The 135,282-nt window shown below is 50.1% G+C and overlaps 11 protein-coding genes across 29 annotated transcripts in view; 8 read left to right on the top strand and 3 right to left on the bottom strand.

Annotated features, from left to right (window-relative positions):
• The window catches only part of TXLNA (taxilin alpha), a 12,533-nt gene extending 980 nt beyond the window's left edge, over window positions 1-11,553 (top strand). For 3 of the 4 annotated variants that reach the window (XM_004005030.5, XM_012149764.4, XM_012149757.5), the window contains exons 3-11: window positions 665-1,003; window positions 2,755-2,846; window positions 3,421-3,591; window positions 4,922-5,116; window positions 6,117-6,236; window positions 6,471-6,545; window positions 7,062-7,154; window positions 7,454-7,549; window positions 8,259-11,553. In XM_004005030.5, coding sequence (XP_004005079.2) covers window positions 665-1,003; window positions 2,755-2,846; window positions 3,421-3,591; window positions 4,922-5,116; window positions 6,117-6,236; window positions 6,471-6,545; window positions 7,062-7,154; window positions 7,454-7,549; window positions 8,259-8,585 — 1,508 coding nt within the window. In that variant the 3' untranslated portion in view covers window positions 8,586-11,553. The other variant, XM_060410520.1, reaches the window with a different exon arrangement.
• A 3,688-nt stretch (window positions 11,554-15,241) lies between these two features.
• Window positions 15,242-19,275, top strand: CCDC28B (coiled-coil domain containing 28B). 2 transcript variants are annotated; one of them, XM_027965356.2, is made up of 7 exons: window positions 15,242-15,307; window positions 16,230-16,308; window positions 16,527-16,714; window positions 17,826-17,992; window positions 18,075-18,268; window positions 18,486-18,508; window positions 19,078-19,275. In XM_027965356.2, the coding sequence occupies exons 3-7, from the start codon at window positions 16,551-16,553 to the stop codon at window positions 19,130-19,132; spliced, it is 603 nt and encodes a 200-aa protein (XP_027821157.1). In that variant the 5' UTR covers window positions 15,242-15,307; window positions 16,230-16,308; window positions 16,527-16,550; the 3' UTR covers window positions 19,133-19,275. The 2 variants fall into 2 exon arrangements, with proteins under 2 accessions (XP_027821157.1, XP_027821158.1); XM_027965357.2 differs by lacking the exon at window positions 16,230-16,308.
• IQCC (IQ motif containing C) lies at window positions 15,242-22,398 on the top strand. Of its 2 annotated transcripts, XM_027965348.3 has the most exons (7): window positions 15,242-15,307; window positions 16,230-16,308; window positions 16,527-19,604; window positions 20,181-20,324; window positions 20,519-20,783; window positions 21,003-21,121; window positions 21,242-22,398. In XM_027965348.3, the coding sequence occupies exons 3-7, from the start codon at window positions 19,563-19,565 to the stop codon at window positions 22,076-22,078; spliced, it is 1,407 nt and encodes a 468-aa protein (XP_027821149.1). In that variant the 5' UTR covers window positions 15,242-15,307; window positions 16,230-16,308; window positions 16,527-19,562; the 3' UTR covers window positions 22,079-22,398. The 2 variants fall into 2 exon arrangements, with proteins under 2 accessions (XP_027821149.1, XP_042100928.1); XM_042244994.1 differs by lacking the exons at window positions 15,242-15,307; window positions 16,230-16,308 and having other exon boundaries at window positions 19,550-19,836.
• Window positions 22,399-22,858: 460 nt separating this feature from the next.
• On the top strand, window positions 22,859-32,115 carry DCDC2B (doublecortin domain containing 2B). Of its 8 annotated transcripts, XR_003588281.2 has the most exons (11): window positions 22,859-23,135; window positions 24,036-24,087; window positions 24,519-24,595; window positions 24,840-24,971; window positions 25,280-25,426; window positions 25,531-25,570; window positions 26,104-26,329; window positions 26,759-26,862; window positions 26,966-27,139; window positions 27,255-27,460; window positions 32,048-32,115. XR_003588281.2 is itself a non-coding variant. In XM_027965350.2 (10 exons), the coding sequence occupies exons 1-10, from the start codon at window positions 22,870-22,872 to the stop codon at window positions 27,327-27,329; spliced, it is 1,197 nt and encodes a 398-aa protein (XP_027821151.1). In that variant the 5' UTR covers window positions 22,859-22,869; the 3' UTR covers window positions 27,330-27,665. The 8 variants fall into 8 exon arrangements, 7 of the variants coding, with proteins under 7 accessions (XP_027821151.1, XP_012005049.1, XP_012005104.1 ...); XM_027965350.2 differs by lacking the exon at window positions 32,048-32,115 and having other exon boundaries at window positions 26,200-26,329; window positions 27,255-27,665; XM_012149659.4 differs by lacking the exon at window positions 32,048-32,115 and having other exon boundaries at window positions 27,255-27,665.
• Window positions 27,668-32,678, bottom strand: TMEM234 (transmembrane protein 234). 3 transcript variants are annotated; one of them, XM_027965355.2, is made up of 6 exons: window positions 32,632-32,678; window positions 32,199-32,350; window positions 31,323-31,389; window positions 28,692-28,784; window positions 28,373-28,436; window positions 27,668-27,999 (listed from the first exon to the last, which is right to left on the bottom strand). In XM_027965355.2, the coding sequence occupies exons 1-6, from the start codon at window positions 32,645-32,647 to the stop codon at window positions 27,861-27,863; spliced, it is 531 nt and encodes a 176-aa protein (XP_027821156.1). In that variant the 5' UTR covers window positions 32,648-32,678; the 3' UTR covers window positions 27,668-27,860. The 3 variants fall into 3 exon arrangements, with proteins under 3 accessions (XP_027821156.1, XP_004005075.1, XP_012005116.1); XM_004005026.4 differs by having other exon boundaries at window positions 27,668-28,436; XM_012149726.3 differs by lacking the exon at window positions 28,373-28,436 and having other exon boundaries at window positions 27,668-28,057.
• Window positions 32,679-32,730: 52 nt separating this feature from the next.
• EIF3I (eukaryotic translation initiation factor 3 subunit I) lies at window positions 32,731-40,434 on the top strand. The gene is made up of 11 exons (XM_004005025.4): window positions 32,731-32,770; window positions 32,864-32,956; window positions 34,191-34,278; window positions 34,581-34,646; window positions 35,720-35,869; window positions 35,957-36,084; window positions 38,764-38,874; window positions 38,983-39,072; window positions 39,384-39,457; window positions 39,971-40,063; window positions 40,192-40,434. Exons 1-11 carry the CDS (start codon window positions 32,768-32,770, stop codon window positions 40,271-40,273), a joined length of 978 nt encoding a protein of 325 aa, XP_004005074.1. The 5' UTR covers window positions 32,731-32,767; the 3' UTR covers window positions 40,274-40,434.
• A 58-nt stretch (window positions 40,435-40,492) lies between these two features.
• Window positions 40,493-47,457, bottom strand: LOC101115435 (myotubularin-related protein 9-like). Of its 2 annotated transcripts, XM_012149595.3 has the most exons (10): window positions 47,207-47,457; window positions 46,933-47,041; window positions 46,597-46,722; window positions 46,308-46,481; window positions 45,619-45,845; window positions 43,426-43,587; window positions 43,101-43,242; window positions 42,797-43,017; window positions 40,864-41,015; window positions 40,493-40,790 (listed from the first exon to the last, which is right to left on the bottom strand). In XM_012149595.3, exons 1-10 carry the CDS (start codon window positions 47,389-47,391, stop codon window positions 40,657-40,659), a joined length of 1,632 nt encoding a protein of 543 aa, XP_012004985.2. In that variant the 5' UTR covers window positions 47,392-47,457; the 3' UTR covers window positions 40,493-40,656. The 2 variants fall into 2 exon arrangements, with proteins under 2 accessions (XP_012004985.2, XP_027821148.1); XM_027965347.2 differs by lacking the exon at window positions 40,864-41,015.
• On the top strand, window positions 46,243-53,453 carry FAM167B (family with sequence similarity 167 member B). The gene is made up of 2 exons (XM_004005024.5): window positions 46,243-52,336; window positions 52,965-53,453. Exons 1-2 carry the CDS (start codon window positions 52,079-52,081, stop codon window positions 53,193-53,195), a joined length of 489 nt encoding a protein of 162 aa, XP_004005073.3. The 5' UTR covers window positions 46,243-52,078; the 3' UTR covers window positions 53,196-53,453.
• Window positions 53,454-55,258: 1,805 nt separating this feature from the next.
• On the top strand, window positions 55,259-75,871 carry LCK (LCK proto-oncogene, Src family tyrosine kinase). 2 transcript variants are annotated; one of them, NM_001142515.1, is given in 13 exon segments: window positions 55,259-55,390; window positions 67,651-67,760; window positions 68,055-68,136; window positions 68,288-68,378; window positions 68,596-68,694; window positions 68,849-68,952; window positions 69,137-69,286; window positions 69,569-69,721; window positions 69,874-70,053; window positions 72,217-72,293; window positions 72,385-72,538; window positions 72,620-72,751; window positions 75,211-75,871. In NM_001142515.1, coding segments are annotated over 12 exon segments (1,530 nt in total). In that variant the 5' UTR covers window positions 55,259-55,390; window positions 67,651-67,655; the 3' UTR covers window positions 75,414-75,871.
• A 4,765-nt stretch (window positions 75,872-80,636) lies between these two features.
• HDAC1 (histone deacetylase 1) lies at window positions 80,637-113,404 on the top strand. 3 transcript variants are annotated; one of them, XM_042244442.1, is made up of 15 exons: window positions 80,637-80,751; window positions 87,540-87,694; window positions 87,997-88,109; window positions 101,062-101,179; window positions 105,562-105,636; window positions 107,336-107,474; window positions 107,932-108,073; window positions 109,130-109,222; window positions 110,407-110,515; window positions 110,597-110,737; window positions 111,305-111,413; window positions 111,512-111,642; window positions 111,860-112,012; window positions 112,530-112,578; window positions 112,855-113,404. In XM_042244442.1, exons 3-15 carry the CDS (start codon window positions 88,035-88,037, stop codon window positions 112,880-112,882), a joined length of 1,362 nt encoding a protein of 453 aa, XP_042100376.1. In that variant the 5' UTR covers window positions 80,637-80,751; window positions 87,540-87,694; window positions 87,997-88,034; the 3' UTR covers window positions 112,883-113,404. The 3 variants fall into 3 exon arrangements, with proteins under 3 accessions (XP_042100376.1, XP_004005072.1, XP_042100377.1); XM_004005023.4 differs by lacking the exon at window positions 87,540-87,694; XM_042244443.1 differs by lacking the exons at window positions 87,540-87,694; window positions 87,997-88,109.
• A 188-nt stretch (window positions 113,405-113,592) lies between these two features.
• On the bottom strand, window positions 113,593-115,967 carry MARCKSL1 (MARCKS like 1). Its single transcript, XM_015093618.3, has 2 exons — window positions 115,673-115,967; window positions 113,593-114,869 (listed from the first exon to the last, which is right to left on the bottom strand). Exons 1-2 carry the CDS (start codon window positions 115,757-115,759, stop codon window positions 114,360-114,362), a joined length of 597 nt encoding a protein of 198 aa, XP_014949104.2. The 5' UTR covers window positions 115,760-115,967; the 3' UTR covers window positions 113,593-114,359.
• Window positions 115,968-135,282: the final 19,315 nt, after the last annotated feature.

Below are 135,282 nucleotides of genomic sequence, written 5' to 3'. Positions count from 1 at the left end.
GACCTCCAGACAAGGCTCTGACAGGATTAAGTCAGGTTGAGGTTGGCAGTCAGATGAGACTTCCAACCAGCAAATCCAGGTTAGAAACACCTCATTCACAAGTGGGTAACTGATGTTTATACTTGAGGCATTTCTGGTGCTTTTTTTTTTCCTCTCCCAGAGAAGGATTTATTACTTGAAGAAAGTAAAGAGAAAACTTGATTTCCCAAAGCACTGTCTCCTCCGAACTGTTTTTGTTTTTTTTTTTTTAAGACAGCACCCAGTGGCTTGCAGGATCTTAGTTCCTACCAGGGATGGAACCTCCCCTCACCCGGTGAAGCCCAGAGTCCTAACCACTGGACTGCCAGGGAATTCCCTGGAACTTTTTTAATATCAAGAGGCAACATTGGCAGGGTGGAGAAGGGAATGGACTAGAGTTGAGATGTAGAGTTCCTGCTACATGATGGCACCCCTGTGTGTTGGATGGTCTGCTTAGTTGATTTTTTTTATGCTCAAAATAAGCGTGGTTGGAGAGTAGTGAGAAATAGTTGGCTTATAGGGAAGTAAGCTAAGGCTTAGAGAATTTAGGCAACATTTACCCAAACCAATATGTTTGGGCCTGAAAAATCCCAACTAGCGGCCTAACCATCTTATTTCCCTCTCTGCCTTTCATCCTCTCCTGTAGGAGCACAAGCCAAGAGTGCTCAGTCTGGAGCCCTCTGTGATGTCTCTGAGGAGTTGAGCCGCCAGCTGGAAGACATCCTCAGTACATACTGTGTGGACAACAGTCAGGGGGGCCCAGGTGAGGATGTGGCACAGGGTGAGCCTGCTGAACCCGAAGATGCAGAGAAGTCCCGGACCTATGCCTCAAGGAATGGGGAGCCTGAGCCAGAGACTCCAGTAGTCAATGGTGAGAAGGAGATCTCCAAGGGGGAGCCGGGCCCGGACGAGATCCGGACCAGTGATGAGGTCGTAGACCGAGACCACCGAAGGCCACAGGAGAAGAAGAAAGCCAAGGGTCTGGGTGAGCAGAGAACAGCTACTTGTGAGGGGAGGGAGTTTGGACCTGACATACCTGGGCCAGCCCACTCTGCAAGGATTCAGAAGAAACCTGACTTCCAGAGCTGCCAAACCACATAGTCTAATCAAAGCCGCGACAGTGGGGCCATCATGTAGAGGTGTGCGGTTGTTCATTGCATTAGGGGAACAAGTGCAAACCAAAGGCCAATATACTCTTTGAGAAGATGGGAAGCAGGAGTCATCAGTAGGCATCCTGTGCCATCACCATTTCTAATTTGCTCTGTGACCTTAGGCAAGACAGTTCTCCTCTCTGTTCCTTAGTTTTCACTTCTCTACACAATAAGAGAATTGGACTAGACCAGAGTTGAAAACTCAGAGAAGTTAAGCTTAGCCAGAGGGCCCCAGGAGACCAAGAGAATACCTCATTTATCCAAAGGCTTGACTGCCACCTGGTCCCAGTGAGCTGATAGTGTGTTAGAACTGTAGCTGGCTGCCTTTTTTAGCCACAAATATAGTTACGTGAAATCTCTAGATTTGTAACAGTTGGCAACTAACAGGATAGGAGCCAAACAAAACCCATCTGTGGGTTGGATTTGGCCTGTGTGCCAACGATTTGCATTCTCTGCATTGGTCTCTCAGAGCCTCCGGGGGTTGACACTTCAGGAACCTGTCACAGTGCTATGCATGGTGGCCCCCTCTGACTCAGGCACAGGCAGTGGAGGAGTCACTTGGGTGGGGATGGAGAGTGAGTGGGTTAAAGAAGCAAGGTGATGTTATACCCACATCTTATGGGGTCACTACTCCCCCACCCCCTCCTTGTTATCCTAATTTAAAGAAGTGTGTAGGTTTTTTTTTTTAATTTTATGATCAGATATCGAAAGGTATATTTATTTATTGGCAGGGGTATAGTCATTTTAAAGTACACTGTTGGCTGCCTCTGTTGACTGAAGTGCAGTGTTCTTGAGGAGACCTATTCCTTTTGTGTCCTTCCTTTTTCAGAAGGGCTTTCTTTGCATTGAAAGTGAAAGTCGTTCAGTCGTGTCCCACTCTTCACAACCCCATGGACTATACAGTCCATGGACTTCTCCAGGTCAGAATACTGGAGTGGGTAGCCTTTTCCTTCTCCGGGGGATCTTCCCAACCCAGGGATCAAACCCAGGTCTCCTGCATTGCAGGCAGATTCTTTACCGCTGAACCACCAAGGAAGCCCTACTTTGCATTGAAACAGCACTGAATTCACAGGTGGGATACCTTTTTTTCACCTGTAGGTAGAGCAGGCAGTTTTCTTTCTCCCACTCCTGGTGCTCATCTCTGAGATTTCATAGAGACTCATTCTTTTTTTTTTGTCTTTTTTATAAAGATCTTTGTGTAATGGGTGGATTGATTCATTGATTATTTTGGCTGCACTGCATGGCTTGCGGGATCTTGGTTCCCTGACCAGAGATTGAATCTGCACCCTTGGTAGTAAACACGTGGAGCCCTAACCACTGGACTGTGAGGGAACTCCCTCAGTCCTTCACTGAATAAGTATTTGTTGAGTGTGTTCTCTGTGGTGGGCACTCAGGATGGTACTGGGGCTATACTGGTGGGCAGAACTGAGTGGGTCCCAGTGTTCCTGAGGCACACAGAAGAGCAGGGAAGGCAGCCAGGTCAGCAAACGGAAATGTAACATCTGATAGGTGAGAATAGTGGGCCCAAACCCAAAGGGGGCCTCTAGAAAAGAAGGTACATGCCTTTGCTCCCCGTGCTTTGCAGGAAAGGAGATCACATTACTGATGCAGACGCTGAACACGCTGAGTACCCCTGAGGAGAAGCTCGCAGCTCTGTGCAAGAAGTATGCTGAGCTGGTCAGTGCTTCCCCTTCATACACCCTCCCTGCCCTGGGAGGGTGGCACATTTTTAACTACCCCAAGTTGCATTATATTTCTTCCTATGGGGCTGAATAAGCTTATAGGAGGGGAGCTGAGCTGAACTGGGAAAGGACTGGGTCTTAGAAGGAGATGAAGGTGTGAGGCCAGGAAGCAGAAGGATTATCTGTCAGTAATGAAAAGGCCAACATGATACTCAGAATCATATTGAAGAGAGAAATGGGGAATCTAGGTCTGTTGCTGTATATAAGGAAGAGGGTAGCAGGTGGGCTGGTCTGTGGAGAAAGTTGGGCAAATGTCGTGGTTGGAGAGTCTTACAAGCTTTGAATCTGGAGTCACAGCTTGGAGAGAAACTGGCATCTGCTGACTGTGAGCCTCTGCTGGTCGGTCCTCAGCGTCCATTTCTGTATCCTTGACATGGGGCCCTTGGGGTTACTGGGGGCAGTGTGTGACCCACCATCATAGTGTCTAACCTGAGCTGCAGTGGCTGGAGTTGGGTCAACTCTGGAGACCCTGAGTTCCCACAGGGCTCTTCCTCTGTCCCTGTCTCCAGCTGGAAGAACACCGGAACTCCCAGAAGCAGATGAAGCTCTTGCAGAAGAAGCAGAGCCAGCTGGTGCAGGAGAAGGACCACCTGCGCGGCGAGCACAGCAAGGCCGTCCTGGCCCGCAGCAAGCTCGAGAGCCTCTGCCGCGAGCTGCAGCGCCATAACCGCTCCCTCAAGGTGGGGCATCCACTTTTCCTGACCTCACTCGTCTTCAGTAGCTTTCCCCCTAAAAGTAGCATGTGCTTTGGGATAGAGATTTCCTCAGTGACGCTGTGCCTTAGAGCTGCTTTACCACTTGACATGCGCTTGTATTAGGTGAGGTAAAGGTTAAGGTGCTGAGGGAATCCGGACGAGGGGCTTCAGGTTTCTCCATTCCATAGAGTCCCGGGGAGCAGCTCTTCTCCTGGAGGGCTGTCAGTCAGGCCTTTGTCCTTGCTGTGCTTCACCTAGGATGGGGTCAGTCTGATTAAGGCTTGGTCAGTACTGTGACCTCCAGATCGTTAAATATACCCTTTGTGTTTCTTTAAAACTTTGCATCAGTAAGCATGTTTCGCGACTTGTTTTGCTCAGTTTTACTGTATGTTTTAAAATGTTATAAAGTTAATATAGATGTGATAGAGGTAAAAGGTGACAAAAGTCTAATAAATCAAAGGTAATTATTGCCCACCATCCTCAACCCCAGCAGAAACTAATGGGAAACAAACCTGCTTATATGTAGGTTTAAGCGTAGCCTGGTAAGTTTCCTTAGTATAAAATGTAACATAGTTTTGTTTTTTAGTGAAATTATTATACATGTATTGTTTCATAGCCTATTCCGTTTTCTCAGTGCCTCATCTTTCCCTATCGTTTATATAAGCCTGTCCCATTCTTTTTAACGGTGGCATTATATGGATACACTGCATTTAGTCAGTACCCTAGTTAGTGTGTTCTGTGTTGTTTCCAGTTTTTCTCTGTTATAGAGCTACAGTGAAAATTCTTTTTATATATATCCCTGGCTAATTATATAGGATTTATCCATAGGCTGAATCTCAGAAGTGAATTGTCTAGGTCAAAGAGCATCAAATTTTAATTTTAGTAGATTTTGCCTTCCCACCAACAGTGTCCAAGTGCCTAATTCTGCACAACCCTACCAACCCTGGGTATTATTGAATTTTAACTACTTGGTCAGGGTGAGGGGGTCACAGATGAAAGCACATTTAACTGAGACTAATAGATCCTCCAAACTTATTCTGAGACCAGGAAAAGTAGGCTTCAGGAGATCCAGATTTATTTAGAAAGGCACTTACCTGTAAACCTGCCTTTTTCTAGGGAGTCTCTGGCTTGATGTCACCTGTTTACAGAGGGGTCCATTAGTAGCCCCCATTGCTTGACATCTCTTCAGAGCCTGGCTGCTCCTCACTGGGAGAGCAGGGAGGGCTACTGGGAAAGAGCATCCGTGGACTGGTGGGAGAGCCCTGTGAGGCTGGGAGCGGTGGATGATGGAGCTGGGGGTGACTTCTCTGCCCAGGAAGAAGGCGTGCAGCGGGCCCGGGAGGAGGAGGAGAAACGCAAGGAAGTGACCTCACACTTCCAGGTGACGCTGAACGACATCCAGCTGCAGATGGAACAGCATAATGAGCGCAATTCCAAGCTACGCCAGGAGAACGTGGAGCTGGCTGAGAGGCTCAAGAAGCTGATTGAGCAGTATGAGCTGCGGGAGGAGGTGAGGGGTCGCCTGGGGATGGAGGAGTCTGGGCGGGTGCCAGCACCAGGCAGCGCTTTCCAGGCTTCATCCCTTCGCCCATTCTCCCTTCTTAGGCTGGGAGGGATCTAGAGGAGGAACTGAGGTGATGAGAGGAATCTTGCTTGTGACCACACAGCTGGATCCACAGTGCCCTGTCCTGAACTGTAGGGCCAGGTGTCTTTGGGAGTGAAACTGTCCACGTTCTGAACTGGAGTTACATTCACGGGTCATGTATTTTGTCGCATCCCAGCAGGGATTTGTGGCAGCACCCACTGGACACGTTAATGCTTATGTAGTTAAACTTGTGAGTATTCTCACCTAGGTTTATAATTAGCCCTACAGTATGGGTCAAGTTTTTCTGCCTACTTAAGGCAGTTTCAGTTTTCAGAGTATTTTAGAATTTGGAATCACAGGGTAGGAGCTGGAACTGTGTTCAGTCATCGACTCTGGGGGCTGTGCCCTCCAGTTACTTGCTGCTTTGCTGCCCCCGCCACCTGAAAGGGCAGGGCGTCACTCCCTTGACTGGTGTTGACTGCTGTCCCAGGCACTCGAATCCCTCTCTTTGGGTCCCTGCACACTGTCTCTTGGAAGGGCCCTCTTCCCTCTCCTTTCCCCCTGGTACTCCCATTTACTAGGGAGTTGGGCTACAAAAGTGTGGGTTCTCAGTCCAGTGGAGTAATGAGGCTGAAGGTTTAAGTGTATCTGTTACTTGGCTTCCTGGGGGGTGATCTCATCCCGTGCTCATGCCAGACTGACTCAGTGGGAAAGAAACAAGGTGAGGTTGGGAAGTAGACCTTCCAGGGACTTGGGGCCCACCACCTGTGGGACACATGGGAGCCCGGCATGTCATGCTGAAGTGGGACACTGGGCAGCACCCTGGTCTCTGCATGCGGAGCATCCTGTAGCTATTGGGCCTCCCCAAGAAAAGCTCCTGACAGATGGAAACCACACACCCACCGCTGACAATGCTTTCCTGCAGCACATTGACAAAGTCTTCAAACACAAGGACCTGCAGCAGCAGCTGGTGGACGCCAAGCTCCAGCAGGCCCAGGAGATGCTGAAGGAGGCAGAGGAGAGGCACCAGCGGGAGAAGGATTTTGTGAGGCTCAGGCCCCAGGGGTGGGGGTTCTGGGAGGAGGCGGGTCGGGTTCTGGCTCAGCTCACAGTTAGGTGTGCCCGGGAGAGGTTGTTGTCTGGTTAGGCCAGAGCACTGCTAGCTCAGAAACCATCTGAGAGCAGGAAGCCTCGGGGGTCGTGGTGCGTATGGCTAAAACAGTCCAGATGCAGCCTCTAGGGGCTTCTGATGGACTCTGGGGTCCTGTCTCGGAAATAGCTTCTCAAAGAGGCTGTGGAGTCCCAGAGGATGTGCGAGCTGATGAAGCAGCAGGAGACCCACCTGAAACAGCAGGTAAGGCTGTGTAGCCTCCCCCTGTGCCTCCATGGTCCCCAAGCTGAGCCCCATCCGGGGGGAGGGAAGTGGGACCCTCATTCTAGGCCCACCTTGACTCCTGCGTGACCTTGCCAAGCCTTTGTTCTCTCTGAACCTGGCTGGCACCTATGTGGTGGTGATCAGGTGGGAAGGCAAGCTAGAAGGACTTGTTCCTGGTCCAAAGTGTTGTTTTCCTTTTGAGGAGGCGGAGACAGAACAGGTGATTTTAATTATGTAATTAGACTTCATTCTGGAAGAAGAGTTTGAAAAGGAACATTACAGGAAGTATATAAATCACCCCCAGTCCTACTTTTTAGGCTTAACATTTTAGATTCTATCCTTCCAAATAGATGGGGTTTTTTTTGTTTGTTTTAAGGAAAACTGGTATCTCCACAGAATTTTTGGGTCAGGGGGCTAAGGGTGGGTCTCAGTGTGTTGACCAGAAGTGCCCTCCAGAAAAGCCCAGTCTTACTTGTGGGCTTCTCTCTCACCCAGCTTGCTCTGTACACTGAGAAGTTTGAGGAGTTCCAGAACACTCTTTCCAAAAGCAGTGAGGTGTTCACCACATTCAAACAGGAGATGGAAAAGGTAACTGTGGTCCAGATTGTGGGTGGCTATGGGGGTGCAAGCAGCTTCATTCTGAATTGAACACTGGGCCTGCCTTCAGGAAGCCCCCATCCCTGGAGTGCTTCACGTGGCACTGTTTACAGTAATATGTGATTGATACCATAGAGGGCTAAGAGTGGCCCGTATTTACCTGGATACACCCTGGGGTGGCTCAGAAAGCGCTGATCTCGCCCCCTTGGGATGGTTTCCCACCTTGGAGACACAGATGCACAAATCGCCTGACCTCCTGATCATTTCCTTCTATGTGTCGCATAACCCAGATGACTAAGAAGATCAAGAAGCTGGAAAAAGAAACCACCATGTACCGGTCCCGGTGGGAGAGCAGCAACAAGGCCCTGCTTGAGATGGCCGAGGAGGTGGGCTGAGTACGGTGTGCAGCCGGGCTGGGGGTGTGTGAAATTCTTGGCCCTTTCCTGTGCTTTCTACCAAGAAGGATGCAGTGAGCCCCGAGTGGAGCTGGGATTCATGCGCATGTCTGTCCAAGTCCAGAGGCACCAGCCGTCTCCTCAAGGGAGGTAGTGAGCTTAGTGATGGGTCTGTAGTGGAAGCAAAGAGAGCAAATGGAAGAAAGGGGGAAACAGCAGAGAAAGCAAGGGGTGCCGACGTGTGTGCAGCTGGCATGCAGAGCCGTGCAGATAATTTGATTTTGTGGCTTGAAGGGAAGGAGGAGAAAGTAATTGACGGTGAGGCTGTTGTGCTCCAGACCCTGCTGTGGGTGTGGATGCCCCAGCTCATTGAGCTCTCTCAAGATCTGTGAGGTGATGTTAGTAGTCCAGGCTAACTGATAAGGCAACAGACTCAAAAGCCAAGCACTTGCTAAGGCCATCTGGTGAATAAACAGAGGAATCCATCACCTCCAAGCCATGCCCCTTCTCTATACCACACCTGTCTCCAGCTGGCAGCCATGTCTCAGCATAAACCAAGACTGTTTACTCAAAAGGGGCCAGCTTTTGACTCTGGCCAGTGCCCAGTGTTGTTAAAATGTGAATGGTGAATGTTTTCTACCAAGTGGCGGTGGGTAGGCGGTTGATGACATGAAACTGAAGGCCCCATTTCTCTCCCTAGAAAACACTCCGGGACAAAGAGTTGGAGGGCCTGCAGGTGAAAATCCAGCGGCTGGAGAAGCTGTGCCGAGCGCTGCAGTCAGAGCGCAATGACCTGAACAAGAGGGTGCAGGACCTGAGTGCTGGCGGCCAGGCTCCCCTCACTGACAGTGGCCCTGAGCGAAGGGCAGAGGCTGCCAATACCTCTAAGGAACAGGGTGGCGAGGGGCCCAGGGTTCAAACACCGAGCTCCCCAAGGGCCACAGAAGCTCCTTGCTGTCCTGGAGCACTGAGCACAGACCCTTCAGGCCAAACGGGGCCCCAGGAACCCACCTCCATCACCGCCTAGGGTGCCCATGCCAGGGGGTGCTCTGGGAAGGGAGCGAGCCACTTAGCCAGGCCCAGCCTGTGCGAGGCTCCCGCCGCTGAGGCCCAGGGTGCTCTGCCCTGGCTGACATCTGACTCTGCAGTTTTGGATTTTATGGGTCAGTGCTGCATACATACGGCATATGTGCAAGGCCTCATACATTTATATATCTGTAAGTGTAAAACAGGCTTGCATCACAGGTGGGGGTGTGTACACATCAAGTCAGTGCCTCTTCTGTGAGCTGAAGCGTCTTAAAGGGGAGCTGCCGTCACAGGAAGCTGGCAGGACAAGTGTCGAGCTTTCCCCTGCCTGATGTGAGGCTCACCCCTCCCTCCCTGCCCTTCAGAGCTCATGACGGGTGACACACCCGGGCCATGACTGTGTCTCTCCTGTTAGCGGGACTTGGGCAGCTCCAGCTCTCCCAGCTCCCCTGGAAGCTCCTTTGCTTCCCTGGAAAAGGGGTCTCCAGGCAGAGCGTTGACAGAGCACTTGGAGCTGGTGATCGGACTGCTTCCCTGCCTAGGACAAGGGACCTGGAGCATGCTCTGTGCAGGGTGACGTGCTGGTAGGGAGCCCCTCAGGTGCCGCTTCCCCTGCGTGCCGGTGGTGCCAGGACCAGGCCAATGATGCTTCGCAGTAGCCTTATCATTCACAGGTGCCTCTCTAGCCTGCACAAACGATGGACAGGAGATCACCCGAAGGATTCTTTCGGAAGGTTTGGGGTTTGCTTCCTTTGTGTTTGTCTTGCACATGGCAGTGTTTATATTGAGGATCTTCTGAGGAGGAAGGGGTGCCTAGTGGTGGTGCCTGGGTTCCTGGCCTCTAGCGCCCCACCCGCCTCAGCACCCGGCCTGGCACCTTGGCCACACTGGTGCTTAGGTTTCCTGCTTGACGAAGTCAGATTATTTATAGTGAGAGAAAGGCAAGGGTCCCCATGGGTTTGCCACAAGCTTACCGGTGGCTTCAGTCCTGGGTGGCCACTGCTGATGCCATCACTGCTGTCTCCACGTGGCAGATGCTGGGCCCTGGGTCCAACCATCCCCTTGGCTTGATGAGTCTGCTTCATATATCCATGCCCACAATGTGCATTCTTTTTTGAGATTTGCCCTGATTTTGTTACTCACATAATAAGAGCTGAGATAGGCTCTCCTTGACATCCTACTTGTTCCTGTGTGAGAGCCCCCAGGTCTTGTCCAACAGCTAACGGATAAGAATGAGACTTGGCCGTTGGCTGAGCCCCAGAAGTCCGCAGAATGGCTACAGATAGTTGTGTCTGTTTCTTCTGTACCCCGACTCCCACCCCTCACACAAGCTACGCTGTACTCTGAAACACCTGCTGTTTGCAAACTTGCCAGCGCATTAGCCAGTGTTTGTGCAAAACACTTCTGGGACAGCAGAATGTATGAGTCTTGCATCAGGAAGCAGGGGTACGCTGGGTTTGGGGTACCATAACCCCATCTCCAGCTGGGCCTCAGCTTCACTGTAGCTGGAAGCCATAGACCAAGATGGATTGAGTGGATGAGTTTTTGCTTCTTGCTGTATTTCCTCGAAGTTAGTTCATTGTCTTATAGCTCCCTTCATCTTCCACAAACAGCCCGCTCTTTTTTTTTTTAACAGCCCACTCTTAACAGCTCTTAAATCCCTCAGGTGATAAGGTTCCTAAAGAGTGTGAAGTACTCCTGAATTATGTTAGGACTTAAACCAGAGATGGCAAATGAATGACGCACCATTTCCCCTCTTCATCCATGGGTGGTGCCACTAATCATCTGAGTATTTCCTGTTACATTCCTGGCATACCCTCATTTCTCAAGATTCCCCCAGCAGCCAGTGTGAGTGTTGAGACCTGTTTGCCATCTTTGGCTGAGATCCTGCTGTGCTGAGGAACAGAAGAGCTGCCAACAGGGTTCGCTGGGCTAAGGAAGCATGGGAAGAGGCAGACGTTTCTGCCTGCCCCCTTCAAAGAGCAGGGAGGCCAGCAGTGGCCCACAGGGTCACCTGCCCCACTTCAGCTACCTCTTAAAGCCTATAGTGTTGGCAGGGAGGGGACTGCCAGAGCCCAGTATGGTGTGGCAAGTTACAGTCTTTAGAAGCCAAGAATAGCTGCTTGGTAAGCAAGGTGGCCCCAGCTGTGCAGGGTAGAAGCTCTGCTCTCAGCTCAGCCGTCCGTCTGTAGCCATCCAGGCCAGGCTGTAGGTGGGGTCCCATTCTCCGTTGACCAAATCTTTTTAATCACTACAGCTGCTCTGCTTGCTCTGCTTTCCAAAGTCAGCCCAGGTTCCTGGGTGCTGCCCACACCAGCCAGGGTCCTGGGCCAGATGCAGAGGTGGCCTATCCATGAATGAAGGCAAGTTCCTTCCTCACTGGGGCAGGTCTCATGCCCATGACCTCAGTTTTTGGACCAAGAGCTGTGTTGGTTTCTTAGGTTGCTAGCTTTTCCTCTAGGGGACCACCGCGGGTGAGACTCTGCTGACAGTAACTTGTGTTCAGGGTCTTGTCCAGCTGAGAGCTTCATGTCCACCAGATTCTGAGAGGTGGCAGCAGCACTTTTTAAAAGGTTTGTTTTCCGTGAGGTTTTTGGACCATGGGCTGCGCTCAGGCACTTTCTATGAGAGAATGTTATGTCTGTAAAGGATGGTTATTTCCCCACCCCTGCCCCCACCCTGGTGTCTGCGGCAGGGGGGCCCAAGCCTGCTGAGGTGGTTCTCCTGCTGCTGCTCCAGCCCTCCCACCTTGCACAGCACAGAGGAGGTCACCCTAGGGACAGCCAGGCACCTGCCTGGGGGAGGGGTGCTGCCTTCTGTCCCTATAACTGCTTCCCTTATGGCCCAACCTGGCCGTCCAGATTTGTTTGAAGCTGTGCTGACAGCTTTTTTGTCTCCTTTTGGTATTCACAACAGCCAGGGACTTGATGTATTTTAAAACCACATTAAATAAAGAGTCTGTTGCCTTAGTTTTTCTCTTCCAACCTTCTTGGTCCTTTGCTACTTCTGGATCCATCCGGCCATCACTGATGTGTCCAGATCTGTGACATCTCTGGTTCTGCCCTGGTATCGTGCACCTTCCAGGGTGCCCTCCTGCCTTCCAGTGGTCACCGCAGGCTTAGGACACTAGCAGATTCTCTTCAACTGCCTCAGCAGGGCCCTTGGCAAAGTTGGCATGATGCTCATCAGATATAGATGATTTTTTCCCATCAAAACTTGTCCCCGCCCTCTCAGAGTTCATGGGCTAGTGAGGAGGAAAGGTGCTTTTAGATACAGAAAAGTTGGTTGTGCTGTGGGAGCAGAGAAGAGGTCCTGTTCCCTCTATCCCTTCATCAAAGGGATAGAGTTAGATCCCAGAAGAGCCTTAGGACCCAAAAGGCAAGTGGAAGTTCAACATTTAGTGAGGAAGTGGTTGATTTGGCAAAGCGGGTGCACTGGAGGGTAGTGGGAGGAAATGAGACCAGCCAAACCACCATGAGCCCCTGTGCTAGGCTAAGGAATCTGGGCTAGGTCTAGAGAGAAGGAACCACTGAAGTTTAAATATGAATCAGTCAAGTCTATGAGGAAGGCACAAAGAGGGGAGACTAGAGAGTTTGGCATAGGCCAACTAGTGCGCCCCAAATTAAGGGGAGTGGATGCTGCTGCCATCGCCACTGGGCCTGTCCATTGTGGGTTGTATCTCTGGCACTGGCCCAGCCAAGAGAATACACAGGAACCTCCAGGTCCCTTTGATTTCATGCTTTCCATTCCAAGACCAGAAGCTGCACTTAATGCTTATGAATGGGTGTGTTTCTTACTCCTGTTCACCCACCCGAGGCAAGGTGTAAAAGTTGAGATTCCTGTAAGGGAGACAACCTACTGGTACCTCACCCAGCATCCTGTTCACCTGTGCTGGCCTTGCCCAAAGGATTACATATGAATAATTGCCACACGGCAGAGACAAGTGTCGTTCCCTCCAGCTTCCACAGGCTTATGTGTCCACAGTGATTGTTGAAGTCTTAATGTCTTCCCTTCTGGAGCAGTCTAGATGTTAGAAGCACCTGGGAAAGAGCCCCAGTGAGGTGCCTTTGGAAAGGGTGCCCACCCCTCTGGAACTCAGTGAGGCCCGGGCGAGAAAGATGCTCCTGCTCAGTGGGGGTGGGATGGGGGGAGGGGGAGGTAGGTGCGGCGGCGGTGGTGTGCTGGCCCTGGGGCAGTTATCTGAGACTGCAGGGCAGCCTCCTGTTGCATTAGATGCTTCTCAAGAGACCTGAGCTGGGAGCCTCTGACTGGTCTTTTAATAGCTGCCCCATTGATCTGGCCTCTTGGGGCAGCACCAGCAGCGCTGGCTCAGCCTTCATCAGATACTCAGGTTTCCCTCCTGGGGACTGGTGTCAAGTGCTGGGTTTGTTCTGAGCTGATGCTCCCCACACGTGTCCCCTAGGCCTGGGGATGGGGAGAGAGCAGGCTTGGTCTTGTCATTTCGTGAATGGCTGAACACACCCCCATCGCCTACCAGAATGGGTGCTCTGGAGGGAGTGGTATTACCCTCAAAAGAATATTGTTGACTTTTAGTATAACGGGACAATGACTACCTTCCTTCAGGATTGTTAAAAGGATACATAAAATGCATAATAGGGGGCCTGGACTCACTTGAAAGATGGTTGTCTTGCAGTTTCTGCTGCTGCTTTTTGTGTTTCATATTTGTCGTTGTTCAGTTACTCAGTTGTGTCCAACTCTTTTTGACCCCATGGACTGCAGCACGCCAGGCAACCCTGTCCTTCACCAGCTCCCAGAGCTTGCGCAAACTCCTGTCCATTGAGTCGGTGATGCCATCCAACCATCTCATCCTCTGTCGTCCCCTTCTTCTCCTACTTTCAATCTTTCCTAACATCAGAATCTTTTCCAATGAGTCACTTCCTCCCATCAGGTGGCCAAAGTATGGGAGCTTCAGGTTCAGTACTTCCAATGAATGCTCAGGATTGATTTCTTTTAGGATTGACAGGTTTCTCCTTGCAGTTCAGTTCAGTTCAGTTGCTCAGTCTTGTCCGACTCTGCGATCCCATGAATCGCAGCATGCCAGGCCTCCCTGTCCATCACCAACTCCCAGAGTTCACTCAAACTCATGTCCTTCAAGTCAGTGATGCCATCCAGCCATCTCATCCTCTGTCGTCCCCTTCTCCTCCTGCCCCCAGTCCCTCCCAGCATCAAGGTCTTTTCCAATGAGTCAACTCTTCGCATGAGGTGGCCAAAGTATTGGAGTTTCAGCTTCAGCATCAGTCCTTCCAATGAACACCCAGGACTGATCTCCTTTAGAATGGACTGGTTGGATCTCCTTGCAGTCCAAGGGACTCTCAAAAGTCTTCTGTAACACATTCAAAAGCATCAATTCTTCAGTGCTCAGCCTTCTTTATAGTTCCAACTCTCACTTCCATACATGACTATTGGAAAAACCATAGCTTGGATTAGGCAGACCTTTGTCGGCAAAGCACTATCTCTGCTTCTTAATATGCCTTCTAGATTTGTCATAGCTTTTCTTCCAAGGAGCAAGTGTCTTTCAATTTCATGGCTGAAGTCACCATCTGCAGTGATTTTGGAGCCCAAGAAAATAAAGTCTGTCGCTGTTTCCATTTCCATTGTTTCCCCATCTATTTGCCATGAAATGATGGGACTAGATGCCATGATCTTCGTTTTTTGGATGTTGAGTCTTAAACCAACTTTTTCACTCTCACTCTTTCACCTTCATCAAGAGGCTCTTTAGTTCCTCTTTGCTTTCTGCCATTAGGGTATGTCATCTGCATATCTGAGGTTATTGATATTTCTCCCCCGGCAATCTTGATTCCAGCTTGTGCTTCATCCAGCCCGGCATTTTGCGTGATGTACTCTGCATATAAGTTAAATAAGCAGGGTGACAATATACAGTCTTGACATACTCCTTTCCCAAAGTGGAACCAGTCTGTTGTTCCATGTCCAGTTCCAACTGTTGCTTCTTGTCTTGATCTGAATACAGGTTTCTAAGGAAGCAGGTCAGGTGGTCTGATATTCCCATCTCTTTAAGAATTTTCCAGTTTGTTGTGATCCACACAGTCAAAGGCTTTGGCGTAGTCAATGAAGCACAAGTAGATGTTTTTCTGAAACTCTCTTGCTTTTTCTAGGATCCAGTGGTTGTTGGCAATTTGATCTCTGGTTCCTCTGCCTTTTTGTAAATCCAGCTTGAACATCTGAAAGCTCTTGGTTCACGAACTGTTGAAACCTAGCTTGGAGAATTTTGAGCATTACTTTGGTAGCGTATGAGATGAGTTCAATTGCGCAGTAGTTTGAACATTCTTTGGCATTGCCTTTCTTTGGGATTGGAATGAAAACTGACCTTTTCCAGTCCTGTATCTCCCCAGCTCCCCACCTTTCTCTCCTCCATTTCTGACAAAGCTTCCACCATTTTGCAAGGGACTGTAGCTTCTCTCTTAAACTGATAGGCAGTGAAAGGGTTTTTTGGATTGTCCTCACATAACCAATATCAGCACCTTAATTCAAATGGAGACGTGAAGTCGAGTGAAAGAGACAACTCAATAAATGTGGATATGCTCCTCCCATCTTACTCCCTCCACTCTATAAAAGGTCAGTTTCTCTTTAAATGCAAATTACCTACTGCGAGCTCAGCATCCACCCATTCGTTTCCCTAGTTGGAGAGAGCTGAGGGCGGAGGGAACCGGCACGGAAGCATCACTCCGGACCCTAAATCTTCAGGTTAGTTTCCCCCTTGGGGGTGGGTGCAGAGGCGGAATGACGCTGATCTCTCGCTCCATTTCGGATCCTGGCTCCCGAGCTGAGAGATCTTTTTGGCACGCGACTTTAGAGACTGATTGTGGAAAATAGATCCCAGGTCGCCACCACGCATTCCTAGGGAGCTGGGGCTCTCGCTGTAATTCTTCTCTCGCGTCTCTAATTGGACTAAGCTGGGGCTGGGCCAGGCATTTGACGCGCTTGTTTCCCCAGCACCACACCCCCTCAGTGCCTGCCTGATTCGTGCGGATTTAAATACTTATGCCCCAGGCGCCACCCCAGAGTGCGGAGTCGGGCTTGGTGGTGGAACCTGGGAGTAAGCAGCTTGGGGAAACCCCGTAAAGGGCCTCCAGACCTCAGGCCGAGGGACCTCCGCGGACCTGGAAGCCGAGGGGCAGGCCGGGAGGGAGGCCGAGTGGTGCGAGGTTCAGCGCAGCCTTTGTTGGAGGCCCAGCCTGCCGGCTGCCCTGCCGTACCACCCGGCCCTCTCTGACTACAGCTGCAGCCAAGAGGGGACTTCCCGACTGGGGAGGGTGAAGCAGCTGGAAGGCTGTCCCAGGGAACTAACGGGAGTCTCCTGGTGTTTACCGTTGGAGGTGGGGTGGAAGAGAAAGGATGCCAAGTGTCTAAATGCGGGGACTGAGCCCTGCTAGCTCAACCATTGATGCCCATCCTCTAGGGGTCCGACATGGGGTCTTCCCAGGTGATCCCATGCACGTTTTGATCCCCTTCTATGCTGAGGTTCGTCAGGGTCTGTCCAGGCAGTTGCTGAATAGAACCGGAGTCTAATTAAAACACCCCTAAACCCCAGCTGGGCTCCTGCCAGCTCACTTCCACCCTGACTCCCCCTACATTTCCTCCGCCGGCTCCACCCCCTCCGCTACAGGGACTGGAAACCCTGGGAGCAGCTGCAGCCCGAGAATAGAGTCTGGTCCAGTCCTTTCAGGCAAGACCTAGGTTTCAAGGTAAGGCTCGAGGGCAGAGGAGAGCTGGATTGGGCCACAGGTCTTTCAAATACACAGCTGTGATCTCAGCAGTAGGTGCTGGCACCTGGCCTTGCCCATACTGGAGTGATGAGGGGACAGTCAGAAGGTCCTGGGGCCATCCTTTGCAGTTCTCAGGGATAGGTGGATGGAGGGATGGCTTTGCCCACACCACCTCAGTGGGGCTGCCTCCCTCCCAGGGCCTGAGGCCTAGCCAGCATCCAATGGAGGACAAGAAGAAGAAAAGGAGTCCCAAGCCCTGTCTGACCCAGCCAGCCCAGCCCCCAGGCACACTACGCAGGGTCCCAGTGCCCACAAGCCACAGTGGCTCCTTGGCCCTGGGACTCCCTCACCTGCCATCCCCCAAACAGCGGACCAAGTTCAAGAGGTAGGTACAGACGGGAAGCAGGGCAAGGAGGGAGGGACCCTAACTCTGGCCTGAGCCCTGTGGGCAGCAAGGTAAAGTGGGGTTTAGCCTATAATTTCTAAGCAGGAATCCATGCCTTCCCTGGGGCTCCCCCTCCCTCCACTGGCCCCTGAGAATTCAGACCCAGTCCCTACTTTCAGGTGTGTTGGGAAAAGACCAGGTGGGTCACAGGGATCACCCAGTGTGATGATGCACCTCAGAGCAGGGAGTGTGCAGACTTCCAGAAGTGAGTCAGAGGAGGCTGTTGGACACACTGGAGACAGGGACTGTTCTAAGTGGAGGGGCCTGCCTGGCAGAAGTATGGAAGAAAAATATTGCCTGCAAGGTTCCAGGAATCACAAAGTGGTCTGGTGGTCCCAGAGTGTCATGGGCCAGGAAATGGTGAGGGGATACTCAAGTAAACGATTTGAGTTCGCCTCCTACCCTACCTTGCCTGTCTACCCTATAGTGCTTCCACTAAACACACGTTCCTCCTCTGATTACTATGTTTCCCTGTGCCTTTGGCACCGCCTGCCTAAGAGGCATGTTTGGACACGGCCAAGTGAGCATAGCGGAAGCTCAGGGCTGGGACAGGAATAGTAGGAAGTGCAGTTGGAGAGGCATGGAGGCCAAGCTGGGAAGGTCATGCAGTGTTCTCCTGTGGGCATAGAAGATTCAAGAAATGGTTTTTATATACAAGAGGGGCAGAAAAATGTTTTTGGAAGTGGTAAAATGGCTCTCATGGCAATAAGGAAGTAACTGTCCCCAAATTCACTGAGGACCAGTAAGGCCAAGTGATCACAGGAGGATTGAGTGAGGGGTCAGACAGGAACCCAAGAGCCCTGCTCCAGGTGTGGTTCTGGCTGTACCACTGGAAGAAAACGACTTCTTCTGACCTCTCATCCTCACCCCTCTTCATCCACTTGCTTTCCTTAATGCATCCTAGTGCCCCAGACAGGGTCAGAAGAACAAACATCCACTTATTGTTGACAGGTGGATAGAAAGATGAATTAGTGCATAGACAGATGGCACAAAAGACCTGGGGTACCTGGCTTCCCCCACCCTGTGACCATGGCCACGCCCACTCACCCAGGGTAGGCAAGGAGAAATGCCGCCCCGTGCTGGCAGGAGGTGCAGGCGGCTCTGCAGGCACGCCCCTGCAGCACTCTTTCCTGACCGAGGTGACCGACGTCTATGAAATGGAAGGGGGGCTGCTGAACCTGCTCAACGACTTCCACTCAGGCCGGCTGCAGGCCTTCGGTGAGTCCTGGGGGTGGGGCTGGAGGGGGACGCTGGGACGTGGGTCCCAAGCTTGCTCCCAGAGCTGACAGGTGCTATCCAGGGAAGGAATGCTCCTTTGAGCAGTTGGAGCACGTGCGGGAGATGCAGGAGAAGCTGGCCCGGCTGCACTTCAGCCTAGATGTGTGTGGCGAGGAGGAAGAGGAGGAGGAAGAGGAGGACGGGGTGACGGACGGGCTGCCTGAGGAGCAGAAGAAGACAATGGCTGACCGCAACCTGGACCAGCTGCTTAGCAATGTGGGTCAGGGCTGGGGGCTTCAGTTCCTGAGGGCACCAGGGGGTGGGAGGGTGCATGCTTCCAAGACCATTCCTGGCCCCTAGGTGAAAAACTGGGGGTGCGTGGAGGCAAAAGCTCTGGGCCTCTCAAAGCCCACCAGAAGATGAGCCCCAGAACATCCAGAGTTTGGCCTGGTGCCCTCCTTACAGAAACCCCCCTTTCTCTTTCTGTTGACAGCTGGAAGATCTTAGTAATTCTATGTATCCTTTCTAGGGAACTTGACAGTGGGTGTCCTCCACTCCCAGATATAAAATCAGCTTCCTCCTCCCCACCACCCTGCAGGAATATTTACAGATAACCAACGTCCTCACCCCTTTCAGAATTAGCCCCCAACTCCCCCTACCCTGGTAGAGGTGCAGAAAGAATTCCCCAAATGTTAGGTGAAAGAATAGTGGTTGCAGGAAATATGTTCTACGTACTTACCAAAATATTTTTAGGCACTTTAGCTTACACCAATCTATGACAAAGCTTGTCTGATGTCTCCCTATTCTTTCAGCACTGAACAATTATTTTTACTGATCAGATTATCTCCCATCTAGTCCTAAGGGAAGTAGTGCACACACACCTGCATGATCTAAACCAAAAGCGAAGGGGGTAAGGCACCTGGCAAGAGGGGCCAGCAAGGGCTGCAACCCTAAATCACGGACCACCCCGGAGTCCCTGACCCCCGCCCCTTTGCACAGTTGGGGAAACTAAGCTTGCGCAGGCTGGGACAATAGGGCTGGAAGGACCTGGGGTCCAAAAGCATCACAGTCCTTGACCCGCACAGACAGAAGCTGCACCTGGCCGAGAACGCCGAGCCCGAGGAGCCGTCAGCTGTGTAGGTGTTAAGACCCAGGCCTTGACTGTCCATTCTCATTTCCTTCAAACTGTGACTTTTTTACGGACTCGAGTGGGTGTTTCGCGGCCCCCCCAGGTGCTATGGGAGAGGGGGGCACTGAATGGAATTAAACCAGAAGGAAAGAAAGCGGTGTGTGTCTTCTCTCTTGCGCCTTCTACTCGGCAGGGGCGCCCGGGCCCCAGCTCTCGCAGGGACGCCCCTGCGCAACACACTTCTGGTTTGGGAGGTCCCGCTCGGGCGGTTAGATTCCCCGGAGCTGCTCGGGCTGTGTGGGAACAGCACCGGCTCGCGCCGGGTCCTGGCTGGAGCCAAAGGAGGCCACGGAGACGGCGGGGCGGGGCCTGAGCCCATCGGCCCGCGGCGCAGGCCGGTGACGCGCTGCGCAGGCGCCGGGCGGGTCAGTTTGCGCCCGGATGGAGCGGGAGCGGTTGGTTCGGAAGGTGACGGCGCTGCAGGTGCGGGGCGGGAGGCTTGCCTGTGATTTCCCCCTACGGGTTCTCGGACTGGGTGGGACCTATGGACCAAATGAGGCTCTCACGTCTAGTAACCTGCCCGCGTGCCCACGTCCGAAGCTACCGACCCACCCCCCGGCCTGAAAAATGTGGGGACCCCACGGATCCTCGGAGAAGGCGATGGCACCCCACTCCAGTACACTTGCCTGGAAAATCCCATGGACGGAGGAGCCTGGTAGGCTGCAGTCCATGGGGTTGCTAAGAGTCGGACACGACTGAAGCGACTTAGCAGCAGCAGCACGGATCCTCCCGCGTCCCCCCACCCCCACCCCCAACTGCCACCACAAGCTCTTACGCGATCAGGGAAAAGGTGGGAAGGGCCTTCAGTCGAAGAATTGTGCTGGATGCAGCCCAACACATTCCCTCGAACCCCCAGAGCCCCAACGCACAGCATCACCTGTCCTTTCCCCGGGGCCGGGTCCCCTCTTGCAGTCACGCCGATGACCTCCAGGAGCGTTCCCCAAGATATCCCCATGTTGCAGTGATAAGGGTTTTCTCTCCCCTTGTTCTCCACACCAGGCCTGCATCCGGGGCTTCTTGGTCCGACGCCAGTTCCAGAGTCTTCGAGGTGAATATGAAGCTATTGTACGAGAGATCGACGGTGATCTGGGCACGCTTCAGTGGACTGAGGGCTGGATTCCCAGGCCCCAATTTCTCCCAAAGGTACTACACACCTAAAGGTAAAATGGGCAAGGGCATTCCACATTACCTGCCGACAAGCGTTCCTCAATGGAAAAGGGAGCAGACTCACCTCCTCACACCCCAATTCTTAGTCCTCATCAATTGGTATGCTAAATCAGAATGTCCAGATTCTTGGAGGGTTTAGCCTTGGGGCTCTCACACCTTTGATTTCTCAGAAGGCAAAATCCTGTCAGACCTGGAAAGCCGCTAGAGAGAGGGCACCAAATCCAGAGCAGGAGCTATGGAGTCACTTCACACATAAAGAGACTGAGAAAGAGACCATCCAGGAGGATATGCTACTGAAGAAGTCAGGAGAGAGCTTCACAAATGCCAGCAGTCTTCCCTGCAGAGATGCCAGTGCCTGGCTTCAGGATGAGCAGAGCAGGAAGACCAGGAAACCAAGCCAAGAGACCAGAGACGTGTCAAGGATGAAAAACCCAGGTACACCTCTACCTAGATCAGGGCAAGCCTCTGCCCTCTGGGCCTAAGCATTCCCATCTGAAAAGTGAAAGGCTTGTGCTAGATAAGCTGCATCCCTTTCTTCCCTCCTGGTTGGGGGCGACTTACGGGTGCGTAAGGGGAAGGTGCCGGGGTCTAAGGACTAGGCCAGTGCCCAGTGCCTGTCCCCTCAAGGCTTTCTCCCTTCATTCTCCTTCACAGAAGCTGCAGGTCCAGGACTGTCCCACAGCCAGACTGAGCTCCAGGAGCTCCAGAACCACCGCAGCCACTTGGCCATGGAGCTGCTGTGGCTACAGCAGGCCATCAATAGCCGTAAGGAGGTAGGCACTAATTTGGAGCCTTTTTTGCACACTTAGAGCCAAGGGTGGTGGTGAGGGAAAAGCCTCCTGCCAGGCCCAAGCAGACCTGCCTGGTACAGTGTCTCTTCTTTTCTCTAACAGTACCTAGTTCTCAAACAAACACTGAGATCCCCAGAAGTGAACCAGAACAGACATGAGCCCAGCTTGTGCCAAGATCATGGGGGACAGAGCTGTGAAAAAGCTAGATCACAACCAGGCCCACCGCTGGAAGACCAGCCCTACAGAGGCAGGACCCTTGGAGAGCCAGGCCATGTGGATGCCTCCTACTGGAGGCTCAGATCACAACCCCACAAATTCCCAGAAAGACTGGCCACTCCAGATAAAACAGCTGCTGGGGCCAAGTACAGGGACCCATCCTACAGATGGCCTGGGCCACAGCTGCCCGCACCATCGGAATACCAGGCCACAGGGAAGAGGCTCACCAAAGAGCAGGACTGTGGAGAAGAGATCTCTGGAGAGACCTGCCTGCAGCTGACAACACTTCTAGAGGATGAAAGCCACAAAGAGCTCAAATCTAAGGGCTCCTGTCCTGGAAAGGCCAGGACACAGCTGTCCACACTCCATGAGGACCCAAACATTGAAGACAGCTCTCCCAGGGGGCCATGCCAGAAAGAGCCTGATTGGCAAAGAGCTGTGCCACGAGAGTTGGGCGTCTCAGAGGACCATGTCACCTGGGATGGGTCTTTGGCAGAGCATGGTGGCCTGGATCTCTGGAAGAATAAACCACCCAAGGGCCAGATCCCCAGTGATAAAAGCTCCATAGATAGAACCTCCAGTGAATCTAGCGATGAAGGATGGCAAAACCAGAGGACTGTACCATGTAGGTCAAGGCCCCCTGAGAAACTGTCCACAGGGTCAGACCACACAAGAGAGGATCACTGGAGGGGCAGACAGTGGGAAACAGGACCAGCAGGCTAGACCCTGGGGAACCAGGGAGGACCGGGTTCCAAAGGGCGATGCTATGAAAGGGCAGTGAGGGAGACAGGACCTCATCCTAGCTCCCTGGTTCCAGTTGTACCTCCTGCCCCTGCCCCTGGGTATTGGTGGCTAGTGAGGCCAAGAGAAGCTGGAGCACAGAGCTGGCATCAGTAGAGGAAGAAGGTAGGAGGCTACTTTCATCCTCTGCCTGTGGTTCAACCCACATTTGGGGATAGGGAGCAACCTGGGGCAAGTCAAGTTGGAGAATAAAGGTTGAGAATAAATAAAGATGGAGAATAAAGGTTTTCATTAGATTCTGAGCCTGGTTGTATTTGTCTTCTGCCCCTGGTCAGGACAAGCTTCTGGGACCTCCTGTTCACTTTCTGCTGACATGGGGCATCCTCTCCAGAGCTGGCTGAGAGCCACAGCCCAGGAGCAGACTAGCATCCTTGGGGAACAGCCCCCCAGTGCTGTTGGGCTACAGTGGCGGGGAGGCTCTGAGAATCCCTGCCCCGACCCAGTACTGAACACCTGTGTTTCAGTGTGATCTCTGCCACTGCCCCTCTCACTGAGCCCTGGCTCTTCCTTCATACCTCATGACCAGACCCACCCTACTCCTGTGAGGCCCCACCAAGAGCAGACCGGAGACCCTGAATGCAGACAGGTGCTCCTACGGAGGCTCTCCCTGCCTTCCTGGGTAAAAAGGCAGGACTCCACCTCTGATTGGCATTGCTCCCAACCCTGTCTTAGCTGCCTGGCAACAGCTCTGCGTCTCTAGCCACAGACACACAATGGCCAGTGGCAGTCCAGCAGCCAAGAAGGTAGTGGTGTACCGGAATGGGGACCCCTTCTCCCCAGGCCGCCAGCTGGTGGTGACTCAACGCCGCTTCCCCACCCTGGAGACCTTCCTCTGTGAGGTGACATCGGCTGTGCGGGCCCCAGTGGCTGTGCGTGCTCTCTACACCCCTTGTCATGGCCACCCTGTCACCGACCTGGCAGACCTGCAGAACGGAGGGCTGTATGTGGCTGCGGGTTTCGAACATTTCCACAAGCTCCCGTGAGTGGGCTGGGGGTGGTCAAAGAGCCTGGGGAGGGAGGTAATAGCAACAGCAACAGTCAGTACTGACCAAGTAGCTCACTCATGGGACATTAACAGTCCTGTAAGGCGGGTGGTCTTACCCCAGTCTTTGGAAGGGTAAATCAGGATAGTCCTAAGCTGCCTAGGAGTAGACAACACAAGTGGCACCACTGTTCAAGTCAAGAGTCTGACGCTGATGATCATGCCTATCCAGCCAGGACCAAACCATGGGAAGAAGAACATTCTCATGCTAGCTGAGCCCCCTTTTCCAAAGGCTCTTCCTGATGGGATCCTTATCACCCCCATCACCACCACCACCAAATACTCTAAATCCATCCATAGGCATCCCGTGCTCTCCAGTAGGCTGGGATCACCCTTTACAGGGTGTGGCTGTGCTTTCCAAGATGGGAGACTAATTTCAGTGTCTGAGCTTCCAACTCAGATCTGGCTTCCAGGTCTTCCTCCACTCTCAGCTGAGAGGTTGCTCGCTGTAACCTAAGGAGCCAGGAGTTGGGAGCTAGACAGACTTAGAATCTGGGCTTGGTCACTCCCATGTTACTTAGGGAGTCCTTGTTCTGTCTCATACAAAATGAGATGAAACCACATACCCCATGAAGGAGAACATCTCTCTGAGATACAGAAGGATTTAGACCTTTAATTATATGGTTTGTGCCCTGGACTGGATGTGCAGCCTGATACATGCAGGGCCTAAGGCAGGTTCAAGTATCAGCATCTGTTTCTGGACTGAGATGACTTGAGACTGTTTCACTGGGAAGGGAGACCTGGTGAGCTGGGCCCCAGCCCCGCCCTCTGGCAGCTGCTGGGCTGCTGAGTTCCCCCGGCTCCCCAAGATGACCTGTGACCTCTCTGTCCTTTCAGCTATTTACCCCCTGGAGGGAAGGATCCAGGTGGGAAGAGCAGCAGACTGGCAGTGAGTCCTGGGGCAGGCCAGCCCCCAGCCCTCTGTTCTCCCCCTCCTCTGGGACGGCTCCCACTTTGGTCTGGGAGGTCAGGGGCCCCAGAAGCAGCTGGATCTGCGGCTCTCCACACCTACTCTGGAGCCAACTGCTAGCCTTCCCAGGGTGCAGGATTTCAAAATGCTGTTCCCTGCACCTTTTGCAACCTTTTATCTCCAGGCTGTGGTCCTCAGAGGAAAGAGGACGCTATAAAACAGAGGGATGGGAGGGGGTTAAGAATGTGACTTAGGGAGGTACCCTGTGGTAAAAGGTGTGACGGTCCCACCCTCCTTACCCTCTCTTCCGCCCGTCTGGTTCCTTTCCCTCATGCTACCCACCTTAGACTGACCTACCCCTGACCAAAGGCCTCAGTGCGTTCCTGACCTGGGGACCTGATGGGTTTCAGGGTCTTCCCATGACTCGGCAGCTGTGTGATGGGGCCCTTGGACGGCAGCTACCTGCAGGTTCCCCCTGCTACATCCAGTGAGTGCCTGTGTTGGGGAGGCGGGGGCATAGATTTTTGTTTCAGTGAGGCCAAGGAAAAGTAGGTGGATTTGTTCCAGGAGCTCCTGGTGACTGGTAGGGATGGGAAAAGTCCAACATGCTTACTGGGTGAAGGGGGACCCATGCACTGGGTCTGACTGTCTTCTGGCCCCAGTGCCATCCTCCTCTCACATGTAAGGAGTTCTGAGGACCGTTCCCCTTACCAGGCTGCTCTTTGTCCCAGTGTGTTCAGGAATGGGGACCTGTTAAGTCCTCCGTTCAGCCTGAAGCTGTCCCAGGCCGCCAGCAAGGACTGGGAAGCAGTGTTGAAGCTCCTGACGGAGAAGGTGAAATTACAGACCGGGGTTGTGCGCAAGTGAGTCTGGGGACTGCGGAAACCCGAATGTCCCCAAAGGGAGCCGCCCTACTGGTTCTGGCCTTCCTGGAAGATGAAAAGGCCAAAGGAAAGTATGTTTCCCCAAAGGGGACTTCTTTCTGTGCCAGAGGGAAAGGCCCTTCCAACCCAGCCCTTGGAGCCAGGGTGGAGCCTGGGGGACTGGCCCTGGTACCCAGAGGACCAGCAGCTGCCAGGCACCTTGGAAGAACTGTACCCACCCTCTCACAGTCTGCTGAATATCAATCCACCTTGTTCACTGGCCCTTATTGTACTCACCTCTCTCCCAGGCTCTGCACCCTGGATGGGCTCCCACTGTCAGCAAGGGAGGCTCTGATGAGCGGCCATTACTATGTGGCTGTTGGAGAGGATGAGTTCAAGGCCCTCCCCTATCTGGAGCTGCTGGTGTCCAGTCCCTCACTGCCCAGGGGCTGCTGGTATGTATATATGAGGGGGAGAGGAGGCAGGTTAGAGCAAAGGAAGCCACCCTGAGTCCATGTCCTGCTCTGCCCCCTATAAGCCTTCTCTTTTTTCATTGCAGGCATCCCCCAGGTCCAAAGTCCAGGCCCCACAAGCAGGTGGTAGGTGACCCAGGGTGTTGTTGGGGGGCGGGAAAGAAGGAAGTGACTAGCTTCCCACTGAGGCTCTGACCTTATTGTACTGTATACTCTCAATAATTTTGTGAAATAAAGATTGCTATTCCCATTTTCTAGAGGACAGGCTGAAGTTCAGAGGAGTGGTGTGATTTGTTCAGGGTAACACAGATACTGAGCAGCCAGACCAGGACCAGGTCTGAAAGTCAGCTTATCTGGGCTCTATGAAGATCTTCAGGACTCTGAGTTGCTGGACCTGATGCCAGATTGGATGCTGGGAAAATCAGTATATCTGGCATAGCAGGGTCCAAAATGCTTGTCAGCTTCCCGTCTTATCCCAGGCCTGAGCCCTCCCAAGAGATGAGCCAGTGAGTTAAGGGTAGGAGGACACAACCTGATTTCACTGGGCATTTAGAACACCAGGCATCATCTACTATGTCCCTGGATAAAGCAGCCTGATGGAAGAGGGAGCAGGGAGGGAAGACGCAGGCTGTGAAGGTGGATGGCTTCTCCTCTCCCAGCTGCCAAAGGCATCAGAGGCATTCGCACCTGGACTGGGAGTGGAGAAGGCAAGGACAGCCTGCAACCACGGCCGACGCTCAGCGTTCCCCCTGCAGGGCCACAGGGCACAGGCAAGCCAGTCCTCTCCAGACGGAGCCAGACAAATGGCGCCATCCGCTTTCTGTGCCAGACCCCAGCGAGCTACTGAGCCAAGAGGCATGCACCCCACGCTCTCGTTTCCACCAGGCAAGTGGACCCCAGAATTCAAGGCCTTCTCAGCCAGCCCCTGACAGCGACATGGGGTGGCAGCGACATGGGGTGGCAGCGACATGGGATGGTGCCTGCTGGGGATGACACAGGACGGGGAGGGAGTTCCATGGTCCAGAGCTGGTCTTGACTTCAGCACAACTGTCTCCTACCCCGTCATGTGCATAGCCAGTCCTTTGCCTTTTCATGGGGGCCTGGTTTACGAAAAGAAGCACGTGAAAACTCGAAGCCATGAATTTCAGGGGTGGGATTTGGAAGGGTTGGGGATGGGGGCCAAAGGCCCGAACTAACCTCCATCCTCGCAGGTCATGAGCGAGGCTCAGGGCCAGGGAGGGGGCTGATAAAGTCTAGGGAAAGAATGTTGAGGACTCCTCAGCCTCAGCGTTGGTCTCTTGCCTTCCACATCAGGAACCAAGGGAGTGTATGGGGCTCCCCACCCAAGGAAGGAGACGGCAGGGGCCCAGGAAGTAGCAGATGATGAAGACACCCAGACAGAAGAGCCCTGGGATCAGGTGGGCTGGGGCTGGAAGCCGTGTGTTGGCTTTTGTTTTGCTTGTATGGTTTGTTTTTTTTTGCTGTACCCTGCAGCATGTGGGATCTTAATTCCCCAACCAGGGATCAAACCCACACCCACTGCACTGGAAGCCAGAGAAGTCCCTGGAAGCCACATGTTGGGACAGGAGTTCTGAGCTGGAAACCAGCAGCCCTGGGTCCCAGAAACAATTCTCCCTTGTGTCTGTGAACAAATCAAACCTTCTCAGAGCCCGAGTTCCTATGTTAAATGAAATGGTGGGTCCAGATTTCTGGTCTCTTCCTTTCCTGGGGTTGGGAAACCCCAGGCTAAAGGCTGGAGGCTGGACTGGGGTGCTCAATGGCTCCGTTCTGTGTGGCCTTCCTCCTCCAGCCGACAGCACAGATAGTGGAAGAGGCCCTGTTCCTGGAAAAACAGCCTGAGGCTGGCGCAGCTATCTCAGCCTGATGCCTGCTCCACCATCTTGAGATCCGGCAGCTCCAGCCGGGAACTGGGGAGCTTCATTCTGCAGTCACCTTTTATCCTCAGCCTCCAGCAGCCTGTTCTCAAGGAACCAGCGTCTCCTCTGCACTCACAGGGTATGATGCAACCCCTTCAGTCCGGCTCTTCTCATAAACCTACACCCCCGTCTTCCTTTCCTTTCAGAGCAGAGAAGCTCCAGCTACAGAGGCCGTTTCCTTATGAGAGTCTCTGGCCAGAGAAAGGAGTAGCCAGCTGGGTTTGGGGGACAGACCACAAACATGGGAGCGGGTCTGTCACAATAAAAGAATACTTACTAACCTCCATCTGTTTACTACAGATTTATTACAGACAACTGATTTAGTGACTCAACAACAACTGCTCACCCAGCATTGCTCCACACACTGGAGTTGGGCAGTGCCAGGGCCCACAGGCGTTTGAGGGAGGCAGGCAGTTGAGGATTTACACCCACCTCATGGGAGGGACAGGGAGGCTAACAGCCAGCTCCTCTCCCACATGTCATCTGCTATTCTTATGCACTTTCCCCTCAGTTCCCCCCTCAGCCAGCGAAGGCTGAGCCCTGGAGGCCTCCCGCTTGCATTTCTGGCCCAGAGGCTGTAGCTGGCCTTCTCCTTGCAGCTGGGGTTCTGCAGTCCACAGCCCAGCTGCTGGGATAGTCCAGGTCAGGCCATAGTAACAGTGACAGCTCTGGAGACCTGACGAGACAGCAGAGAGAGTGCTGCTGGGGCACGAGGGCTGCTGAGGGTGAGGGTGAAGTCTCTTGCGCTAAATCTGAGTGGTTGAACAGCATGTGAAAGTTACAAAACCCTTTCACTCTTGTTCTCTTATTATGATCCATGAGGTAGTTATCCCAGGAGGTGAGGAAGCTGAGGCTGGGGCTGGGGCTGGCGTGGGAGGCCTAATTCCCAGGCTCACTGCCTCCACCTCATGGCCCAAGGGTTTCCTGGAGATAGCAGAGCTGGAGGTGGCCTTGGTTCACTCAAAGTGCAGACGGTTGCCCTTGGGTCTTGGTCACTGAGCTTGTGATGCAGAGTGTAATTCCTGCCACGGTGAGCACCATGCCAGCAAATGCTCCTGGGATAATGGGTAGAAATTGAGGAGCTCTGAGACTAGCCATGCCAGTAGTAGCTGACACAGGGCTGAGGGAAGGGCTCAGATGGGAACTACCTAGGGGAAAGCAACTCTGATGGCAACAAGGAGGCAGGAGAGCTACAGAGGCAAGGGCAGGATGAGGGAAGAGCCTCTCCTCACCTGGTCACAGGAAAAAAACTAACCCGGGGTGTCAAAGTCCAAGTAGTGCCTTCCCGAACTTGCAGTGTCCTGACTTACGTTTTCCACCAATATCTTCTCCAAGGACCTTCCCAACAATCAGTGTAAAGATGATGGCCAGAGAGTTACTGATGGGCACAGCTAGGGTCAGATCTGGGTGATCAGAATGAAAAGAATCTCTGAGATGCAAAAAAAAAAAAAAAGTCTTTCTAGGCACAAAACACTTTCATTACATCATCAAGACCGTTTTAAAAAAGGTGTCTCATGACCCCAGTTTTCAGATAAAGTCACAGCAAAGCTCAGGATTCAAACCCAGGTCTCCTGACTTCAAATTCAGTGCTCCCTCAGGATTCCAGCAAGAAAACCTAAACTACAAGGTCTGGGACCATCTTGGTTTGCTGGTAAGGATGAGGTCGTTGCACTCCAACCGAACTACTGTGATCGCAAGGACATTTGGACAGACAGGTACCCCAAACCCAAAGGCTACAGTAGCAAGAGTGCAGTAACGCCAAACACAGCGCCACTTACCAAGCACACCGGTGCTTTGTGTACACATCAAGTCAATCTTCTTAACAACAATGCAGGAAGCGCATTAGCATCATAATGGAAACAAAGGCTCAAAGACACCACGTAAATGGAGGCAAACAGGATTTAAACCGAGGTCTGCCCGACTCCAGAGGTAGTAGAACTAAATGGATAAGGACAAAGCAAAACAGCAGGCGAAGCACATTTGTTTCTGTTTCAGTTCGGGCTTGGGCCTCATGGAATTATGTAAGACCAAAAACGTCAGAGATAGGAACGGGTACAGGACACGCCCCACAGGGCTGGTTCTTAAGTAGAGGTCACCACAGTCCAGGATCTGTTGCTTAGTTTTGAAGCTCTGACTTCAATAAATGAAACTTCAAAAAGACTTAGCGGAGTTAACAATACTCTTAACTTAAAATGCATTACACTTAAATTTTGTACATTTGAAGCTATTTAAGAAGACAGATTTTATGTTGTGTTCTTAAAACACATACCAAAAAATAAATAAAACCAAAAAAACTAATGGATAAATCAGAAACTGAGTTACTTGTTTGCAAGACTCATAACTGCCAGGCAGGCTGTGCAGGTTGGCTTCTCAGCACATTCTTTCCCAGCCCTCCCAGGCCTCACCTGTTCCAGGCAGAGGAGGAGAGAACTGCGCAGCTGCTCATCCCCTGCGAGGCGCGGCCATGGCTGCTATTGGCCATCCAAGAAACGGACACAACTGCCGCCTACTCAGAGATCTTTCCTTAACCTTACACAACACAGAATGTAGTGGTTGCTAAAGACTGGTTGGCAACAGTAGATGGGAGAGGGAAGCAACATAGTGTGAGGAAAGAATAGGACACTGGAGTGAGGCAGACCCAGGTTTCCCTACGTGACCTTGGCTAGATCAGTCAAACACTCTGAGCCTGTTCCCTACCTGAAAAACAGTGATAGCAAAATAACAGCGTCGTCTTACAAAAGGGTTGTTGTAAGATGAAATATGATAACATGTGTATATCCTTGCCTGAATAAATAGTGACCACTGTTCTGATTATTAGAATGGATACAGGCAGGGTAAGTGGTGAGATAAGAGGATCCTGAAATTCCAGTTTGCTCAAAACTTGGTAAAAGGCTAACTGCAGGCATTTTTCCAGAGCACTCAGTGTTCTGGGCAGCAGGGAGTGCCAGAGGCTTTCAAACTTTCTTTTAAATGAAGTCTTATGAGAAGCCCAAAACGTAAAACAGATGAAAGTAATGCTAGTTGAAGCTGACATGGCAGATCTGGAGGTGGGCCTAGCCCCTCCCATGACTTCTGAGGGGTTTTCCCAGGGTTATTTGGGGTCCAAACTCCCCTCAAATCCCTGGGGGGGGGTGCCCAGGTGAGACTCCAGGTGAGTTATAGCAAAGTTATAGCAAAAACTTCTCTTAGCAAAGTTTAAGAGCATAAACTTTAGCAATAGATGGCTTCGCATTCTTCTGCACTGACACGCTGTGGGACTTAAGAGATGAAATAAGTTGCCCAAAGTTTTGTAACTTCATTGCCTTGGTGGAGACAATCATGTCCATTTTATAAGGCTGGGCTGAGAATTTTTTTAAATGTGTAAAACTAGAACAGTATCTGATGCAGGAGAGGGCACACAACAATAGGGGGAAAGAAATTTATCCTTATAGAGCTCCTCCAGTCCATCGTGCACCAGGTACTGCTCCGGATGCTTCTCAATACTGAACTCAATTCTCTCAGTGCTATGAAGTCAACCATAAAAAATCAAGGTTCAAATAAGAGACTTGCCCAAGGTCAGCCAGGCAGTTAGCAGTGGAAGCAAGAGTGTCAAAGGCAGCCCTTGGGGAATTTGCTGTCGGTCCGGTGGTTAGGACTCTGTGCTTCCACTGCAGTGGGCCTGGGTTTGATCCCTGGTCAGGGAACTAAGATCCCATAAACTGCATGGTACACACACACACACACAAACCCTTCACACAGCCAAAGGAACTTTCTTTCTCTGCTGCTGCACAAGATTGCCAGGCTTCAAACCAACCCTGTGCCTGGCAGCATACTCATAACCAAACCACTCTACTGCCTAGAGAAGAGGGTGCAAATATGGAACCAATCCCTCACTCATGGCAACAAGGTGTTTGAGACATTCCCTCCATCCTAAGTATAGTGGTTCTAAGCCAGAGACCCACCTGCTGATGCCAAGGTGAGGTAATAGAGAAGGGAGCCACACTGGTTGAGAGAAAAGGGCATCAGGTACTGGAAACAGAAGAAAACTGGTCAGTGTGATTGCTTATCTGAGCAGGGCTGCCTTCTTTGAGCTTTGAGATAAGCCTTTCCTTGGAGGGAGGGGTAGCTGTAAGGGCTAGGGCCCAAGCCATCTGAAAAGGACCCTTCCAGGGCAGAGGGAACATCACTGACTGAACCCCATGCCTTTGCCCTGAATGCCCTCCCCCTCAGCCCGGCTGGTTTCTGTCCTCCCCATCCTGCAAGTCCCTGAGCGCCAGTGTTCCTCTCTCCAAGAAACCTTCCCTCAGTCGCCTAGCTCCAGCCTCCCTCCTCTGAACTCACAAAGCACTTTGTCTGTACCTCACTCAAAGCCCTTACCCCTGAGAGGCAGTTGTGTCTATGACTTTCCCACCAGCCGAGACTGGCAGCACTGAGCTCAGAAGTAGTACTCTAGATTCTCCCTTATGCCCCCCTCCCCAGGGCCAATTTAAGCCCTAAGCCCTCCCTCTGGAAAAGTCTGTTGGAAGGATCACCATAATAAAATATTACTAGCTGCTCAGGGCATCAGAGACTTGAAACCTAATTATAATATGTATAAGGCCCACTGCTAACTGCTTTAGTGCCTCACCTCACTTAACCCTCACAACTGCCCCGTAAGACGGTTACCCTTATTATCCCCATTTTACAGATGACGAAACTGAGACTCAAGGCAAACAAGACTCATCCAAGAGCTTCTGGCGAGTAAGTGGTGGAGCACAGATTTTGAGCCTGATCTGTTTGACTCCAGAGACCAAATTCTTAGCTGCTACCCTCTAGAGAGGACTCATTCACAGACGCACCTCGGGATTCAAGAACAAGGTTTTCATTTCCTGCAGCAACTGCCGGGCCCAGGTCCGCTCATGAACCTGCTGCAGGCGAGAGGAGGCCCGCTTCAGCAATGGCTGTGTGCCACCCCACAGAGCGGCCACTAGCACCAGAGCCAGCACCTGCCCTGGATGGAGAGACGAGTGACATCCCCCGCCGCCCCACCGCACGGCCTTAGCCCTCCTCCGGTCTCCCATTCCCACCCCGCCGCTCCCACATCCCTTCTTTGCTCTCCGACGCCCCGGGTCTGATTGGCGGGTAGGACAGGCCCCGGGAAGCCGGGGAGATGGATCCTGGAGCCCAAGTTCGGGGTTGTAGCAAGGGTCGGGGTTAGGTGGTGGAGGAGGGAGTAAGAAATGAACTTGGGATAGCAGTCTGGAAGCGAGGGGAGGGGCGGGGCCCGCTTACCCAGGGTCGCCGCCATGGCAACGCCGATCCTCTCCACTTCCGGGAACAAAGGGGGCGGAGACTCGTAATCCGGAAGTGGCGCCAAAGCCTCTTCCGGTTCTACTCACGTTGCCGCTTTCCTCGCGTCACCGCCGGAATGGTGAGTTCTCCTGTGTTAAAGGTATTGCCGTAGGGGTCCGTGCTGGGGTAGGGGCCAATTCTGGGCGCTGACACTGCCGTCCTGTCCCCACAGAAGCCGATCCTGCTGCAGGGCCATGAGCGGTCCATTACTCAGATTAAGTACAACCGCGAGGGAGACCTCCTTTTCACGGTGGCGAAGGACCCTGTGAGCGTCGGCCGAAGGGCGGGCCCGCCGGGACCTTGCGGAGGGGGCTCGGGAGCGGGCGCGTTCATTCTCCCGGGGCGAAGGGTGGACAAGCTAGTTTTGCTGCGAGAAAAACCGAGGAGTGCCCCGTTCTGAGAAGTAGGGAGAGATCAGCCCGGGGTTTGGAGGGCAAGAGCATTACACCGATAGATGTGGGAAAGGACTCCATTGTTGATAGGAGGGAGTAGCCAGGGAGAAGAAAAGCAAGGGTACCTTGTGGAAAGGGGACGGGGACGTGGGTCATCTTGCTCATGGGGCGGAGAGGAGCTCATTCCGGGGAAGAACAAAACTATTCTACAAGGATAGGGGAACAGACCACCTGGAGAAGGGGGAAGTTGATCCTGGGGCGGCGAGGATAAAGACCTTAAAGAAGGTGTCCTTGGTATCATTTCAGTCATCCCTCTTCCTGCCACTCACTCACTGCAAACAGCCCCTTTGAGTACTGCATTTTGAGGCACCTCCATATGGAGAAAGTTAACCCTAGTGGCTAAACGTGGGGGCTGACACACCTGATTTGAATCCTGAGTCCTGTATTCACTAGCAGTGTGACTTTGAACATGCCATTTAACCATTATAAACTTTAAGAGCCCCTTTTTACAAAATATGGGTAGTAATAGTACCTCCCTCTTGGGGTTGTCTTTAGAATTAAATGAGATTATTCAAATAAAGAGCTTACTTGAATAAAGAGTGTTTGTGAGTACCATATTAATGTTAGACACATTTTAAATTCCTTAGACATTATTTTATTGGAGTCTCACAGCTACTCTTTGAAAAAGGCGTTATTGTCCTGGCCAGTTTACACGTGGGAAAACTGAAGTTCAGAGGGGAAAAGCACACATTTCAATAATACAGTGAGATAGTAGCAGAGCAGGGACTGGAACCTAGGTTTCTCTCCTACCAACGGCTCCTGTTTGGACAGAACACCAAAACACTACTCTTTTGCTAGGCTGATACTCAGCTTGACCTTTTATTCCTCAAAGGGTTTAGGAGTCTGGGGAAAGGCTGGTATGATGGAGACTTTTTCGCAAGCAGGAGGAGAATCCAGGAGTTGGTCTTTTTACCAGCAACCTGCTGTTCCCCAAGAGATGAGCTGGGGAGGGTCGAATCTGGCCTGGCTAGAAGCTTCTGGGGCAAAATAGGCCATGGCTCTGCCCACAATGCCTATCATCCTGTCACATTGTCCTTGATCCTCCAGATTGTCAATGTATGGTACTCTGTGAATGGTGAGAGACTGGGCACCTACATGGGCCATACCGGAGCTGTGTGGTGTGTGGACGCTGACTGTATCCTTATCTTTGTTCTGAGTCTGTGCTACCAGGGTCTGCCAGCAATGGAGAAGCTGCTGACCTGAAGCTGAGAGTTTGAGATGCTCTGGTGGGGTCTGGAGAATGATGCTACCTACCTCCTACTCCTTGGTCTGTTCACTATTTCGGGGAACATTTAGGACAGGTTCCAGTTCTGAATGAGGAGGTTAGGATGAGAGAAGGAAGGCTCTCTGGTGCTGAATAGGGAGATGATTCACTTGGCCTTCCAAGAGGACAAGGACTCAGGTGAATTCTGTTATGCTTCTTAACACCCTCTTCAGGGGACACCAAGCATGTCCTCACTGGCTCAGCTGACAACAGCTGTCGTCTCTGGGACTGTGAAACAGGTAAGCCTGGATCCTGCACTTTTTCAGCAAACAGTGAGGACCTACAATATACTTATTGAGGTCAACAGGTTCTGGGGAAATAGAGATAAAACCAGAGATGGTTCCCAGTCTAGGGAAAAAGAGACAAGAAAATCAGGAGACAGAGATGAAAAGAGGCACTCCAGTGAGATATAAGCCTTGTTAGAGGTAGCACAGTGCACTATGAAAGCTGAGGGGGAGGCACCTGAAGCCTGAAATGGGGATGGGATCAGCCCGGGAAGGCTTCCCAAAGCAAGTGTCATGTGAGGCGATAGCTGTGGCAGATGCAAGAGTGGAAGCACAGCAAGTGGCACGTCCAAGTCATCTGATCTGGCAGGAGCTCCTGCTTCTCGGGGGTGAAACAGACAGCAGTGGAGAAGCTGAGGCAGGCTAGGGCCAGACGGGCCTTGAATGTGAGCTCAGGAACATGACTGTTCTGTAGGACTTCATGCTGGGGAGGGTCCTGAGCAGGGAAGAGCCTGTTCAATTCTTTTTTTTTTTTTTAATTTTTGGCCACACCCTGTGGCAACTGGGATCTTAGTTCCCTGACCAGGGATTGAACCCACACCCCCTGCATTGGAAGGCAGAGTCTTAACCACTGCTGGGGAAGTCCCCAAGCATGTTTAGCTTTGGCAAGCCCAGGTAGCAGTGGGGAACATTGCAGGAACAGACAGAAGACAGGGGAGCCTATTGAACGGCTCCATTTAGGAAATATTTTCTGGGTACCCAGATCTCTCCCAGGTCTTTGCTGGGCACTGGTGACATGCAGAGAAGTTAGAGCAGGTCTTTGCTATGGAGAAGCACATTCTCCAGAGGTGGAGACAGATACAATGTCGTCCGTTGTGAGTGCCACAGTGGCGGGATGTCTGAGGAGGGACTGTGTGGAGAAGTTAAAAGACCTGACCCAAACCACAGCAGCGAGGGAAGAAGACGGGCGGGGGGGCTAGAGTCACCAGTGCAGGAGGAACAGTGCATTGTAATGGTGGGCGGGGGTTAGAACATCCTCCCGGCATCAGCAGGGGGCAGGGACTAACTGAGACTCTGCCTGTTCCCAGGGAAGCAGCTGGCCCTGCTCAAGACCAATTCAGCAGTCCGCACCTGTGGCTTTGATTTTGGGGGCAACATCATCATGTTCTCCACAGACAAGCAGATGGGCTACCAGTGCTTCGTGAGCTTCTTTGACCTGCGGGATCCAAGCCAGATCGGTGCGCCACGGTTGGGGCACAGGACTGGGGCTGAGGTGAGGGGCACGGCTCCAGAGCCCAGGGCCTGACATGTGCTGCCCTACACAGACAGCAATGAGCCCTACATGAGGATCCCTTGCAACGACTCCAAGATCACCAGTGCCGTCTGGGGACCTCTGGGAGAGTGCATCATCGCAGGCCACGAAGGTGGAGAGCTCAACCAGTATAGTGCCAAGGTAAGGTGGGTGAGGCCTACGTCCATCAGAATGATTCTCTGTGAGAGGCAGGATGAGCCTGGGGGTTGAGAGCGAGGGCCAGACTCACACAGACTTCACCATTTTCTAAGTATGTGATCTTGGTCGTATTACATAACTTTACAGAGCCTGTTTATCTGTAAGATGTTTCAAGCATCAGATGACCTCAGGTGTTTGAAAAACTTGTCATAGAGTACTCGGGCATGTTACCAGTGATCACAATTAAGCGTTTCCCTGCCCACACTGAGTGGCAGGCTCCATGCTAGACTCAGGACAAAGAAGGGAATCAGACATGGACCCTGCCCTGGGAGACAGGCTGCAAACAGTTGGCACATGGGTCAGGTTGTGAGCTGTGCCACTACTGAGGTTTCAACCAAGTACAGAAAGTGCCCTCTGTCACAGAAGAGGTGGCATGCACATTAAGCTGTGAAGAATAAATGGAGCTTCAAGCCAGAAGAGGGGGTTGCTCCACAGACAGGAGCAGTGTGTGCGGAGGCACAGAGTTGAGGGAGTAGGCAAATCCTTCAGGAATGGGAGTTTGGTCTCACTGGAATGCAGTGTTGGGGAAGGGGGACGGGGACTAGATTGCGGAGCTGTGATTTCCCCTTAGGCAGGAGGAATCTTCAAATGGTTATGATGATCAGGTTTTCTCTTATTTTTTAAAATATTTGTTGATTGATTATATATTGGCTGTATCGGGTCTTGGTGGTGGCACCCCAGAGTGTGTGAACTCGGCTGTGGCTCTCAGTCTTCATGTGGGATATTAGTTTTCCGACTGAGGATCAAACCCACATCCCCTGCATTGTAAGATGGATTCCTAACCACTGGACCACCAGGGAAGTCCCAGGTTTTTTCCCTTAGAAAGCTCTCACAGGCCAGATTGGAGAATGCACAAAAACTAGGCAGTAGTGACAGGGATGTGGGGCACCTGGCAGGAGACATTCAGGGTGACCAGTGAGAGGGAGGGTGACCGAAAGGGTGGGGTCCAGGCTGTCTCAGATTTCTCACGTGGGCTCCTGGGTTTCTGGGGAATGCTGGGATGTGATATCATAAAGGTTGGTCAGTCACTCAACAAGCACTGGCTGTGGTCCACCAGGCCTACCTTCAGGAAGGGAATGGGAACCAAGGTCAAGGCCATGAATAGTGCTTGATGCTAGTGAACAGTGGAGCTGATCTGTGCCCTCAGGTAGGCCTGACTGCAAAACTGGTGCTTGTTCCCCAAAATGGAGGCGCCAGATGCCTCCCTACCCTGTGTCCATGGAGGAGACGAAGATAGTCTTCCCTGACAGTGGGTGAAAGTAACTCAGGGAAGGAGATGGCAGTCTTCTGAGAGTCTGTGTGAGGCCCAGTGCTTGAGGCCGTTTAGTCATCTTCACAAATGTTTGCAGAGCGCATGCCAGGCGCCCATCACTCAAATTCAGGTAAGACCCAGTCCCGGTGTCCTCACGTCAGGAAGACCCCCTGGAGGAGGAAGTGGCAGCCCACTCTGGAATTCTTGCCTGGAAGATCCCCTGGACATAGAAGCCTGGGGGGCTGCAGTGCATGGGGTCACGAGGAGCTGGACATGACTGAGCACACACACACAGTGTCCTTACAGGGATCCTGGGGACTTGTTTGTTTGTTACTAGTCCTGCCCACTGGACCACCAGGGAATTACTCCTAGGGGCTTTTAATAATCTTGTTTCCTAAATAGAGAAATCAAGGCACAGAGAGGTTGGTTGTTTTTTTTTTTAGGCCATGCTGCAAGGCTTGCAAGATCCTAGTTCCCCACTTAGGGATTTAATCCAGGCCGTCAGTAGTCAAAGCACTGAGTTCTAACCACTGGACCACCAAGGAACTCCCACAGAGATGTACTTTTAAGGGCAGATTCTAAAACTCTTTGTACTACATAGTCTGGCAGGTTCTGTAAGTGGGAAGGGAAATCAGATGAAAGAGCCCTTTGAGAAGACCTGAAGAAAGGCTGGATGAGCATCGGTCCTCATGAACTGTGCCCAAGACCCTGCGAGGGAAGGAGATGCCAGTGGGTTCTGCCTTTTACTGGTTTTGAGATCTCCAGGTCACACCACCTATCTGAACCATAGTTTCCTTTTAAAATTGTGGTAAAATATCCACTTCATAGGATTGTTGTGGGGATTACAAGAAAATAAGTGTTGTTAAGTGCTTAGCACAGTGCTTGGCAGATAGTGTTGCTGCTGCTGCTGTTATTCAGTCACTGAGTTGTGTCCATGTCTTTGCAGCCCTATGGGCTGCAGCATGCCAGGGTCCTCTGTCCTCCACTATCTTCCAGAGTTTGCTCAGATTCATGTCCATGGAGTCAGTGAGGCTGTCTAACCATCTCATATTCTGCTTCTGGCAAATAGTAGCCATTCAGTGTTTTTTGGAAGAAGGACTAAATGGAACTGCTCTACTGTTACATGATGATTAATTAATAGGTGTCACCATAAGTGTGTGTTTTCCTAGGTGGACTAGCAGCGTTTATGAAACCTGCACACTTGGGCCAGATTGGGCTTGGTAGTGGGAGTAAATGTTGATTCAGGGGATACTAAGGCAGACCCCACCTGACCTCCCCCTCCTTCATGGGATGAGAAAGAGTCCAGAATTCTGGCTGAGCCTGGGGTGCTGGGAATGGAGCTGGTCAGAGCCTCCCTCTTCTGTCCGCAGTCTGGGGAGGTACTGGTGAATGTTAAGGAGCACTCCCGGCAGATCAATGACATCCAGTTATCCAGGGATATGACCATGTTCGTCACTGCATCCAAGGACAACACTGCCAAGGTGAGCCTGGGCAAGGAGTCTGGCAGGCCTGCTCCTACCCTCCCGCAGGGCTCTCATCTTCCCCCAAGAAGACTCCTTTTAGAGACATCTCCTCTGCCTTCTCTCTAGCTCTTCGACTCCACAACCCTTGAACACCAGAAGACTTTCCGGACAGAACGACCTGTCAACTCAGCTGCCCTCTCTCCCAACTACGATCATGTGAGGAAACCCAGACAAGCTTCTTGCTAAAGACTCCTTGTTTCCAGGATCTAGCTGTTTGTCTAGCAATTAAGAAAAGAGCTTTGGGGGAAAATAGTGTCAGGCAGAGAGGAGATCTCAGAGCAGGAACAAAGGTGAATGATGGGGAAGCTCTGGGGGCAGGGCAGGAGGTGGCTGAGGGATGTTTGTTCCTTACCCTTAATATCTTCCCAGTCTGATGTAGGAGATACTAAAGGCTTTTAGGGTTGGGGGAAGAAATGGAAAATGGACTTGCCTGCTCTTTGGACCCATCTAGAGTTTCTTCCCTTCAGGTGGTGCTGGGCGGTGGTCAGGAAGCCATGGATGTAACTACCACCTCCACCAGGATTGGCAAGTTCGAGGCCAGGTAAAGGGGGAAGGAGAGCTTCCAAACAGAAACATCATGAGGTGTCTCTCACAATGGCCAGAAACCGGATAACCAAGGAAACTTTCCTTAATTCACTGGCTGTTGGGAGTGCAGCCAGACTGGGGGCCCTCCTGTGACAAGTGTCTGATACAGTAGTTAAGAGCATGAACTCTTGGGCTCACTCTGAAGCCCTGCACATCATTGGAGTTGTCTATGCCCAATCACCCTTGACTGTATAATGGGCACAGTGATACTATACTTACCTCATAACAGTATGCAGATTAAATAAGTTAATAGTTGTGACGCTTTTAAGAGCACTGCCCAGCACATAGCAAGGAAGACATTTGGGTCCAGTCTTCTCCCAACTTCATCTTGTTTTGTTCTCATTCATTTCCCCCTTATCCCAGTTTCCCTGCTTTATAGTTTTGTTTGGGGAATGGTTCCCGTTGACGTGTTTTCGTAGGAGATGGGGACTGAATGAACTGTTGCTTCCCACCCTGCTCTTTCCTCTAGGTTCTTCCACTTGGCCTTTGAAGAAGAGTTTGGAAGAGTCAAGGGTCACTTCGGACCTATCAACAGTGTTGCCTTCCATCCTGATGGCAAGAGGTAGGGCCTGGTGAAGGGGGCTGAGCCAGCCCTGGTTTGCCCACCTCTGCTCCTTTCCCACGTCCTGTCCCCCAGGCCTGCTTCCCAAAGGGCAGGCCTCTGACTGGGCCCTGGCTGTCTCTTTGCAGCTACAGCAGCGGTGGCGAAGATGGTTACGTCCGCATCCACTACTTCGACCCACAGTACTTTGAATTTGAGTTTGAAGCTTAATAAGCCAGACCTGGGAATTCCCTGGCGCTTCCTCTACAGGGGGCACGGGTGATCTGCAATCACCACGCAGCCGCACACACACCCAAGGAAGCCGGACCTCCATCTGAGCCAGGGTCACAGGAGCTTTTGGACTCTATGAAATAAACTAGTTTGGAAATAAATGGTTTCTGGTCAGATATTTGATTGTTTTCCCTTCTCAGTGACACCCCAACCAGCTGATACCAATCATGGATGCCTTTATTATTTGGACCTTCCGCCTATACTTTGGACACTTCACATGTGGATCCAGGCTGGGTTGTAGGCACTCTCTTCCAAGATCCAGAGGTGCTGAGGGGCCTGGAGAGCTTCCAGGAACATCTCAAACACCATCTAAGGACCAGTACTTAGGGTCCAGCCTCAGAGGCTGAATCTGTTGGCTGAGAGCCTTCTGTCTTCTCCTGATCCGTCACTATTTGCCACACTTTCTCCCACGCTACCTCTGAAGGCTCAGGTGGACGGGTCCCGCGCAGAAACAGGCCTGAGGAGGAAGAGGACAGGTAAGGAAGCTGAGCAGAGGCGAGAACTCCGCCAGGGAGGAGGAGGAGGGTCACCTTGCCACAGTCGCAGGCTCTGGGGCTCCGCCGAGGGCCAGATAGCCAGGGGGTTGGGGACGTAGAGTGGGTTCCGGAGCTTTCGTTGCTCTTTTGGCTGACTGAGCCCAGACCACAGGGAGTGTGTTCGAGTTCTCACTTCACACAGGCATCTGGAGGGAGTGAGACCATGAGCTCCAGACTTGGCTGTATAGGATTCTGGGTGGGGACCCTGGTTAGTAGGGTGACAGATCCCCCAGGGCAGTGATAACACCTGCAAATGTTACTGGGAGTCAGATCCTGAACTACGATAAAGCAGGAACAAGGCAAAGTCCTAGCTCTTAAGGAGTTCTGCTTATCTTTGCCTGAAAGGATCATGGAAGGCTAATTAAGAATGTGCCATTTGAGGGATTTCCCTTGCGGTCCAGTGGTTAAGAATCTGCCTTTCAATGCCAGGGATATGGGATCAGTTCCTGGTAAGGGAACTAAGATCCTACATGCTACAGAGCAACTAAGCCTGGGCACTGCAACTACTGAGCCCATGTGCCACAACTAGAGAGTGTGCACCACAAGAGATCTCCATGACGCAACGAAGATCCCACATACTGCAACTAAGACCTGACGCAGCCCAATAAGTAATGAAAAAATTTAAAAAATGTGCCATTTTAGCTGGGTCTAGCAGCAATTCACTAGGTGTGCAAGAACATGGAAATACAAAAACAAAAGCAAGAAAGTGGGAAAGGGCTCAATATGAATACTGATAGGTCTAGACTGATGAATTTAAAAGAAAAAAAAGATGAAAGTGAAGATACTATAAGCAGTGAGGAAGCTATTCCAATGGTCTACATGGAAAGGAAAGTCTGGATTAGGGAAGTAGAAGGGGCCTTGGATGGGAAAGGACTAAGAAAAATTCTTAAAAGAAAAGCTGAATATGAAGGATGGGGAGAGACGTAAAAAGTTTCTAACCTGGATAAGCAGAATTAGTGAAAACAACAGGACGGGGAGGCCACTGGGCAAGAAAAGATCACTAAATATATGATCGCCTTCGTGGAGAGGACTGAACCCTCCCTCCCCTTGTCTCAGTCTGATGAAAGAAAGATGGCTAATGGGAGCAACAAGTCAACCAAATAATGAAAGCAACTACCACTTGTGTGCCCACTGTTAAGCACTTGCTAGGCTTTAACTCAGCTAATCCTGTCACACACACATATAGCCCACCTCTAAATTATGGTGACTATTATCACCTCCTTGCTACTATGGAGAAGGAAATGGCAACCCACTCCAGTATTCTTGCCTGGAGAATCCCATGGACAGAGGAGCCTGGTGGGCTACAGTCCATGGGGTCTCAAAGAGTCGGACACAACTGAGAGACTTCACTTCACTTCCTTGCTACTGATGAAACAGACTCAGGGTTGCTTTTGATCATCCATTAGGTGAATGGTGAGCCAGAATTTGAGCCCAACAATTTGACTCCGCTTTCAACCTCCAATCTAGTGCTTCACTAGAATCAACCCTGCAAAGTGGTAGAGAGCCCCAGAAATGATTTTGGCAGCAATTTCCCCGTTCAGTCCTTGTTTTTAAGCTAGGAGTGCATGGTTCTTGGCTGTGGACAGGGTAGGTAGGTCTGAAGGACAGACCGTGGACCCACTCATTTCTAGCTTTGCAGAAGTTAGGGGAACGTGTGAGATCCGGAGGCAGGAGCAGAAAGGACACACAGTTTTTCTACAAGAGAAACTCAAAAGGGAAAGATACCTTCTTTTTTGGAGGGGAGGGAGGACGGGCAGTCTTAGTTCCCTGACCAGGGATTGAACCCAGTCCCCAGCAATGAAAGCCCTGAGTCCTAACCACTGGACCACCAAGGAATTCCCAAAGATGTCTTCTAAGGAAGTAGATACCCACCCTGCCCCTGCCTTGTGCCTGCCCTCTAGCCCACCTGGACAGCCCCTTAGCTCACCTCTCCTTTTCGTTGTTGCACAGGAAGGTGCCAAAAGGGGAGGCATAGGCGTGATCAAACAGCGCCAGTAGCATCCCCTCCCCAAACTCCAGCGACAGCGGGAACTGGCGGCCCAGCTGCCACACGCAGTCCAGGAAGAGGAGAAAGGTGGGGGCCTCGTGTTTGGGGCGGGCGTGGGAGAAGGCTGAGTGAGCACAGCGCAGCTGGAAGGGGTGGCCAGCCTGGGGAAGGGGCAGAGTGATGGGCATGAGGGAGTGGGGTTTCTGAATAGAGGGGGGTAGGGCTGGGCTGGGCGGCCACTCACCTGGATCCACTCTCGCTCTATTAGTTCCTGGAATCCAGCCATGGTTCGGCTCAAGGGGTCTAGGATGAGTTGGGCCAGTGAAGTGATGAGCAGGGTGCTGTCTGTGCCTTCAGCCCCATGTACCAGGACACAGGCCCCTTCCCTGTGGGCCCAGGGCTCATCAATAGTGGCCTGTTCTTCCCTGCCTGGAGTGGCCAGGTCAGGAATAGAATGGCCCCATTTGAAGGCTACCTTTGCTTGCTTACTGAGACATGGCTTTGCATCCAGGCATGGAGAGCCCTGCCCACCCTGCCCTGTTCCCTGTCTTGTATGGCGGTGGTCTTACTGTTCCATGCTCTGGGCTGCTAGGCAGGCGGTGCTCAGAGTCTCCTTCACATGTGACAGCCAGCGGCAGCTCTCTAGTCGATTAAGCCAGCGGTCCATGCTCTGCTCCAGGTCCCCGCAGGCCTCCACCAGGCGCACGAAGCTCTCCTGTAGGGGCCGCCCCCTGCACAAGCGGGAGTCTGGTCATTGTTCCTCCAGTCTAAAGCTCTGGTGAGCACAGCCTTGGAACAAGGGCTCCAGGCCAGCGAGGGAGACACAGAGCCCTCAGAGGAGCCCATCTGACAAGAGGGACACAAGACCCTTTGGAGAGCCCACCTAATCTGATGGAAGTGACTCCCTAACCTTGAGGATTCCCCAATCTGCTGGAGGAGACCCAAGACCCTTTGGGGAAACCTAGTCTCTTGGAGAGGCATAGCATTGCCTCTTGGAGAAACAATGCTCTGTTGTTGTTTAGTCATTATGTCCGATTTTTTGCGACCCCAAGCAGCATGCCAGGCCTCCCTGTCCCTCACTGTCTCCCAGAGTTTGCCCAAGTTCATGTCCATTGAGTCGGTGATGGTATCCAACCATCTCATCCTCTGTGCTTCCCTCTTCTCCTTCATGGATCACAGCCTTGTCATGGCGAAGGGGCTTATGTAACTCAATGAAGCCATGAGCCATGCCATGCAGGGCCACCCAAGACCAGCGGGTCATAGTGGAGAGTTCTGACAAAACATGGTCCACTGGAGGAGGGAATGGCAAACCACTCCAGTGTTCTTGCCGCGAGAATCCCATGAACAGTATAAAAAGGCAAAAAGATAAGATATTGAAAGATGAGCCTCCCAGGTTCGAAGGTGTCCAGTATGCTCCTGGGGGAGAACGGAGGGCAATTACTAATAGCTCCAGAAAGAATGCCCTGGGAAACTCCCAATTTGATGAAGGTGTCACAGTCCCCTTGATGTACCCCAGCCCAATGGGAGCTACACAGTACTCCCTTGGGAGAACCAGTCTGACAAGAGGTATAGAATACTCTTTGGATTCTGGAATCTTCCCAGGAACTGTTCTAGATCACCAGGAACCTTCTGCCAGAAAATCTAATTGGTACTTTTTTCAGGCTTGTTTAAAAGCCTTCAATGACCCCCCATTGCCTTTAGGATAAAATCTAAGCCCATAATCATGGTACTCAGACCCTTGCTCTGGCCCGGGTCGCCCCTTTAGCCTCCCTACCTCCACCTCACGCTCCACACTCCCACCACACTGTGCTGTGCGTGCAAAGTTGCTCAGTCGTGTCCAACTCTTTGTGACCCCATGGACTGTAGCCCACCAGGCTCCTTTGTCCATAGGATTCTCCAGGCAAGAATACTGGAGTGGGTTGCCATGCTCTCCTCCAGGGGATCTTCCTCGACCCAGGGATCGAATCCACATCTCTGCATTGGCAGACTGGTTCTTTACCACTAGCACCACCAGAGTCCAACACAGGGCAATTGACTAGGCTGCCTGCTGCTACACACCTGGAAGGTCTTCCACCTGGAATGTCCTTCTCCCACCCTCTGGCTTGCCGCTCCTGTGTTTCAGATCTCACTAAAGCACCCTATTCTCAGGGAAGCTTTCTTAGGACGACCTGTTCTAAGAGGGGAGTGCCTCCAGTGCTGCTGCTTATCACACTGAACTATAATTGCCCGTTTACTGCTGATCTGCCAGCCATGTCTGGGCTGGCCACCATCTCAGCCTCTCTGCTGGGTCAATCGGTCAAATAAATGAATCAACAGTTTTGTATTCTGGATAGGGGAGCAGTCCACTCTCCTCAAAGCACAAAAGTCCCTCAGGATCTCCTCTTGGTACTACCAGCACCTGGAGATGGCGGGAACAGATAACAACTGTGTCGGTACAGCCCTCAGGGCACGGCTGGGACCAGTGCGGGGGGGGGGGGGGGGGGGGGGGGAGAGAGAATGTGTGTGTACGATGAAGCTGTTCCTGGAAGACACACTTCAGTTTAATGTAAAGAAGAGATTTCTCTTTTGAGGCAAAGTTGGGATGCCTAGAGAGGAAAGAGCTTTGTCAGTGGGTGCCTGCAAGTGGCCATGCCCACCTGGCAGGATGGCTACCAGGAAAAATCAAACAGTCTTGGAAGTTCCTAGAAGATGCCAGTCCCCCACCCCCATCCATAAAGAGTCCTAGAGGAAAGACCCTAGGCAGGCATGAGAAAGCCCCTTACGTCTCCAGGGGCCGGTGCAGTCGTTTCCAGCCAGGGTAGGCAGCCTTGGCCTCGGTGCCTCCACCAGTCATGCGGGCCTGTTTGGCGGCCTGGGGCGAGCGCGTGTCCACGATGAAGCCCCGGGCCCCGGGCCGAGCCCCCGCCAACACAGCTCTCAGCAGGTCCTCGTCCTCAGAGCAACGCCGCTTCTGGGGCCCAGTCAGGGGCTGACCAGCACGTAGCAGCACCTGCAGACAGGGATCCAGCTCCAGAAACTGTACCCACCCAGGCTTGGTTCAGGAACTTCGCTCAGAGCATCCCTTGGGCCGCGTGTACACACTGGAGAGGATCTAGAGCTGGCTGGGTCAGGCTAGATGGAGCTCAGGAACCTTACGGCCTTCGAATCGGGTCTCAGTGGGTTGTGGCCAGAGCGGGAAGGGACCCGAGAGTAGGCCGTGGGCGGGTCACGGGTGGACAAAAGAAGAGGAGGTTTCGGAGAGGGGACCAGACCAGCCGGAGGCGGAGCCAGAAGCGGGAAGACTCCAAAACTGCGGAGAAGGGCGGGGTCAGCACCGGTGAAGGCAAGCTTGAGCCGAGGGGGCGGGGCCATGTTACGGCAAGGACCGCAGAAGAGCCGGCCAGTGCAGAGTGGAGCCAAATAGGGAGGCAGAGGGTCCTAGCTGCGGAGTCTGGGGAGGGGCGGGGCTCACGGTTCCGCTGGGAGCGTGGTAGTAGCTGAGCACAGGGAAGCGGCCTCCCTGGCGGAAGCGGGCGCTACGCGCCAGGGCACTGTCGTCCACCGCGCGAGGCACGATCACGGCGCGAGGGTAACTGGGGCACAAGCTGAAGTCCTCGTTCGCCTCGCTCAGCCGCCACGCGTTGGTCTGCGGCACAAGGACGAGTGAAGACCCGGTCTATGGCACCCGATGAGTGACCAGTCCCCGCGCCCCTTCCAGACCTGGCTCTCCCATATCCCCAGCCCCGCACGACCGCGCCCACCTCGCGAGCTACTCGCTTGTAGTAGCATTCGGGAGGGTGGAAGTGCCAGGCGTCGCCTAACCTCAAACCTTTGGGACGGTAGAAGAACGGAAAGGAGGTGATGACCGATTCCAGGGAGGACAGCGCCTGGGGAAGGAAGTCAAGAGATCTGGAAAAGATCGGAATCCAGCCCTCCGTTCCGCAGCTGCTGCCTCTCCATGCATTCCAGACAACCCTGCATCCCCTTCTGCTCCGGGACAAACCTGGACGCTGAGCCCCGTTGAGAGGTAAACCCTGCTGACTCCTCCCGTTACGGGATAGGGCAACTTAAGTGCCTCCGTTGCATCCTTGGCATACCTCGATGGAGCGGGCGATGTCCAGCGTGGCCTCCACGCCCTCTATGTCCAGCTGCAACACTCGCAGGTCCTTACAGCGCAGCGTGATGGTGCCCGAGTCACCCGCGACCCTGGGAATGCACAAGCTTTAGGTTTAATGTCCACTGACCCAGGGGGAGGAGAAAGGAATTTCTTAGGATTGCAGCGGGGCACCCCTCCAACTACGCTAGCCCTTTTCCCTCTCCCTGCCGAGCCACGCGCTCCCCGACTACGGGGACGCCCCCGCCACGTCTCACCGCTTCTCGATGGAGTCAACGTTACGCAACAGCAGCAGCCACAGGTCTGGAGTCGCCTGGGGCCCTGGCGACAGCATCAGGTGGTGGCCGGTGATGCAAAGCGTGCCACGCAGTGGGGGCTCCTCCGGACCCCGCAGGAGCTCGGCTTGGGCCTGGCCTGTGCGGATCAGCTCCGCGAACTCCATTCCTCCAGCGGCCTGACGCCCGGCAGGGCTTGACTCCCTGCGTCAGGCGGGGTGAGCGCGGGCTCTGAAAGGGACAGGAACTGGCTGGGTAGCTGGCGACGCCGGCAGGACAGCTGTTAAGGAGGCCCCTTGGAGGAAGAAATCTCACAGTTTCACAGGAATTCCCCCACCCCCACCCCATTGCTAGCACTTCTTAGTGAGGACCCCGGGACTAGAACCTGTTAGGGAAACCTCAGTTTCAGCATCTGTGAAATGGGGGAGAAAAATCTTGCTAAAGTCCTTTAAGACCTCGTGTCTGGATCGCAGGAGGCATTAAAAAAAAAAATCTCTAAGGTGCTGGCACTCCCACCGATTTAAAAAACAAAGAAAAATACCCGTCTCTTCTCCTGTACCCTGGTGGGAGGGGTGGAAAGGGTGAGTGTGAAACTAGGAAGTGTCTGCATCCTCTCCTGCAGCTGAGGCTGGGTGGGGAAATCCCTGGGTCCACCTTAAATGCAAGCAGCTGTTTAGCTGGCACCCCTCCCCCACCACAGCTGGCAGTCCCTGCCTGAGGGCGCCCTCTACGGGGGGCCACTTCTGGTATAGTTCTGCCCTCCGGAGCCCCATCCCTCATCACTCCATCCTTTGACCAAAGGGGAATTGCCTATACACTGAGCTGGGCCCTAGAGACCCAAGGGTGTTTCCTTCACAGGGTTTTCAGTCTGGCAAGAGACACACTTAAGCTGGTAAATTACAAGAGCTTAAATCTATTTACTGGAGGACCCATCCATCCAGATATTCTTTTATTTCTTAAACAAGGATGCCTACAATGTGTTAAGTGATAATCACTAAGAAAAATAAAAGATACTCCTGCCTTTAAAGAGCCTTCTGGTGTACTAGGTTCCAGGCTTTTGTGTGTATGCAAAACCCTTCTTTCAAATAATGAAATCATAAGTGGATTCCCCCCACCACACACACACACACACACACACATAATATAAACACAAAGTTGGAACTACTCTATAAAAGGAACTAGATATAAAGAGTATAAATTGTAAAATTCCAGACCAAGAGCATTAGCTGGGATGGGAATTCATTAACAATGCAAATTATAGGCCCTACCCCAAACATACTGAATATGAATCTCTGGGAATGGGGCAGTCTATTTTGATAAGTTTCCAGGGGATTAGGATCCATGTTAAAGACTAAGAAACACTGGAAAGTATACAAAAAGGCAAAACTAATCTAGGCTGTCAAAAATTAGGGCAGTATTACTGAAACTGGGTTCCCCAGAAACCAAGTTCCCTTACTGAGTTTATGATTAATCACTCTATCCAAAACTTTTTTATCTTATTTATCCCCTTTGTCTAGTCAAAGCTTTGGTTTTTCCAGTAGTCATGTATGGATGTGAGAGCTGGACTAGAAAGAAAGCTGAGCACCAAAGAATTGATGCTTTTCAACTGTAGTGTTGGAGGAGACTCTTGAGAGTCCCTTGGACTGCAAGGAGATCCAACCAGTCCAGCCTAAAGGAAATCAGTCCTGAATATTCATTGGAAGGACTGATGCTGAAGCTGAAACTCTAATTCTTTGGCCACCTGATGCGAAGAACTGTAAATTTGTAAAGACCGTGATGCTGGGAATGATTGAAGGTGGAAGGAGAAGGGGAAGACAGAGGATAAGATAGTTGGATGGCATCACCAATTCAATGGACATGAGTTTGAGTAAACTCCAGGAGTTGGTGATGGACAGGGAAGCCTGGTGTGCTGCAGTCCATGGGGTTGCAAAGTGTCAGACAAGACTGAGCGACTGAACTGAATTGACTTTAATTCTGTGCTGGTGCTGGTGCTAAGTCGCTTCAGTCGTGTCCGACTCTGTGTGACCCCATAGACGGCAGCCCACCAGGCTCCCCTGTCCCTGGGATTCTCCAGGCAAGAACACTGGAGTGGGTTGCCATTTCCTTCTCCAATGCATGAAAGTGAAAAGTGAAAGTGAAAGTGAAGCCGTGCCCGACCCTCAGCGACCCCAAGGACTGCAGCCTTCCAGGCTCCTCTGTCCATGGGATTTTCTAGGCAAGAGTACTGGAGTGGGGTGCCATTGCCTTCTCCGCAATTCTGTGCTAGATGAACACTAATCAACCAGAGTTGGAAAACTCCCTGGTGGTCCAGTGGTTAAGACCCTGGTTGGGGAACTAAGATCCCCCATGCCTTGTGCCTAGGCTGAAAACCAAACAAACAAAAAAACCCCACAGAGTCAGATGTCTAAAATTGTTATTGTTGATAATATCATTAAGGTACTGAAATTGCTATCCTAGGTATCATCATTAACATACAAATTCAAGCTGTTTCTCTAGGACAAGATGAACTTATCAGCCCCGAGCCATGTGCCACCTGGCCAGATGATCATAAACCAGAGACATTCCTGTATGCAGGTCAGGAAGCAACAGTTAGAACCGGACATGGAACAACAGACTGGTTCCAAATAGAAAAAGGACTACGTCAAGGCTGTATATTGTCACACTGCTTATTTAACTTATATGCAGAGTACATCATGAGAAATGCTGGGCTGGAAGAAGCACAAGCTAGAATCAAGATTGCCGGGAGAAATATCAATTACCTCAGATATGCAGATGACACCACCCTTATGGCAGAAAGTGAAGAAGAACTAAAGAGCCTCTTGATGAAAGTGAAAGAGGAGAGTGTAAAGGTTGGCTTAAAGCTCAACATTCAGAAAACTAAAATCATGGCATCCGGTCCATCACTTCATGGCAAATAGATGAGAAAACAGTGGAAACAGTGGCTGCCTTAATTTTTCTGGGCTCCAAAGTCACTGCAGATGGTGATTGCAGCCATGAAATGAAAAGATGCTTGCTCCTTGGAAGGAAAGTTATGACCAACCTTGCCAGCATATTAAAAAGCAGAGACATTACTTTGTCAACAAAGGTCTGTCTAGTCAAGGCTATGGTTTTTCCCGTGGTCATGTATGGATGTGAGAGTTGGACTGTAAAGAAAGCTGAGCCCTGAAAAATTGATGCTTTTTGCTGGAGAAGACTCTTGAGAGTCGCTTGGACTGCAAGGAGATCCAACCAGTCCATCCTAAAGGAGATCAGTCCTGGGGGTTCATTGGAAGGACTGATGCTGAAGCTGAAACTCCAATACTTTGGCCACCTGATGCGAAGAGCTGACTCATTGGAAAAGACCCTGATGCTGGGAAAGATTGAGGGCAGGAGGAGAAAGGGATGACAGAGGATGAGATGGTTGGTTGGACGGCATCACTGACTCAATGGACATGGGTTTGAGTGGACTCCAGGAGTTGGTGATGGACAGGGAGGCCAGGCGTGCTGTGGTTCGCGGGGTCGCAAAGAGTCAGACATGACTGAGGGACTGAACTGAACTGAACTGAAGAGACATTCTGACTCTGAAACTACTATTAAGAAATGTCACAGAAACTTCACAAGGTGATGATTAATCCCAGCCTCTTTGCTCTTCCCCTTTTTTTTCTTTTCTTTCTTTCTTTTGGCCATACCACGTGGCATGCGGAACTTCCCCAACCAGGGATTGAACCCGTGCCTACTGCAGTGGAAGTCTTAACCACTGGACCACTGGGGAAGTCCAGTTCTTCCCCTTTAAAAACAAAAAACAAAAACCTAACACTCAAAGACCAAGTTGATGTGGATCTGAGACTTGTCTCTCACTCCCCTGCTTGCCCCCACTGCAATAAACCCTTACTTTGCTGCAAACACCCTGTCAGAGTTTGGCTTTCTCAACTGTAGGTACATGAGCAAGCTATGCTTGGTTACATTACCCTTAGGAGAGTTGGTCTAGACCAGCAACACAAAGGAGCTTCCTGGGTGATGGTAATACTCCTTTGCTTGATCTGTTTACATCAGTGTGTTCAGTTGGGGAGAATTCACTAAGCCATGTATTTATGACATGTAAATTTTTCTGGGTGTGTGTTATATTTCAATACAAAGCTTTAAAAAGGGAAATACTCTGGTTGAAGCCCTGGGAGGGGCAGGGAGAGGAAGGTCGAGGAGCCCATCCACAGCTCTGCCCTTACCCGGCACACAGTCCTTGTGGGATTTCCAAGGGAACCCAAAGTTCCTTACAATATAGCTTGAAATCACTGATCTGTCCCAACAGAGTCAGTGACTTGTCCAAGGTCCCACAGAGCCAGCACCTGAACCCAAGTCTCCTGACTCCCAAATTGAGGATCTGGACACTATTCCTTTGCTAAAGGGCCACAGTCATGAGTCAGGACTGGGGGCAGTTTGTCAGCCTCCTATCCCCTCCCAAATCCCTTAACTTGGGTCTTGGGAAGAGGGCCAAGACTCTGGTGTGGACGATGCTTTTCTTATCCTGGAGCAACTTCCTTTCTGGGAACTGGGTGTCTCCTTTTGGGCAAAGACAATAAATTTCATCCAAGGGGCCAGAGGCGCAGGGCTCCTCCTGCCCCCACCCGGATGGGCATCACGTGGCTCCTGGGATAGCAGTCCAGGAAAATCCCAGCCCTGGCACACTCAGCCTCCCACACTCATCTGCTTACCCTGACACACTCAAGCCTCCCTGACCCACCTTGAACATTCACCATTGCACACTCCCTGGCACATTTCTTTCACCCTCAGCTTCTCCCACCTCTTCCTGGGTCATACTGCCAGCTTTTCCCTAACCCCAGAGCTGCAGCCTTTCCCTGTCACTGCTCACCCCCTACCATGTCCCTGGGACCATTAAGATTCCAGGCAGTGGGTGAAGACGAGGAGGATGAGGAAGCAGAGAGCTTGGACTCTGTGAAGGCGCTGACGGCCAAGCTGCAGCTACAGACACGGCGGCCCTCATACCTGGAGTGGACAGCCCGGGTCCAGAGCCAGGCCTGGCGCAGGGCCCAAGCCAGACCCGAGCCCGGGGGACCTGGGGCCATTTGCGGATTCGACTCAATGGACTCTGCCCTTGAGTGGCTCCGACAGGAGCTGGTGAGTCTGGTGGGGTGGGCAGCCTTGCAGAGGGCCTTGAGGGAAGTCCTCAGGGCCCAAAACCCCGGGTATGGGGAGGGGATGAGAATGACCCTGCCTCCAGCAACTGCCCTCTTCTGTGGCTTTGTCCCAGGGTTGAGAAGCCAGGAATGGACTTGTCCAGTGTTTTATTCAGGGAGCCTTACTGAAGAAGGAGTCCATCAGTCTACTGATCTTGTGCTCCCATGGCTCAGGACAGAGTCCTGCCCTTGGGGGCCACCAGGGATGGCTGGGGAAGGCATGGCCTCCCAGTCTCCTCTGCAAATTGCTATACCCCAAAGATACAAAGGAGGCACTAACCACGCTGTCCCCAGAGGAGGCCAGTATTAACTAGGTGGCTCTTAATCTAATATGTCCAAATATAAAAATGTCCAGCCTCCAGACTGGAGATTCCATCTAGTTGATCTAAGATCAGGCCCCAGGTACCTGTACTTGTTTAGCTTAGTTTTAGAGCAAGATCTATGAGATGGGCTGTATAGAGCTGGGGTATGAGGGGGTGGGAAGGACATAGCCTGGGCAAAGCCCCCGGGGTGTTGACCGGAAGGGAAGAATGGAGGTTCAGCGGGCTCATGCCCCCTCTCGGCCGCAGCGGGAGATGCAGGCACAGGACCGGCAGCTGGCAGGGCAGCTGCTTAGGCTGCGGGCCCAGCTGCACCGGCTGAAGGTGGACCAAGTCTGTCACCTGCACCAAGAGCTGCTGAATGAGGCCGAGATGGAGCTGGAGCTGGAGCCCGGGGCCGGCCTGGCCCTGGCCCCGCCACTGCGGCACCTGGGCCTCACCCGCATGAACATCAGTGCCCGGCGCTTCACCCTCTGCTAAGGGATCCCTGCGTGTCTCCTGTACCACCCGCTACCCATTCCCCAGCCCACCTGTGACGAAGGAAGAGAGGGGCGCCCCAGAGGAGCCAGCACCTGGAGAAGGGTTGGGGTAGAGTTGGGGAGATGCTCAGCGCTCTGGTTGCTTAAAGCCCCGGCATCCTGGGGCCCTGCTGCCCGGATGGGGGAAAAGGGCGGTTTGGAGGAAGGGGAGGAGTTCACAGACCCTTAGTCTCCTCAATAAATCTCTGCTTCCCAACAAGGTCTCTGCAGTCCTTTATTCAGGCCCGGGTTCACTGTCTCTCTGGTTGCTAAGGCCAGGGAGGGATTCTACCTCGGGAGACGAGACTGGCCTTACGGGTAGAGAAGCTTTGATGGATCCTCATCTCCCCCACAGCTCCACTTCTATTGCTCTGTCTCATCAAGATGAGGACTGGAAAAAAATGTAACAGTCTAAATCACCCCTATGGAATGCGACTCAGATAAATGAGCAGCTGAAGAAAGCAGGGTCTTGTAGACGTGGGTTCAATACCAGCTGCAACATTGATTCTATCAGACCTGGAGGAGCTCTCTTAACCCCTGCAGCTGTCTCTTTATCTTTACAATGGAAAATCCAACTCCACAAGCAGTTAGACACATCTTAAGTGAGATAATGTACAGTAAGTCCTCAATAAAAAGTGCATTATTATCATTAGCCCCAGTTGTGTTCTTACTGTGGTTCTGGGGCCCAGAGATGAACTGTGAAGTGCTCAGGTTCATAGCAAGGGGGTGGGGCCTGCAGCCGGGGCTCTGTGTCATTCTGTAGGCCTGTTTTTTAGTTTTTTTTTTTTTTTCAAAAAAAACTTCGTGTTTCTCAGCTTTTGTTTCTGTGTCACCCTCTTTGTCTGACTTTCCAACTCAGGCTTCCTCTTCCCCCCACCCATTTCCTGTCTCCCCCTTCTCTCCGCAGCAGCTGAAGGTGCATACAGCATCGGCTTCCACCTCACAAACCCCAACAATGCTCTGTGGGCTTCCCCTCCCCCAGCCTGCTACCTCAGTGCAGCCTCAGGCGGTGGCAACAGGCTTCTGTCTTCCGATGGGTGCGGCCAAGGCCCAGCTCTTGGGCCCGAGAGAGGCCACCTAGAGTTCCTCGTAACACTGGTGACCTGGCCCTCAGCCTCTGACGTACGCCACCCTCAGCCTGGCTCCTGGGGAAAGGGAGATTGTTGGCCTGCTTCGTGCTTGTGACAGGGTCCCTTCCTCCTGCCTGTAGCAGAAAGTGCTGCCAGTCTGTTGCCTGCACCGGGGGGCCTGGGCAGGAGTGTTTGTTCTGTCTCCCACCTGTTGCAGGAGGTGGTGTCAGGCCTTCGCCTCTGACAGAGGCTGTGGCCTTGTCTCTACCTGGGTTAGAAGGGTTGCCCTACTCTCCAACCATAATTAGGGGGTGTTGTCCTGCCCTCTGCCCACAAAAGAGGCTGCTCCCTTAAAGACACCGGGTTGTCCTGTCTGCTTCCTTGAACAGCCTGTTGTCCAGCAGACTGTCTGTAGGAGGGGTCTTAGCCTCCCCTCTGCAAATAATAAAGCTCTTCCCCATGCCCTGAGATGGCATGGCTGTGGTTCCATTGTGTGGCTAGCAGCTGTGTGCGCCTGGTATCTATCTATCATCGTATCTGCCCTCCAGTGATTTTACAGGGATGTTGTTCCCCCTGACTCTGAGGGGATGTTACTTTTGCCCTCTGACTGTAGTGCAAGGATCACCTGGCTCTCAGACTGATAGCCGTGCAGCTTGCCCTTCACTGAAAGCTGAGTGGGTGTCTCCTTGCCTCCTGCTCACTGGGGCTTCAAGGCGGCCCTTGAATCTCTGGTCCAGGTGCTCCCTGGGGGGGGGGGCGGAGGAAGTTCCATCCAATATTCTCCTCTACCTCCGGGTGCCACCTTCGGGGTGAATGGGGCCTGGACTGGGGTGAAAGGACCCTAGAGGGCTGAGAGGCAGGGGGCGATGGCAGCAGGAAGCTTGGGGTGCTGGAGGCTTGCGGTTGGGCTGCTGGGGCCCGGTTGGCTGCGGAGCCCTCAGGAGGAGGCAGGAAGTCAGGGTGGGACGTGGGCGCGGGGAGACAGCCAGTGGCTACGACGGTGAGGGGAGCCGAAGCTGTGTCTGGGCAGCCGGGCTGGGCCAGGAAGACCATGTGAATGGGGCCAGGGGGCTCCTGGGCTGGGCAGGTAAGGAGTACCCGGAACAGGGGCCTAAGGGCTGGGAGTGGGACCTTCGAGCAGAAGGCTGCAGCTGGGCCTAGGGTCAGGCTCCCCTGGGATGCGCAGCCTATCAGGCTGGGGTCAGAAACACCTGGAGGTCAGGTGGGAGGCAGGCTGAACAGCCAGATCGCCTCTTTCCTGTGTAGCTGTGCCTCCACCACACTGCCTGCCATCAGAGCCCACCTCACTGGGAGCCTTTTCCTTGGGGATCTCTTAAGTACTGAAAAGGCCTTCAGAAATCCCTGCATCCAGCCCCTCATCCCATGATGGATAAGCCTCCTAAGCCCCAGACTGGGCAAAATGCTCCCTCCCCATAGTCCGTCAGCAACGCAGAGGCAGAGAGGGTGATGGCCCTGGGAGAGGTGATGGCCTAGGATGTGATTCCCCACTGGAGCAAGGTGATAGACAGGCTTGAGTCAAGGGTCCCAAGAGTCCTTCCACTTGCTGGTGTAGACCCCAGTGACAAGACTCTCTTGAGAGAGCGAGGGGAATCACCCAGAGCATCCGGACAGACACGTGAGGAGTGACTTTAGCCTCGACCCACACTGCTTGAGAGAAGGAGGGGGTCTTCCTTTGGGAATGGATGGGCATGCAAGGGAATATTTATCATCTGGGATGAGGACTGGGGCGGAAGTATCTGACAGGACTCCGGGATGTTGGGGGGTGAGAGGAGGATGGGAGAAGGGAAGAGGAAGGGCTATTTTTATCCTGGACAAGGGTGCTGTTGGCCCTGGGCAAGGACCATCTGGATTTCCATCTGGAAAATTGCCACGCCTGCCCCTGCCAGGATGTCCTTTCCTCTTCCCTTTGCTCCTTCCTGCCCCCTACCCCTGCCCCTGCCACTGCCTGATTAGGGCCAGTGGGTCCTGCTGGTTCCTGCTTCAGACCCCAGGAAGGTGGAGGCCCAGGGAGGCAGAATCAGCTCCTTGTCCATCCCCTCAATTTTAGCTCTCAGCCTGTAGTTTATGGGGGTAAATCCCTACCTGAGCCACACTTTCCAGGTTTCCCCTGCCTCCCCCACCGCCACTGGAGTTTTTCTTGAAACAGTTTCCACTGTCTCAGCCATGTCGCAGTCTTTCTTTCATCCCCAGCTCCAAGGCCTGCAACCTCTTGTGGGGTCTGGAAAACAAGCTGGGTCTTCCCTAGACTCATCCAGACCCTGGACTGGCATCAGCCGTCCCCCACCCTAGCCTGTGCTGAAGGATGATTCAGGGTCCCTCGCCCTCAAAGCTCTGGGACAGAGGCGCTTCTCAAAGGGAAAAAGGGCCAAGTGATGGAGCAAGAGAATGAGCGGAAGCTCCAGAAGTCGAGAGGAGGCCTCGCTTGGGTGATCGGAAGGCTTCCTGGAAGAGTCAGGCGGCTATGAGAACAAAGGCCCATTTTGCAGAGTACCTAGGATATGCAGCTAGGGTCACTGTCTCTGGGTTGTTCCTTGGATCCTAGGAGGGCAGAAACCTCAGGGCAAGACCAAACACAAGAGAGCCAGAGGGTTTGGTGTAGCGCAAAGGACATGTATTTCACAGTCAGGCTGACCCAGGCACAATTCTGGTTCTGCCATTTCCTTGAACAAATGACTTCACCTCTTCAAACTCCAGTTGCTTTATTGGTAAAGAGGCAATAATAAATCCCTCCTTACAGAGTGCTGGTGGGAAATCAAAGAGAAAATGGCTGTGATGTGCTGTGGGTAGTAACTGGCATGCCGAAGGTGCTTAACAGAGGTTAGGCAACCACTTCTCCTGCAAATGGTGCACCCAAGGGTGTGTGTGCGGTGGGGGTGTTGGGGGGTGCTGTCCGTACCCGGAATTACTCCTACTCAGCACCTTGGCAGGCCAGTGGGCAGCCCATTCCTTCACACTTGTGGTGTAGCTTTGCAAATGAGCTTGTTTCCTGTGTGTTCTAGTGGGTGTGAGAATTTTAGGCTGGGCCACAGGGTCTATCTTGGAGGAGGGTCCCACACATACCTTCCTACAGACACATAGATACGCACACACACACACACACACACACACACACACACACACACACACACACACATGATCCTTCCCTTCCTAGCCCAAATACCATTCATATCATCACTGGAAAATGTAGGTGTGCATGGATGTTCAGAGGCAGAGGCAGGGACCACATATATATCACACATCAGCTCAGTTCAGTTCAGTTCAGTCACTCAGTTGTATACAACTCAGCAACCCCATGGACTGCAACACACCAGGCCTCCCTGTCCATCACTAACTCCAGGAGCTTGCTCAAACTCATGTCCATTGAGCTGGTGATGCCATCCAACCATTTCATCCTCTGTCACCACCTTCTCCTCCCACCTTCAATCATTCCCAGCATCAGGGTCTTTTCCAATGACTCAGTTCTTCGCATCAGGTGGCCAAAGTATTGGAGTTTCAGCTTCAACATCAGTCCTTCCAATGAACACTCAAGACTAATTTCCTTTAGAATGGACTGGTTGGATCTCCTTACAGTCCAAGGGACTCTCAAGAGTCTTCTCCAACACCACAGTGGGATCCTATAAATCCATGCACACACCCACAGACTGATGGCTTCAAGGCCAAGCCCAATTCAGTGAAAGCAATGCTGAGGGGAGCTGAGTTTGTGGGTGGGATGGAGGCAAGTGGGGCCTCCATCTGGGTGTTCGTTGGAAGGTATCTGAGCTAGATTTCCAACACTTGGTCTAAAGAATGTTAGTCCCACGAGGCGCCCCGAAAGGAAACACTTCTGGGTCCAAATCAACACTGCCTCAGCTATGAAGTGTCCATGTGAAATTTACCATCAGTGTTGGCTTGTGGAAACTCTGAAAGTCTCCCCAGAGAAGGCGGCTGTTTGCTTTTGTCTAACCCGGTATGTCTCAGACTTCGGTGGTTGCAGAACCTTTTTTCTCGTATCCCTAGTTCCTTGCCTGAACCTCTGGAGACAAGGGGAGCAGTGGAAGGACAGCTGTAAGGTTGATTCTTCTCAAAGGACTATGTCTCTTACCAGAGTTTTTGCGTTGGTGGGGACTTGGTTGTTTCTGTTTTTCAATTATAAAATTAGCACATGGCTGCTTCTAAAAATTTAAACAGTAGGGACTTCCCTGGTGGTCCAGCGGCTAAGGCTATATGCTCCCAGTGCATGGGGCCCAGGTTCAATCCCTGGTCAGGGAACTAGATCCCACATGCCACAACTAAAGATCCTGCATGCTGCAACGAAGACCCTGTGCCATTAAATAAAATAAATAAATATTAAAAAAATTTAAACAGTACGGAGACATATACAGAAATATAAGCAATGTAGCTCCCTTCAATCTCACTCGTGGGCTATGCTCACTGTGAACAGTTTGGTGTACAACCTTCCAGATTTTCCCCTATGTAGCTATTAAAAAGCATATTAGTTAAGAACTTAATCCCTAGAGGCAGATAGCCTGAGGTTCAGCCACTTATTTCTATCACTTATTTGTTATGAGGCCTCAGACAAATAGCTTTACCCCATTTGGGCCTCAGTTTTTGCATCTGTGAAATGGAGATAATAATAGCACTTACTTGATAGGATTATTATGAGAATAACATGAAGTCATGCAAATGAAGGCTTAGCACAGAATCTGGCTGAAAAGAATCCCCTAGGTATCCATATTCAAATGCAAATAGGAGGATTCCCTGGTGGTCCACTGGTTAAGAATCAGCCTGCCAATGCAAGGACACAGGTTCTATCCCTGTGCCCCCCGTACACATTTGTTTTCACATGCCGCTGGGCAATTGGATAGCAGCCCCCACTCTCCATAACTAGAGAAAGTCTGCACACAGCAACAGAGATCCAGTGCAGCCGAGAATAAACGCACAAGTAAATAAGTGTAATATTAAGAAATGAATGCAAACAGGCTTATACTCTACTTTCTGTTCTGTGACTTGTCATGTTGTCTCTGGAACATCTTTCTATGTCTATGTGGAGATCTTCCTCACCTTTTCAGTGAAAGTGAAAGTGAAGTTGCTCAGTCGTGTCCGACTCTTCGCGACCCCATGGACTGCAGCCCACGAGGCTCCTCCGTCCATGGGATTTTCTAGGCAAGAGTACTGGAGTGGGATGCCATTGCCTTCTCCGAAAACCACCTTTTCAGTGGTTTTAGCTAAATATCGTTAACTTGGTTAGTGGGCAATGTGGTGATTTTAAGATGCTGCTCCCTGGACAGTATTGCTATTTGGCGTTGTTAATGTTGTCAGGAGTCCCAGACATTACTGATCAGTGAGCTAAAGACAGGCCTTACTGCCTCCTGTGAAAATAGAGTGACCCACCAGAGGGGCACCCACCTCTGTCACAGAGGGCAGAGTCAAATGGACGGGAACCTCTGACTATTCACCTGTGTGTCCCCAACTCTAGATCAGAGCCTGGCACATAAGATATACCCATTAAATTGTAATCAGTAGGCTGGCCAAGTAAGAAAGTCGTGCCTCCTCTAACCTACCAAGCGAGGCCTAAGCTCAGAGCTCTGTTTCACAGTGCCGCATTTCCCCAAATACCTCATCATTGATGCAGGTGAGTGATCTTAGGGGGTCATGAATGAACATGTGCAAATGTGAATTTAGGTATCATACCATGTGTTTATTTTAATATACACTGATTTCCATTTATAGATGGTGATACTAATTTTCCACTTTTTAAAAAAAAAGTACATTTGCTTTACCGTGTTCTGTACTCGTTTTCCATTTATGGTAGCAAAGTTTTCATTTGAGGTAAATATATTAAATGTGAAAAATGGTCTGTGGAAGTGCCAAAAATCAAAAAGGAAAATGAATATGTTTAAGGCTGGGGTCATGAAATACCCATGCTGGCCTCAAATAACAATTTTCATTTACTTAGTCCTTACTGTGTACCATGTTAAGTACTTTATTATATGAGGTCATCTATAGATCACATATTATGTTCACAACAGCCCTGGACGCAGGTCCATTTTTAATTTACATTTTGAAGATAAAGGAACTGAGGGAGGTTTATGTTCTTTTTCTTTTTGGCCACTCTGCGAGGCATGCAGGATCTTAGTCCCCTGACCAGGGTCCAGGGATTGAACCTGTGCCCCCTGCAAAGGAAGCACAGAGTCCTAACCACTGGACCACCCAGGAATTCTCTGAGGGAGGTTTAGACAGGTGTAGTAACCTGCCCAAAGTAACCTGCCCAGTGAGTGACTGGGAGGCCTTGGGAATGAACTTGGGTGACTGACACGGACATGGTGAGCTGAACCTCTCTGATGGCAGACTCCCAGAAACTTTAATAGAGTGGTGCAGATTGCCAAATTTTAAGTAACACTTCGTCCTGATAAAACCCACATGATGCAAAATACAGACAGAGGTACATAAGGAAGGGGACTCAATAAGAAGAATTACTCAATATTTACAAGTTACTAGTTGGAGGACCTCTACCCAAAACACAAGCTTTAGAATAATCACTCTATTGCCCTTGTTTATGGCAAAAACTAACTAGGAGAATCAGGTTTGTGTTCAAACCACTACTAGTTTGTGAGACTAAATCCATCTTATTTGCATATAAGAAAAGACCCATCCTTTTGTTCTCCATTTTTGTGAACTCTGTGAACTCACAGGGTTTATTCCAAACCAGTATTATATCAAAGAGGAACAAGTGAAAAAGGAAGGAATTCAGGATGCATCCCTGTTTTACCCACTAGAAATTACTTGCCATGCCTGTCAACCCTGATTCTCAAGTACCATGCTAAGGGTTCGGCAAGAGCATCCACAGCCCAGGCTCTTCACTGAACAAATGCATCTTCGCCAATAATCAAATCTTGACCAAAGAAAAAGGCCAAGAAAATGCTTTAAATTATTCCCAACAGATTTTGCCACAATGTGGCCCAGAGTACGGCAGTAGCCTGGGTCAGTGAAATAGCTTGCTGCTCTTGACATACGCATTGCCCCAGCAAGAAGCTGGCACTCATTTTGGGCAGAATGTTCAATAAATGAATAGGTTTACAGTTCAGGGGAGGGAAAGTCTTGTATTTTTTTTTTTAAGGGGACAAAACACGTTCTAGGCCCAGTCAGGTGAGACAATGTCTATGGAGTTGGTAAAAGTGAACGAGTGGCAAGAATCAGAGCTTGTTATGGTTTTTTGTTGTTGTTGTTTTAATACTGATGCTTTATTATTAACTAAAGTTCATACTATATTCAGGTTTAAAAAGTAATGAATTAGTTTGGCTGAGTCGGGTCTTGGTTGCCACACGAGGGATCTTTAGTTGCAGCGAGTGCAATCTACTTCCCTGACCAGGGATCAAACCCAAGCCCTCTGCCTTGACTGCTAAGTGGAGTCTTAGCCACTGGACCCCCAGGGAAGTGCAAAATAGAGCTCACTGTGGTATGATTAGTAAACAACCCTAGGATCGGAAAATTTGGTCCAGGAACTTCAGGAAATCTGGGATTTCTGATCAGTTCTACACAGAGTATGAGCAGGGAGATTACATGGGTGGAGAAGCCTGGCAGCCTGTAGTCCACGGGGCCACAAAGAGTCAGACACCACAGGGACGAAACAACAACAACGATGAGCAGGGCACTGTGTGTGTCGGGCTCTGTGAAGAGAGACAAGAAAGATGGGACCTGAAATCCAGCCCTCGCGCCACTCTCCAAGTTTGAAACCCCCAGGAGGGCTGGCTCTTTATAACTGGCACAAAGCCCTCTGTGGACCGTGGACAGACCTTGAATTTGACCAAGAACATTACAAACACCAGTCAGAGAAGGTCTAGAATCTACAAAGTTCCTCCTATTGACCTTGAATTCTTGAGTTGGGAGAAAAGAACGTCCTGTTTCATTCACCCCAGAATCTGCCTTTGTTACTGATTCTGAGAGTCCCGGCGATTCTCTGGATCTGCTTCCTCTTCCTTTTTCTTTCTTCCTTCATTCCTCTCCTCTCTTACTTTCAATGAGAAATTTATATTAAGCTTTAATTTTTATTTTCTTTTTGCTAACCTCATTTATTAACCTGGTTTGATCAGACTAGAATGGGACCCATATTTTGTACAAAGAAATATATGCATATACAACCTCACAATTACATAGGGACCCGTACAAACCATACATGCCCCCATTTCATTGTACAGCCATCTGCATACATGGACTCCTACACACCCATGGGTATGTACACATGACATGATGCTCAATGATTAATGTGCCTCGGTAGGCACAAACTTGTATTCACCAGCCAGAGAAATGTATACTCAAAAACATGCATTTTAGGGGACTTACCTGGTGGAGCAGTGGATAAGAATTTGCCTGTCAATGCAAGGGACATGGGTTCAATCCCTGGTTCCAGAAGACCCTGCATGCCGAGGTGTGACAGCGCGTGAGCCGCAACCGCTGAGCCCACTCGCCTAGAACCTGTGCTCTGCCACAAGAGAGGCCACTGCAGCGAGAAGACCACACATCGAAGCGAAGAATAGCCCCCACTCACCGCAACCCAGAGAAAACCCGAGCAAAAAGCAACGAAGACCCGGCACAGCCAAAAACCTGAGAAATAAATAAACCAAAAACATGCATTCGAGATAGATGGAGAGCTGTCTTGGAGGGAAAGGCCTCTTGACAGTGCAATGTCACATTTCTGATGGAGAGTAGACTCCATGGAGAAGGAAATGGCGACCCACTCCAGTATTCTTGCCGGGACAATCCCATGGACAGAGGAGCCTGGTAGGCTGCAGTCCATGGGGTCGCAAAAAGTGGGACACGACTGAGCGACTTCACTTTGACTTTCACTATGCCTATGTGATAAAGCCTTCATAAAAAATCCTTACCAAAGAGGATCAGAGAAATTCTAGTTGAACACATCCATGTGCTGGTAGAGTGGTGCTCCCCAACTTCGCAGGAACAGAAATTGCTCCATTCAGCTCCCTTCCTTCCAGACTTCCATTTATCTACCTCTTTATCTGGCTGTTACTTTATAATAAACCAGTAAATGTAAGTAAAAAAAAAAAAAAAAGAGAGTAGACTCCATTCCGTCAGACCTCCTTCCCTGCTCCTTTTTCTCCATCACCTCTCAGGATTCCCTACACTCTTTAGATTTTCCAGGAAGTGAAGAACAGAGCAGAGTACCTGGACAGAGGAAGTAGGGGACTGATTGGAATTCTGCCTCTGCCAAGAGCCCTCATGTGCTTTGGGAAACACCACTTAGCTCCTCTGATCTGACACCATCTCCATCTTTAAAATGAGGCTGATTAATTACACTAGTGCCTCTTCTTTTATTTATTTATTTATTTTGGCTGCGCTGGATCTTGGTTGCCACTCTTGGGAGTTTAGTTGCAGCATGTGAACTCTTAGTTGTGTCGTGTAGGATCTAGTTCCCTGACCAGGGATGGAACCCAGGACCCCTGCATTGGTAGCAGGGAGTCTTAACCACTGAACCACCAGGGAAGTCCCTACACTCTTGCTTCTAAACTCTTCCCTCTGAGGACTTACTTGCCCTTCCCCTGTCTTACTTTTTCCTCTCCCCCATGGCTCTCATGATTTTGAGGGTTTTGCTGACTACCTCATTTAGGTACTAATTTTGTTGTTTCTAGTTCAAATGTTAACGAGAGACTTAACTAAGTATGCACTGTGTGTGTGTGTTCAATGACTCAGTCGAGTCCGGCCTGTGTCTGACTCTGTGCGACTCCACAGACTGTAGCCTGCCATGCTTCTCTGTCCGTAGGATTTTTCCCAACTGGAGTGGGTTGCCATTTCTTCCTCCAGGCAACCTTTCCAACCCAGGGATCAAACCCATGTCTCCTGCATCTCCTGCATTGGCAGGCAGATTCTTAACCACTAAGCCACCTGGGAACCAAGTGGCTAAGCCACCAAGTATGCATTAAAGAAGCAATAATGCAATTTGTCAAACTGAGAAGCAAATCACCTGCAAGCCTTCAGTGTTATTCTGGGGCCTCATCGGCGCATGTGGCTGAGTCACTCAGCAGAATTATGTCTGACACTGCCAGGTCTTGGGGTCTTCTGATTGCTGCCAGGTGTTATACCCCAAAACTCACACTTCTGTGTAGGGCAGGGCCTGAAACCTGAAGCCAGGCCTCCGTGGGCACTAAGCAAGTCACAGAAGAAACGCTAAGGGTCAGCTACCCAACAGAATTACCAAGTACCATTTTCCTTTATTTAACACAGCTTGGCTTTGTCTCACTCCTGGCCCCAGTCTTTTATTTAATCGACGTATAGTTGATTTACAATATTGTGTGAGTTTCGGGTATATAGCAAAGTGATTCAGTTATGCGTATATCTATTTTTCCGGTTCTTTTCCATTATAGGTTATACAAGGTACTAAATATAGTTCCCTCTGCTATACAGTAATCTTTGTTATTTATTTTATATGGAGTGGTGTGTGTCTGTTAATCTCATATTCTTAATTTATCCCTCCCCTCCCCCACCCCTTTCCCCTTTTGGTAGCCACAAGATCGTTTTCTGAGTGTTTCTGTTCTGTAATAAGTTTATTTGCATTGGTTTTTAGATTCTGTATATAAGCGATATCATGTAATATTTGGCTCTCTGTTCCTAGCTTACGTCACTCAGTGTGATAATCGTAGGTCCATCCATGTTGCTGCAAATGGCAATATTTCATTCTTTTTCACCTGGTCCCAGTCTTCAAGGACGTCATCATGTTCTCTCTGGCAGGTCCAGATTTACCCAGGGTATAGGTCCTGCCTGCATGTTTTCCTGGCCCCTCGCCCAAGGCCAGGCGGCTCCTCTTCTCCCCCCGTGTGACCCCAGCCTGGACCACGTGCAGTATTCAGCCCTAGATTCAGCATAGATTTCTTCTGCAGGTCTGCCAGCCTCTCCTCACTGCTGCACCCCAGTTCATCCCATTTTCTCAACCCCAATCTTTTCTCATCTTGCTCTTACCCTTTCCAAAGCCCCTGAGAATGTCAGGCCTAGAAGGGACTTACTGATCCAAGCTGACACCTTATCTGGTGTTGGTGTTCTCTGTATAATATAGCCAACTGGTGGTTTTCCAAGGGCTGTTTGACTATCACAAAAAACAGGTTGCTCAGGACCTCAGACCCTAGACAGTCAGCTCAACTAAGGCTGGTTCCAGAACGTAAACAGTTCTTTTCTGGAGGCTTTTGCTGTTAATCAGTTCTAAGCCATAATAAAAGTAGCAATCAAAAAAATAAAAAAGCCATTTGCAGCCACAGAGCCGAGCAAGATTTCTCAAATGGCTCCCCAGGACTCCTAACGTAGGAGGGGAAGAGTATATATGCGAACACCTTTCCTTGAAAGTCTCTTGATTTGGCTTAAAATTTCATGTACACTTTGTATTTTCCTCTATTTGTAATATATCTTTTTGTTTAACTATGTGAATAAGGTTTAACTATGTGTTTAACATTCATGCTTTGAGAGGTATACACCCTTGACTTCCGGTACCCATGAAAGGTTATAAGTATCTCAGTTCAAAGAGACATGAGCTTATCAACTATACTCCAATATAAAATAAAAATTATATATATATATTAAAAAAGAAATGTGAGCTTAAAGCCAAGAGGATTATTTACCAGTCATATTCTTCCGCTTTCCAAAGCAGGGCTTGGTAGGGCAGAATGAGCACTCGTGGAAATCTTTCTAAGCTCTAAATCAAGCCAGCATTTATCTAAGCTTCTGAGGAAGGGATGACAATTCCCGGCTGACAGAAAAGGCAGAATGAAACTAGAGAATGATTTCAGCAAAGTGACACATGAGTATTATTCCCAGAATTTGAACATAACTCCAGGAACTATCCTTGAATCTTTTTTTTTTCTTTTTTTTCTTTAATTGCATTCTAATTGAATAGGTCCTTAAGTCTTACTAACTAAAAAACAACCACTACTCCCCACTTCCAGTTGACCTCAGCATGGATTAGCAGCTCTAGCTTTGTTCTTCCCGTAACAGTTGTCTGAGTTTGAGCAGAACTTTCTGGTCCTCTGTTTGCTCATCTAAAATCTGAGGTTAGACTTGGTGGTTTCTAAGACCTTTGCAAATGGGAGAATCTGTGCATTAACCCTCCACATACCAGTCAACATTTATTAGCAAGAATCGTCCTGGGTGATGGGACATTCAAATAACACACAACCTCTGCTCTTGCTGAATCCCTAATCTCACCAAGCGGGTAGGAAAGGCACATAAATTAGTGTCATCTTGGCACTTGGTGGAAGTTGATGATTGTGGCTGGTGAGAGTGGAATGTCGTAGTACCAAAGAGCAGTGGGGATTGGGGAGGTTTCACAGAGAAGATGATGTCTGAGCTGAACCTTGAAGACTGAGTTAGAGTTCAATAGATGGGCAAGAGTATTCCCTGGCAGGTGAACCACACATGCAAGGCATGTTGTAGGAACAGTGTGAGTTTTTTGGAGAAGAGGAGCTCAGAAGACAGATTCTGCGTGCGTGTGTGTGTACACGTGTGTGTGTGTGTTGCAGAACAGACTGAGGAGATGGATTTGATCTTGATATTAAAGGTTCTTGAATGCATAAATTAATTTATCTGAGGACTGGTATTTCCAGGCAGTCCAGAGGACCAGCCCTGGGGGAGGAGGTACTGTAGGGACTCCTGGGGACTTCGGGGTGAGATCCCCACTCTGCTTCAGGCAGAACAGCTTCACTTTTACCTGCTTTATCTATGGGTTCCGCCCGATTTCATCTGACAAAAAGTTTCCACTGCTAAAGCAAGCAAACAAATACAAAAAAAATATGTATGGCCAATAGGGCCATTGAGGGGTTTTCTGCTAGGGAGAAGCAGAAAGAAGCCTCTGAAGCAGACTTTGTGGGGCTTTGGGGGAGCAGAGGCCTGATGGCTGACATTCAGCAGAGAGGGTCCCTCATTCAGCGTCCTTGGCAGCAGGGGGTACTTGTAATTAGGAGGTGAGGCACACACCCCTGACTAGTAGGGGAGGATCAAAACTCAGGTCTTCCCTAGGGCTGGGGGAAGTGTGTGTGATCTCTAGTAGGTAGTCCCCCAACTTGGGGGATGGGCTGAGAGAGTGGGAGAGGGGAGAGGCAGGAAGTGGGCAACTAGACTAACAAAGGTGCCTGTGGCGGTTTACCCAGCCCAGGTGGGAGGGCGGGGCCTAGGTCTCAGCAGGGGGCCACGTGTGACTTTATGGGGAGCTAGGACCCCATTTCAGCTTTTCTGCGGCTGGAGAATGGCGGCTGGGGGGCTGACAATCTCGGGCACTTCTGGAAGTTCCCAGGGCTAGGCCCTAGCATGTCTGATGTTCGGGGAGCCCTTTCAGCCCCCTCTCCATTCCCCCAGGGACCATGGGCTGTAGCTGCAGCTCAAACCCAGAAGATGACTGGATGGAAAACATCGATGTTTGTGAAAACTGCCACTACCCCATAGTCCCACTGGATGGCAAGACCACGGTAAGAGGCAAGACAGGGGGCTTGGTGAGGGAGTCGGGTGGGATGCAGGCGTGGGGAGAAAGGAACAGATCATCCCTACAGGTCCTGGAGATGACAGCGAGCCCCCTGCCACACAGAAAGGAAAAGAACCCCAGAGAGGGAAAGCGACTCTTCTAAGGTCCCACAGCAAGTGGTGGGCAAATTCAGTGAAAAGATCCAGCCAAGCTGAAGTGAAGGAGAGCAGGAGAGTGGGGAGGCAAGCCAGGGTCTCACCCAGTCTTCAGCTCTCGGACTTCTCTCATCCCACACCCACAGCTGCCCATGCGGAATGGCTCTGAAGTGCGTGATCCACTGGTCACCTACGAGGGATCCAACCCCCCAGCTTCTCCACTGCAAGGTGACCTCAACCAGCAGGGCCTGAAAGACAAGGCCTGTGGATCCTTGGTTGTCAGGGTCCATCTCCTCCCCCATCCCCAACTTATAACTCCTGAACTCACCCTCCCAGTCTGCTCCAGAAGTCTTCTCCCTGACTGCCCCTGTCTTTACAGACAACCTGGTTATCGCCCTGCACAGCTATGTGCCTTCTCACGACGGAGACCTGGGCTTCGAGAAGGATGAACAGCTCCGCATCCTGGAGCAGTGAGTGACCCCCTTCGCCCTGCCCATCCTGGGTTATCTCCAGTACCGCAAACCCCTGCGGTCCCGGCTTGCAGTGGGAGCTCTGCAGACAAAAATGGGAGGCTCCGGGGTGCTGAGCTGGAGGGTGGGGTGGCATGGCCTAACTGGGGGCTCCGACGGAGGGTTTCCAGCCGAGTCCGAGGCTGTGCAGACCATGCTAACTGCCGCCGTCGCGCAGGAACGGCGAGTGGTGGAAGGCGCAGTCCCTGACCACCGGCCAGGAAGGTTTCATCCCCTTCAACTTTGTGGCCAAAGCGAACAGCCTGGAGCCCGAACCGTGAGTGGGGACGCGTCGTGGGAATGGTGGGACGCAGATCCAGGGATCTCGGAGCAGAGGAGAGGTGCTAGGGGTGGTGGCCGTGAATGCTTGAGGGTAATGGGGGAAGACCGGACCAGAGGACCCATGAAGACTTCGCTTCTGCCTTGAGCAGCTGGTTCTTCAAGACCCTGAGCCGCAAGGACGCGGAGAGGCAGCTCCTGGCGCCGGGGAACACGCACGGCTCTTTCCTGATCCGGGAGAGCGAGAGCACTGCGGGTGAGCAAAGGGGGCTGCTGCGGGGCGTCGGGAGGGGGCCGCGGGCTGGGGCCGCTAGCCGAGGTCCGGGGTGCGAGGAGCCCGCGGGGATGGGGGGGCGTGGGAACCGCGTTGGCGGAGGGGCGACTCGCTGGAGGCCACCCCTCCCCGTCTTTTGCGTTCCTTCATCCCTTCTTTCGTTCAGGATCGTTTTCACTGTCGGTCCGGGACTTCGACCAGACCCAGGGAGAAGTGGTGAAACATTACAAGATCCGGAACCTGGACAAAGGCGGCTTCTACATCTCGCCCCGCGTCACTTTTCCCGGCTTGCACGAGCTGGTCCGCCATTACATGAGTGAGCACGCACGGCAGGACTCTTCACCTGGGCCCTACCCTATCAGCCTGTCTCCCCCACTTCCTCTCGGGGTCCCCCTCCTCTCCCCCACCCCGCCCATCTCTCAGCATGCTCCTTCATACTCCCCACCCCCACTCAAGTGGGTGAAGGGCGGTACCTTGTAGCCTCAGGGGTCAGGTGACAGCCCCTGCCTGTCCGTTTCCCCCGGTGGGGACTGAGTGAGCCCCCCACCTCCCAGTTCCGCCTTATTGACAGCCCTTCGCCCCTCCCTCGACCTCATAGATACTTCGGACGGGCTGTGCACACGGTTGAGCCGCCCCTGCCAGACCCAGAAGCCCCAGAAGCCGTGGTGGGAGGATGAGTGGGAGGTTCCCAGGGAGACTCTGAAGCTGGTGGAGCGGCTGGGGGCTGGCCAGTTCGGAGAGGTGTGGATGGGTGAGTGAGGCCCTCCAGGACTGTGGGCAGCGGGGGAGGGGAGGCGTCTACCGAAGACCTGAGAGTTCTACGACAGTACCTTGTTTCAGGGCAGCTGCCTGGCTCTGGGTACACGGGCTGCGAGTGACCCTCCCAACCCTTTCCTGCCCTAGGGTACTACAACGGGCACACGAAGGTGGCAGTCAAGAGCCTGAAGCAGGGCAGCATGTCCCCCGATGCCTTCCTGGCCGAAGCCAACCTCATGAAGCAGCTGCAACACCAGCGGCTGGTCCGGCTCTACGCGGTGGTCACCCAGGAGCCGATCTACATCATCACGGAATATATGGAGAACGGTGGGCGCCGCCGCCGTGCGCGGCCGCTGGGGGGCGCTGCCGTGTCCTCTGCCCACTCCCGGAGTTGGGAGGAGATATGCGTGGCTCTGCACTGAGGTTTTCTAGAGGAATTTTGCTGAGCCCTCAAAGACTCACCTTCAGGGGCGACCAGAGGGTGTGTGGAGAAGAGGGTGTGCTGTTTGAACCGTATCTGGGAGCCCAGCTTGAGGTGGCAGGCTCTGGTTGTTCAGCCGTTCAGTCGTGGCCCTCTCTTTGCAACCCCATGGACTGCAGCATGCGAGGCCTTCCTCTCAGGTTGTGGAAGAGGACTTAACGCCATTTTCCCTCACCTGCAGTACTGTTTGCCTTCTTCAAAGCCTTATCTTGATCTAAGGATGCTTGATCTCAGGAGATGAGTAGCCCCTTTTCTATATATTCTCCCCCCAGCCTTGGGAGGTCTGATCTGTTCCAAGGCCCTCTTTTTCAGTTCTTGGTGAGCTTCTCCCCGACCCTTCGCCCACTGTTGGACAGATTGAGAGCCCAAGGAAGGGGAGTTTAAATAAATAGGAATTTCTAGGCCCAGCTTTGGGCCAAGTCTCTGTCCCGCCTCTGGAGCTCAGTTCCCCCAAGAATACCAGCAGAAATCTAAACAGGCTTATCCAGAAAGTAGTAGTCATTGAGGGCTCTGACTTCTTGGGTTGGAATCCTGGCTTGAGGATTGTGCGGCCTTGGGCTGATCACCACTTCTCTCTGCCGTGGTTTCCTCGTCTGTAAAAATGGTGATAATAATGCAATAGTAACTTTCTTATAGGATCTTTGTGAGGATGAAAGCTAATGCATATAGAGCAGTTAGACAATGTCTGCTGTATAGTAATGGCTCAGTAAGTTTGTTGTTATCTGGCTCTGATTCTTTGGGAATATAAGATCTATCCTTCTTTCAGGAAGGGAAAAAAGCTAATTGGTTAATGGATTCTGAAGATGGCAAATAGCAGGCCACCTTCGATTGGTAGTTGCTTGGAGCTCTGTGTTGAGAAGGATTCTGAGGTTCATTGGGAGTGAGCACTGGGATTGATTAGCAATATCTGCCATGGGCACAGTGGAGGAATGACAGCGTCTGTCCACATATTTGCTGCCTTTGGGTGAGGTTTTGTCTCAGTGACTAATTCAGCACTCAAATGCTCTTGAGAAGGGCCAGTGGTTACTAGCTCTGTTCCAGCCACTCTAATCCCTGGTCTTCTCCTAGTTACCCTCTGCTACCAGAAAGATGGTCCCTCACTCCCTCATGATACCTATTTTCATACTCCTCTTTTAATATATTCAGCATACATTTATTGCTGTTTACTGTGGGCTGGGAGGAGCTTCCCACATGCCTCAGTGGTAAAGAATCCTCCTGCCAATGCAGAAGACGCAATTTTGGTCTCTGGGTCAGAAAGATCCCCTGGAGGAGAAAATGGCAACCCACTCCAGTATTCTTGTCTGGAAAATCCCACAGAAAAAAGGAGCCTGGTGGGCTACAGTCCATGGGGTACCAAAGAGCCAATACAGCTTAGTGATGGAGCATGCAAGCATTGTAGGCTGGGAATATTGATGGACAAAATAAGAATCTTGCTATCAGAGAAAACTTGCTTTAATTATGCACCCTAGGAAAACCAGTTCATGCCATAGGAAAGTCTTAGCAGGTAGATGATGATGATGATACAATTTATTACTCTTAGTACAATCTAGAGAGGGTTTTTAAAGGAAGAGTCCAGCTGAGCCATGACCAAAAAGAAACTGTAGCAGAAGAAATGGGACAAAGAGACTTTGGAGTGGGAACCCAGTGGTCTATGAGGAAAATCTCACAATTATCTAGGGTAGATGGAGTAAAAGAGGCAGGAGTGGAGGGCAGAGAAGAAACTGCAGATGTGGACTATGCAGGGCTTGGATGCCTGGCTGAGGAGTTCAGGCTCCATCCCACTGGTGACAAGAAGCTTGCAGACCCCTCCAAGTGGCATCTTAGTCCCCAAGAAAAGGGCATCACACATCTTAGGCACCCTTACTCTGAACACACACTCCTCCATTTTCAGCTCTTACTCTTCCTTTTCACACATCAGACATGGCTTCTAGACCCCTAGTTAGGGGAGAAGGGTCTGGGAGCTTTCCCCTGGGGCAATTTGAGTCAGCAACTCTTGCTTCTGTCCACAGGAAGCCTGGTGGATTTTCTCAAGACTTCCGAAGGCATCAAGCTGACTATCAACAAACTCTTGGACATGGCAGCCCAAGTAAGGAGACTGGGGAGGGGCTGAGCATGGGCACAGGGCAATGGGATCCAGATGTCTGGCCTAGGACTGCTGACCTGTACCTGGTCTGCAGATTGCAGAGGGTATGGCATTCATTGAAGAGCGGAATTATATCCACCGTGACTTGAGGGCTGCCAACATCCTGGTGTCCCATAGCCTGAGCTGCAAGATCGCAGACTTTGGTCTAGCACGCCTCATTGAGGACAACGAGTACACAGCCAGGGAGGGTAGGTATGGGATATGAGGGAAGTCAGGGGTCTCTGGGGTCTGGCCTGGCAGACCCAGTGACCTCACTGCCCTCCCTCCAGGTGCCAAGTTTCCCATTAAGTGGACAGCACCAGAAGCCATTAACTATGGGACATTCACCATCAAGTCGGATGTGTGGTCTTTCGGGATCCTGCTGACGGAGATTGTCACTCATGGTCGCATCCCTTACCCAGGTCGGGGTCCAGGCAGGAGCTGAAAGGGTGATGGGGAAGGGCAGCAAATTCATGTCTTTCTACTTCCTCCTGGGCTCAGAATATGAACCTTTCCAGCTGCTTCCCCTCTATCCTCCTAGGGGTGGCACTCGTGCACCCCCGATCGGGTGCTACATCTCTTAGGTCTGGCTTCCATTTCTGTCCCTGAATCTTCCTTCAATAATCCCAGCTCTTTTCTTTAACTCTAACACAGGCAGCCTAGTAGGTAGAAGAGGATCTGGTCTGAGAGGCAAGAGGCCTGCTTTCTTTTTGCATTTTTTTCCAAGTTTTATTTCTTTATTTTTTGGCCACACCTTGCAGCATGTGGGATCTTAGTTCCCCAGCTGGGGATCAAACCTGCACCTGCTGCATTGGAAGGCAAAGTCTTAACCACTAGACTACTGCGGAAGTTTCCGGAGGCCTGCTTTTTATTACCATCTGCCACTGATGGTTTCTGTTTGACTTTGATCAGATTATTGCTTCTTTCTCCACTTGTAAAACGTGAGGTTAGAACAATATTTGACCCATATGAAACACTCAAGAGTGTTAGGTTTTATTATTAATCACTTTGGGCAAGTGACTTTGGGCAGGTGACTTTACCTTTCTGAGCCTCAGTTTCATGATATGAGAAACAAGATTATTTTTGAAAGAGCTTGACTCATAGTAGATGCTCACGAAACACTGACTTCCTTTCCCTCTGAAGCCTTCCATGTAGAGTGAGAGAGATGTGTAAGCAGCCAATTCCCACTCTCTCCCACTCCTCCCTCTATCTCCTCGACAAAGTTCTTTACCGCTGAATTCAGCCAGGACAGGAATGGAATTTTTTTGGAAGGAACTTGCTAGGAAACGCTGGGGAAAGGAAACAGAACACAAAGACAGGGTCGGGAGCTCGTGCAGCCTGGTGGCCAGACTTGGCAGAAGCTTCCGACATTCTGAGCAGTGTGCACAGAACTTTGCTCCTGGGAAGGTAAAAACACCTTAGAATTAGGTGTGAGTATGTGAGTATGCAGGCCTTCCCTAGTCTGGACTTGCCCCATCGAAGAGTTCAAGGGCAGCACTGGGGCTAGAAACATATTCTTGTCATCCTGCCAAGAGCTCACACTGCTCCCTTAGAGAATTTTTCTACTAGAAGAATAAAGGCAATGAAAGCATGATGATAAATGGCAACTGACGCACAGTTTCAGGGTCAGGGAGACTATGGGGAGTAATGGGGACCTGGGTAAACTTGCGTCTGCGCCAGCAGATGGTTGCTATTAAGACACAGGGGCCCAAAAAGCAGAGCTGTGTTTTGTCAAGAGAAGTCAAAGCTTGGAGTTTTAGGAAAATGTGCCCATTTCCAAATATTGGTGATGATTCAGATTGTTTAAAAACACAATAAGGGGCCAAGTCAAAGTAGGTCTGTCTGTGGGCTATATTTAGGCTGGGTGTAGCCAATCGGTTTGCACCTTTGACTCTATCCATCAGTGTTGTTTCCTAGCCTATGTCTTTCCATGCCCTGATTTTTAAATGTGAGGGCCACATAGCTAGAGGCTCCCCAGGGGCAAGGCCTGAGGAAGAGAGGTCTCTATCGACTAGGTTCCAGTTTGAAGCTTTGTAGGAATAAAACTACTATTTTGCTAGGACATCTAGGAGTTAGGCTTCTCTTCTCAGGAGAATGAAGGAGAAACCAGAGGCCACACAGGTAATTTAGAAACAGGGGGCCTATTTCTGCTGTGACCATTCAGTTCTCCAGAGCAGCATCTCTTGGGGTCCACATGTAATGGGCCTCGCTGGTGGGGCCAGGATCAGTACAAAGGGAGGGAACTGGTCCAAAGATGACTTCATCTGGGTCACAGAGGGGCCTAGTGAATCTTCTGTGCCCAATGCAGGGTCTGCCTGGCTGAGGCCCAGGATCCACCTGGCTTTCTGATGTAGCATCTCATGTGCCTGTTTCCAAAGCTGGAGAAACTTCTCCATTGTCCTGGCTGTGGGCCCTCATCCTGCGCTAGGCCCTGATGGCTTCATCCTTCCCCACCAAATAATAATCATCACAGGTGTTCTTTATGCTCCATCTCCTCCTCCAGGCACCATCCTTAGGGCTGTGTACACACTTTCTCATTCAATCCTCACAACATCTCTAGGAGGTAGGAGCTCCTATTATCCCATCTTCCAAATAAGGAAACTGAGGCTCAAAGAGGTTCAGTGGGTCACTCAAGGACTCACAGCCAAACACGTCTGTGTTACTGCAGGTTTAAGCCATAGCAGACACTCCTAGTGGCATGACTGACCTTTCGCAGGTACTGCCAGTATAGCCTTACTATCCTTATCATCGATGAAGACCAAGATCCCTTTGGATTGGTGCTCACACCATACTTGTTGTCAAATATCTTCTTAACCATCACCCCTGCCTCTGGGCTTCCGAAGCCTGGAGCCTTGATGTCAGTTCTCCCATCAACCTCTAGGGATGACCAATCCTGAGGTGATTCAGAACCTGGAGCGAGGCTACCGCATGGTAAGACCTGACAACTGCCCGGAGGAGTTGTACCAGCTTATGATGCTGTGCTGGAAGGAGCGCCCGGAGGACCGGCCCACCTTTGACTACCTGCGCAGCGTGTTGGAGGACTTCTTCACAGCCACGGAGGGCCAGTACCAACCCCAACCCTGAGGGGCCTAGGTGACTGGGGCTTGCAGCCCTCCCACCGTCTAGCCAGCCTGGCTGGGGGAGGCGCAGTTCCTGTGTCACACCCCTGTGGCCTGTGCAAATTTGGACTCAGCATGTGAATCCCGCCCACGTGCGACACATACGCTTCTCATGTCTTGTACACGGGATCTGTAGCTGGGTGGGCTCTGCACATGTGTCTTGTACCTGTGTGGCCTGTGCATATATGTCTTGGACGCTTGTCCAAGTTGTCCCTTTCTGGGCGCCCCCCTGACTTCCAAGACCACCAAAGAGAGGAGAGAGGCCTGTGATTAGCACCTGCCTCTCCCTGTCCCCCTTTCTGTTCCCCTGGTCATCAAGATGCTCTCTGAGAGCTGAGACCTTATCTAAAATACCTCTGTGTGCTCCTCTTTGGTGTTGGCACACATAAGGAGCTCAATAAATACCTGTTGGTGAAGATTGTACATCTTTCTGCTCCCCACTCCAGTCTCCTCTTCCTTGCTGGGGGGAGTGGACATTCAGAAGATAGAAACTGAGGCACCCTGAATTGGGGTGAAAGGTGGGAGGGATGAAGGGATGTCTGAACTTTTTCCAGCCCTGCTGATGTTGGGTGCCAAGAGGAGGTCCTTATACTTTGCGGTATGTGTTCTTTGAACCCCTTCAAACCTCCACCCCAAAGAATTATGGGCACACTACCCAGAACCTCCTAGAGAGTAAATGTGTCCCAAGACCCTTCCTTTCCCATTGTATAAGGGTGACTGCCTTTTCCTTTTTATAGCTACTGATTCAAGAGCTATATGTTCTGATTCACCTTTAAGGTGTTTTTAAACACTGAGTTAATCCACTCACTTAACAAATATTTATTGAACATTGTGCACTAGGCCTGGAAAATCCCAGGAACAGAGGAACCTGGTGGGCTGCAGTCCATGGGGTCACGAAGAGTCGGACAGGACTGAGCGGCTTCACTTTCACTTTTCACTTTTATACATTAGAGAAGGAAATGGCAACCCACTCCAGTATTCTTGCCTGGAGGATCCCAGGGATGGGGGAGCCTGGTGGGCTGCCGTCTATGGGGTCACACAGAGTCGGACACGACTGAAGCGACTTAGTAGCAGCAGCAGCAGCGTACTTCTCCCTTCATGTCTAACAAATCATTGGTAAAATTTACTAGGTTATAGATTTGTAGTTTACTAGATTATAGATCTGGAGAAGACAATGGCACTCCACTCCAGTACTCTGGCCTGGAAAATCCCATGGATGGAGGAGCCTGGTAGGCTGCAGTCCATGGGGTCGCTAAGGGTCGGACATGACTGAGCGACTTCACTTTCCCTTTTCAGTTTCATGCATTGGAGAAGGAAATGGCAACCCACCCCAGTGTTCTTGCCTGGAGAATCCCAGGGACGGGGGAAGCCTGGTGGGCTGCCGTCTATGGGGTCGCACAGAGTCGGACACGACTGAGGCGACTTAGCAGCAGCAGCAGCAGCAGGCAGTGGATAAGGTCTCTGGGGAGCTCACAGGGAAGACAGACAGTAAGCATCACAAATAAATAAATGGTATGGTATGCTGCAAGGTGATAGTGCTAAGGGGAAAATAGAGCAACAAAAGGGGAATTAGGAGTGTCATATTTGGGGGAGGTTTGTAGCTTTAAAGGGGATACACTAGGAAGGTCTCATAGAGAAGGTGAATTTTGAGCAAAGATTTGAAGGAGTTGAGGGAGTAAGTGGTATAGGGGAGGAGCAGTCAGGCAGAGGGAACAGCCTGAGGCAGAAACTTGAGACAAAGGGCAAGAACAAGCTCTTGAGACACAAAGGCTGCCTGAGGGAGGAGGATAGATCCCATGGGGCTTTGGGGCCTGTGGCTTCTGCAGGAGCCATTTTGAGACACATTTTAAAAGGATGGCTCTTACTGCTGTCTTAAAAATAGATTGAGGAAAAAAAAAAATAGATTGAGGGCCTTCCCTGATGGTCCAGTGGAAGACTCCATGCTTCCACTGCAGGGGGCATGGGTTCGATTGCTCTTCTGGGAATTAAGATCTTGCATGCCAAGGCACAGCCAAAAAGTAAACGTGTGCTGTGTGCTAAGTCGATGCTGTTGTGTCCAACTCTTTGTGACTCATGGGTTGTAGCCTACCAGGCTCCTGTCTCTGTGGGATTCTCCAGGCAAGGACACTGGAGTGGGTTGCCATTTCCTTCTCCAGGGGATCTTCCCGACCCAGGGATCAAACTCCAGTCTCTTATGTCTCCTGCATTAGCAGGCGGGTTCTTTACTTAAATTAATTAAGTAGGGTTTCTCTGGTGGCTCCATGGTAAAGAATCTGCCTGCCAGTGCAAGAGACACGGGTTCCATCCTTGATCTGGAAAGAGTCTACATGGTGCAGAGCAACTAAGCCTGTGCTCCATAACTACTGAACCTGTGCTCTAGGGCCTGGGAACCGCAACTGCAGGCCCTGCGCCTTAGAGCCCGTACTCTGAAACAAGGAAGCCATTGCAATGAGCAGCCCTAGCACTGCAACTAGACAGTAGTCTCCGCTCACCAAAATTAGAGAAAAGCCCGCACAGCCGTGAAGACCCAACACAACCAAAAAATTAAATTTATTAAAAAATTAATTAATTAAAAAAGAAAATAGACTGCATTAGCAGTCAGTTTATAAAACTGGGGCGGTTTTGCAAAAAACTCCAGATTTGTCTTCTCTTGAGAAAAGAGGAAGATTTGGCTCCTTTGGGTTTACCTGGCCTCATGGAGCTGAGTAATGGCCACCGCCTTTAGGTGGGGCATGAGCTTTGCCTTTCACACCCTATTGCTCTCAGATTATGCACCTAAGTGTTAGTGGCTATTTATCATCATGTTTGTGCTATGGTTTTTATAATAAAGAGGCAAATGAAAAATTTTTGCATACCATATTTCTATTACAAAGTGTGAAAATTAAAGATGCCTGAAGATGGCAGTGTGTTTGAAGAAAGATGGGAGGACATATTTCTTTATGAAAGTTAAAAAAAAAGAATCCAGTTTTAAAAACAAGCAAAGTACCTGACTCAAACCAGTATAACTATAATACACATCCACTCAATTACACCACCTTCCTGACCTCTGTAGGCATCCGAGTTGGTGATTCCTGTTCAGCATTTTATAAAATGCTGCCACACCCATGACCTCATCTGATCCCACCCTCCTCCTTTTTTGGACATGGCTGCAGCCACAGAGTTGATGAACTTTGTTTTCTTACATTCTCCATTTTACTAAGCGGGAAATGGGGACACAGAAATGTTCCTGGCTGGGAAGCAGCAACACAGAACTGGGAATAGTTTTTTGGTCCTTTGCTGTTTCTATAATAGAAGAGCCCAACAACACCACCTAAAGGTTGGACAAAACCCCTAAGCCAACCCTCTGACCGGACCCCTGGACACAACCCTACCCTCACCCCATATAAGGAACAAGCTTCACCCCCTCACCCCCGGGCGGTGGGGGGTGGGGGGTGGGGGCGGGGGAGCTAACAAGCAAGCAAGGAAACCTGTTGTTTGTTCTTGCTCCCTGATGTTGTCGGCTGCTGCCCTAGGGGCCCCAATAAAGCCTTGCCTGAAAAAAAAGTACCCAGTCTTAGATCTCCTGTTACTTTTATAATTAAAGGCTCAAATGCAGTTCCCCTGTGAAGAATACAAGTGCCCAGGTTGTCTTTAGACTAAGTCATGTCTGACTGTTTTGCAGCCCCTCTCCTCCACCAGCCTGCTCCTCTGTCCAGGAGACTTCCCAGACAAGAATACTGGAGTGCGTTGCCATTTCCTTCTCCAGGGGATCTTCCTAACCCAGGGATCGAATTCGTGTCTCCTGCACTGGCAGGCAGATTCTACTGTAAAGAGGCATAAAAATGTATCTTATTGACTGTAGAACCATAAGTAACTTACTTGGCACACAGTAAGCACTCACCAAATATTAATATTGTTGTAGTTGCCTCTTTAATAGCCCACCACAGTGCTTTTCAGCCTTTAGCTTTCAATAATGATTGACTGATTGATCTAGTGCAGTGGTTCTCAAGGATTGGGTTGGGGGCACTTTTATACTTCCTCCAATCCTCTCCTCCTTGCCCTGGAGACATTTTGCCATGTCTAAGTACAATTTTTGTTGTCACAGCTGCAGAGGGCTGGGGGAGTGCTACTGGCATCTAAGAGTAGTGGACAAAGTGAAAATGTTAGTCACTCAGTCGTGTCCCACTCTTTGGGACCCCATGGACTGTAGCCCGCCAGGCTCCTCTGTCCATGGAATTCTCCAGTATCCTTATACCGGAGTGGGTAGCCATTCCTTTCTCCAGGGAATCTTCTCCACTCAGGGACTGAACCTGTGTCTCCAGCATTGTAGGCAGATTCTTTACTGTCTGAGCCACTAGGGAAGCCCACAGTGCACAGGATGGCCCCCCACAACATATTTGTGTATTATCCAAAATGTTAACAGCTTCAGTATCTTTAGAAACTCTGCTCTGGTGTAAGCAACAGTTTCCTCCCATCTAAAGGCACTCCTTAGGCCGCCTAGGAATTGCATCAGGAGTAAGAAAGGACTGCATTTGAAAAGAAAGACCGCATTTGGAATAAGAAAGGCTGGGTTCTGCCACTTTGATATGTGCTTCTGGAGTCGAGTAAGCGTTTTAAAAAATCTGTGGTTGAAAACTGAACGTGATTATTGTGTGACTCCCAGGAAGTCACAAAGTTCTCAACTTCGTTATCCTTGTCTGTAAAATGCGGATGAAAGGCCCCACTCCAAAGCCGCCAATAGGAACAACAGAGATGACCGAGATAATGTCGGTAAAGCTATGGCACAGTCCTTCGTCTACAGCAGTTTCCTGTCGTTTGTCAATTTATATTTCTCCCCCTCCAAACTTAACTGAGTGACCTTGCGCAAGTCACTTTCCATCGTAGGCCTCTGTCAAATGAAAGTTGGCCTCTGATCGCCAAGCAGTCTCCCAAAACGGAATGGGACACCCAAGTTAGCAGACCCACTTTCTTCCCCCGGGACGAATGGTACGATCCCGGGGCAGCCCCACCCCCCCCTGTCGCGGACCTTGGTACAGGCCCAGGGGGCCCTCCGAGGCCTCGCCGGGCTGCCCTTGCCCCCCGCCGAGTTCCGGGCCGTCCCAGCGCCGCTGATTGGCTGGAGTCGTGCCCGGGCTGCGCGGCTATAGGTGAGCCCGGGCGGGGATGGGCGGAGCACGCTGGAGGCCCGCCCCCTCCCCGCGGGTCGGACGCTGAGCGGAGCCACCGGCGGGAGGGCGGACGGACCGATTGACGGGAGGGACGGGAGGCGAGCAAGATGGCGCAGACTCAGGGCACCAAGAGGAAAGTCTGTTACTATTACGACGGTGAGCACAGTCCTCGCGCCGGGGGCGGGGCCGGGCCCGAGCCGGGCGGGATCCGGGAGAGGGAGCCGAGGAGGTCTGAGGGGGGAGGCTGAGGCGTTTGGGAAAGGCTGAGGGAGGAGGCTGAGAGAAGGAGGCTGAGGCTGAGAGAAGGAGGTCGAGGCTGAGGGCAGAGGCTTGAAAAGGTTGGGGTTGAGGGAGGAGGCTAAGAGGAAAGGAGGTGGAGCTTGAGGGAGAAGGCTGAGGGGAAGGGGGTCGAGGCTTAGAGGGGAGGCGGGGGCGGGGGGGGGGTCCGAGGTCAGGAGGGTCGCCTGGGGAAGCGTGAGGTCACCTTGGTGGGGAATTCTGAAGTCTGATGTGGAGTTTGCGGCGGCCTCCTAGAGAGGAGGCTGAGTCCGAGGCAGGAGGCAGAATCTGGTGAAGAAGATTGCCGGGTGACATGTTCTGCTGAGAATCCTAAGATCTCTCACTGCCCCTTTCCTTCCTCATCTCTTCTGGTGAGAGGCCTGCAGGACTCAGCACCTAGAGGTCACCAGCTCCCCTCCCCCTGTCTCCCAGCGGGCCCTGCGGTTGCTGCTGGGAAATGGGACTCCTGGGGTTGGAAGAAGAAGGATGCAACTTGTTAAAACAAACTTTTTCGTTGAACAGAAATCTGTGGAGCAGCAGCTTCTTCTGTTCTAGGTATCGTTTAGGGGCTGAGGCCAGGGGATGATCTTGCCACCTTCCTTTCACTCAGTCTGGAGGAGCATATAGACCATGACAGAAAATTTGCTCTACACTATCAGGTTGGGAGGAAGGACAGCTCAGAGTTTGCTGGGAGCACAGCGAAGTATCTGCCCAGCCTGAGAAGTCAGGCAAGGAGGTGCCATCTCAGTTAGGACCTGAAAAGCAGGAGTTACTAACTAGGCCCAGGAAGGATAAAAATAACAACAAGTTGAGAGGTAAGAGAGAGGCGAGCACCTTTGAAAAATGGCTGGATGTACAGTATGTTGGAGACATAAATTTGAAGGCACAGTGTTAGAAGGTGTAGAGCAGGGGTGAGAAAAGGGTTGCAAGTGATGAGGCTAGAGAAGTAAATGGGGACCAGATCACGAAAGGCTGGGCACACCACCCTAAGAAAGTTGGATTATATTCACAAGTTGGGCATTGGTGAATCACTGAAGTATTCAGGTTAGTGACATCATCAGATTTATTGTACCTTAGAACTATCACTCTGGGACAGAAGTTAAACGCATGAATGGAGAAGTAAGGAAAAAGGCAAGGATACCCAAGTATCTAGTTTGGGCAGTTTCATGCTGAATGTAGAAGGCCATTCCAGTTGATAATGTTGGGTTTTGTTTTTTAAAGAAACATTTGTTGAGATGTCTGGGGGATATCCCAAGTAGAGGTGTCCAGTAGGCAGTGGCCATTCAGGTCTGCAGTTTAGAAGACAAATGAGAAAATAGAAAATTTTGATGATTGTCAGCATATATACATACAGCTGATAATTTTAGTTACAGAAGAGGATGCAGTTACCCTTGTATCCCATATAAGAAGTTGTATAGGGTGAAAAGAGAAGAGGGTCCAGGGTGGGATTCTAAGGAGGTGGACTGAGAAAAAGTCGAGTGTTCTTCATGCTCTGTACTCCCTGGTGTGTAGAGTACATTTGTGCATTAGTCACTGTGTATTGGAATTGCCCATTTACTTATTCATACTTCTTACAGACAGTGAACTCCTTAGGGAAAAGGATCATGTTTTGTCTACCTTTGTATACTCAGGCCCCCAAAACAGTGCCTAGCTCGTAGTAGATTCTCAAAAAATACTGTTCATAAAGTGAATAAAGATACAGAGGGAATGACTTGAGATGTAAGTGAACCAGAAAGTGTTGGGTTACAGTAGCCGAAAGAGGGAGGGAGTGGCCAAGTGTCGGCAAGAACTGTTTCCTGTGCAGCATTTAGAACTGAAGTTAAATTGCTGTAGACTGAAGGGTTGAGTGAAGAGGAGGCATTAGATTGAACTTTTTTAAAAATCATACCACTCTGTGTGTAGGGTCTTTGTTCCCAAACCAGGGATTGAACCTGTGCCCCCTGCAGTGGAAGCACGGAGTCTTAACCACTGGACCACCAACGAAGTCCCTTTAAAAGGAAGCTTGTTGAGACAGAGAGAGGCTTGTTAATAAAGAAGAGATGTAGTGGCTGAGAGTTAAGTATGTGCAAATTTTTATGGAAATTAGGGAGAGGTTGAAGATACTGGGGAGAGGGGCTAGTAACGATGGAGGTCCCTGAGGAGAGATCAGGTCAGATGGAAACCAGAGCACACGTAGGGACACCCCTCTTTCAAGAGGCAGTTCCTTTGGGATGAGAGGTTAAGTGGCAAGAAAAAACATGTTTGAAGGAGAGAAGATGGAAAGCGGAGGGGGCTTTTAGGATGAAGTAAGAAAATATTCCTTTTCGTGAGAGTTGGGGAGGGCAGTTGGGTAGAATAGGCATCTTGAAGAGAGATAGCTGTTATGAAAGAGGGAGCAGGTAAAAACATTTGAAGCCTTGCTGGGCAGTGGTGAGGGCCCATTTGAAGCTGGAGTCTGTGACTTCATAGCTTTATCAGTTTGCACAGTTTTGTGATCTCCACATTCTCAGTTTAAAAAGAGAAAAAGTGGAAAGACCTCCATCTTTAGAGAAGGGTGATCTCTTCCTTTCTGAGAAACTACTTGTGAGTTTCTCAGTGAGGTCACTAGTTGGGGGTTGAAATTTGGCTCTGCTGCTCAAAAGCTTTGAAGTATTGGGCAAGTCATTTTACGTTTCCAGGCCTCAGGCCTCTCCCCTATAAAATGGAGAAACTATGAGAACAGTGTAGAAAGCCCTTTTTAGTAAAGTTTTAAAAAGTTTGAAACAGCTGGACTGGTTCCAGGACCCCAGCCCAGGTATCAGAAGGATGCTCAGGTTCCTTAAATAAAATGACATAGTACAGTAGGCCCTCCTTAGCCTGGGTTAGTGGATGGGGAGGGCCAACTCTTATCTATAAGGATTATTTTTTTTTTAAGTCTCTCAGCAATCTGATTAAAAACTGTTAAAGACAGGATAATGTGTTTGGGCCCCGCCCTCAGGTACTCCCTTAGCTTTCTAGATAAGTTATCTCAATTCCCCAAGTCTAAACCTTGGCTGGATTCTGGGTTGATAGGCAGGGGAGTTACTAGGGATCAAGACCTATACCAGAGAAATGGGTAAGCAGGAATCCAATTTGTATAACATAGCAATGACCTTGTGACTCTTGACTGCCCACAAATTGGGTCTGCATCTTGAAGACTTGGATTTACCTGGTGGCTCGGATGGTAAAGAATCTGCCTGCCATGCAGGAGACTCAGGTTCAATCCTTGGGTCAGGAAGATCCCCTGGAGAAGGGAATAGCTACTCACTCCAGTATTCTTGCCTGGAAGACTCCATGGACAGAGGAGCCTGACAGGCTCTGGTTCATGGGGTCACAAAGAGTGGGACACAACTGAGCCGCTGACACTTTCACTTTCTGGAGGTCTCAGCCAGTGCCTTGAGAACATGTTCTACCCAACCCCATAGTGGTAAGGTTGTCTGAGGAGCGCTGGGAACAGACGTCTCTGACTGCCTTCCCTCCTACTATATCTCAAAGTCTGTCTGTATGGGACTGTTGGATGCCACTACATGCTGTGCTCTGGCTTGTGACTGTCTGAGAACACAGGCCTCACTAAAATGAAGAGGGTGAACACTAGGTGTTCATTGGGTGAACACTAAGGAAATCTAAATAAAGTATGGACTTTTAGTAAAGAATTATCAATATTGCTTCATTAATTGTAACAGATACTTTCTGTTTCACTAATGTAAAATGTTAATAGAGGAAATAGTATAGTATCTAAGAACTTTGTACTTTGCAATTTTTCTGTAAACCTAAAATTGTTCTGAAGAATAAGATTTATTTAAAAAGAGAAAGGGACTTCGTTGGTGGTCCAGTGGCTGGGACTCTGCACTCCCAAGGCAGGGGGCCTGAATTCAATCCCTGGTAGGGGAACTAGATCCCACATGCCGAAGCTGAAGGTCCAGTGCTGTAATAAAGATCTAGGATCCTGGGTGCCGAAACCAAGAAGACCTGGTGCAGCCAAATAAATATTTTTAAAAATAGAGAAAAGGATGAGATCCTAAATATTCAACTGTTTAGAAGTTTCCTATTATCACAGGCCATGTCTGTGGTAAAGAGAAATGGAGTACAGCTTGGATGCTCTTGGTGGCATTCCCCACAGTGCATTGATCCCTGGAATGAAGCCTATTTCTGGCACTACTAAATTGTTGATTAAGAGGTTGGGACCCTTTGTTTCACTGGTAATGCAAGATCTGCCTCATCCTAGTGAACTTCCAAGGAGAGAACTTTGGGTGTGCAATTCACATGATTTTGAAATATTTTCCCAGGAACTTGGTACCAGCTAGACTACAGAGCCCTTTAGGTTAATTGCAAACTGAAGTAGGTACAAAGTTTTTGGTTTTGTTTTTTTAAATTTTGAAAATTTTGACCACCCCACTTGGGCATGTCTCAGTTCCCCAACTAGGGATCAAATTCATGCCTCCTGCATTGGAAGCCCAGAGGCTTAACCACTGGAACGCCAGGGAAGTCCTGCTGATACAGTTTTTAACATCCTGGATTTGGAGTTAGAAGGGTCGACACTCAGATCATTCATTAGCTGTGTGATCTTGAGGAGGCACATAACTTCTCTGAGTCTCAGTTCATTTCCTTGAATCTTCATTCAGCCTGTGTGATGTACAGGGTATATTTGTCCTTGCCTTCAAGGAGCAGTCTTGGAGATATAACACAGATATGTAAATAATTGAGATACAAAATTAAGTGCCATATATAAATTGCATGCAGAGGAAAAGACCATTTATTCTGATTAGGACTATGGCTGGAGCTTTAGCTGACCTTTGTAGTGTGAGGAGGATGCTCAGAGAAGGAATGACATTCCAAGTCAAAGAAACAGTCTGAACAAAGGATACTTTGGTGTGAAGGTGAATGCGTTCAAGAAGCTGATAATAATCTAGTGTGTTCATAACAGAGATTGGCGGATCAACTCAGTTCAGTTCAGTCGCATCTGACTCGTTATGACCCCATGGACTGGACTGTAGCACACCAGGCTTCCCTGTCCATTACCAACTCCCAGAGCTTGCTCAGACTCGTGTCTGTTGAGTTGGTGATGCTATCCAACCATCTCATCCTCTCATCCCCTTCATCTCCTGCCTTCAACCTTTCCCAGCATCAGGGTCTTTTCCAGTGAGTCAGTTCTTCGAATCAGGTGGCCAAACTATGGGAGTTTCAGCTTCAGCATCAGTCCTTCCAATGAGTATTCAGGACTGATTTCCTTTAGGCTGGACTGGTTGGATCTCTTCACAGTCCAAGGGACTCTCAAGAGTCTACTCCAGCACTACAGTTCAAAAGCATCAATTCTTCAGCGCTCAGCTTTCTTTATAGTCCAACTCTCATGTCCATACATGACTACCGGAAAAACCATAGCTTTGACTAGATGGACCTTTTTGGGCAGAGTAATGTCTCTGCTTTTTAATGCGCTATCTAGGTTGTCATAGCTTTTCTTCCAAGAGATTGGCAGACTTTCCGTAAAGGGTCAGATAGTAAGTATTTTAGGCTTTGTGTGCCTGGGAGGGCTTCCCGAGTGCACTAGTGGTAAAGAACCCACCTGCCAATGCAGGAGACTTATGAGATGTGGGTTTGATCCCTGGGATGGGAGGATCCCCTGAAGAAGGAGTTGGCAGCCCACTCCAGTGTTCTTGCCTGGAGAATCCCATGGACAGAGGAGCCTGGCAGGTCAGACATGACCAGAGCGATTTAGCATGCACGTGCCATATGGGTGAGTCTCTGTAGTAACTATTTAGCTACTCAACTCTGCCATTATAATGTAAAAGTAGTCATAGATAATAAAACTAATGGGCATTGTTGTATTCCAGTAACATCTTATTTAGAAAAATCAAGCAACCAGTTAAATAACCCAGATTTGCCTGCCAACGTCTAGAGCAGAATGTGTGTGTGTGTGTGGTGTGTGTGTTGGGGTAGGGTGGTTGTGGTAAGAAGTTGGAAAAATAGATTAAGAAAGTCCTATTGAAGTTGTTCTTTATGCTTTATCCTATAGAAAATGGGGAACCATTAAGGATTTTTGAGTAGGGGAGTGATGTTATCAAAGCTGTGTATTAGGAAAATAACTGGTATGGCAGATAGTTTGAACTGACAGCAGAGGGACCAGTGGAAGGTTATTGCTATGGATAAATGAAGAGATGGTGAGTTTATGGGGCTTCCCTGGTGGCTCTGCTATGGACAGAGGAGCCTGGCAGGCTACAGTCCGTGGGGTTGCAAGAGGTGGACACAACTTAGCGACTAAACAACCAACCAACCTGGTGGCTCAGTGGTAATCTGCCTGCCAGTGCAGGAGACATGGGTTCAGTCCCTGATTTGGGAAGATCCCACATGCCTCGGAGCAACTAAGCCCATGTGCCACAGTCATTGAGACTGTGCTCTGTAGAGCCGGAGAACCACAGCTGCTGAGCCCACGTGCTGCATACCTTAAAGCCCGTGGTCCGCAGCAGAAGGCACTGCAATAAGAAGCCTGAGCACCACAGCTAGAGAGTAGCCCCCATTCTCCTCAGCTAGAGAAAAGCCTGAGCAGCAGTGAAGACCAGCACAGCCAAATAGAAAAAGAAAATTAATGGATAAGCTAATTTTTACAGAGATGATGAGTTTAGTCTTTAATCTATAAAATGGGAATAATACTCCCTGTCTTAACTATTTTCCAGGGTATTTGTGAGAATCCAGTAAGAAAGTGATTGCAAAAGTGCTTTGACATCATAAAGTGTTCTGATGTGCAGGAGGTGAACTGTGACTTACAGTAATTCTGAGTAGTGATGATTATTCTTTCTGTTGTGGGAGTGAATTCCTTGGAGACAGTGAGGTGAGTCACCTCACTGGCCGATGTTCCCCAGTAGCTTTGGACTGACCCACTCACACTGTCTAATGCCTTTGGGTTCCAAGGGAAAAAACTGGGCCAGACAGACATCCTTAAGTGCTCATCTCACTACGGTCCCCTGCTTTTTGTTTTCTTTTGGAGTTACCCTTCCTTGATGTGGGAGAGAATCTTGGAGCCTAGAATGAACCAGACAGAATTTGCCTAGAAATTTGTTGTAAAAATCTGTGGGTTCTCCTGGGAGTGTGTGTCTAACTGTGTCACTGAAGCTGTCACTCTTTCTTCTTCAGGGGATGTTGGAAATTACTATTATGGACAAGGCCACCCAATGAAGCCTCACCGAATTCGTATGACTCACAATTTACTCCTTAACTATGGTCTCTACCGGAAGATGGAAATCTATGTGAGTTACTGGGAGCTTCACCCCTCCCTAGCCTCTTCAGCTCTGGTTCCCCATATATCATTCATTATCTCTTTTTTTTTCAATTACTCATGAAATGTGTTGAGTGACTGTTACGTGGCAGACATTGTAAATGGTAGAGATTGTTTTTTAACGTGCTCACTCTAGTGCTGGTGAACAACATGTACACAAATTGTACTAGAGTGTGTAAGGGCAATGACTTAAAAATGTGTAAGATTCAGGGATATTGAGGTGGAATGTGGAAGGGAGCCTTGGAATGTTTCCTAGAAGTGATAGCTAAACAGTGTTTTAAAGATTAAATAGAAATTAGCCTGGAGTTCAGGAGGGGACTAGCATTCTAGGCTGAGGGAAGAGCATATACAAAAAGGCAGAAAGGTAGGAACAATATGATGTGTTTAGGGAAATGTAAGTAGTTTAGTGTGCAAGTATTGCTGCAGTATAAAGTTGGCAAGTGTGAGAGAGGGGAGCTAGAGCTGGAGAGGTCAGCAAGAGTTGGGTGTGCTATATTAAGCAGTTTTGCTAGGCCAGGGTCAAAAAATCTAGTCCCTAAAAACTAAGTGATTGGAACTGTGTTGAACTAGATACCAAGTCTCTATAGTTACTGGAGCGTATGGACTTTCTAGCCATTTGGCCTGGCTCCAGCTGATGTCTTTTGCCACATCTTCCAGTTTTCCCTGATGGCTCAGCGGGTAAAGAAATCTGCTTGCAATGCAGGAGACACAGGAGACATGGATTCCATCCCTGGATTGGAAAGATCCCCTGGAGGAGGAAAATGGCAACCCGCTCCAGTATTGTTAACTGAAAAATCCCATGGGCAGAGGAGCCTGGTGGTCTGTAGCCCAAAGGGTCACAAAGAGTCAGACACGACTGAGTGACCAAGCACATAGTGGTTTTTAAAGAGAAGCCAGAACTCTGGATTATTACATAGAGTCTTCAAGGTTTAAAATGTTGGCCCAGGTTTGTTGGAAACATGTAGGAACAAAAGTGCATGAACATATCTGTGAGCCAAATTTGGTCCAGAGTTTCCCAATTTGAACTTTTCTGGAGGCTGTAAAAAACAAAAGAAGTGTTTATTCAAAACGTTCTGTTTATTTGTTCGGCTGTGCGGCTCTTAGCTGTGGCCCACAGCGTCTTCTGTCTGCATGGTGGTGTGCTGGCTCTTCAGGTGCAGCATTCAGGGCCTTTCACTGCGGCATGCAGGATCTATTTCCCTAACCCTGGGATTGAACCCAGGCCCACTGCATTGGGAACGTGACGTTTTAGTCACTGAATCACTAGGGAAGTCCCAAGTGAAGTATTTTAAATGAGAAATAGGAATAGGCATGCATTTTAGAAGCAGGGAGGCTAAGTTAGGAGGCTGTTGCAAGAGTCCAAATGAGAAAATAAGGAGGGGCTGGGGGCCTGTGTTGCCTTATGGTTAGAATGTAAGAGTTGATGAAGTCTGTGCCGACAGCTTACGTAACCTAGCAGCAGCAGCATCCTTCCCCACCATTCCAGAGACTGAAAGGAGAGGAATCTTCTGTCCCAGGCGACCGTGTCACGTCTCTGGAGCCCCTGGAGGCAGCTGGGGAAGCAAGGAGGGAAGGTAGATGGAGGAGCAGATGGAACTTGGGACCAGAGAGCATTTTCAGGTGTGAAGGGCATCTGGGAATGAAAAACATAAAAGATAGCAGAGGTTTTCAGGGACTCCAGGGAACAGACTAGTATTTAGATACAGAGAGGGTACCTGAATGTGGAATAGTAAGCACCAGGGCTCCACGGGGCTGCCTGTTGCACATCTCAGCCATGCTCACCTGGCCTCAGTTTGCCTCCCTCCCTGCCACTCCACCCTCAGAACCCTCCATTTCAGCCAGATCAGATTCTGCCTCTTTCCACCCCATTCTGATGGGGAGGATTATTTACTCCACCTAGTCATATCTTTCTCATTTTCAAGAGTTGCGTTAAGCACTGTTTCTTTTTTTCATTCAACAGATTTTTGTTGAGTACTTGTTATAACCCAGGGACTTTATTAACCTCCATGAGTGATACTGATATATTAATAATAAAAAAAGGGTCATATCTTTAAGTGAGAGGAGAAATTAACTAACATTTGTTGAAGATTGCTAGGTACCAAGCCAGGGCTACTGTTATTTACTTAATCTTTATAGCAACCTTGATTTTAATCACTCTCCGCTGTGCCTACCCTATACTATTTTTATTAAAGAAGAAAGCCCTTCCTAGCAACTTCCTAACAGATTTCCCTTTAAGTCTCATTGGGTCATTTGCCATACTTAGACCATTCACCAGCAATTTGATCCTTGGGGCTGGGTATACCCAACCAAATTGAGATCTGTTAAAAAGAGGGAAGGGAGAGAATAGCTCTTTGGGAAGTAACCAACCATGGCTGTCATAGGAGATAATAATACCTTATTGGAGATTACTTCATCTGTGTGGTATTCTTATTGTAAACTAAAGCAAAAGCCCAGTGTAATCTCTTGCTGAAATCGCTAGACCATGTTCTCTTTCATGTGATCTTTTTCCTTTTCTGGTTCTATCTCCCCCCCCCCCCCCCCAAAAAAAAAAAATTCAATCTTTCGACTATACTGCAAAGCTTGTGGAATCTTAGTTCCCCGACCAGGGATCGAACCTGTACCCGGAGCGCAGAGTCTTTACCACTGGACCACCAGGGAAGTCCCTGGCTCTACGTCTTTATTGAGTATGAATCTTTAGTCCTCTTCTCGCAACAGCGTTTCTCTGTTGATCTCTTCTTTCTTCTCCTTTCTCTGGGCTATGATCCTAGCATCCCTTTCCCAAAGGACAAATAGCCATTTATTTTAGTGTCTGTCCTGAAATTAATGGCTTTTGAGAGTTAACTCCTGAAAGAAATTCCCTAGACTTCTCATAGAAGTTTCTATACCTGAAGGAGACAGATTGAAGACTTTTTCACACAATTTCACCTTCTTGGGTTCCTTCTCCAGTTCTTTCTCTGCACATCTAATTAATCTCTCCCAGAATCAAATCCTCACTTTTCATCCAGGCATCTTCCTATTTACATAATTAAGAATCCTGCTCTCTTCCTTGCCTTGGATACTGATTTTGTATATTCCCAGGCTTCTTACTCATTGCCTTCTGTTCCTTTTTTTAAATGTTTTTATAAAATATTGCGTAGATCTGAAAGAATTTTTATAAAATATATGTAAAGTATAAAGAATCACATTATTATTAATAGTACCTTGTTTAAGAAAAGGAATATTTCCATGACTGTTAGAACTCCTGTCTGTCCTTCCCTGATTCCGTCTTCCCCAGAGTTAACCTTTGCCCTGAATTTGGGATTTATTATTTCCTTGCTTTTCTTTATAATTTTACCAGTGTATCCTTAAATGATACATATTTTACTTTTACATGTTTGAATGTTACATAAATGGAGCCATACAGCATTTATTATGTGACTTGCCTTTTTTGCTCAGTGTGTTCCTAAGTCATTCATGTTGATGATACATATATTTATTTTCACTGTATTTCGAAAGACTATACCACAGGTTGTCTGTTTTATTGGTATTGGTGGGCTTTGGTTTGTTTCTGGTTTTGAGCTATTACAAACACTGCTGCTATGAACATTCTTTTTAAAATATTTATTATTTCTGGCTACACTAGATATTAGTTGCTGCACTCAGGCTTCCTCTAGTTGTGGCAAGCAGGGTCACTCTTGGTGGTGCATAAGCTTCTCACTGCAGTGGTTTCTCTTGCAGTGGAGCATCGGCTTTAGGTGTATGGGCTCAGTAGTTGCGGCCCTCAGGCTCTCCTGGGCTCACCAATTGTGCATGGGCTTTGCTGCCCGGTAGCACATGGACTCTCCCTGAACCAGGGATCAAACTTGTGTCCCCTGCATTGGCAGGCAGATTCCTAGCCACTGGACCAGCAGGTAAGTCCTGAAGACTCTGGAACGTGTCTCGTGGTGCACATATGCTTGAGTTTCACCAGGTGGTGTGCTCGGAGGATATCGGCACACAGTCGTCCTTATTGCTATTTGGCATGCAGATAATGCCAAGATGGTATTTCTCTTATTACTAGTGAGGTTGAGGATCTTTTTACAGATTTCCCTACTGAAGTTCCCATTCAGGCCTTCTGCCCATTTTTCTTTTTGATTGTCTGGTTATTCTTGTGTTTCTGTTGTAATTGGCTCTTCAGGTTAATTGTTTTTCTTGGCTTATGAACATCCAAAGATTCATGCTTGGCCATCTTTTTTAAGAATTTACTTTGTTTATTCATTCACTTTACTTAAATATTTTTTAAATTTATTTTTTCTTAATACTTAAATATTTTAATAATGCAATGAACATCCATATTCCTACAACCCGATCTTCTAAATTTTGTGATTACTATTCTTTTGCTTAACATATTATGTTTATCATGTATATATGTGGCTAAACAATATATAGTATTTATGTACTTGTTCTTGAATTTTTTAAAAAGGGTTAGCATGCTATGTGTAGTCTTCTGGGACTTGCTTTTGTCTCACAATATATATAATTACTAAAATCTATCCAACTTGTTGCATATAGCTATAATTCTTTCCTTTTTCTCTGCTGAATAATATTTTATCATTTCAGTATATCATAATCTTAATTTGTATCTCTGTTTTTTTAAAGTAGTTTATTGTTTTGGCTGTGCTGGGTCCTCATTGCTGCGAATGGGCTTTCTCCAGTTGCTGTGAGCAGGGGCTACTCTTTCTTGTGGTGTATGGACTTGCCTTGTTTCAGAGCATAGGCTCTAGGTGCCCGGGCTTTAGTAGTTGTGGCATAGGGGCTTAGTTGCCCCTCAGCATGTGGGGTCTTCCCAGGCCAGGGATTAAACCTATGTCCCCTGTGTTGGCAGGCAGACTCTCTACCACTGGACTACCAGGTAAGTCCTGTTTCTAGGTTTTTAATGTTAGGACCAGTTTTTCTGTGATACTCTTAGACATGTCTCTAAGTGTATATATGCAGAATTTTCTTATGGCTCTGTATCTGGGGGCAGAATTTCTGGACTATAGGATTTGTGAATATTAAATGCCAAGTTGTTTTTCATTGTGGTTGAATGAATTGGCAATATATAACAGATATCTTGATTTACATCCTCTCTTATGCTTGGAATTAGACTTTAAATTTTGCCAGTCAAATGGGTGAAAAAAAAAACTATAATTATGGTCTTGATTTGTTTTTTGGGAGGCTGTACCACATGGCACATGGGATCCTCGTTCCCCAGTTCCCTGACCAGGAATTGAACTTGTGTTCCCTGCATTGGAAGCATAGAATCTTAGCCTTTCAACTGCTAGAAGTCCCAGTGTTGATTTGCATTTTGCTAGTGACCAGTAAAACTGTATGTCCTCTATTATAAGTATCTTCATTTCTTTTGCCCATTTTCCTCTTGGGTCATTTGGCTTTCTTTTTCTTACCAATTATAGTAGTTTTACCTCTCTCTTTTTTATTTTTGGACCACGTGGCACATGGGATCTTAGGTCCCCTACCAGGGGTTGAACTTAAGCCCTCTAAATTGAAATGGGGGATCTTAATCACTGCACCTTTTCCACCAGGAAAGTCCCCTGTAGTAGTTTTTTGTTTTTTTTTTCAATGTATTTTGGTATATGTAGTTCATTGTCAGTGTACTGTTATAAATATTTTCTACTCTGGTTTTGCTTTTTCAATCTAATGTATCCTTAATAAACAGATTCTTGATTGTAACATAGTCATATTTATTGTTTCTTTTAAAAGAACTTTTATGTCTTAAGAAATGCTTCCCAACCCTTAAGGTGTTCTCTCATGTTAATTTTTAAAAAATCTTCATAAGTTTGCCTTTCACATACAGATATTCACTTATCTAGAGTTGATGTTTTAACATGGTTTGAAGTAAAGAAACCACTGAAAATTTTCCCCTATATTCTCCAGCTGATTGATTAAAAAGTCTGTTGTTTCCCCACTGAGCTAAGTGCCACCACTTTTATATCTGAAATTTCAATATTTATTAATTTATTCCACAAATACTTATTAAGCACCTACTTTGTGCCAGATCCTATGTTGGAGTCTGTTTCTAGGCCCTGTGTGCTCTTGACTTTGCCTCTCTTGCCCTGGCCAGGCTCCTCGGTCCATGGGATTTCCCAGGCTGCTGCTGCTGCTGCTAAGTCGCTTCAGTCATGTCCGACTCTGTGCGACCCCATAGATGGCAGCCCACCAGGCTCCCCCGCCCCTGGGATTCTCCAGGCAAGAACACTGGAGTGGGTTGCCATTTCCCTCTCCAAGGCATGAAAATGGAAAGTGAAAGTGAAGTCATGTCTGACTCTTAGCGACCCCACGGACTGTAGCCCACCAGGCCTCTCCATCCATGGGATTCTCCAAGCAAGAGCACTGGAGTGGAGTGCCATTGCCCTCTCCATTTCCCAGGCTAGAATACTGGAATGGGTAGCAATTGCCTTCTCAAGGATGCTGTTACTACAGTGGCTTAATTATAATAGCTTTTTATGAAGTCTTGATAGCCAGTATTAAGTCCTCCCACTTTGTTTATCTTTTTTTAAAAAAGTGACTTGCTGCTTGCTTTTTGTACTCTGAATAAATTTTAGAGACCTGTGTTTGATCCCTAGGTTGGAAAGATCCTGCAGAGAAGGGAATGGCAACCCACTCCAGTATTCTTGCCTGGAGAATTCCTTGGACAGAAGAGCCTGGCAGGCTATAGTCCATGGTATTGCAAAGAGTCGGACACAACCGAGCAGCTGACATTTCCTCTTGCACTTGTCATAAATTTTAGAATTAACTCATCAGTGATACAAACAAATCTCCTAGGATTTTGGTTGAAATTTCAGTGACTCTGTGCATCAGCTTAGGGAGAATTGATATCTTGAGAATAGTAAGTTTTTGAATCCATGAACATTGTATATGTATATCTCCATTTAATTACGTCTTTTTAGATTTCCTTTAACTTCTTTATTATGAAATATTAACACTGAAAACTGCATAAAACAAATATGCAATTTAACAAATTGATGTAAACATACACATGAACACCGGCTAGTTCAAGAAATAATAAAGCATTGCTGGTACCTCAGAAACCTGTTCCTTCCTGATTGTAGCCTCTTCTTTTCCCCCAGAGGTAACTAGAATTCTGACTTTTCTGTTAATTGCTTCCTTGCTGTTGATCATAATTCAACTACCTAATTATCCATTTTAAAATAATATAGCTTAATTTTGCTGAATTTGATATAAATGGAATTACATAATATATATTTTTTGTGTATAGTTGTAGCTTGTTCATATTACTGTATAGTAATTAATTGTAGAATATACCATAATCTATCCATTCCACTGTTGAGAGGGAGTTGAGAATTAGGCTATCAATATAAAGTTTTATAATTTTCTCCATAAAGATGATGTACCTCTTTTACTAGATTTTTTCCCCATTACTTCATTTTTTTAATGCTATCATAAACTGTATCTTTTGAACTTTTTATTTATTTATTTTTAGAATTTAACACATGACTTTTCCTTTTATTCATAAGTTCTGAGTATACATTTTGGTGTCACAAAGTGAACTTTTTATTTTTTAATTGTTTCAGTTCAGTTCAGTTCAGTCACTCAGTTGTGTCCGACTCTTTGCAACCCCATGAATTGCAGCACGCCAGGCCTCCCTGTCCATCACCAACTCCCGGAGTTCACTCAGCCTCACGTCCATCGAGTCAGTGATGCCATCCAGCCATCTCATCCTCTGTCGTCCCCTTCTCCTCCTGCCCGCAATCCCTCCCAGCATCAGAGTCTTTTCCAATGAGTCAACTCTTTGAATGAGGTGGCCAAAGTATTGGAACAGCTTTAGCATCATTCCTTCCAAAGTAATCCCAGGGTTGATCTCCTTCAGAATGGACTGGTTGGATCACCTTGCAGTCTAAGGGACTCTCAAGAGTCTTCTCCAACACCACAGTTCAAAACCATCAATTCTTTGGTGCTCATCTTTCTTCACAGTCCAACTCTCACATCCATACATGACCACTGGAAAAACCATAGCCTTGACTAGACGGACCTTTGTTGCCAAAGTAATGTCTCTGCTTTTGAATATGCTATCTAGGTTGGTCATAACTTTCTTCCAAGGAGTAAGCGTCTTCTAATTTCATGGCTGCAGTCACCATCTGCGGTGATTTTGGAGCCCCCAAAAATAAAGTCTGACACTGTTTCCACTGTTTCTTCATCTATTTCCCATGAAGTAATGGGACTGGATGCCATGATCTTCGTTTACTGGTATATAAATACTACCAGCTCAGCTGGTAGAAAATCCACCTGCAATTCAAGAGACCCTGGTTCGATTCCTGGGTCGGGAAGATCCCCTGGAGAAGGGATAGGCTGCCCACTCCCATATTCTTGGCTTCCCTGATGGCTCAGACTGTAAAGAATTCACCTGACATGCAGGAGCCACGTGTTCAGTCCCTGGGTTGGAAAGATCCCCTGGAGAAGGGAATGGCAACCTCCTTCAGTATTCTCGCCTGGAGAATTCCATGGATTGAGGAGCCTGGCAGGTTACAGTCCATAGGGTTGCAAAGAGTCGGACACAACTGAGTGACTTTCACTTTACGTCACATAAAAATTCAATCCTTTTCTCTTTTTAAATTATTACTATTATTTATTATTATTGTTTTGGCCACACCCCATAGCATGCAGGCTTAGTTCCCGATAAGGGATCTGACCTATTCCCCCTGAAGTGAGGGTGCTGGCATCCTAACACTGGATTGCCAGGGGATTCTCAGTGCTGTTCTTTTCTATTTCAGCGTATGTCCAAGGTCCCTGAGGATCTGATTCTGCTATTAGTTGTTTCTATGACTTCTTACCTCTGGTGCTTTGTTTCCTTGTGTTTTGTGGTTTTTTAAAAATATTTATTTATTTAGCTGTGTTAGGTCTTTGTTGCAGCGTTCGGAATCTTCTGTTGTGGCGCGCAGACTCCCTAGTTGTGGCCTGTGTGCTCAGTGGTTGTGGCATGTGAGGTGAGTTGCTCCATGGCGTGTGGAGTATTAGGTCCCTGACCAGGGATTGAACCTGCGTCCCCTGCATTTCAAGGGGGATTCTTAACCATCGGACTGCCAGGGAAGTCCTCTTTTGTGATTTTTGATTATGAGGTCATATTCCTTGAAACGTTGTGGCCTGGGATGAGATAGGTTCTTAGGCTGAGATTTGCTTTTACTTTGTAAAAGAGGCAGCTTTTGAGATTGGCTTTGTCCTTCAGAGGTATGGGATAGGGATGAATTTCAAATAGTAGAAAGGCTTAATCAGTCACTGTGGTGGGAAGCTCTGTAGGTCTTATTGAAGAAGAGTTATTTTCTGGATGATTATGTTTATGAAAGAGGGTAGCAGGGAGGATTAGATTGGGAAAGGAACCCTGTAAAGTTCCTTGATTACTATTGTTGTTCAGTCGCTCAGTCATGTCTGATTCTTTGGGACCCCATGGACTGCAGCACGCCACACCCTGTCCTTCAGCGTCTCCTGGACCTTGCTCAAACTCATGTCCATTGAGCCAGTGATGCCATCCAACCATCTCGTCCTCTGTCATCCCCTTCTCCTCCTATGCTGGCCTTTAAAATTGAGTTTAAAGTCCCCTTGATTACTGTGCTAGACTTTAAATAAAATCTTTTCTTTTGTCATTGAATGTTCTAAAAGAGGGCATTGACTTTTTAAAAATTTTTGTGACACCATTATAGAAAATGGATTGGAAGAGGGTTAGACTGGATATAAATGGAACTGATTAGGAGACCAAAAATAATCCAAATGAGAGTTAATTTATTATGACAACAGATTTTTATTGAGCACTTGCACAAGCTGTACAGCGTCTTAGTTCCCTGACCAGGGATTGAACTTGGGTCATGGCAGTGAAAGCTTGGAGTCCTAACCACTCGGCCACCTGTGAACTCCTCCCCTGTCCTGTTTTTGTAGAATACAGTCAGACCTGCTTCTGGCCTCCCAGAGAAAAATAAGCAGCTCAGTTTCTATACAGGGTGAATGTGATGACAAGGAAGTACAGGGTTCTCAGGGGAGCACTTCAGAGAGTTACTTAACTGAGACTCTGGGGGTCAAGGACAGCTTTCTGGGGAAATTAACTTTTCAATTGCAACCTAAAGGTTGCATAGAAGGATGTGAAGAGAACAGTATTCTAGACCATAGCATGTGCAGAGGCCTAAAGATGGGAGAGAATTTCCTTAGAGAATCGCTAGTAGAGTTGTGCTCAGCCGATTGGTACAGTCATTTCATGAGAAAAATTCCGCCCCTCAAACATTCTTGTTTAATTCACAAAGTATTTCTAAGAACTTTATGTTAGCATCCATCCTTTGAAATAAATGGAATTTAACCCAGAAGACCCTGGCATTTAGGCCCAGATTTCCTCACTAGTTTTTATTTGTTTGTCAAGTTAGCTAAACTGCCTGGCTCTTACAAGTGCTTTGAATTTGGTATTCCCTAGGCTAGAGCATAAAATATTTTAGGAGGATTCTAGAGAGGTGAGCAGGAACCCAATTATTTTGGTTTTTCAAGCCAAACTAAAGAATTTGAGCTTGATCTTGTGAATAGTGAAGCCACTGAAGGGATTTTAGAGGGTAGTGACAGGATTCAGTTTGAATTTTAGATTACTCTGGCTGTACAATTGAGAATAGATTCACAATTGTTAAGGTTAAGGGTGTGATGCCAGTTAGAAGAATGTTGCCAGTGATCTGGGGATGGAAGTGGACAGGTTTGACAGAGACATTGGCGGTAGTTTCAAGAGAAGTTGAATGTAGCAGATGAGAAGTCAAGGGTGATGCTCTGACTTTCATCTGGAGCAACTGAATGGATGGTAGGGAGAATAGGAAACCTGGGAAAGAGGAGCATAGGAGAAATAAGGTGGTGGATGCAGTCAGTATTATGGAGGGGGGGAAAAGAACCATTGTGGAGGTATAATGACTGGCAATGGATCGAAATGGAAGGCAAGAAGGACAGAGTTAAAGATGAGACTTGACTAACAAAAACAGCATCAGAGTAGTTCTGGAAGTTAAGTTTGAATGCCTCTAGGGTCTCAACAAGTTGTTATGTCCAGTAGAATTTGAAGTGCCTGTAGGATTTGTGAGCGGAACTGGCTGGGAAGCTATTGGAGTTGTGAATCTGAAGCTTAGAACATCAAGACGGGGTGAAAGTCTGGGCAGTCAGCTATCTAGAAGGTGATCACCAAAGCAGAGCTTTGACGACATTGTCAAGAGTGGAAAGGGCTTAGTATAGTGAAAACAACTTAGTATTTGTAACTAGTACTTGCTTCTTTGACTATGGGTTTGTTTTGTTTTTTAGTAAATGATTTATTTATTTATGTCTGAGCTTGGTCTTCCCTGCTGCTTTTGGGCTTTCTCTAGTTGTAGTGAGCAGGGGCTACTCTTCATTGCATCGCACAGGCTTCTCATTGTGGTGGCTTCTCATGTTGCTGAGCACAGCCCTAGGCTCGAAGGCTTCAGTAGCCGCGGAGCTCAGGCTTAATTGCTTTGTGGCATGTGGGATCTTCATGGACCAGGGATCGAACGTGAGTCCCCTGAGTTGGAAGCAGATTCTTAACTACTGGACCACCAGGAAAGCCCGTTTTTCATTCTTAATATTCGTCAATAAAGGAGGATTAAATGAGAGTCGGATATCTCTATCAATATCTAGAGCCAGACCTCTGGGTTCTTATTCCAGCTTACTAGCTGTGTAACCTTGGGCAAATTATGTTTAACCCTTCTCTGCTGTAGTTTCCTTACTGCAGAGTGAAGATAATAATAGTATGAACTTTAAAAGGTTGTCTCATACTGGATAGCAATAAAGTGCCTGAAACAGTGGCTGGCACAGAGTAAACAATTACTGTTAGCTGTTTTGAAAATGCTTTATAAACTGTAAAAATATGGGTTATTAGAAAAGAAGAGGGTTATCTTTGAAGGAGACCCACCTTTAAGGGATGAGAGGAAGAGAACTTTTATTTTTATTAAATTTTTTGGCTGTACCAACACAGCATGTGGAACTTCCCCACCCGGAGATTGAACCCATGCTCCCTGCAGTGGAAATTCAGAATCTTAACCATTGGACCACCAGGGAAGTCTTTTTCTTTTTTTTTAAAGTAAAAATTTCTTTGGGAGAATTTTTAAAAAGAGGACAGGCTGAATCAGAATCTTGGGATAACCAGGAAATTACTATGTCAAAGAAGTTTCTTTTTTTTTTTAATATTTATTTATTTGGCCTCCCCCAGGCCCAGTTACAGCATGCTGGATCTGCATTGTGGCAGGTGGGATCTTTAGTTCAGGCATGCGAACTCTTATTTGCAGCATGTGGGATCTAGTTCTCCGACCAGGGATTGAACCTAGGCCCCATGTCTTGGGAACAGAGTCTTAGCCTCTGGACCCCCAGGAACGTCCTTCAAGGAAGTTTTTATCAGGAGGATGTGATCAGAATTATTGGTATGATGATGAGTTATAAAGGATTTGCCATCTATTTCACTCAGTACTAGTCACCTCTCCTTCTTGAACTCTTAGAGCTGTTTGGCCCATAGTTGTATATTGTTACATTTAATATTGAAGTAATAATTTGTAAAACAATTTACAAAGAGATTTAATGATCTCATCCACTTCTCACAACTCTCCTGTGAAGTAGATGATGTTCTCTCTATTTGGTAAATGAGGAAATTGAGGCCCAAGCAATAGACTTGCCACCACAGTTAAAAACTTAAAACAGTTTTTTGGATTTAAAAAATGGGGAAAAAAAAATAGACTTGCCTAAGCAATAGAGTTTGAGTTGCAGTCTAAGTTGTGAGATACTGACTATCTTTTAATAATCATGTTTGCTTAACTAGCCTGTGAGTGTCCTGAGGCCTGAATCTCATCAGTGAGTTCTTTTTGTCCTGTGTAGCTCAGTGCCCAGTGAAGACTGGCCATGCTCAAGGCTAACATGCTTCTCTCCCCTCTGTCTTCCAGCGCCCTCACAAAGCCAATGCTGAGGAGATGACCAAGTACCACAGTGATGACTACATTAAATTCTTACGCTCCATCCGCCCAGATAACATGTCCGAGTACAGCAAGCAGATGCAGAGATGTAAGTGCATTCTGCTCCCTCTCTACTCTCAAGCCCCCGTTAGGCCCCCCTTCTAGTTGGAGAGACTCACCCTCCCTTCTCTTGTATTCCCCCATTCGGGTGATACCTGATTTCCCCTGCTTCCTAAGGGCACCACAGTGCTTCTTTTGTCTCAGGACTGGCTTTGTTTCCTGATTGTAAGGAATAGAGACTGAACATTGTCCAGTTAGGTTCACAACACCATCCCCCCCAAACCATGATTGTTGTAATGGAAAAAGCACTGGTTTGGGAGAGGGAGACAGGTGATACAGGTCCCAGCTCTGCCTTCTAACTGACTGTCAAGTCACTTCTCAGATTTTTCTTTTGTAAAGTGGACTGGATGGCATCCCATGGAGCTGTAACTGCTCTGACTATGTGAGTGTTAGTTGAGAATTTAGCAGCTACTTAGGACAGACTCTAGATGATGTTATCTTTGAGTTGAGGTGATTCTGCCCCTGCCCCCTAGAACTTAAAACCAGATCATTTCAGAAGCCACACTCAGCTTGTAGGAATTATGGTGATTGTTTTAGTTGTGGGGAAAAATATGTTCAAATTTGGGGAGAAACTATCATACATGATTTCTCCTGTGTGTTATTTTATAAATTATCATGTAGCACCTAAGATCTCGTAATAAAACAGTATAGCGGTATTGTCTAGAAGAAGTTTTGAGTAGTTTATGATAGTTTATTTTGGAATACCAGGAAACCTATGACACTTTCTTGTTACTACTGGCCACAAGGTAGTCTGATTCCTAAGGCAGAAATTTTTTTGTTACAATAATTGTGCACTGCTAATGATTACAGAACTACAGAGACCTTTTTGGAAGCATTAAGCTTCTTTGCCACCCACAACTCCAGGACCAGCTGCCCCATCTAAGGTATTTACTATCTAAATTGGCATGGTCTTACTTCATTTCAGTCTGTCTCAAGGTGAGACAGATTCATTCCTTTGCTCCTGATGCCTTTAGGGGGTTCCAAAACTTATTTAGGCCGGTGACCAGCTCTGTTCTCAGCAGAGAGGGCTCTCATTAGTGAAGCAGCTTGGTTTTGCAGCAGAAGAATGAGCTCTGATGTCTTAGTTTGAAACCTGTGGCTCTCCCGCTTAGCTATGTGTTCTTGAGGAAGTCCCTTAGCCTCTTTGAGCCTTGTTTTCTCCTCTTTAAAAGGAAGACGGTAGTGCCTGTTTTATAATGGAGTTTGGGGGGATAAGTAAGATAATGTGTTTAAAGCACCAACTGTCAGTGAAAGTGAATAGTAGCTTTTGCTCTTATGACTTACTGCTTTTATTATTTTCAAATCTTCCAAGGCAGACAGCATATTAGGCCCTTGGGTGTACAGTAGTTTGGTTCTGGCTCCCAGTTTGCTCCATTTTTCCCAAAACCAGCATTCTAAAGTTGTACATTAAAAAAATTAGGTCTGAGATTTTCTATCATTGGAGGTGGAGGTAAGAAGGATGAGGCTTTCTAAGGACTTCAGGGTACTTACTGACAAGAGCCAGAGAGATGCCACTTAGTGCAGTGCTTTATAGCCAGAGGTGTCTGTACAGAGAGAACAACAGGGATGACGAGCTGAGCTCTGTTTCAGTATTTTCCAACATCTAGCCTAGGAAGTTGGGCTTTCCTGGTGGCTCAGTGGTAAAGAATGTACCTGCCAACACAGGGGCCCTGGGGTTCAGTCCTTAGGTTGGGAAGATCCCTTGAGAAGGAAATGGCTACCCACTGCAGTGTTCTTGCCAGGGAAATCATGTCCCAAGGACATGGGAGCCTGGAGGACCACAGTCCATGTAGTCCCAAGAGTGCGACACGGCTTAGCAACTACCACCATGAACCTGAGAAATCATACCTCTAAGAAGACCAAATAAGTCAGATTTCCTTGCTCTTGGCTAGAATGTAATTTAAATGCTTTGTGTTCACTTTGAGACTTTGAGAATCTAAATTAGAAGTTCTGATCTAATATTTAATAATGGGAACATAAATGCATTTTGGTGGAGGGCAGATGGTCTATCAAAATATGAGGCTCATGGTAGAAACATGATGAAAGGAACTTGTGCTAATAAAATGTGGAGGCGTGCTTTTCCATTTTGTAAACCTACAGAGGTAAAATGACTTTCCCAGCAAGATAGAGCTGGAATGGAGAGTGGAACTCGAGTTTCCTGACTCTGGAGTATTTTAATTTATCTATTTATTTTGGCTGCGCTACGTGGCATGTGGGATTTTAGTTCCCGGACCAGGGATCGAACCCACATCCTCCACATTGGAAGCATGGAGTCTTAACTGCTGGATGCCAGGGAAGTCCCTGGAGTATTTTAAAATATGTTGCAAATAAAATATTTCAGGCACACAAAAAAGTATATAAAAATACATCCATGTTCCTGTAATCAGCCTAAGAAAGAAAATATTACCAATATTGAAACCCCTGGACACCTCTATTTGATCACATGCCCTTTTCTTCTACTCCCCTCTCCACCCCGTTACCATTGCCGCCGCCACTAAAGGAGTAAGCACTATCCTGAAGGCAGTGTTTAATCCCATACATCTCTCTGCGGTATGTTTTTTACTGCCTTCTCAACCTACATCTGCTCCCATATCTCTCACCCAATATTGCTCCCCGTCAGTCTAAAGCCAGGCTAAGAATGAGAAAAGTTTAGTGGGAAGAGAGAAAACCCACAGAAAAGTCCTCCCTGGTCTCACAGATTAGTCCAGGTGAGGGTCTGCTCTCCCGTTTTACCCCTTTCCTGTCTGTAATCACACAGCTCCTGGGAATAATGGACTGGCCATTTGAGCTGCATATTGATGTGGGGCCTGAAGGAAAATATTTTTTCTCATTTCTAAAAGACCAATTTCTTCCCACGGGGGCTCCACATCAAACAGGAGTATAAACAAAGCTAGAAACCCAGACAGGCCAAACCCACTGAAGGAGGAAGCCGCCAGAGAGGGAAATCAATTGCCAATGGATAAATAAATAGCCTGGCCTCAGGGACCAAAGTTCTTATTGACACAGCCTCCCAATGTTTACCTGGGAAGTGAGCGAGAGGGCCGCCTTCTGCTTGCCCCCTTATGCACACCATCCTTCCTCATAGCACGGCTCTTGGCAGGGCTCCAGATCAGAGCACCCTCCCAAGTTTAGGGCAGTACTAGGATTGGTAACTCTGGTGGCTGTTGCCAACCTTGAGCTTCAGCTGTGTCTCAACAGGTCACCACAGTCGAAGCTGGGCTCTCCTACCCTCCTCACCCTAGGGCTCCCTCTCTTTGCTCCAGTTTTATTGATAATAGTGGATGCAGTGTGAAGGCTGAGGCAAGCAGCCTTGCCTCTAACTTCTGGGTATCATTGATATCTCAGCAGTTTCCTTTTTTGTGAGCGGAGACTTGGAGCTGTAAAGTTCCTCTCTAGCTCTGAGTCTGCAGACTTCAAATGCGCTTCCCTTCCTGTCTTTTTCATTTTATTTGCATTACTGTTTGCATGTGTTTCCACATTATGTGTTAGTTTGTACTTTTACCCTTTTAGGCCTGAAATAACTTTCCTCCAATTGTCACTTGTTGTAGTAGAAAGAGCACTGAACTGTGGGAGTCAAGACACCTGGACTCTGGTTCTACCACTCACTGCTTGGTTATATAGCCTTGGGCAAGTCAGTTAACTTCACATCTGCACTGTTCCTCTGCACAGTGGGGTTGATATTGGTCCTGTCCATCTTTTATGGAGTTGTTAGGCAGATTCGAGATTATGTATGTGAAATTACTGGGGAAAAGACCAGAGTACATTTTCGTGGGCTTTTAGGACGGACAGACCAATCCTTGAATACTGCCTCTGCCATTTACTGGCAGTTACCTCTTTGAGCCTGTTTCCCCACTTATAAAACAGGACCAAAAAAAAAAACAGGACCAAATCCTACCTCAGAAAGTTGTGTGAGCATAGATGACACCAAGTATTTAAAGCACTTAGCATGGTGACCAGCATGTTGTTAAGCATCAATGGAGGATAGTATAGCCCTCTGTTCTTTGCTTGCTTGTTGACCCGCTGGAGTAAGATCCAGGAACAAACCCAGGCTGGAATAAGAGGCCAAATTTTTCTCCCTCAGGAGTGAAACAACATTTTCTGAGTACTTACTTGCTGAATGCTTCCCCATGTATGGTTTCTATTAATCTTCTCAAGAATTAGGTGAGGTGGATATCATTGTTGCTTGTTAAAGATAATGAGCCAAAGCTCAAGGAAATTAAATGACTAGACCCAGTCCCACAGTCAGTAAGCAGGAGGGCCTGGGCAAGAACCTTCTGAATCCAAATGCTGTGTTTTTTCCATCAGCTCATAAATAATGTAAACAAAACCAAAAGGAAATTGTGGAAACTAACCTTTTCGTGTTTTTTCAAGTCAACGTCGGTGAGGACTGTCCGGTATTTGATGGCCTGTTTGAGTTCTGTCAGCTGTCTACTGGTGGCTCTGTGGGTAAGGAATATACCCTTCATAAGGGCTATTCTGGGCTGTACCAATGAGGTCTGTCTTTTAGGCCACTGTCCTAGTGAGGCTGACCTGTGACCATGTAAAATGGTCCTGGGTGGGTTTTTATGTTAGGTCCTTAAAATGTTATTCTGCTTCAGTCTGAGGCCAGGTTCAATCTGACATAGTATAGATATGTGTCCTAGCCTGTCCTTTCCTACTAAGACATCCTGTATACAGGAACTCCCTGCAGACCTCATGGGGTTGTTGAGATGCTGAACATAAAAGTAATTTGTGAACTGCAAAGTGCTGTAAAAATAGGAAGTGTCATCATCTGTGTCTTACAAAAGAGCATGGTAATTACATTTAGAGGTCAGAAACACTTCCCGCGTATCTCCCACTTCCATTAATATCTATGTTATCTCTGGGATCACTCTACCATTTCTTAACAAATATTTATTTTTCTGTGATCATTGTTTTTTCTCCTTGCCTCTCCCTACCACCTCACAATATAATCTCAGAAAACAAAGAAGTATACAGAGGAAAAAAACTGACTGCAATCACACTGTCATGGATAACCGTCATCACCATTTTGGTGTTTGTACATCCATGCTTTTTTCTTTGTGCACGTATCCAGACAAAACGTATACTCATCTATATTTTACAAAAATGTGTATGTATAGTTTTGTGCCTCCCTACTACATTTTTTACTTAGTAAATCTTTTTTTTTTTTTTTTTCCGGTCATGCCATGTGGCTTGCAGTATCTTAGTTCCTGAACTAGGGATTAAACCTGGGCCCGTGGCAGTGAAAGTGTGGAGTCTAACCACTGAGCTGCCAGGGAAGTCCCTACTTAGTAAATCTTTGAAATTTAGCTGTAATAAGGTTTAGCATGGTATCTAGTGGCTACATGATTATTCTATGTTATGGACCAACCTCAGTTGATATAATTAGTCCACTCAAGTTGCTCTGTGTTGGTGTTTTTTTGGTTTTTGTTTTTTCTACACCATGCAGCTTGAAGGATCTATCTTAGTTCCCTGGCCAGGGACTGAACTTGAGCCCTTGGCAGTGGAAGCATGGAGTCCTAACCACTGCACTGCCAGGGGATCCCTCATGTTCTTATCGCTCTTAAAGTCATACTGCCGCAAAGGCATTTGCACACATGGTGTGTATTTTTCTCGCACTTCTTCTTGGGCCTATTTGTACTTCAAGCCTCTGTCTGCTACATTTGGTATCTTCAAAATATTTTGACCATGAACCACAGTAAGAAATACATTTACACTTAAAATCCTGGTTATGGACACACTCGCACACACACATCCTCTCTTGCTCTGCAGCTAGTTTCACAAAAGAGTGGTTACCTTTACTGTTAACTCTGCTATTTTTATTCTATAGTCTATCTCATTAAAAAAAAAAAAAAAAATATATATATATATATATATATATACACACTAACCATAGCCCACTAAACCAATTTTAAGGCCTATTAGTGAGTTTTACCACTTTCAGTTTGGAAAACAGGTTTTCTAGAGTAGCCAATGTTGTGTTTATTCCCATTGGAGTAGACAGAGGGAGAGGGCTAGCTGGTGAATTGTACAGTTCACCTGTTAAATAGGCAGGTCCTATCTCTCACTGGGTTCCCATGGTTTTTTGGGGAAAGGAGAGAGAGGGACTTTGTGACAGGCTTGTGTTCTTTCTTCCGGTGCCCAGCAAGTGCCGTGAAACTTAATAAGCAGCAGACGGACATCGCTGTGAATTGGGCTGGGGGCCTACACCATGCAAAGAAGTCCGAGGCATCTGGCTTCTGTTACGTCAATGATATCGTCTTGGCCATCCTGGAACTGCTAAAGTATGCCTGCCTGGCCTTGTCTCGGAGGAGCACCTTAGGCCAGGTCCCCACTCCCTCTCCCCCGGGCTTGCCTCCCTAGTTTGCCTTTCCTAGCGGCGTGCCGGCTAGGATGTGTTTGGTGAGTGTCTCTGGCCATCCTCTCCTTGACGAGGCCTTGATTGGATCTGAGCCCACGGCAAGATCAGGGGCAGGTGCTGCTCAGATCCTGCCTCCAGAATGTCCCTGTGTGGCTGGAGTTGACCCTGGCTGTAGAGTAGGAAGATCGGACTTGGTCGGCTTGGTCAGGCCTCTGGAGACACCCTGCCGCTCTTCCACCTTCCTTCAGCCAGTTTCCACGTCTCTGGTGCTTAGAGATACCTGAGGGAGGCAGCCAGCCCGGTAAGCTGGGCCCTGGCGCCCTTGGCGCGTCCCATTCCCAAAGAGCCCCCAGAACCCCCTGACCCCCTTCTGATCCTAGGTATCACCAGAGGGTGCTGTATATTGACATTGATATTCACCACGGCGATGGCGTGGAAGAGGCCTTCTATACCACAGACCGAGTCATGACTGTGTCCTTTCATAAATATGGAGAGTACTTCCCAGGAACTGGGGACCTACGGGTGAGAACTCCCTTCAGGGGCCAGCCAGCTCACCCTCAGCTGCCAGCTCTAACTCTCCTGTCTCATACCACCAAAAACCACTTCCTGCCTCTTCTGCCATTCGGAGACCACACACCTGCCACGCTCTCTTTCCCTTTCTTGTTCTGGAGGAAGGGAATGATGGAGCATACAGGGTTGTGAGGGATGGGCGCCTCCTGACTCATTGCACTTCCTCCTGGCCACAGCTGAGTTGCATTACACTGTTCAGATGTCCTAGACAGCTTGAATTTTAGGCTAGAAACATCAGGTACTCTCCCATGGGCTAGGAATTGGGACCTTTGTGAACCAATATAAGGGTTCTTAGTATTTTTAGGTTACCTTCCCCTTTGACCATCTGACTGAAAGCTGCTCTCTCCCCAGAAATGTACATGAAATTTTGTGTTTGATATTGAATAGTTAATAGACACCTCCTCCTACTGAAGCCCATCCATGGACCTCAGGATAAGAATCCCTGGAAGCTAATTCATTAAACTCTTCTGCTTGTGTTAGCATGGATACAATGAAACCATCCACTTTGTCATGCCAGTGGCCCTTGGGTGAAAAAGTGGCATTAAGTCAGTTTGCTATGGCAAGCGTTAGAATAACTGAGCATTTACCATTTTGAAGAATTCTTCTTCCCTTGCGGCTTGCTTTCCACACCTCCCTAGAGCTGAGGGTAGGGGAGCAGAGGAGTGAGCAATAAAATGTTTGGAAAAGGGTTGCTGTGGGGTGGGTGTTAATTCTGTGGTCCAGCCCCCACCTTTAACCCAGTCATGCTGTGAGGGTGGGATATTCAGCCTCTGGCCCCATAAATTATTCTCAGCCTGAGTGCAGACTCAGTGGTTTGTCCAGAGACGTGAGCTAGAGTTGTCCCACCAGTGAGGGAATGGTGCTAACTTGCTCTGTCCCTGGTCCACCTCATGGACCCAGCTTCTGTCTCTTAGAACCACTGCCTCTTTCCTTAGCCTTCCAGCCCCTACCCTTGAGCTTCCTCCTAGCTTCATCTTTCAGTTTTACTTTAATGTCCTTCTTGATTAGGATATTGGAGCTGGCAAAGGCAAGTATTATGCTGTTAACTACCCTCTCCGAGATGGGATTGACGACGAGTCCTATGAGGCCATTTTCAAGCCGGTAAGTGGCGTTTCCACCACTGGGCTGTAAATGGGATTGGTCTAAGGGAGGGGTAGCAAAAGCACCTCAGGGGTCCTCTCCCCAATGAGAGGCTGGCTGGAAATGAGACGGGTTTGAACCCTGGATTGCATGCTGTATGGCCAGTTGAGAGGACAAAATTTCTCCAAGTATATATCTGAATCTTTTATCCAACACTGTTGTTATACAGGAATGTCTAAGGCATCATCTGTGTCCTTGAAGACCTCACAGTCCATGGTGTAGTCCATGGTGTGGGAGGCAGGCACATCCCCAGTACATGTGGTTAGTGCTGTTTTTGAGGGAGGAACGGAGGAACGAGAGAGAAAAACTGCTGCCCGAGCTGGGGAAAGGGTAGTCAGAGGTGATTTCACAGAGGTGGTGACATTTGAGCAGGACTCTGAGAAATGAGGAGTTACTCATGTGAAGAAGGAGGGGCTCTGGAGGCCGGGGGCAGGTGGCAGAGGGAACGGCTCCAACGGAGGCGCCAGTATGTAGCATGTAGGCCTGTATGATGCGGTGAGGGGTCTTGAAGGATGTGGTAGAAAATATTTGTTGGGTTAGTGTTTCAAAGGGAGCTTTGAAGGCCATGCTGAGGAGTTAAATCTTCACCTGTGAGCAACAAGAGTAGTAACTACTAGAGTAGTAACCTGGTAAGGTCACGTAGTAGTTTAGCAAACACCAGGTGCCCACTATTGATGCATGCCTTGTAGTAAGGGTGGCAGAGAAGCCTGAGTTGCAGCCTCTGTCCTCAGTCACATTGGAATCTAGTTGTGAGAATGAGATATACAAAAGTGAGGCAACTCTTTGTAGTGTGAGGCTCAAAGTCTGTAGGACCAAATGCATGAGCAGATGCAGCTAAGGGTCAGAAGAGCTGCTTGGAGCCAGTGGTCTTGGACCTGGAGAGCAGGGAAGGATGTAGGGAATTAATAAGGAGGCTGTTTTAGGCTCAGGATTACTAGTGCTAGAAGACTCCTGGAAAACTAAACAAAGTAGGGAAACAGGAAGCCCAGATTGGCTCTCCATTTTCTCTACTCCTCAGCCTGGGGAAGAGTGAAAAGGCAGGAGTGGCAAATAAGGAACAGAAGAAAGTGTTGCACCCACACTTTTCAGCCTGAACCCCAAAAGCTTTTCTTGAGGCTGGTGGTGACCAGGTTGTGTCCTTTCAGGTCATGTCCAAAGTAATGGAGATGTTCCAGCCCAGTGCAGTTGTCTTGCAGTGTGGTTCTGACTCCCTGTCTGGGGACCGGTTAGGTTGCTTCAATTTGACCATCAAAGGTGAGTCCAGGTGGCATAGAGATGGGCGGGCAGGGTCCTGCTGGGTGCTCCTGTAACTTGGCACCCCTTCTCCCACCAAAGGGCATGCCAAGTGTGTGGAATTTGTGAAGAGCTTCAACCTGCCTATGCTGATGCTGGGAGGAGGTGGCTACACAATTCGTAATGTCGCCCGGTGCTGGACATATGAAACAGCTGTGGCCCTGGACACGGAGATCCCTAATGGTAATGGCTCCGGGCCAGACTGGTCCGGGCAGTGCGTGAGCTCCTGTGTCCTTGAGCTCACACCCCCTTCCCGCTGGCTCTGCAGCGTCTCCTTTTCAGACTCTGATTCTGTTGCTAGCCTCTTGTGATTTTCAGACTATAGCCATCAGTTTTTTTCCGAGTCCTTTAGCTGCCCCTGTCCATCCTCCCTTAACTTTCGGTCTGGACAGAATTATCAGTAGTTATAGCTTTGGAATTCATACTCTATAGGGTAATTGGGGTAGTGAGGGAGAGAGTACTCTCAGTGAATATTGCCTAAATTTTTCTAAACCAGGGGCTTCAGCCTTCTCCTTATACATAGGCACTCACATACACACACCCAGACACCACTGGTGTGGACCCTGGAGAATGGCTTTGGCTTTTAAACCCTTGAAATCCTATAGGATTTCCCAAGTCTCACCCCATCTTAAAGGCATGCTTCTGTTTGATAGCTGGGCTGACAGGCCCAGATAAACCTGCAAATGCTTTTCTCAGGGTTCCATGGTGGCCAGATCTCTTAACTCTCTCACCCGCCCCCACCCCAATTAGAGCTTCCATACAACGACTACTTCGAATACTTTGGACCAGATTTCAAACTTCATATCAGTCCTTCCAATATGACTAACCAGAACACTAATGAGTACCTGGAAAAGATCAAGTGAGTATACCCCTACCCCACACACCCCTAATTGAACATTTCAAGCTCCGGTTGGTCCCTGATCAGAGCCCAGCCAACCTCTCTACCATTGGCCATAGACAGCGGCTGTTTGAGAACCTGAGAATGCTGCCCCACGCACCTGGGGTCCAAATGCAGGCCATCCCTGAGGACGCCATTCCAGAGGAGAGTGGCGATGAGGATGAAGAAGACCCTGACAAACGCATCTCAAGTAAGACCCAAACTTCAGGGGCCTTTGCCTCCCTACTCCATAGGCCCTTGTCCAAGCTGCCCAGCTGTTGAGAACCCCAGTGCTCGTACCTGTAGGGATAATTTAGAGTCCAGGTCCCTTTCCCTCGGTGTCTTTTGCGGGAACGTGCAGAAAAGCATTGTTTGTTGAGAGAAAGAATCTGCTCTCTCACTGGAATGTCCCATTCATTACCTCCCAGTCTGTTCCTCGGACAAACGAATTGCCTGTGAGGAAGAGTTCTCTGACTCTGACGAGGAGGGAGAAGGCGGGCGCAAGAACTCTTCTAACTTCAAGAAAGCCAAGAGAGTCAAAACAGAGGATGAGAAAGAGAAAGATCCGGAAGAGAAGAAAGGTGAGTTTGGGTCTTGAGCCCCAGGCCCTGGAAGATGAATTTATGTAGGGCACTGTGGGGGTGGGGAGCCGACTTGGCACTGTCAGCTCCTTGGGGTACTCCCTCAGCTACATGGGCCTTCCTATGGTTCCTTGAAGTGGCCCACAGAACAGCTACGTGGGCCTTCTGTAGTTCCTAGAAGTGGCCCACAGAAGAATGAAACTCAATTCGTCATCCTCACTGGCTGATAGAGCCCTGCCAGGTTCCAGAGCCAGGGACATGCCTGGGCTCCCCTTGGTCAGGCGGGGCTCTCACATACCACCCAAGCCTCCCAGTGCTTCACCCGTTTCCCAGGGGGCTGCCTCCACCCACTGGGTTTAGGCTCCAGCAGGCTGGGAAACCGGTCCAACCTGTTCTCTACAGGTCTAGCTGGGAGGGCTTGGGACGTACTTTTCTCTCCACTGAGCTGTGATGTTGGGAAGGGGTTTCAGATCCCATAAGTCTTTCCCTTGACCATCCCTGCATTCTTATGTTCTAGAAGTCACAGAAGAGGAGAAAACCAAGGAAGAGAAGCAAGAAGCCAAAGGGTGAGGAAAGAAATGTCTGTCTGCTCCTTGGCATTGGAGCACCAGCCCCTTTGTCCCACCACACCAAGAGGGAAAGCATAGGGACAGCTGGTCCAGCTTACAAAGGCCTCTTTCAGGGACCAGTCTGTCGGTTTCTGCAGTTCTAGGCAGAGCTAGGAAGCTCCAGCCTTCAGCAGTCACCTGGGCAGCCAAGGGCCTGAGGAAGTCATTGTGCCCTTCCTTTTTCTGAGGTCTCTAGGGTGGGTTATCTAATGCCAGTCTCTCCTCTCTCCGCAGGGTCAAGGAAGAGGTCAAGTTGGCCTGAAGAGACCTCTCCAGTTCTGGCTTCTTGCCAAATCCCCACCTTTATCCCACAACCCTTCAGATTTTATATTTTCTATTTCTCTGTGTATTTATATAAAAATATATTAAATATAAATATCCCCAGGGACTAGACAGGAACCAGGGCCCTGAGGTCAGGACACGCATTACTTTTCTAGTAGCTGCCTTGCAACCCATCCCTCCCAAACTCTTGAACCCTAATGGGTACTGGGTAAAAGGGATCCGCTTAAGCAGCCATAGGACAAAATCTTGAAGTGCCTGCTTTGTAGCTTTGAAAAGGTGCCCTTGCTGACCATTTGAGAAGGGTGGCTGGGTCTTCAGGGACTCCCTGTTGTTTTTAGGCTCTTAAGGTAACATCAGCCATTTTTAGATTGGTTCTGTTCTCATGCCTGCCCTCTCTGTCTTCCCCCAATTCTGCAGGTGAAGATCGGTAGTCTAGTTTCCATTTTGAGATACTATATTCATTTTTGTGAGAATCTTTGTAATAAAATGGTACATTTCTATACTCTCTTGAGCTCATCTCTACTCTGTAGTATCCCCTGGGTTCATGTGTCTGCCCTTCTGGTGTCCATGAGAACCTGGGCAAGCCTTCAACAAAACCCCAGACTTACCTGTCTTTAATCCCCCCAAAGCTTGAGGTTGGCCAGTCTTCTCACCTTCACCCCCAGAAGACCACTCATGAAAAAGCACCACTAAAGGGACAACATTTATTCCTTTTTCAAATGTTACAGTAAAACCAGGTGGAAGAGAATGGTTTTAGCAGTTAGAAAAAAAAAAAAAAAAGTACAAATCTGGGGTTTGGCCATTAAAAGTTATTTACAACAATGGGAGGGGAAAAAAGGACAACAAGAAGTTGTTTCACATTACAGACCTCCCGCCCACCCCAAAGCTTAATACTTGCTTACCAAGTCAAAAAAGGAGACACGGGTTGATTCACAAGCTGGAGGTTTGAACTTGAGTAAGACATTTATAAAAACCTAGACCGGGGCAGTGTTCTCCCCAGCCCAGGTGCCACTAGGCACAGCACAAGAGACTAAAAACTCAACGGGAAGGCTGGACACTCAGGGTTTTGGGAGTGTAGGCACCCCCACATCTGGCTCAGGGATTTGGGGAGTAAACAAAACCTACTTGGAAAAGAATTTGGGGAAGAAAACCAGCAATTGCCTTCGGCACAGGTGGGGACAGGGAAGGAGGTAGGGCCAAGGGCAGGAGCATTTCACATCACTAACCTAACTTGGGAAAACTGCAAGGGACCATCTTCAACTGGCCTTAAGAGGAAGACCAGATGGATGATGGGAGAATCCACAGGAGGGCGAGAAGGAGAGGAAACGTGGCTAGGGGGCAACAGCCCCTTCCTTTCTGGGCACAGGAAGGCAGCCGGGGCACCAGGTCCAGGCAGTGACCTCACAAGGACAGCACAGTTTTTGCAGCTTAGAGATCACCCACCTGCCCCCACCCAGCTACTCATTCTGCTCGCTGGCTGGTGCAGGGTCACTCTCTGGCCCCGAGGGAGTAGATGGCTCTGCGGCCTGGGGCCCTGCCTCTTCTGTGTCTCCTCCCTTGGCGGCAGCGCTGGCCTCTGCCCCTTTGGCCTGGGGCTCCTGGCTCTCGGGGGTGGCAGCAGCCTTCCCTTCCTGGGCAGTGCCCTCCTCACCGCAGGCACTGATCTCCCCCTGCTCCTGCTCTTCCTCTGTGGGTGAGGAGGCAGATGAATCACCCCCACCCTCCTTCCGATTTCTCTTGAAGGACAGGCCACTCAATTTGAAAGGCTTCTTGAAAGAGAATTTCTTCTTCTTCTTGGGGGTCTCCTTGGGGGGCACCTCCCCCTTAGCCTCAGCGCCCTGGCCAGGGGGTGCTGGCTCGATGGCATCACCAGTGGCCCCTGCTGCCTCCTCTGTTCCGTTCACGGGGGGCGACTCCCCTTCACCTTTGGGGGATAAGTCTCCATTGCTTTTCACGTGGCCGTTCTCCTGCAGGGCAGAGAAGACCGCAGTGAGGGTCGGGGCTCTAACTCCCCTCCCCCAGCCCACCCAGACATCGGGGTCCCGAGTCATGCCACCGCACCCCCAGAGCCTAGTAGCCTCACCCCAGCGGCATCCAGTCAAACCTCTCCCTCCTGCCCCGCACAGGGATACAGAAGCCGCGACCGGCAGGAGGCGCTGGGGTCTCGGGGCCCCCCACCCACCTCTCCCGGGGCGCGCTCTATTCCGCGCAGGACCGCCCGAGGCCGCGGATCCCGGACGGGCGGGGGAGCCGTGCAGCCAATATTGGGCGGGAAGCCGCCCCGGGGCGCTGTTCCCTGCACCTGGACGGCCTATTTTCCCAGCCGCAGGCTTTGTGTAAAAGGCCCCCACCCACCGCAGGCTCTCCTCACATCGCGGCTCCTCCCTTAAAAAAGGCCTTGGGATATCGAGGTCGGGTCTGCGGGGGGAGTGCCCTCGCCTCCGGGCACCCGCCCCGCGGCCCCCGGGCGCCCCCTTGGCGCGGCCCAGCAGCGCCTTTGTTCCCCGCGCGGCACTCGGGGCGGCCGGGGGGCAGCGCCGGGGGCCGGGGCCGCGAACAAAGAAGGCGGCGGGGCCCGGCCGGCGCCCCCTCCCCGCCCCTCCCCTCGCTTCGCCCGCGGGGGCTGCGGCGCCGAGAACAAAGGGACCGGGCGGGGGAGGGGGCGCCGCGTGTCCCGGGCCGGACAAAGCGCGCGGCCCCGGACCGGGGCCCTAGAGGGGGCGAGGTACGGGAGGAGGGGGCCGGGTCGGGCCGTGCCGAGCGCACCCACCTGTCCGTTGACCTTGGCGGGGGAAGCGCCTGCTGCCTCCTCGGCGGTCACGTCGCCCCGGGGAGCCTTGGAGCTCTGGCTGCCCATGGTGGGGGGTTCTGCTAGGGGGGCGCCCGGAGCCGCCCCGGGCTCGCGCCGCAGGGGATAGTTCGGTCGGGTGGGCCTGGCCGGCGGAGGGGTGGGGCTCGCGTCTGAGGGGGAGGGGTGTCGGGGGTAAACTAAGCTGACCCCCGCTCCGCGGCCGACCCACTAGCTGCGCCCACCGCCGCTCCGCTCCGCTCCGCGCCAGAATGCCGCCTGCCGCCCGCCGAGGCTCCTATATATATGCGCCCGGAGCTCGGGGCGGGGCCGGACATTTAAATGAGCGCCCAATCAAGGGGCGGAGGCGGACCCAGGCCGCGGGCCCCACTTGCACGGTGGGCGACGGGGCCGGTCTGGTCCCCCAACCCACTCGGCTCCCGGGGGCAGGTGGGGTCCAGGGCGGGAAGAAGGGAGGCGGGTTCCTACGCGAGCTGGGCAGAGAGGGGGCTCCTAGAGGAAAGAGAAGGGAACTGTCGTCCCCTCCTCTCACCGCCCACCTCTCAGGGTGGACGCCCTAGCTCCTGGAGTGGCCCCCATCGTCTTGGTCCCGCATTGGCAAGCTCTGTCAGTCTCCCCCTAGAACTGATCGAAGGACTCACATGCCCAGACTCGTCAGCCGGCGGGCTCCAGAGAATGTGGTCATGGCAGCCGCAGGGCCCTAGCTGGGTTCTGTACCCCCTCAGGCCTGGAGATGGGTCCGAGGTCCCGCCCACGTGCTGCCTGCCCCACCAGCCTGGGAGGTCTGCCCGGCCGCAGGGTTAGTCTGGTGAGTCTGGTGAAGTCGTCCCTCATCCCTCCTGTTAGTCCATCGGTGGCCAGTCACACTAAGCCCCCACAGACAAACTCACCTTTGGTCCATCTTTTCTCAGACCCATGACAAAGTCCCACCTGGGTTATCTTAGTGGGTATCTCCATCCCCATTAGAAAGCTGAGGAGCCTGAGGCTCAGAGACCTGGACAGAACCTGTCTGACTTTAGCACTCCCCAGTCACATCCGCTCCCCTACATCAGGGTTCCCCCCAAGACAGCAGAGGAAGCCCAGGAGGGGGCTCAACAACCTTTAAAACACTCCAGTTTCTCAGGAGGAGGGGCCTTGGATGGTCCCTTGAGGCCAGCCCCCAAGCTGCCAGTCCAGCCTTCAGCCCTGCCTGAGTAAGGGAGCCTGGAGACAGGGGCAAGGTGGAGGTGACTGGAAACTACAGCTGGAGCCTCTTGCCACTAGTCCAGGCCAGGGGGAACCCCAGAGTCCTGGCTGGCCCCGGATGTGTGCGTCCAGCTGCTGCCCTCAGCCCCCAGGAGGAAGGAGATGGGGGCTGGCGGAAGCCAAGTGTTGCAAAAGCAGGGCTGTGTGTCCTGGACAGCTCAGCACGGCCCTCCCCTGTTCCCTCCCTCCTACGAGTAAGGTCTCCTGGGAGGCCTGAGGCTGTGAGGTGTGGAGACACCCCAGGGCCTGAGAAATCAGGAACTCCCACAGATCTGACGACAGGGCTGAGATGACTTCTACCTGCAGCGCTCACTCCTGTGGCTTCCACCCCCACCTCTACTCACAGACTACAGAATGCTCTCGGCTTCATTAACGCCCTGTTTTTCAGAGTGGACAGATTCAGAAAGGGAAAATGACATGTCCAAGGGTACACAGCAAATACCAGTAACAGGGTAAGACAGAGTTGGAGAGACCTGTAAAAAGGGGCTGTGGGCTATAAGGAAAGTCCCGGAAGCAGTCTCTCCTGAGATCTGGGGCTGCCTCGTCAGAGTGGGAGGCAAGAAGAGCCAGCTCTTGGGACGGGAAGGCGCACCATGCCCTACGGCAACTCACTGACAGGACAGTGACTTCTCCACCCCTGCCAGTAAGGGATGGACATCGTGACCCGCATTTCTGTCTTGACCACAATAGGGGACCCACAATGCTGCCAGGCGCTGCCAGCTCCGGCTGGCAGAGCTCAGATGAAGGCTGTGTGAGTCCTGGATGGGTTGGAGTCAGAGGTTAAGATCCCAAGGCCCCCAATTTCCAGGCTCTGCTCTGGGGGGAATGAGTGGCACATCGTCAGGATGATCCCAGGAGGAGAGGGGAGCTATCAGGGGCTGAAGGATCCCGAGTCCCCAGAGCCCCAGAAGGAGGCTGGTCCACAAGGGAGCCCTACATCCCCCACCAAACATGGAAGGAGGCTGAGGAGGGGGCACCTGAGAGCTGAATCTCTCAGCAAATCCAGGGCCCAGCTGAATTCAGCTTCTGGAAGGGGGAAGAGGCTTGGGATGCTGCGGGGGTGAGTGGGGGTGGTACGGCAGCCCCCACAGCCCCCTCCATCCACACTGCGGCTCCTTTCTCCCCAGCTGCTGCCAGCCCAGACAATGCGCCCATTGTTCTGTATCTCCAGGGGCCTGTGTGCAACTGTGTGTGTCTGTTTCTCTCTGTGTGTGACTGTGTATTGCTCTGTATCTATCTGTGTGTGAGAGAGACTTTGTGACTCTGTGTGTGTGTGTGTGACCAGGTGTGTACTTTTGTAGTTGTGTGAGTACACATCTTTGTTTGGCAGTGTGTATTAAGGGTCAGAGAGAGAGGCTTGGTGACTCTTGATGACTTTCTGAGACTTTCTGGGTGTGTGTGCCTGTCTGTCCTTGAGGTTGGGTTGGTGACTGGCTGTGACTGGGTGTGTGACTATGAGTGTATGTGCATGAGAGAGTGGCTACTTTGTGTTTGTGTGAGTGGCTGTGTGTGCCTCCGTGGGTCAGATCATGGTGATCAGGACCTTTGAGATGTGAGCTTTTGCCAGGACAGAGTGGCAGGGGCAGGAGGAGTGGGGACTCTGAGATGGACAGGGGAAGGGAAGGTGAGAGACCAGACTTTTCCCACATCTTCCCTCTGTCCCAGTTCTCCCATGAAGGCTCAGACCCTGGTCCTGGCCTGAGATGCTCCTAGTCCCCATGGACAGAAGGGAGTGGGACCCCAGGAGAGCCCTGAAGTGGGGTGGGGAAGGACAAAAGAGAACACCACCTCATAAAGACGGCTGTGGGGGCATGGGAGGGTCCTGTGGTGGAGATCAGATTAGACGCTAGGTGAGATGTGAGTGGGCAGGATCTTATCAGGAATGGAGGATGGGACTTCCAAGGGGAGGGACCAGCATATGCCAAGGCCTGGAGAAGGGAAGAGATACCAGAGGACGGCTAGGTCCCAGTGGAGACCTCAGGAATGGTGACTTGGAGCAGCCCATTTCCCAGCCCCAGGGTCCCCATCTCCTTCCAGGGAGGATCACCTGGACCCAGAGACTTTATAGTTCTAGCCCCAGCTCTGCCTTCCGCTTTACCTGTCAGCCAGCCCTCTCTCCTCTTGGGCCTCGGCCTACTCATCTGTGCAGTGACAGCTTGGCCTCTGTGATTCAAGTGCACAGAGACTGGAGTTCCTCCTTTTGCTCCTACGTGGCAGAGTATCAGCTGTGAGTCACGCCGGGCCCCTGCCCGCAGGGGTTTCCCATTGGGGAGGCTGGCAATGCCTTAAGAGGAGAAGAAAGAGCCAGAGCAGGGTCAGATGAGAGACCTGTGGGTTGCATGGAAGAGGGCCCTCTGGGAGGGCCAAGGGATGGAGGAAAAGCTTCCAGTAGCACAAGGGAACAGCAAATGGTCTGTGTGGAGTGGGGATGAAGGCAGAAGCCTGTTCTAGAGCAAAAAAGAGACAGGGTTCTAGGATCTGGGGACTGGCTGGTACAGGGATGGAGTGGAGACATGGGAGTGAAGATTTCTGAATTTTCTGTTTGGGGTCCATGATCCCATGACTGAGAGGAAAATAAAGCTGGCAGGGGGTTGTGGAATTTAACCTTGTTGAGTCTGAGGTGCCCAGAGAAAATTCGGGGGGCCATCCAGGAGGTAGCCTGTACACTTCAGCACATAGGCATGTGATCATGTTTCCTGAGCCAAAGGCCAAGCCCCAAAGGCCAGAGTCTGGCTAGTGACCCTAAAGGGATAAAAGACAGAAGGTTTTAAGTCAGAACTGACCCCAGGAAATCTGGATCTCTGGTTGCTGCTAGTAAGAGGGTGACTGGAGCCAAGCAGTGCATGAGGTCACCCAGGAAGTCCTGGGGCAGTGGGAGCTCTGCCATTAGCCAGGCCAGCAGCAGGAGAGGGCCCCAGGGAGGGAGTCAATGGGAGGGGGAGGAGAAACCCTGGAGCGCAGAATCATGGGGATCCTTGACCACTCGGGAGAGTTTTGAAAAGGCAGGAATGACCAACGGTAATAATCAAAGCTGCTACCAATACATGCCTGCTACACCACTGCATGGTATATTACTGCGTGACCGTGTTTCCCCTCTATAGAGGCAGACTCTGAAGCCCAGCCAGGTGGAGTGTTCATTAAGCAGAAGAGGAGGAGGTCAGGTCTAAGAGAAAGTGGAGCTCTGAGGAGTGGCCTCCACAAAGGGTCTCGCTGCTTCTGGTTTGGGAGGAGCCTTTAGGGATGTCAGCAGGGAGCGCATGGCAGCTGCAGGACCGGGATCCCTGGAACTGGACTCCCCAGCACCCTGGGTACGCTGGGTTCTGGCTGGGTTGTTAGCAGGCCAATCCTGGGGCTGGAACCTGAGTCTGGATACTGGGCACCTCTGGGACCCTTCCCTGGGACCCACCATCCAATCAGTCACCACATCACAGAGACAAGAGATCTGGAAAGTTCCCTTTCAGGATTTTAGGCCACTCAGCCCTTTTATTTCTCCCTTTTGCTCCCTCTTCCCCTGGTGTGTGTGTGTGTGTGTGTGTGTGTGTGTGTGTGTGTGTGTTGGCAGTGGTTGTGCAAACTGGACAGGATCCAGCCACTATCTAATAGAGCTGTCTCTCTGGGGCTCAATTTCTCCAATAGCTAAGAGGTGTGTAATCCCAGCTCACCTGCCTATCTCCCCCAGGCTCAATGAGGTCACCAGAAATTCAACCCAGTTCTGGGCTGCCCTCGGCCTCTCCCTTGCCCTTGCCCCTGCCCCTCCCCTTTTCCCAACTTTCAGTTTCTTTTCAGATCCTCAACACCTTTAGGGGGAAGAGGTGGCCAAACCAGTGGAATGTGGATTGCTAACAAGTTTCCAGCCAAAATCCCCCATTTAGGGGAAGTCCTTTTAAAAGGGAAACTGAAACTCTCTCCTAGTCCAGTGCCAAGTCCCACCCCTTTCTCTCCACATTGCTCAGATCTTGCCCCATCACCTCTCCCATTCAGCCTCCTCCCCAAAATGATTTGGATCCAAGCTCCAACCACCTTCCAGCTTTGTGACTCTGGACAAGTCCCTTCCCCTTACTGAGCCTCAAAATGCCCACTCCCTACAGCGAGGACATCCGGTGCCACTTCGGGTTGTGGCAAGGGTTCAGTCTCTGACTAGACGAACCTTCAAAGTCAACAATGCGGTATTGGAGAAGACTCTTGAGAGTCCCTTGGACTGCAAGGAGATCCAACCAGTCCCTCCTAAAGGAAATCAGTCCTGAATATTCCTTGGAAAGACTGATGCTGAAGCTGAAACTCCAATACTTTGGCCACCTGATGCAAATAACTGACTCATTGGAAAAGACCCTGATGCTGAGAAAGGTTGAAGGTGGGAGGAGAAGGGGAAGACAGAGGATGAGATGGTTGGATGGCATCACTGACTTGATGGACATAAATTTGAGTAAGTTCTGGGAGTTGGTGATGGACAGGGAAGCCTGGCATGCTGTAGTCCATGAGGTCTCAAAGAGTTGGACACAACTGAGCAACTGAACTGAACTGAACTAAAGGGTTCAGTAGGTATTGTTGTGTTGAGGCAATGGTAGTGGTAAAGAACTGGCTCCATCACGTCCCAGCTATGAGGCTTTAAGCCTGCTCTGAGCCTCAGTCTACATATCTGTAAAATAGGAAGTGATGATTATACCCACTTCTCAGGGTTATTGTGAGATGAACGACCTAGTATCATGACATAAAGCTCTAAGAACTAAGCACCTGAGGTGCCCAGCACGTGGGAAAAGTTGACAATGTTCCTAAGTGTGATTACGTGAAATCCTGGGCCAGGGCCATTCTCTTCCCTTCCTTCCCTAGAGAGAGGAGGTGGGTGTCTAGGACCACCCTGGGATAACCTTGTATCCCCTCCATCAACTTTCTTCCTGGGCAGGTGGTGCGGGGACTGTTCTAAGGATGCTGAAGTGTTCAGAGGGAAATTTACTGGGCTCAATCAGTTCCTTAAATGGTAAAGGAACCTGCCTCTCCCCAGAACCCTGAGGATTCCCTTCCTTTTCTCTCACACTCCAGAAGTATCCCCCAGGGACCTTCTTTTAGTGATTTTCCCCAGAAAAGACATACTCTGGACACCCCTTGACGTGCACATCATCTGTCTCCTCGCAGCTCCTCCTCACACCCTCCTTCCCTCCCATCTGTCTGCATAGGGGTGTCTGGCGTCTCTGGGGACCAGCCTGCAATGCTCCAGGTTGTGCCTCAGAGATGGGACTCCCAGCCTTACTTCCCTCCTCTTTCTTCTTGGCCTATTGATCTTCAACTCTCTTGGGTTTTTAGGTCCTCAGGGCTGATCTTCTCCTACCTCAGGGCCTTTGAACAGTCTGTTCCCTCCACATAGAATGCCTCTTTCCACTTCTCTACTTGCTGAATTTCTTTTCTTCTCTTTCTCTCTCTCTTTTTCTTGCCATGTGGCATATGGGATCTTAGTTCCCTGACCAGGGATCGAACCTGTGCCTCCTGGAGTGGAAGCATGGGGTCTTATTACCCACTGGATCACCAGGGAAGTTCCTCTGCTTTCTCTTAAACCCCTCCCAAGGACTTTCCAGATTCCCCAGGAGGAAGAGATGGCTCTCCCACCACACATTCCACACTCCTGGGCTGAGAGTTCCCACTACTCAGCTGCCCAAACCAGGAACCTGTGCTGCATAACCAGGCCACCACCATCAGCTCATCCTCCCCTGTCTCCACCTCCACAATTGGCCCTTCTCACCTGGACCTGGGTCATTTCATCAGCCTTCTCACTTGTCTGTCTGCACAAGTCCAGCCCCTCCATTCATTCTCCTCTACCTGAGAATTACTTTCTAATAGGGGGTGCTCACTGAATAATCTGTTGACAGATGGAGTAAATGAGTGAAGGAATGAATGAAAGAAATGTAGACTCAAACACATCCCGCTTGGCTTCAAACCTTTCTGTGGCTCCCTACTGCCCTCAAAGGAAAGTCTGGGCCTTACCTTTGAGATCCTCACTGATTCCCCATAGCACACTCTGGGCTTTCCCCCAAGCCTAGCCTGCTCTCCTTCCTGTATTCATGTGCAATTGTCCTTCTTCTCTGCTGTGCAAGAAGGGATGTTGAAACAAGCCATGATGGGAAGAGATGGTAGGAACCTGCGCTAAAGAGAGAGGGGAGAGTGAGCCAACACCAACACTTCCTGGGTTAGACTAGACTCTGTCCTCGGGGCCGCGGACTACGAGCAGGGCCTTGGAGCTTCAGTTTGAGATGTCTATTAGCGTCCCCGTGGAGACATCAGGCTGGCAGTTAATAGATCTATGAGCCTGGACTCCAAAGGTGAGCTTTTGTGGCCTCCCAGATTTGAAGCCACAGGACTGGACGGGATCCACTGAGAGAAGCGGCTCAAGAAGACACCGCCAGGGCCTCTCCAGCATTGAGACTCTGGACGGGGAGCCAGCAGGTGGATTCAGCTCATGGGCAGAGAAAGGAAGAGAACCAGGAGCAGGGTATCCTGAAGACCGAGGGAAGAAATGGCTTCTAGAAGGAATGTGTGATCTGCCAGGTCAGATGCTGCTGAAGGTGGAGGAAGACAGAGGAGGAGAGGTATAGGAGGGGTTTGGGGGGCAGAAGTGACAAGTCTTAACAAAATACAGGATGATGGGAGTCAGGAGGCAGGGCCAAGGATGGTGCCTGAGGGTCTGGCTTGGGAAATGGGGGGAAAGAGGTGCCCAGTCACACATAAGAGGTCTAGAGGAGAAGCAGTGGGGCACCATAGAAATGGAGAGGTCAGCTTTGGAAAAGGTTAAGTCGAGGTGCCTTTGGAATGCTGTTAGGATCTAGGCATCTGGAGTGAAATCTGTGTTGGAGAGAAGATCCCTGTATGTGTGTGTCTGTCTGTCTCTGTCTCTCTTCTCTGTCCTTCTCTATGTGTATCTATAGGACAATCTGTATGCTGACCATTATGAAATCTCTATCTTCAGCCAGATCTCTCCAGAACTCTGGCTCCCTTGGAGACCACCCTGGATGTGCCACAGGGACCTAAGGACACAGAACAACAGGCTCAGGACACAGATCAAAAAAGGACAGAGTTGGAGGCCATTGTAAACCAGGGAACAGTTGGTCAGACTGGTCCAGACAACGTGAAGGTGGCCTGAACTAGGCAAGAGCAGAGGGCAGAAGTGGAGATAAAGTGCAGAGACATTCAGGGAGTGGAGAACACCAGAGATGGGGACGAGGTTCCGTTGGAGGGAGGGGGGCTAGAGGAGGAAGGGAGCCAACTCTGAGGGCCCACTGGGTATGGGAAGTGGGGGCTGCTATCCTGCAGTTACCTGTTAATATGACTGAGACATCCCCCCAAAAGGACAGGGGATGGGTCACAAGTGGGTCTTATGAAGTGGGAGAGGGATGCTGTTGACCACAGAGCAGTTGAGTCAGGGTACCTGCCCAAAGATGGCTCAAGCCATCAGCCCCCTCTGCCGGATCCCTGCAGGGGGGCTTGAGCTGATCCACTCCCAGCCTCAGTCCCAGGTAGGCCCTGCAAGAGAGTCCACAGAGGACAGGGACAGGTGCCTGGGGCCTTGGACCTAGCTGAGGGCCGGAGACCACTCATTGCCCACCAGAGTGGACTCTGAGACCCTGGGAGGGCTGTAGGCCGAGAGATGCCACGAGGGGATCATGTTCCTCCCTTGCTTTAAACCTTTCCATGGCTTTCTACTTCCTCCCAGAGCATGTCCAGCCCCTCGTCCTGGTTTTCAAGGTCCTAGAAGCTCCAGGCCCAGCTAGCTCCACCTTAGGCAGAGAGCCCTGGCTGCCAGACTCATGGTTCCCTCAGCGGGATGACAGCTTCAGCGACACCACTGCAGCCTGCAAATCACCAAACCTTTCTCCATGCTGCCAGTTCTGCTTGGATTGCTTCCTCCTGTGTAGCTGCACCCAGGGCCTGCCCATCTGTGGAGACTCAACTCAAGGAACTCCTCCAGAAGGCTTTCCTGGGGGTCTTCCTTGGCAGCCCAGTGGTTAAGACTCCGAGCTTCCACTGAAGGGGGCATGGGTTTGACCCCTGATCTCTAGTCAGGGAATTAAGATCCCACATGCCATGTAGTATGGTTAAAAAAAGGGGTGGTGGGGGTTTCCTGACCTCACAGAGGAGTCACTGCCCCAAACAAACTAATGTCACTCTCCTGTGGCACCTTACTGAGCTAGCGTATGCCTCTGCCTTTTTCTATGACCTGTGAGAGTCTGGGGAGCTGGAACATGTTGGGTTCACCCAGTGTACCCCATGGCGGGTCATGGGTGCAGCAAGACATTCAAGGGTGGCTGCAAAGGTCCTCCCAGCTCTGTGGGTTCGATCTAACTCAGTGTGTGTGGCTGGGGAGGACACAGATCATTACCCCCCAAAGTAGGGAGAGTCAGAGAGTGGTGAAAGCTGCTTTATTTGGTCAGTGAAGGGTGGGAGCACAGAGATCCAGGAGAGGACAAAGGGACAATCTTCACCCACAGAAAGGGGACAGAGGACTGTGCAGTGCTCCTGGGCCATCTTCCTGCTCATCCTGGCTTGGCATAAGTCAGCCTCGGGACCATCATGTGATGAACCTGAGGCTATCTCCCCAGATTCCTGGAAAACAGGCATCAGTGACACTCCTCTGGGACCTGGGGCACAGGGTGTGCAGCTGAGCACACCAGACTGTCCTGGCTCCTGTGCAGCTCTACTGCGAACTTGTGGGTGTCCTTGGACAAATCACTTAATGGCTCTGAGCCTCAGTCTCCTTATATGAGGATAATGGGAACATCAATGGTAACTACCTCAAAGGTTGTGATGAAGCATGAAAAATTTTAGCATAATAACTGGCTGAAAGTAAATGTGGAATAAATATTAAGTGTTATGATTATAACTATTTTATCAAGAGACCTGGGTTGTGGTCCCAGTTCTGCCCCATTTTCCTCTCTGGACCTGCCTGAATTTCCATCTATAAAATGGAATGTTGAAGGATTAAAAGAAATAATGGATGTGGCAGAGGCTCCTGAGATGCGTGATCGTCTTTGCCCCTCTGAGGTTCCCCTCCCTGTGCTTGCAGAGGGGTTGCCATTTTCACTCTGTCAGGTCCTTACTGGGCTGTCTGTCCAGGCAGGATCTGCTGCCACAGGGCCAGCCCATCTCCTCCCCTCTGTCCGTGGGGCAGAATGAGAGGAAAGGGCTGTGGTTGCCCCAGCAGGGACTGTGGTTACACAGGACGAAGGACTTCCTTCCGGACTACAGGATGCTATCCTGGGAAGGAGCCAGAGATCGTGGGACTGAGGCTACCGAGGGGAGGGGTTGCTTCCAGGGGAATGTCCAGACCAGGCAGGTTAGGCCAGAGTGGGCTAGTGGAGTGAATCAACTCAGCAGTGACCTCACTTCCAGAGACCTTGGAGGGCCCTGTTGAAACCCATCTCATCCCCATCCCCCTACCCCCACCCACCACCCCCAGCTCCCAACATCAGAGGGACAACAGAGAGACATAGCCAAAGGGGTATTACAAGGTAGATAGCTAAAGCCAAAGGGCCACCCAAGAGACAAACATGCAGGCTGTTCCCTCAAGCCAGAACATTCTTCCCAGAGTCTGGAGGGGCTGCTCTCTCACCCTTCAAGCCTTGATCTACAGTTACCTCCTCAGATAGGACCTCCTGGCCAACCCATCCATTCATGCACCCTTTAGTGAGCCCCTGTTATGAGTCAGGCATTGTTCTAGATCTGTGAACAAGACACAGGCTGTGCCCTCTCCATACAACATAGCACTTGGCCCACTTCATCCTTCTCAAACACAGCGCACTGTTTATCTCTGACTTCTCTTTATTGTTGTTTCCCCATCAGAATGTAAGCTCCATGAGGGAGCCTCAACTATTCTTTTCACCAATTTGAACTCAGTTATTCAGAATATAAATCTGACACAACCCTCTAAAACAGGCCCTGATAAATAACTTGCTGAATAAATGCATGGACACAGAGACCAGAGACAGACAGACACAGAGGAACAGAACCATGTTCAGAAGTGATGCAACATTCAGAGATGCCCCCAAATGTGAAGCACACACAGACACACACGGGAGAGTGTCCTTCAAGCAGACCAGTTCACTTTGGTCATTCAGCTTGGTCACCAAGCCTGGGGCTGGGGTCACTCTTGTCCTGAAACTGACCCAGTTGATGGCCAAGGGCATGATCTATTCTGGCTTCCACACTCCCTGCACTGGGTTCAAGTTGGCATTGTGTTTGAAGAGCCCTCTTTGAAACTCTATTCTACCTCTTTAGTCGTCTTTTGATGAACAGAATTTTAATAGAGACGAATCTGTCAATCTCCTAAAAAAATGTCTGTGGTGGTTTGAAAAGGGCAGGGATGAATAACCTCACAGAAACCCACGCCGAGCCCGCGGAGCCTTTCTCACTGCGGCTCACTCCCTCTGGGTCCTCGAGTCTGGAACGCAAGGCGGACTGACCTCGAGTCGGGGCATCACCCTTCCCCACCCCTACCTCCGCCAGGCCCCGCCTCTAGGCCCGCCCCTCCGAGGTCGCGCCCTCTACGGGTCCCGCCCTTCACCGGCTCTCGGGCGTGCCGGGGAGCTAGATCTCTCTTCCTCCCGCCCAGGTAGTGGTAGTTAATATTCTGCCACTAGTGCTTCCACCAAGGGAGGGAAAACTGGGCCGCCAGGACGGGGGCAAATCCCACTCGCTCTGAGATTACGCCCACTGCCTTCCGTGGACAGCCGCTTCAGGCCCCACCTTTAACCACCCAGTTCCGCTCCCTCCTCTCCCTCCCAGGTACAGTCAAGCCAGCCTATCCAACCCCTGACCGACCCTCGGGTCTGGGGATCCGCCCCTTCCACAGACCCCGCCCCCGCCGTAGGCTCCGCCCCTCTCCTCTCGGGGCCTCCGCCCCGCCCTCCCGAGGGCCTCCGCCTCCGCCCCGCCCCGCCCCGCGCGTTCATAGGAGGCGCGGGCGCGCGCCGTAGCAGCTGGGCCAGTGAACCTGGGGCACGTCCGCCACCCCAGTGGCCCCCGGCAGCGGTAGCAGGCTGTGCGCAGGCCAGTGCCAGGCGGAGCCCGAGGGGCGCCTGCGCTGCGGGCTCATTCAGTAGTCGCCCAGGCCTCGGCGGGCGGCGGGCGGCGGGCGCCGGCAAGACCGTGCTCCGGCAGCCCTAGAAACATAACTCCTAGTCCAGGCAGTGCCGGGGCGTGGCCTGGGGGCGCCCGTAGGGGAGACAGGGCAGCGGTCACCCCAGGAGGCGCGACACGCTGGGAGGAGGGAGATTGGAGGCCCCTCTCGGGGTCTTCCCAAGGACCTGTGCTCCTCCTCCCTCCTAGCTGCCAGACCCGGGGCCTTTATCTCGCCGGCACCCTACTCTGAACCCCTTCACCAGGACACAAGAAAATTCACCACCAAGTGGGCAGTCTTGGTGAATAGCATAGTGTCCAGGCTGTCTGGTCCTCTTCGGCCTCTTTTAATACCTGCTGGGACGTGGAGGGGGAAGCCTGAAAGACCATATTCCCCTCGGGCCCCGCTGTTTTTAGCAGGAGGCCTCAGCTGTCAGAGCGGACTGGGGCAGCACCAGGCCTTCTGGTGGGGTCTAGTAGGTGGTCTTTCTTCACCAGCCGCTTCAGGGGGAGGGGGTTGATCACCACTGCTGGGGGATTCCCTGAGACGCTAGTCCTGCAGGGTCAGGGACAGAAAGACAAGGACAGAGGCAGCAAGAGGGGCCCAGGAAAGGTCAGCTGCTGTTTGGATTAACCCTTCCTTTTATTTCAACCAGGGGCCTCCATCTTCTCCTTACACATCCCTGATGGTGTGCTCAGGAAGACACCACACCTCAAAAGGCCTCACTGTTTCCAGGCTTCAGAGCTCCCCACCTCTGCCCCCCTGGCCCTTAGAGGAGCTTTTCCCTTGCTTCAGGAAACTCTTAAATCAGAGGCAGAAAACTCCTCAGCCAACTCTAGTTCAGAATTCTTATCTGGAAGCCAGGGATGAGTCTGTGTGTCTTCACTAAACTGTCTGCCAAGTTCAAATACACATATATTTCTGAAAGGAATCTAGAAATCTAGAAAGGGTCCCTGATACCTGTCCCACCCTCCTGCCCCCCCCAAAAAGTTAAAAACCCTAACCTAAGTTTTTTTTGCAGAAAGGGAAACTGATTCAGAGAGGGACAGCAAAAAGCCAGTTTACTCTGCCTGCCCCTACAAAGGGTGAGACAACTTCCCTGTGCCCTTGTCCTGCTCAGGGCATGGGGTTCAGGCTCATAGCCCAGGCTGGGCCCTTCTCCCCCACCCCCTGGGGAACATGTTGGCCCTGTGCCCTTTCCTACGCTGCCAGTTTGGGCTGTTTCCCCCAGTGACTCACACTGGCTGCTGGGAAGAGTGGGCAGCTATTCGGAGTCCCCGGAGTCCTGTACAGGCTTGTCCCCCCACCCCATTGTGTGGCCGTATTTGGGGATTTCACCTTCTCTTTTCTCTCCTTGGGGAATTTCCCTCCTCTCATCCCTTCCTCCTTTCCCTGTCTCCAGCCTCTGACTCCCTGATGCCTCTTTCCCAGCAGCAAACAAACAGGCTCTAGTCTTTCCTATCTTTGAAAAAGAAGAAATCCTTCCTTCGACCCTGGGTCCTTCTCCAACTCCCCTTCACAGCCAAGATTCCTGAAAGAGTTGTGGGCACATGTTGTTTCTACTTCCTCATCCTACCCCTGCAATCTGGCTCGCTCCCTCACCATTCTCAAGGTCACCACTGACCTCCTTGTTGCTAAATCCCAGGGATGCTCATGAGTTATTATCTGACTTGACCGTTTAGCAGTGACTGACTTTGACACACTCTTTCCTATTTGAAATATTTTTGGGCCTTTGTTTTTCTAAACACTGCAGTCTTGAGTTATTTACTATCTTACAGGTTGCCACCACGTGGCAAATTTCTCATCTGTTTCTCACTGCCTAACCGTGGGTGTTCTTGGGTCTTGTAGTATGTCCCGGGGATCTTGTCGGTTCCTGTGCCTTTAATGCCCACCTTTGTCAGAGACTCACTTCTCTCTCTCAGCCCAGACCCCTCTTCCCTGCCCAAGACCTGTCTCCTGGCCCCCTTCTTCTTGATGTCCCACTTCACAGCAGACATGCCCCATACCTGTCCCTCCCATGTTCCCCAGCTTGGCTGTTTCCTCTGTTGCCTGAACTGGAAATCTGGGCTTGGTTCTAGACTCTTCCCTGCCTCTCCATTTTCATAGTCAAGCAGTTACCAAATCCTGTCCTCTCCAGGATGTCTAAAATGCAGTTGCTTTTCTCCATCTCTGCACACATCTGGTCCAAGGCCCCATCGCCTTTTACCTGGGAGGTTGCAGCAGCTTCCTGAATGAGCTCTCTGCTGCTACTTGCCATCTCTTCCATGGTCTGTTCTTACAGAGCAGCCAGGGCTGTCTTTCCAAGACTTGAATGTTTCCCTCTTCACAGTGTCATCAGCACCATGTTCATCGTGGCACAGACCAGTCTCAGGGTTGGGGATATTTCCCACCGCCTTGTCCTTGTGTGGGTAACCGCTTCTCATTTTCGTTTCAGGGTCAGTTCCTTAGAGAGGCCATTCCAGATCCCCCAACTGCCTCTGCTATTCCTTCACCTCACCACGCTCGGCCTCCCCTCTGTGGACCCATCAAACCCTTGTTCAGTAGCCAGTCTAATTGACAGACATTCTACCAATTCCTGAGCCCTTCCATTCTCGGCCCCAGGATGTCAGGATGAATACAACACAGCCTCCGCCCTCGGTGAGTCTGTAGTGTATGGGTAAATAGGCATTCAGCAGGGATCGGGGAAGAAGTGAGTACACAGTGGGACAAGCAGCTGCTCTGGGAGGGAACGGACAGGTGGTCAGAGGAGCCGTCTTTGAGGACTGACAATTGGTGGAGATCTGAGGGGTAAGGGGAGTGGGAGGAGGCTATTCCAGGCAGAAGGAACAGCGTGCTGAAAGGTGGAAAGAAGGTTTTGTGAACTCAGGGGTGTCCTTGTGGTTAGGCAAGTGAAGTAAAGGAGCCATTTAAATAGAGATTTAAATAGATGAGATTTAAATAGAATTACATGGCTGGGTTGTGGTCTTTAAAGAATAATTCGGGGCTGGAGGAATCAAGCAGGGAAGGAAGTACAAGACCATAAGACCAGTTAGGAGGAGACTTCCTTGCAGAGGCTGTGGGTTTGATCCCTGGTCAGGGAACCAAGATCCCACAGGCTGCAGAGCAACTGAGCCTCTGTGCCACAAATAGTGAGCCCACGTGCCACAACTAGAGAGTCTGTGCCACAAATAGTGAGCCCACATGCCACAGTGAAAGATCTCACATGACACGGTGAGGATCCCAGGGGCCACAATGAAGACTCAACTCAGTCAAATAAATCAATAAAAAATATTTTTTAAAAAAGGAAAAACAGGTTGGGGGGCCACTGGAGTAATCCAGATGAATATCAATTGGAGTCTGATTCAGGGCAATACGGTAGAATCAGAGAATCGACTGTGGGCACCTGGACTGGGGCCTGGGGAAAAGAGAGGGAGTGAGAATGATTCCAGTGTCTTCACCCCAAGGGAGGGTGGGGAGAGGCCCATGGATCCCTGTGGGGTCCAACCCACTGATCTACCTGATGTCAGATTGCCTGCTGTCTCCCAATGGCCCTCATCCATGCTTTTTCCTGGAGGAGCAGATGGAGTCTCAAGAGGTAGATGGCTGCTAAGAAGGCCTAGGAGGAGGAGGCAGATGGGAGGAGGAAAGGGAAGTTGGGTCAGGGTTTGGATGTGATGAGGTTTCAAAGAAAGTGGCATCTGGGGTTTCCTGAGTCCGGAAATTCCACTGTCTCTGGATTCACCTCCCCCATTCCTTCTTTAATTAATCAATTAATTTTTACTTTTGGCTGCCCTGGGTCTTTGTTGCTGCATGTGGGTTTTCTCTAGTTGTGGTACGCGGGCTTCTCGTTGTGGTAGCTTTTGTCTTGTGGAACACAGGCTTTAGGGTGTGTGGGCTTCAGTAAGTGTGTTCAGACTTAGTTGCTCCGTGGCAGGTGGGATCGTCCCAGACCAGGGATTGAACCCGTGTCCTCTGCACTGGCAGGTGGATTCTTATCCACTATCCTGCCAAGGAAATACCCGCCCTCTGCTCCCCACCACCGGTTCTGAGATGCTCAAACTCAGGGCCAGACCTTAGGAATGCTGGAAGCTTTTAGGGGCTGTGAGTCTATATCTGAAAAGCCACAATGCCCTGACAGGTCCCCAGGACTCTAGAGAGTCACTAACATCAGTGTGTACTTCCCATAAACTGGCCTAATGCCTGTCACCTGCATGATCCCCTGCAGTCCTCACATTAACCGTTGGAGGCATGTAGCTTTCTATCCCCATTGTACATACTAGTCTTCCAGGGTTAAGGGACTTGCTCAAATTCAAACAGCTAAAACCATGCAAAAAGAGGATTTGAACCAAGGTTGGACTGACATCAGAGTCTGTGCTTTTAACTCCCGTGCTATATTAAGCCTGTCGACCCCTTGGTTGATTGGCTCAGTAAAGGGAGGAGGCTTTGTGGGGGATTTGCTTGCGGTTGGGGTGGCTGCCCCCCTCTCATATCAAGCAATGAGAAAGGGTAGTGCTGACGTCAATTGTTGCCATGGCGATACAGCAACCCTTTCCCTGCCATCTCCATGGTAACCTGAGGGGGGGGTCCATCTGTACTTCGCCCCCTCCTTCTAAAAGAGGGTCCCTTAGGGAGGGGCTGGCTAATAAGGTGTTTGAGAGAGAAGTCGGGAAGGCAGGGATTTGAGTATCCTTCTTTAACTGGGCCCCTCCCCATTCCTCAGGCAGAAAATGAGGCTGGGATGTGGGGGTCCTGCTTTGGGGTCTGCATGCATGCTAAGTCACTTCAGTCATGTCTAACTCTTTGCAACCCATGGATTGTAGCCCACCAGGATCCTCTGTCCATTGGGATTCTCCAGGCAAGAATACTGAAGTGTGTTGCCATTCCTTTCTCCAGATCTTCCAGACCCAGGGATCGAACTCACATCTCTTACGTCTCCTGAATTGGTAGATGGGTTCTTTACCACTAGCACCACCTGGGTAACTTTGGGGTCTGGGGACAGCTTTCTCCTCTAGGGTAAGGAAGGCAGTTCTGCTTTTCCTACCTGGGGATTCCCCTGAAAATGCCCCCTGCTCCCAAGTTCCTTAGCTTCTGAGCAGGACTGACAGGAACTTGACAAAGGGAAGCAAGAGAGATTCCAGATATCCAGCCCTTGGGAACATGGCTAGCTGGCTCTCTGCTGCCCCTTGAAGCCAAAGGCAGTATCCTCTTTTGGTCAGTGCTAGCTGTGCCTGAGATTCCTGCCTGGTGCATGACTACTGAAACCTTCCACCAGACGTTATTAGCCCCATTTTACAGATTTGGAAATAGAGACTCAGAGAGGCTAAGTAATTAGCCCAAGGTTGCACAGCTAGTAAATGACAATCAGGACTCAAATCTAGGACTAGAGTTTAGGCCAGTGGCTTTTCCTGGGGGAAAAAGGAAGAAGCAACAGAGAACATGATGGAAAAAGAAAAGAAAAATAGAGTCAAGTGACCCAGGTTGGAGCCTGTCACTCTCCCTGTCACCTACAGAACAAGTTCAAACACAAGGTCTCCCTGATGCAGCTTCTCTTCCGTTAACTCATCCCTGAGTCCCTTGAATTCTGAGCTCTCCAAGGGGTAGGGACCTGTCACCACCTGGTGTGGCCCAGGTAGTTGTTGGTGTAAGTTGATTGAACTGAATTCCTTAAACTTCCCTGCCTCCAGGCCTTTGCCCACTGTATTCCTTCCTCCTGGGATGCCCTTTCCTCTTGCTCCTGGCCATTCTAGAACTATCTAGCTCCAGAGTCTGGCCCATTGGCAAGGTGTTTGTCCGTATTTTTTGTTATCTCTCACTAACCAAACATATGAAAGTGGCAGTAAGTTTTTGATTTTCTCTTTTCTTTCTTGGCCACGTCTCACAGCTTGTGAGATCTCAGTCCCCTGACCAGGGATTGAACCAGGGCCATGGGAATGAAATTCCGTTATCCTAACCACTAAGCCACCAGGAAACTCCCAGGCAGTAAATCTTTTTTTTTTTTTTTTTTTTTTTGAAGGAAAGGAGGGTTCCAGAAGCCTAGAGAAAGGAAATGAGGGAGATAAGGGAGAAAGGAAGAATGGGAAGAATTCTGCATCTGTGGGCTGGGAAGGTCCATAGAGATCAGCTGGTGCTTTTCTTTTTTTTAAGCTAGTGAGGAAATGGGCCCAGAAGGGCCCCTGATGGGCCCTGCCCCCCATCAGGTCATTGCCAGGCCATGTGAGTTTCATGAGAGTTAAGGCTCATGTTTGTCAGTTTCATGGCTGAGGTCCTGCAGGGGCCTGGCTAGCAGACCTGTATTGACTGAGACAGGGACAAAACCTGAAAGAGAACCCAGTGGCCTGACTCCTGGTCACACTTTCCAAGGCTCCTCATTGCCATGGAGCTGTATTGTTCCCTGGCCCCTGTCAAACTCTCTATCCATTTTTTTTCAGGCTTCTTTTCCTCCCAGGGGTACTTGATCATTGCATAAGCAGTCTCTGCTCCTGAAATGTTTTTTCTCCATGATTACCCGTTATTTTCTAGTCTAGTGATACTGTCAATCACCTGACTGTGCTTGCAGCTCAAGGGTAGGTTTACCTGTGGCTCAGCCTGGTCAGTTGTAGTCTTCCATCTCCCTGACAGTGGTAACTGGCCTAACGAACATGCTTGTGATTTGGGCCAAACACAGGCCAATCACTGCCCTTCCCAGGAATAGATAGATCGTGTTGGGGGAAGCAGCTCTCCCCTCCTGGGATGTATTTTTAGGTGGTGGGGGGCTGTGCTGTGTGGTGTGTGGGATCTTCACTCCCCACTCAGGCATTGAACTTGTGCCCCCTGCAGTGGAAGTGCAGAGCCCTAACCACTGGCCTGCCAGGGAATGCTGACTTCCCAGGACTTCGAAGCTGAGGCAGCCACATTCCCTGCTCAGAGGAGATAATCAGGGATGTATGTCGCTTCAGTCGTGTCCAACTCTTTGCGACCCTATGGACTGTAGCCTGCCAGGCTCCTCTGTCCATGGGATTCTCCAGGTAAGGATACTGGAGTAGGTTGCCATGCCCTCCTCCAGGGGATCTTCCTGACCCAGGGATCCAACCTGCATCTCCTGCATTGGCAGATGGGTTCTTTACCACTAGCACCACCTGGGAAACCCCACGTTGAGTAAAGTGTCCTTAAATCTAAGGGGACAGGAGACAGCTTGACCTTTGGGTTACATTTTTTTTTTTCTGATATTAAAATAATACAAAAAAATAAAATAAAATAATACAGGTTCATT

Source organism: Ovis aries, chromosome 2, assembly GCF_016772045.2.
Source record: "Ovis aries strain OAR_USU_Benz2616 breed Rambouillet chromosome 2, ARS-UI_Ramb_v3.0, whole genome shotgun sequence".
NCBI classification, from domain to species: Eukaryota; Metazoa; Chordata; class Mammalia; order Artiodactyla; family Bovidae; genus Ovis; species Ovis aries.
The sequence above is the reverse complement of the archived record's forward strand: the minus strand, read 5'-3'. Positions and strand labels throughout refer to the sequence as shown.

Excerpts from the sequence above, each read along its gene's own strand:
- IQCC (XM_042244994.1), top strand. The coding sequence starts at position 19,666 with ATGGACCAAATGAGGCTCTCACGTCTAGTAACCTGCCCGCGTGCCCAC. Across the intron at positions 20,784-21,002 it reads GTCAAGGATGAAAAACCCAG|AAGCTGCAGGTCCAGGACTG; the intron begins GTACACCTCTAC and ends TCTCCTTCACAG. Across the intron at positions 21,122-21,241 it reads CCATCAATAGCCGTAAGGAG|TACCTAGTTCTCAAACAAAC; the intron begins GTAGGCACTAAT and ends TTTCTCTAACAG.
- HDAC1 (XM_004005023.4), top strand. The coding sequence starts at position 80,703 with ATGGCGCAGACTCAGGGCACCAAGAGGAAAGTCTGTTACTATTACGAC. Across the intron at positions 108,074-109,129 it reads CAGGAACTGGGGACCTACGG|GATATTGGAGCTGGCAAAGG; the intron begins GTGAGAACTCCC and ends CTTCTTGATTAG. Across the intron at positions 112,013-112,529 it reads AGATCCGGAAGAGAAGAAAG|AAGTCACAGAAGAGGAGAAA; the intron begins GTGAGTTTGGGT and ends CTTATGTTCTAG.
- FAM167B (XM_004005024.5), top strand. The coding sequence starts at position 52,079 with ATGTCCCTGGGACCATTAAGATTCCAGGCAGTGGGTGAAGACGAGGAG. Across the intron at positions 52,337-52,964 it reads AGTGGCTCCGACAGGAGCTG|CGGGAGATGCAGGCACAGGA; the intron begins GTGAGTCTGGTG and ends TCTCGGCCGCAG.
- LOC101115435 (XM_012149595.3), bottom strand. The coding sequence starts at position 47,391 with ATGGAGTTCGCGGAGCTGATCCGCACAGGCCAGGCCCAAGCCGAGCTC. Across the intron at positions 45,846-46,307 it reads ACCACGCTCCCAGCGGAACC|GTGCTGCTACGTGCTGGTCA; the intron begins GTGAGCCCCGCC and ends CCCTGTCTGCAG. Across the intron at positions 41,016-42,796 it reads TGCAACAACGAAAAGGAGAG|ATGCCTGTGTGAAGTGAGAA; the intron begins GTGAGCTAAGGG and ends CACTCCCTCCAG.
- MARCKSL1 (XM_015093618.3), bottom strand. The coding sequence starts at position 115,759 with ATGGGCAGCCAGAGCTCCAAGGCTCCCCGGGGCGACGTGACCGCCGAG. Across the intron at positions 114,870-115,672 it reads CCGCCAAGGTCAACGGACAG|GAGAACGGCCACGTGAAAAG; the intron begins GTGGGTGCGCTC and ends TCTGCCCTGCAG.
- LCK (XM_027963865.2), top strand. The coding sequence starts at position 67,656 with ATGGGCTGTAGCTGCAGCTCAAACCCAGAAGATGACTGGATGGAAAAC. Across the intron at positions 72,294-72,384 it reads TCTTGGACATGGCAGCCCAA|ATTGCAGAGGGTATGGCATT; the intron begins GTAAGGAGACTG and ends CCTGGTCTGCAG. Across the intron at positions 72,752-75,210 it reads TGGTCGCATCCCTTACCCAG|GGATGACCAATCCTGAGGTG; the intron begins GTCGGGGTCCAG and ends ATCAACCTCTAG.
- DCDC2B (XM_012149659.4), top strand. The coding sequence starts at position 22,870 with ATGGCCAGTGGCAGTCCAGCAGCCAAGAAGGTAGTGGTGTACCGGAAT. Across the intron at positions 25,427-25,530 it reads TCACTGCCCAGGGGCTGCTG|GCATCCCCCAGGTCCAAAGT; the intron begins GTATGTATATAT and ends TTTTCATTGCAG. Across the intron at positions 26,863-26,965 it reads CAGAAGAGCCCTGGGATCAG|GGATCAAACCCACACCCACT; the intron begins GTGGGCTGGGGC and ends TTCCCCAACCAG.
- EIF3I (XM_004005025.4), top strand. Across the intron at positions 34,279-34,580 it reads GTGGTGTGTGGACGCTGACT|GGGACACCAAGCATGTCCTC; the intron begins GTATCCTTATCT and ends CACCCTCTTCAG. Across the intron at positions 35,870-35,956 it reads GCGGGATCCAAGCCAGATCG|ACAGCAATGAGCCCTACATG; the intron begins GTGCGCCACGGT and ends TGCCCTACACAG.
- CCDC28B (XM_027965357.2), top strand. The coding sequence starts at position 16,551 with ATGGAGGACAAGAAGAAGAAAAGGAGTCCCAAGCCCTGTCTGACCCAG. Across the intron at positions 17,993-18,074 it reads AGGCCGGCTGCAGGCCTTCG|GGAAGGAATGCTCCTTTGAG; the intron begins GTGAGTCCTGGG and ends GGTGCTATCCAG. Across the intron at positions 18,509-19,077 it reads GAAGATCTTAGTAATTCTAT|ACAGAAGCTGCACCTGGCCG; the intron begins GTATCCTTTCTA and ends TGACCCGCACAG.
- TMEM234 (XM_027965355.2), bottom strand. Across the intron at positions 31,390-32,198 it reads CCTTGTTCTTGAATCCCGAG|TACCTGATGCCCTTTTCTCT; the intron begins GTGCGTCTGTGA and ends TTCTGTTTCCAG. Across the intron at positions 28,000-28,372 it reads TGCATCACAAGCTCAGTGAC|GTGGACTGCAGAACCCCAGC; the intron begins CAAGACCCAAGG and ends AGCAGCTGGGCT.